Below are 132,254 nucleotides of genomic sequence, written 5' to 3' on the forward strand. Positions count from 1 at the left end.
AGTCTATCTCAGTGAAAAAATCAACACACTGGCACAGGTGTTGGCCAATACAGTGGTATCTACACATAGAGTCAACATTTTTCTTAGGAAAGAATTTTAAATTGTCTTACGAAGTTACCATAAGTAATTGGTTAAGGGTCTAAACCTTGGTGCCATAGCAAGAGTCTTGGTAATGTTTTAAGTCAGGTTGAACCAATTGTGAGCTTTGCTAGAAGACTGAAAAATTAGGAAGCACTTCAAGACAGTTTCATTGAACGTCTAGTCTAAAAACATGTATCCAGAAAATCTTACCCACAATCTTGGCTTTAATTACCTTCTGTATAAGAGAACTCTCAAATTTTTACTTCCAGCCACAACCAGTCCTCTAAGCCCTAGATCTGTATAGCTACCTACTGACTTAGCTCTACTTGGCATCTACAGCCATTTCAAACTTAAGGTCGGAAAAGGAATTTGTACACATCCAACCTGACCCTTCTCAGTGTTCCCTCTTGAGTGAATGGCATCTTTGTCCACTTAGTGCTGACATTAGAATCCTGGGGGATACCTTGAATCATTCTACTCAATTCCTACCTCCTCCTCCTCCTCCCTTAACATAATTCTATTTTCTCCATCACCCCTGCTCATACTGGTTTCTGTTAACATCTTTTTTTTTTTTCCCAGATAACTGCATAATCCTCCCAGCTAGTGGCCTAGATTTCACTCTTGCCTAGCCACAGCCCACTCTCCATACAGAAGCTAGAGTGACATTTTTAACATTTCCATCTAATTATATCATCTCCTTGCTTGAAATTCTTCAATGACTTCCCATTACTTTAAAAATTAAGACTCAAATCCTTAACACGGCCTAAAAGCTGCCTGCCTGATCTGAATACTTTTTTGGAGTCATCTCTAGCACTTTTCATATCTTGCTACATTGGCCTTATTTAGCTTCCTCTAAAACCAACTGCCTCCTTTCCTTGAATCATTTACACACACACACACACACAGACACACACACACACACACACTCCTGATGCCTAATGTCTGTTCTACTGTCAAGACATATTTGATTCACTCCCTAAGAAAAATCTTTCATGCCATCTCTGACAGATTCAGCCCATATGGTTTTTATAGTACCCTGTGTTTGCTCTTTGTAATACTTATTGTAATTTAATAAATCGTGTAACTACTTGTTTAAGATATTTCTCTTCTGTTTGACATAAATTCCATGAACAGGGAATGGCATCTCTCTTTTTCACTCTATGTACCCAGTGCCTGGCATATTGCATTTCACATAGTAGGTGTTGAAAAAATTAATAAACGAATTAGGTAATAAAAGATGACCCATTCAAATTAGTTAGAAAATCCCACTCTAAATAGTTATATGATTTTACCTTGTGGAAATTATTAAAAATTAACTTTTAACTACTATTTAATTATAGGAAAATTAATTCTAAGCACAAATTTTAGTAAAAACCAGGAATTAAGAGGATGAGCATTTATATTTATTGAGTACTTGCAATGTACAAGGCTTTTAAGTAATTCAAGGAATACTAATTCTAATGTAATTCTTATAATTATTCACTGTGAATTAATGGGAAAGTAAAAAGACCCAAGGAGTAAACTGACCATAGTTACACAGTTATCACATGGTACCAAAAATAAGCCCACTCCCTTGAAATGGGACCAGACATATCTCCTTGTGTATGACAGGGCTATGATAACACCTTCCATGTGGAAGGCATTCAAGAAATATGTCTGAAAAATTATGTCAATTTTTAAAAATTTTGTTAACAAAAGGGGACACTATGACCTAAATCTGTTTGATGTATGTGTCAAGAAACCATTCTCTTCACACAGTAATATTTCTTCATTTATGGAATTAATGAAGAAAAGAAAGATATTAGCAATACTGTTTCAATATACTCTAAAGATGTATAAAGACCCTGAAAACTTAGAATTTATATAAGACTTTGAGACTTTACGGAAATAATCTTCATCAAATCAATACAGAAAACCATAAATTTTCTGTTTGCCTCTGTGCCATGGCCTGTCAAATAGTTTGACCTCTGAAGTTTATGAAATAATATGGAAAATCATCTTTCTCCATTTCGTTTTTCCTAAAGACATGAGTTTGACAGGTGTATCAGTGCTATAGCATATGTTCCAGGACTTTGAAGAAGCAGATGACAACGGTTGTCCAATTCTCAGCTCCTACCTTATTTTCTAGGTTTGGTCTCTTAAGGGACAGCTGCAGCAGGGTGATGGAACAGGCCACCTTCTTCAGGGGCAACTCATCTCTGGTGCTTTTGCATGCAAACTTGACTGTAAGTCATCCACAAAGACATAAATCTAGTGCTGCAATGGATTGGGTACTTTGCTACTGTGGGGATGGGGAGTGTCATAGTGGGGGCAGGGGGTGTGTATGTCTGAGCCTCTTTTGGTGCTCTTTTATTCTGATATGGTTCTTCTGTGAAGTGGTAAGGCCACACATGTTGGGTGGGGGAGAGTGAGGGGTCTCACTTGAGAGAGTTGGATATTTTTGGGTCCAATCATGTGGTGAAGTGGTGGATTCTTGGAAAAGAATGAGCATTTAGAAGGTGGGCTTTAAGGAGGCAAGAGGGAATGCCTGTTGCTCTCAGAAATTAGCCTCCCATTCATGTTAGGGGCCACTTCCGCTGCCTGAGCCACAGGAGAATGAGCCTGGAGCAGGGTGGGGAGATGCCTGTCTAGAAGAACACAAGACAAATCATGAGCAAATTACATTTTATGAACTATATTTCCTGGTTATGTGTTCCTATCTGGTTTTGTTTCCTTCTTTATTATCTGTGAGCTTTAAATGGAGTTTGTTTACGTGTTCCAGCCCCGTGTTAACTCTAATACTAGGAATTTAGAAAACAATTTTCTTCAAGCTGGAGTATTAGAGAGTGAACAATTTCTTCTACTTGTGGTCTCTCATGTCCCCACTCTGGGCTCATGTACTGGTGGCAGAATGAATTATTGAGAGGTCTAGTTATCTACCTCTCCCCCACAGGACAATATTCTCTGCATTGAAACTTCAGAAGATATTATACTCGATTAAAGCAGATTCTGGTCTTCTTACAGGAATACCTTTAGCGTCTTCTTGACAGTGAGATTTCAAGTTTCTCCATAGACCTCAAATTTCTCTCTAATGGGATTGCTATTTCCTGAAAGTCTTTTAAGAATAAATTTTCCTTCTTCAAAACAAGCTTATAGACACAATATGCAAATAGCCGGCTATAGTAATAGCCTGACAGAATCTTGTTTATTGTGAAATATAATTGGTCAACAACAAACATACGATTTCTGAACATTTCTTGTTCGCATGGGAGGAATGGGTGAGAGATCAGGAGGCCATTGTATGGGAGGAAGGAGTAAAAGAATATGAAATAAGAAAGGCTGGAAAGAATCAAAGATGGGCTAGGGTTACTTAACTTCTTTGCATGGGCTGAGGCATATTTTCTTTTAACTAGATTTGGGCCAACAGGCCCTGCCTCAAGTCCTTTGGCCCTGTGTAGCTGAGGTGTAGGGGATGATAAACTTTGAGCTAACTTGACTTTGAGTGGTGGATCAAGTATTGGGTGACGTTTTCTCCCAAACACAGCAGAGTTTCTTAAGAAAAACTTGATTCTCAAAGAATTAATGACTATAGGTATCAGAGTTGTTTTACATCTCTATACAATAGTTAAAGACAGGGTAACAAGTAAATAATACACTCATCTTCCAAAACGTCAGAGTGTGCTGTATATAGTAGTTCATCATTTTAATGCAGGACAAATCTAAATAAAAATGGGTGGTTTGATAATGATTTGTTATAAACTTATTAATTCCTAAGAGCAGAGACACATTTTGGGGCTCTTATTAGAAAAAAGGTATCCTTTTTGGCAGTAGAATGGGAAAAGCTATCGGGTCACATGATAATCAAACCGGATATTATTGGATTTGAATTTTTATTGAGATGTTTTAGCATCTTTCTCTTCAATCTCAAATTTGCACCTCTGGAACCTCAGGTGGTAGTGTTTTCTATCACTGTTGTTTTTTTTTTTCAGTTTCTTTTCCTACTAGGTTTCATATTTGTAATCTGTTTCATTTTTTACATTTTGTTTTGAAAAACATGGAGAACGAAGTTCCTGCCGGACAAAACAAAAACAAAAACAGATAAATAGAAGAAAACAAACACAATTATGTGGTCCCTTTCATTTGGAAATAGGTCATTTATGGCAACCAATATCTGTACATAAACTCTTATCATCAGAAAAGGAAAACAGAGATCTAGCATTTTTCAAAGACGTTTATCAACCACATAACTAAATACTTGTGAATTTTAATTATATTTAGTATTCCACTCTTTTTTCTCACATAAGTAATTAATAACCTGTTCCTTGCATTTGTCCATTTTTTTTAATTCAGAAAGGCTTTCCCATTATCTTACCTCATTATCAAATGTTTTGTGTGTAGGAAAATATGATTTTTCCCATTTTGCTGGATGTTAAAAGACCTTTAAGCCAAAAAAGGAGGTTTGCAATTTTACCTGAAGGTAATATTAAGCCATGGAATGTTTTATGTTTTTGATATTGTTTTTATTTTATTGAGACATGATATTTTACATATTTATGGGTTACATATGAGTGTTCGTTGCATGTGTAGAATATGTAATGATGAAGTTGGGAGTTTGGGGTACAAGGGTTTTTTTTTTAAGTTAATGTTCAGTGGCCTCAGGATCATGAACATCACCCTCATAACTCAACATGCTAAAGTGGATTGATGCTCATCTTGTGCCAGATGCTCCTTGGCACTTCCATGCTATGCCATTTAATCTTAACGTCAAGCAGAGGAAGCAGCTACAAATATTACCTTCATTTTACAGATAAGGAAACTAGAGTTTAGAGAGGTTAAATAATAAATAATGCCAGTGTTAGATCAGGCATTGTATTTTAGATGGTTTTTAGTGATATGCTCACATTTGTGCTAGAAGATGATCTCTCTGGCTTATGGCTCTGGAATGGGTCAGAAGAGAGCAAGCCTCAGGAAAGGGAAAATTAGCTGGGTGTGGTGTTGCATGCCTCTGATCCCAGCTAATTGGGAGGCTGAGGCAGGGGCATCGCTTGAGCCCGGGAGGTCAAGGCAGTGAGCCCTGAGAGTGCCACTGCACTCCAGCCTGGGTAATAGAGCAAGACTCTTTTATGGAACTAGGCTGGTGGCCGTGAGGTGGAGAGAAGTGAAAAAACTGGAGAGACTTTTATAAAGACTAGAATCCATAGAAACTGCCGATTAACTGGATATGAGGGATGAGGGAGAGAAAAGTGATAAGGAGAAAAATAGGTAATTGGCCTCTGTAGGGACAATTACTGAAATAAAAGAGACAGGAGGAGGAGCAGGTTTGGGGAGCAGCGTTCTGCTTGACACATGTTTGGTTTGACTCCTTTTGGGCTATTTAGGTAGAGATGATAGGATATACAGATTTGCAGTTTAGAAGCAAGATCGAGGCTAGAGACAGAGATTTGGGCATCTTAAGCACATAGCAGAAATCAAAGCTGTAGTTGTGGGAGTGGAGGAGATCAGCTAGGAAGAATGTATGGAAACGAGCTAGGGCAGTGGTTCACAAGATGTGGCCCAGATACCCCTGAGGGTGCTCAAGACCTTTTTGGGGTCCAAAAGTGAAAACTACTTCTGTAAGTAATACCGAGATGTTATTTGCCTTTTCCTCTCTTGGTCTCACACCAGTATACATTGAAAATTTTCAGAGGCTACATGATGTATAATCATGTCATTGATCTGAAGGTCAATGAAATATGCCTTTGCATATATTCCTGTGTTTTAAAAATTTCTCAATTTTAGTTTCTAATATAGCAAATATTGATAGATGTAACCCACTTAAACATAAACTCTTTGGGATCCTTAAAATTTCTGAAGTGTGAAAAGGGATAATGAGATACAAAATTTGAGAACCTTTGTGCTAGAAAATTTTGCCTTGATTCCATAGGCAAGGGTGATCATCAAAGACTGGAGGGCAAGGAATAACATAATAAGAGTCATGCTAATAGAAAGTTGTCCTGATGGCAACCTCAAGGATACATTAAGATTGGGATAACATGAAGATACAGAGTTGATTTAGTTGGTAATTACAACAATCCGGGTATGAAATTACTCCAGCTCCAACTACGGTAATAACAGCTAACATGATAATAGACAACAGAAAACAGAAATAAATGTGACTTGCTTATTGACAGAATATGAATTATTATTGAATAAATGAAAAGAGTAATAGATAACTGCATTTGGAGCAATGTGACTGGAAGAAAGATCTTTCATATGGCTTGGCATCATGTCCCCACTCAAATCTCATCTTGAATTGTAATCCCATAATCCTCATGTGTTGCGGGAGGGACTCGGTGGGAGATGATTGAATCATGGGGGCAGTTTCCCCCATGTTGTTTTCTTGATAGTGAGTGAGTCTCATGAGATCTGATCGTTTTACAAGTGTCTGGCATTTCCCCTGCTGGCACCCATTCTCTCTCCTGTCACCCTGTGAAGAGGTGCCTTCTGACATGAATTTTTTTTTTTTTTTTTTTGAGACGGAGTCTTGCACTGTCACCCTTGCTGGAGTGCAATGGCAGAGTCTCAGCTCACTGCAACTTCTGCCTCCTGGGTTCAAGCGATCCTCCTGCTTCAGCCTCCAGAATAGCTGGGATTCAGGCACCCACCACCATGCCTGGCTAATTTTTTGTATTTTTAGCAGAAACAGGGTTTCACTATGTTGGCCAGGCTGGTCTCGATCTCCTGACCTCGTGATCTGCCCTCTTCGGCCTCCCGAAGTGCTGGGATTACAGATGTGAGCCACTGCGCCTGGCCTTGCCATGATTATAAGTTTCCTGAGGCCTCCCTAGCCATGCAGAACTGTGAGTTAATTAAACCTCTTTTCTTTATAAATTACCCAGTCTTGGGTATTTCTTCATAACAGTGTGAGAATGGACTCATACAGTCTTGCTGCTCGTACATTTCAAGTACAGGAAAAATAATCTTTAATATTGAATAAGGATTCATTAGATGAGCATTATCCAGTAGAAATATAATGAGAGCCATATATATAATCTAATAGCTGTATTAAAATGTAAGAAAAGTAAAATTAATTTTAATAATATATTTTATTTAACCCAAAATATCAAAAATATTATCATTTCTACGTGTAATTAATATAAACATTATTGAGATACTTTAAGTTTCTTTTTTTGGTATTAAGTCTTTGAAATCTAGTTTTTATTTCATACAGTACACATCAAATTAGACAAGTGACATTCAAGTACTCAGTAGCCACAAGTGGCTAGTGGGTGCCACATTTGACACAGCAGTTTTAAACTATTCATTTACTTCAGTCAAGATAATCAGAACCCTCACGTTTTTGTCTGGGGTTTTTAATAACTGTCTTCTTTGAGTCTTCCCAGGAAGTAATAGACTTACACTATGCCATCTAATTCTCTTACATCCTTGTGACCTCATTTGGGTAGGGTGTAATTATGGGTCCATTCTAAGAATATGATCCAAGTGGTGTGACTTGCTTACTTGGAACTGAATCTCTGACCTGCCTTTTATAGGGCCTATATAGAATATAGCTTATCAGCCCAGCATACTGACATTGATTAGTGAAAGAAAAAACAGACAAAATTTGAGTTATGGGAAAATACCCTATCAATAGTATTAAAAGGCTACACCAATCAGTAAGGCAATGAGATGTCATTTTATACCAGTCAGAATGGCCATTATTAAAAAGTCAAAATCAACAGATGTTGGCAAAGAGGTGGAGAAAGGGGAACACTTACACACTGTTGGTGGGAATGTAAATTTGTATGACCTCTCTGGAAAGCAATATGAAGGTTTCTTAAAGAACTAAAAATAGAACTACTATTCAACCCAGCAATTTCACTATTGGGTATGAACCCAAAAGAAGATAAATCATTATATCAAAAATACACCTGAACTTGTATATTTATCACAGCACTATTAACAATAACAAAGTCATGGATTCAGTCTAAGTGTCCATCAACAGATGGTTGGATAAAGAAAATATGGTCTATAGACATCATGGAATACTAATCAGCCATAAAAAGAATGAAATTATGTCCTTTGCAGCAACATGGATGGAGCTGGAGGCCATTATCTTAAGTGAAATAACTCAGAAACAGATAATCAAATACTGCATGTTTTCACGTGTAAGTGGGAACTAAACAAAGGGTACACATGGACATGAAGATAGGAAAAATAGACACTGGAGACTCCCAAAGAGGGGCGGATGAAGGAGCCAGGTGGTAAGGGTTGAAAAAGTACCTATTGGGTACAGTATTCACTGTTCAGGTGCTGGGTACACTAAAACCACAGACTTCACCACTATGTATTACATGCATGTAACAAAACTGCACTTACATCCCTTGAATCTATAAAAATAAAAATAATTTAAAAATAAAGAAAAGAATTAGTGAAGGAGTGTAACCACTTTGGAAGGTGGTGAAAACAGATAATATAAGTACTGAAAATAGACTTTAAGATTTAGCAGCAGCAGTTGAGCTAAGAAACAGTTTGATATCTCCTCGTGAACCATGTCCACAGAGGGGTCCATATTTTTCTTCTTTATGAAACCAGAGCTGCCTCGTGAGGTAGATGCATTGAGGACACATATTGCAAAATTTCAATAAAGGTCCTGAAACACATGAGTATTTTCATGGAATGGAAATTAAGAAAAAAAAAAAAAAAGAATAGAAGTGAAACCAAGATTTCCCAAAGCAAAGATTTCTGGGATTAAGAGATAAGATGAGATGAGTGAAGCTGAGTGTGCCATGCACTTCTTTAGGGGTAATGTGAGTTTGGGGAAGGAAAAATGCAGTAAAATGAGAAAAGATTAGGCCTTGATAGTGCATAGCAAATTATTGTAGCATGCCTCCTCACCATATGCTCATTCCATGATAAATTCATGTTCCAAGATGAAATGAGAATTAAGATGCATGGGTTTGGAGATTCTGGAAAGGATAATAATAAAAGGAACCTGCATGATAATAAAAAATCCCAAACAAAAAACCACACCCAACAGATAGTCTTTTTCAAAGCTCAATTATTACACACATTTCTCTGCCTTATCAATTTGGGATTTTATTCTTCAATGTATCAAATCTTTACAATTTACAGTTCCTATACCAGGTTTCCTTGCTTATATAAGATTTACTCAGACAAAATCTGTTTTGCTGATGGGCTATGAACCCCTCAATTGTTTGTTGTTGTTTTCTTTTGGTTTACGAGAATACAGGAGTCATGATGTAATGTTGCTATGGCAATGAATATGTACAAATAGATGATTAAGGTGGTGGGGGGGATGTTAAATCTTGAAAAACACATTTGCATGTAAATTCTTTCCAGTGAAATAAAAGAATCTTGCATGTAAATCTTTTTCTGTTATGTGCAAAAATATGAAAGAAGGACGTGTTATATCACATCTTGAATAATGCATTTCTATTGTTTATATTAAATGACATGAACAACTAAATATGGTACAAAGAGTATTTTTTATTAATGGTTCATTTTAAAAGACATTGGATTAAGACCAGATTAATTTCCATGGGTGTGTGCGTGTGTGTGTGTGTAAATAAAGTATAATTGGGACACGTTATAGGGATTAAGATCTTTTCTTGGTTGCCATGAGTGTGGCATTAAGAACTCAAGCATATAAGGAATACTTATAATTTCCTAACAGTACACTTTGCTAGCTATTAGGATTCAATACACTGAGAGTAGTTAACACCTTACTGCAAAGCTTTCATAGTACTGACACTGGAACATGCACAAGAGGATGGGGAAAATGGTATTTAAAGACCTAGTTTAAAATATTCCTACAAATAAAGTACTTAGATTTTTGATGTACTAACCTTTCTTGATGTTTTACGGAACTTTGAACCAATAATTTAAAAGATCCTGATTCTTTTATTGGCTGGCCATGTACTGACTGACAAGATACCTAACTACTCTTTTTTTTTTCTATATATACTGTTCTTAAGATAAGGTGAGGATCCTTGTCATCTGATGAGGATTCTTTGGAGCAGTGCTGTCCAGTAGAGGTGTAATGTGGGCCACGTGTGTAATTTAAAATTTTCTAGTAGTCACACTAAAAAGTAAAAAGAAATAGGTAATATTGATTTAATAATATATTTTATTCAACTCAGTAGGTCCAAAATACTATCATTGCAACATTTAAGCAAGATAAAATTATTAGTAATGTATTTTATACATTCTTGTTTTTGTACTAAATCTTTGGATCTAGCATGTATTTTTTATTTACAGCATATGTCGATTCAGTCTAGGCACATTTCAAGGGCTCAATATCCATATGTGGCTAGTGGCTACCATGTTGATAATGCACCATTAGACTAAGAGGAAAGCATTGAGTTTCTGTAGAATATTGATATTATTCAATATTCGACTTCTTGGAATAATACGCTTTTTTTTTTTTTTTTTTTTTTTGGAGAAGGAGTCCTGCTCTGTCGCCCAGGTTGGAGTGCAGTGGCGCCATCTCGGCTCACTGCAAGCTCCGCCTCCTGGTTTCACACCATTCTCCTGCCTCAGCCTCCCGAGTAGCTGGGACTGCAGGCGCCTGCCACCACACCTGGCTAATGTTTTGTATTTTTAGTAGAGACGGGGTTTCACCGTGTTAGCCAGGATGGTCTCGATCTCCTGACCTTGTGATCCGCCCGTCTCGGCCTCCCAAAGTGCTGGGATTACAGGCGTTAGCCACTGCGCCCGGTCTTTTTTTTTGCAAATGAGAGCTTTGCAACTTGCAGAGGATGTTGCTTACTAAATTTGAGACAAAATAAGTATGTGGGGAGTAAATCCCTGCCATTGCTGTAATGTGTATGGTTTAACAATGCTCTCTCATATACTACCCTTTTTGATCCTGGTCAAAGTTCTGGGAAATAGGGAGGAATTAAGTTCCATTTACTTTTGAGGAAGCGGACCCAGAAAGTTCATTACATTCTGCTATTTAGGCTCCCGGTATCATGATCTATTGGCAGATCACAATTTAAGGTGCAGTTATCAAATAATGAGCAAGCCAAACCAGACAAAATATAATGTGTCCTAGCATTTTCTTGCCTTTTTAAAAAAGCATCTGTTTTGTGGGTGTCTGAAAGGCCTCAAATTTGTCCCACATCTCCGGTTTTTTGTTTGTTTGGATCCAGGATAAAATGAGAACAAAGTTTTTTTGTGCTTAGGAATATTTTGACTTATCCAAGATGGTGGCAGAAAAGATCCTGAGGATGCCACCCACATCTCAAAGTCCAACAACCATCTCATCTCCCATACTGTGATCCTTTGATAATAAAGTCAATTACATACAACATTTCACCATAGGTCTTTCATAGAACTTAGAACGCCTAGCATATAATTTAGTGCTGAGCTAGGTGAAGAAGCAAGCAATGTTTTACCCTAAAGCAATTTTTAGGACGCTATCACTTTTCAAGGAACCCCCTAACACTAGTAGTAATAACACCAGTATTGTATTCATGCTTTTTTGCGTTGTTCAGACTGAAATAATTCCATTCACTTTAATGTTCAGGCTCTATAGGTGAATGGAATTTAAGTTAATTTATATACATTGGTAATGTGGCCGTTGTCCTTATATTTTCAGGCACAATCCACATGGGAAACACACCCATTTGACAGCCTCTAGGGATTAAACAATACTCAAACAAGTTTTTCATATATTACTTTAAACAATTCTTCCCCTTCCCTTAATCCGTGTGTGTGTGTGTGTGTGTGTGTGTTTGTGTGTATGTTCCCTTAGTTCTTCAATTGCTGAAATTGTAGCTGCCGAAATTATCTTCCATAGATGAGGTCTTTTACCACCAGACGTGGGTCACACATTGTAGATGGCCACATCACCTGGCGCAGGTGGTCCAGCTTTGGTCGCCATTTATAGAGGGGAGGGTTCCCAAAATGCACCCGAGAAGAGATGAAGTTTGTTAAACCAAAGCTTATAGGTCCAGAAGGCAGTCGGACAACTGGTCATTTCCAGGGATGAACAGAGAGGGCGCCCTTCCCCAGAGGCGCAAACGGCCAGAACGCAGGGGTGGGACAAGCGAGTAGGAAGCCCGCGGGGCTCTCACAGCGCAGCCTGGTTGGACTTAAGGACCCTGGATAACAAACGTCAGGAGAGCTAGGAGGCTGGCTCTTCTGCGGGAGGTTATAGAGCGGATCACCTGGGCGCAATCGCCGCGTAATTGAAGTTTCCCTAAAGTCTCAGTGGGGCTTTTCCTCCCGTGCGAAGCCCCATTCCTGAGTATCTAGTCCCGGAGGCTCCGCGCCGCTTCCCCACGCCACCTCTTTATTCGCCCCAGCTCTGGGCGATCTCACTGCCGGGCACAGGGCCGCCTTTGCCTGCCTGCCCTGCAGCAGCAGGCCCGGGCGGCTGCGAGAGGGCGCAGGGGGCGGAGGCGCGGCAGGGGCGGGCTCTGCCGCTCGCCCCACCACCCCCTCCCCGCCCGGCTGCGGGGCCAGTGGCAGGAGCGCCGCGCACCGCCAGCCGCGGGGGGCGTGGGATGGGGGCGGCCGGGGAGGGGGGCGCCCACACTGACTAGAGCCAACCGCGCACTTCAAAAGGGTGTCGGTGCCGCGCTCCCCTCCCGCGGCCCGGGAACTTCAAAGCGGGCCGTGCTGCCCCGGCTGCCTCGCTCTGCTCTGGGGCCTCGCAGCCCCGGCGCGGCCGCCTGGTGGCGATGACCCGGGCGCTCTGCTCAGCGCTCCGCCAGGCTCTCCTGCTGCTCGCCGCGGCCGCCGAGCTCTCGGCAGGTACGGTGCTGGTTTCTCTCCCGACGCCCGGAGCTGGGAGGAGGTCTGCAGGTGGGCACGGGGGTGGGGGACGGCGGGTGCTCCGAGCAAACTGACCTTCGGGGCGGACGGGGAAGCGCCAGTCGGATTGAGGGGGCGCGGGATAGGGTGCAGCGTGGGCACCTGACGTCTGGCAGCCGTAGGGGTAGACAGGTGTGTTGGGGACGAAGCCACCCGGAAGAGGGAAAAGGCAGCAGGGACGTGGGGGAGTAAGTAGTAGGGGTGAGGTGGGTGACTAATTTGTGGGCAGTTTGCAGCGGAGAAAATAGGAGAGCGTTTGTGGGTGCGCGCATGGCTGGGAGCTGGGTTCACCCTGCAGGGACCGGGAGGGCTGCAGGTGGGCGTCGGACGCACGCTGTGTTAAGCCCCTGAGAGCTGCTTAAGGATGATGGCATGGTGGTGGTGGGAGGTGGTGATTTAGTCTGAGTTTTAGGAGGCGGGGAATACCCCAAAAGCCGCAGATGCCAAGCTATGGAGGCGAGAGTGGGAGCTTAAATCTGTGTGGTTTGCAACGCACATTGCTTTCGAGGTACGATCTTTACTCAGAGTTCCTGGGGAAAAAAATTCTGGCAAGCGCCCCAGAGTTTATAACAGGTCTGTGCCTTGATAGGCTAAATAGAGCCCTCTACCCAATCTAGAAGCCAGACGTTTCTTTATAATGTTTACTAGAAAGTGGGGCAAATGCATCTTTGGTAAAATCATAATATGCCGTGACTAAAAGCCCTTTACCTTGAAAACTATTTTCATTACATTGTCCTGGATTATGCAGAGGAGGAGCAGATTCTTTGCTAACTCATTCTTTAAAAATTTCTATCAGACATTGAAGACATTTGCACATAAAAATCTGGTGTTTTCCCGTAGAGCTGTGTTTTGTCCGAAGCTGATTTTGATGCATTTTGTTTTCCCAGATGACAATCTGTTTGACATTAATAGCTATATTCATGGTGGGTCGTTTTCCTCTTAGTGACATGTGCAAGAGAATGATTTGAATGATACGATTGCTGTCATCTACAGATTTCAGTGTTTCAGATGGCCTGAGAGAATCACTAAATACAATATTCAAATATAAATTTGATTATTGAAAAGGATTAATCAACAAAATCTGAGGATTAAAGCATTTCAGTTATCTTTTAGGAAAACAGCCCAAGACTGTCGGAAAGATGATGGGATAAAGTGAAATATTTGCATTTAGAGTTAATACATTTATAAGTGGGGGAAAACCAACTATGGGAAAGTCTTTAAAAAATGGGTGAAAACTCTGCTAACTTGGGATACTGAAAGTGCTCTTGACAATTTAATGGAGTTTACAAAAAAAAAAAGTCTTCAAGATATCACAGTTTTGATGAGGTGAAACTGCCTCTGGAGGCTGTCTGTACAACTCTTTATTTGGTGGAGCTGATAACTTGGCTGCACACATTTTTACAAAACAGATTCAATTTTTTTTAATGTAGCTTCAAGGATATATTTTGTTGTATACCCAGAATCTTTAGAAAATTTCAGAGACCTTGAGCATAGCAACATGCCTCATGTTCCTGAAAAGGCATGGAAACTTTTGACATTGAAATATGCAAAAAATAAAAAAAGATAATCCATTCAAAGTCGCTCACTTAAAATTTGAAGTCTAAGAAAAATGCGTGATATGGAATAATATAGTAGAGACGTGTTTATTGAAGTTGAACTTTTACAAAAAACTTTTCTATGTCAAGTGCAATCATTTTCAAATCTCCTTAAGCAGTTTTTACCCCTCTGTGTCCCACGTTAACAATGTATATTGCTACTTACAGTATTTATTCTTAACTTTATATAAATCTCTGGCTATTTAGTAGAAAGATTCAAGGTAGTTTTGTTTTGCTTTTCACTTTTTCAATTGGTTTTATCACATGGTTAGCCAACTGTATTTTTACCTGGTCACTTTTACAAATTACACTGTTAATCATGTTGGCCATTTATGACATGTACTTGCCATTGTTGGAATGTTATATGAGAAGTTGTTCTTGATGTAATGACATAGTGAAACTGTGTGGCAGAAGGCACCACCTTTCATCTGGATCTGCAGAGCAGGCCTGGGACTTTAAATATCTGAACACATGATAAACCAGTAAACCTTTTTTATTTTGGCCGCTCATTCCCCACATTGTTGTCACCTTAGGGGTGTCCATTGCTCCTTTTTGAGAATCTCAGAAGATAACAGCGGATAGAGACTTAGAAAAACTATTTATTGGTCTGGACTGGAATTAAAAAAATCAGGCTGGCCAGGTGCAGTGGTTCACGCCTCTAATCCCAGTACTTTGGGAGGCCGAGGCATGAGGACTGCTTGAGGCCAGCAATTTCAAGACCAGCTCAGGCAACATAGTGAGACGCCGTCTCTACAAAAAAATTTAAAAACAATTAGCCAGTTCTGGTGGCACACACCTGTAGTCCTAGCTACTTGGGAGGCTGAGACAGGAGAATTGCTTGAGACCAGGAGTTCAAGATTGCAGTGAGCCCTGATCGCACTACTGCACTCCAGCCTGGGTGACACAGTGAGGCACCGTCTCTAAAAACAAGAGAAACGAAAAACTCAGGCTCCTCTGAGTTGCTCTGATTATGTAGGTTCTGGATGCCTTGATGTTTGATAAGAGAGACCTGACATAGCTTCACAACATTCATCATGTGTACCCAAAAAAGAAGTGGCAGAAAATGTCCTGGAGTTCTCTACTTTGAAGCTGTGATTTGGATGTTACATAGATTTACATATTGTGCATTCTCTTCTAATTTCTTGAAACTCCTTTGTCCTCTGGTCCAGAAAGGATTATTAAGAGTCCAGAAAGCCGTATGTTGTTACTCCAAAAATGGAATGAATATTTCCTTAATAACCAGGGCGAGAGTGAGGGTTTCAAGTAATGAAATTCTTCCCCCCCACCCCCCTGCACCCCCTCACCCCCACCGCAAACAATAGTTGGCAGTTTCCACTAAGAGTTTTCCACAGTGTTGCTGGAAGTGAAAGTGAAAGCTCAGGGCTGACTGAGTTTATAAATGCAACAGGTGTGGCCACCTTTGCCCTTCTTGAAGCATAGTCATTTATCGGTTGATTGACACAGATGTGGCAAGAGGCTCCCTGGTTCCAAGGAAGACATCTCTGGCCCAGGAGAAACTATGCTTAGAGATTTCCTCTGAATTGCTAAACTCATACAAAAAATAAAGGACTTTGAGGTGTGAAAGTGAGTAGCTAAGGATGACACTACATTTTTGACCCAAGCAATGGAAGAATGGACCCTTAATTGGGGTGGGGCAGACTGCAGGAAAAGCTGGTCTGGGGAGAGAAGGGTTGGTGCTGACACATCACAGGAGCTCAGTTTTGGATATGTTGTGTTTAAAATGCCTCTCAGATGCTGAAATGGAGATGTCAAGTAAGAAATTGGTTTTCTGGGTCTGAAGTTCAGGGTATAAATCTGGACTGATGATAAAAAATTGAGAGCCAAGGGCATTTACTGATAACTTTCCAAAGATGCATTAAACAGAGCCACAGACTTAGCAAATAAGGCAGAGAATACCTTGTTAGATTGAATTTGAGATAAACAATGAATACCTCTTTAGTATAAGTGTGTCACAAGTATGACATGGAACACAAGTATATTAAAAATTAATTGCTGTGTAATTCCAATTTAACTGGGTGTTCTGTACTTTTATCTTGCAAACCAACATAAAAGAAGTCCTGTTTTGAGATAAACTGTTCCTGATGCATGTATTTCTGGCTCTTTTATTAAAAAGAGAAGTGAAGACCTATTTTCTAGTCCTCATCTCTAAAAACCTCTCCTGTTCTGGCTCCGTTACCGTCTTCATGTGCGTCTCCCAATGTGTCACTCCCAACTCTGCACAGGATATCTCTCTTCTTCTGTGTGAACCTGAAAGGATACCTAGCTTTCCCCAATCCTACATGAGTATTTAGACATGAAAATATGGGTGAAAAAAACAAGAATAACTCTTGATTCCCTTGATTGTTGCATGAAAGCAGTTGGTTTTTCCCAAGTTTGCTGTATTTTGGAAGTGGTTATTTTCAGATGCAGTTTTGGAGTAGTTTCCTTTTGAATAAACTTTCATGCTTCTCTTTTGGGGAAATGCTTTCAGGCAGTAGCCAAGACCCACTTTGTTGTACTTTTCTTGGCACTACTTGCATCTCTTGCCGTAAATAAGGTTAAGAGGAGAGGAGATTGGATAGAGGCAGGAATAGGGAGGCTGCTGAGCCCTGTGGGCCTGTTATTCTGATAATAGTTTGAAGTTTTAGAGCATGTTCCTAAGAGAGCAATGACAAGATTTTGGGGAAGGGGCTTGGATACATAAATATCATCCTGAAGCTGTTTAGTTCCTGCTCTAGCTTAGTCTTGACCTACCAAATGATTAATGTTATCTTCAATTTGAGATCTGTAGTGTCCTATAAATGGACAACTGCCGGCATGGATCATTAAAAAGCTCAGATTATGTTGACATATATATAAAGAGTTTATTTTAATAAATAATAGAACAAGAGAATTAATTTTCAAATATAATTAGTAAACAGAACAAAACAAGGGAAAAATTCTAAGCATAAAGAGTGTACTATGTATTATACCTTATCATTAAAAATTTTTTAATTATTTAAAAAAATTTTTGTGGGTGCATAGTAGAGATATATATATGTGTATGGGGTACATGACATGTTTTGATACATGCATGCAGTGTGAAATAAGCACATCATGGAACATGGGGTATCCATCCCCTCAAGCATTTTATCCTTTGAGTTACAGACAATCCAATTACATTGTATATTTTAAAATATGTAATTATTACTGACTATAGTCACCCTATTGTGCTATCAAATAGTAGGTCCTATTCATTCTTTCCATATTTTTGTACCCATTAACCGTCCCCACCTCCCCCCCAACCCCCTACTACCCTTCCCAGCCTCTGCTAACCATCTTTCTATTCTCTCTGACCATGAGTTTGATTTTTAGATCCCACAAATAAGTGAGAACATGTCATGTTTGTCTTTCTGTTCCTGGCTTATTTCAGTTAACAAAATGATCTCCACTTCCATCCATGTTGTTGAAAATGACTGGATTTCATTCTTTTTTATGGCTGAATAGTACTCCATTGTGTATATATACCACATTTTCATTATCCATTCATCTGTTGATGGACAGTTAGGTTGCTTCCAAATCTTGGCTATTGTAAATAGGGCTGCAACAAACATGGAAGTGCAGATCTCTTCCATATATTGATTTTCTTTCTTTTGGGTTATATCCATCAGTGGAATTGCTGGATCATATGGTAGCTCAAGTTTTAATTTTTTGAGGAACCTCCAAAGGGTTCTTCTTAGTGGTTGTACTAATTTACAATCCTATCAACAGTGTACAAGTGTTCGCTTTTTTCCACATCCTTGCCAGCATTCATTACTGCCTGTCTTTGGAATGTAAGCCGTTTTAACTGGGGTGAGATGATATCACTGTAGTTTTTATTTGCATTTCTTTGATGATCAGTGATGTTGAGCACCTTTTCATGTGCTGTTTGCCATTTGTACATCATCTTTTGAGAAAAGGCCATTCAAATCTTTAGCCAATTTTTTTTATTGGATCATTAGATTTTTTTCCCTACAGAGTTGTTTTAGCTCCTTATATATTCTGGATATTAATCCCTTGTGAGAGGGGTAGTTTGCAAATATTTTCTCTCGTTCTGTGGATTGTCTTTTCACTTTGTTAATTGTATCCTTTACCATGCAGAATCTTTTTAACTTGATGTGATCCCATTTGTCCATGTTTGCTTTGGGCATCTGTGCTTGTGGGCTATTACTCAGGAAATCTTTGCACAAACTGATGTCCTGGAGATTTTCCCCAATGTTTTCTTGTAGTAGTTTCATAGTTTGAGGTCTTTAATTCATTTTGATTTGACTTTTTTTGTATATAGTAAGAGATAGGGGTCTACTTACATTCTTCTGCATATGGATATCCAGTTTTCCCAGGACCATTTATTGGAGAGACTATCCTTTCCCCAGTGTATGTTCTTGGCACCTGTGTTAAAGATGAGTTCACTGTAGGTGTGTGGATCTGTTTCTGGGTTCTTTATTCTGTTGCATTGGTCTATATGTCTGTTTTCATGTCAGTACCATGCTGTTTTGGTTACTGTAGCTCTGTAGTATAATTTGAAGTCAGATAATGTGATTCTTCCAGTTTTGTCCTTTTTCCTTAGGATAGCTTTGGTATTCTGGGTCTCTTGTGGTTCCATATAAATTTTAGGATTTTTTTTCTATTTCTGCGAAGAACGTCATTAGTTATACCTTATAGTATCTTCTTGGTTTTCCATTGCTTTGGTCTTCTAAGTCTTACATTTTTCACAGTCAATAGTCAAAATCTCAAGATTTATCCTTACATTGTTGAGGAAATTGGGATAGTATGTTTAAGAAATTGGGATATGTTCATAAATGATACAGAAATGACTCTTTTGCTAATGGGACTTAGGAATACCCAAACACTATCTTCTGAGTATCATCTTCAGTTAAGAGGTGACATCTAGAAAAAGGAGGTGAAACAAGGCAAAGTAACTTTTTCTTATTACCTGGAGCTTTTGTCCCCAGTTGCATGGAAAACTTGAATATGCTCTTCTTTTCAACAACTAAATAGCCCAAGGATAAAGGTAGAGGAGCTGTGATAAACTCAAACCCTGTATCCTAACTCCAGGAAACCATTGAAAGGCTATTCAGTCCGGGCAAAATGAAGCCATAGAGGCTGTGGAGCAAGGGACCTCTATTTATAATACCTCACATTAGTCCAGGTCTCATGGAAACTGGCAAGAGTTCCAGGCAATAATTTCAGGGGCAACTGCTAAGTGAGGGAAAAAGTAGAAAGTCTGTGGAAACAGGTGGCGGGATCTCTTCTACCAAGGAAGCAGGTTGTACCCTTCCCACACTTGCTGTGGAAAAGAAGGAAGACATAGCCATGACCATGAGCCCCTTGTTTTTCTTGTTCTTTGAAAGCTGAATCCCTAAAGCATGTGGGCCACTTGGTTCCCTGAAACCCGAACAATACAAATCACTACTCCTCCTACTTAGGGATCCAGTAAAAAGTAAAAGGATGGAGGAGGTGAGTGGGAGTATGAAACAGACAAGGAAGACCTTATTTCCATAGAAGCCAACACTTTGCTCCTTCTCAGGGGCTACCATTGTCTTATGATGTGCCCCTCGAATTCACTGCTCTGATTGGCCAGCCAGGCTAACACGGCTCTGCTATGTCCTGATTCTTCACTTTTTTTCCTCTAGAATAACTTCTCCTTTCTGTTGTTCTCTTCTGTCTTTTAGACAGTAGGCATGCAAAGATACTGTTTCTTTGGAGCTGTTTTAAATTAATCTCAAGAATTCATGGGTGATTCACTCGGTATGACTCAAGAGCTTGGCTTATTATTATTTTTTTTAAAACAATTTAAATTTGCCAATGACTTAAACATCCCAAATTAGATCAATCCACTTTTTCATTAAACTTTTCACTTCAAGAAAATCATTAGGATGCTCCCATTTTGAAAGTGAAACACACATTTTCTCCCAATCTATTTTGTCATTCTTATCTCATGGTTAATAAAAAGACAGGGATGGGTGCTACATCTCTGCATATTGATTAAGTACCTTTTCCTTTTTTTTATGCAACTCCATAATTGACTGAAATAAAGACTCTATGATCAAAAACAGGACGTGAAAAAAATCTAATTCATCAGGATGTGGACATGTTCAAATAGCTAGAAGACCAGATTTTGAATGTTCTCAACATAAAGAAATGATAAATGTTTGAGGTGGTGGATATGCTAATTCTCCTGATGTGATCATTGGACACTGTATACATGTATCAAAACATCACATTGTATCCCATAAATATATACAATTATGTGTCAATTAAAAAAATAATTAAAAACAACAAATATTTAGTTTTTTTTAATGCATACGTAACCAAGAGATGTTAATTTAGAAACTGGTAATCCAGATTAATACAGCTTAAAAAAACCAGATTGTTTTACAACAGAGCCAAAATATATTAAAGAGTATTAACTAATCATGTCTTACAACTTTATCTGATGGCATTTTCCTGGCCTACTCCCCTGGAAGTTTATCTTTTTTTTCTCTATCATCTCCATTTTCGTTCTCCAAGAGTAAAAATTCTACTCTGTGGACATTTGCTTGCTCTGATAGTCATGGTGAGATTGTGTTCTCACTTAAATTCTACTTGCAATCTGTCATTTGTATTTCCAGAAAATAGACATTACACAAAATTTGACAGGTTGAATACAGAATAATTATATAATTAGCAGAAGATCCTTATAGAATAATAAATATGTAACTGAATGAAACTCTTTTTGAAAATCTTTATTTCCTACAGCTACTCTTTAGCTATGTTCTATTAAAAGGCATTCCCTTTTGTAGAGAGAAGAAAGTTGACTTCATTAAAACAACTGGATCCCTTTAGAAGTATAGAGAGTTATTGTGCCAAGTCAAGATGATGTTCCCCAGAATGGCTTTTACTCAACTATGCTTTGGATATTGCCATTACCTTAAAGTTTTTTTTTTGCCATATTTCCTTATTATCCTTTTAATATTTATAAGATTTGTAGTGATGGCCCCTTTAATATTTCTGAAATAGGGAATTTGAATTTTCTCTCTTTTTACCGTGATCAGTCTAGCCGGAGGTTTATCAATTTTATTGATTTCTTGCAAATAAATAGCTTTTGGTTTTATTTATTTTCTCTGTTTGTTTTCAGTTATTTTCTTCTCTTCATTATTTTCTTCATCTACTTACTTGAGGTTTAACTTATTGCTTTTTATTCCAGGTTCTTTAGCAGGTACATTATATCAAGTGTTGGCAACATTTTCTCAAAGGGTCAGAGTTTATCCTATTTTAGGCTTATGAAACAAATAGTCACTGTTGCATCCACTTAACTCTGCCTTTGTAGTATGAAAGCAGCCACCGACAATACATAAACAGATAGGTGTTGCTGCATTTCGGTAAAACCTTATTTATAGCCAATGGGCCATAGTTTGCTGACCCACATTAAATTATTAATTTAAGACCTTTCTTCTTTTCTAATATAAGTATTTAACTTCTAAGTTTTCCTCTCAGCAACTGCTTCAGCTCATCCATAAATTGTGATATTGTGTTTTTATTTATACTGAGTTAAAAATATTTCCTAGTTTCCTTTGTAATTTTTTGGAGCCGCCTGTGTGTTATTTGGATGTCTGTTATTTAACTGCAGAATATTTTAGTAATTTTCAGAGCTTTTTTTTCTTATAGAATTCTACTTTAAATCCATTTGGGATGAAATAACATAATCTATATGATTTCATTTATTTTGAATTCATTTGTGTTTGTTTTATAGCCTGGCATATGTCTGACCTCGTGAATACTCCATATGTACTTGAAAATACTATGTATTCCACTTTGGATGAGTGGAGTGTTCTGTAAGTGCCATTTAGGTCAAGTTGCTAGACAGTGTTATTGAAGTCTTTTCTATCTTTACTGATTCTCTGTCTTCTTGTTTCACCAGCTATTGAGAAAGGATTGTTGACATCTCTAACTTACTTGTGGATTTATGTATTTCCTTTTTTTGTTTTTTTCTAATTGTTGCTTCCTATATTTGAATATTTTGTTTTTGGGTACATACACAATTAGGATTATTATGTCCTCTTGATTCATACTTGTGATTGGGAAAACTCCTACTTTATCCCTGGTAATATTTGTTATTATCACATGCTTATCTTTATTACTGGTAATATGCTTTGCCTTGAGATCCACTCTGTTGATATTAATATAACTATCCCACCTTTCTTATGGTTAATATTTATCTACTTTTTTAAACTATTGATATAGTTACTCTGTTATTCCAGTTTTCTTGTGCTAAAAGTCTACATGTTATAAATTTTCCATTCTTTTATGCTTAACTCATATATATCTTTACGTTTAAATTGGGTTTCTTATAGAGAGAGCATATGTTTGGGTCCTGCTTTTTTTAATCCTGTCTTACATACTTGTCTTTTAACTGGAGCATTTACAACATATACATTTAATGTATTTACCAGTATGGTTGTATATAATAAATCTGTCATCTTATTTTTGTATCCTCTTTCATTTCCCCCTCTTGCCTTCATTTGGTTAAATTGACTAAATATTAGCTTTATATATTATTTTCACTATTAGTTTCTAAGCTATGCCTCTTTATTTTTAGTGATTGTTCCAAAATTGATAATATTACCATAGCTCATTTAAGAACCTTACCATTATATGCCTCCATTTCCCTCTCTTTGTCTTTTGTGCTATTAATCTCATATGTTTTACTTCTAAATATTTTGCAAACCTTGAAACTTATAGTTATTATTTTGGCTTTACGTATTACCTTTAAAGAAATTTTAAAAATGAATGTACTATTTTACATTTACCCACCTATTTATCACTTTTAGTACTCTTCATTACTTTGTATAAATCAAAGTTTATATCTGTTGTCATTTTCTTTCAACCTGAAGATCTTCCTTCAATTTTTGTAGTTCAGTTCTGATAGCAACACATTCTAATTAATTTTTGTTTAGGGAAAGTTTGATTTTGCTTTACTTTTCCTCCCAAGTTTTATTTTTAAGCTTCAAATATACACTAGAATTAAAAGAATTTTAGTTATTGCCCATATACTGACCAACTGGATTATACCATTATTATTTTATTATATTTGCCTTATCACATATATATCCATTTATCCATCCTTCTATCCATTAATATATGTTATCTTCTGATGCATCTCCAAGTAAATTACACATAGCAGTATGTTTCCTTTGAAATACTTCAGCATGCATATTATTACACAGAGTTCAACACTTTTCTTTTTGAATAAAATATTTATATATAATGACATTCACAAGTCTTTTGTGTGTACTCATGAAATTTTGAGAGATACATTCACCTAATCTTTTTCAGGATATTAAAGATAAACATCATCACAGTGAGCTCCCTCATGTCTCTACCCAGCTATTCCTCAATGCGGTACTCCCAAAGGCATCTGCTGTTCTTTATTCCACCATAGATTAGTTTTGGCTGTTGGGTGTATTGTTTTGTAAATGCCAATTAGGTGAGGTTTATTGATAGTGTTGTTCTCATCATCTATATTTCTTACTGAGAGAAGTGAGCAGCTATACTTATGTATTTGTCTGTTTCTCCCTTTAGTTCCATTAGTTTCTATTTTATATATTTTGAAACACTTAGGCACGTACACATTTACAATTTCCATGCCTTCCTGATGCAATGACTATTTCATTAATATAAGATGTCCCTCTTTATCGCAGTAGTACTCTTTGTCTTGAAGTCTACTCTAATAGTAATATAACCATGCCAATTTTCTTATGTTTAGTATTTGCATGTATTTTTTCCCTTTACTTTCTATCAGTGTCTTTATAATGAAAGTGCATCCTTTGTACACAGCATATAGTTAGTTCTTTTACCTTTTAACACTCAGACACTAATTAAGGTGTTTAGTCCATTAACAATTAGTATAGTAATTGGTAGCCTACCATCTTGCTATTTATTTTTCTTTTTATCATTCTTCTGTTCCTCTTTTTTGGCCCTCTTTTTGACTAGTAATTTTTTTGAGTGTTTCATTTTACTTTCTCTATGGATTTCTTAACTCTCTCTCCTAATTATTATTTTTAACTGGTTGCTCTATGTTTAACTGTATTCTTTCTTAATGTTCCTTTTGAATCAATACCGTGTCATTTCACTCATTACTCTTCACACCTGACACTTCAACCTTCTTACTTCATGCTTCTCTCTTTACCCTGACACCTCCAGTTTTAGTGTAAAGACCTTATAATAGTATGATTAAATTTACCAATAGTATAGTTATATTTACATCAACCAATAATTATGAGGAGATACTTAAGAAAAATCCCTATTCACAAGTGACAGAGCACTCAATAGAACCTGATTTAGATATGATGCAGATTTTGAAACTATTAGGCAAGGAATTTAAAATAACTATGACTAAAAGCTGTAGTGGAAAATGTGGAAAATGTGCATGAACAGTTGTAGCATTTCAGTAGAAGGGTAAAGAGTGTAAGAAAATGTCAAAAGGAAATGCTAAATATGAAAAACAAATAAAAAATGCCTTTGGTGTGCTCATCAATTGACCTGACACAGCCAAAGAAAGAATCATAAATTTGAAGATGGATCACTAGAAATTACCATATAATAGTGTACTTATACTTGTTTAAAGCCATTACACTAAAGAGGGAAGCATCCAGAGGTAGTAAAGAGGGAGGAGTGAAAAGACCCAACAGAGCATCCAAGAGGTATGGGGTAATATCAAGTAATATAACATATGTGTAAATGGAATGCTAGAAGGAAACAAAGGGAGAATGGGACAAAAGAAACAGTTGAAGAGATATTGGTTAATAATTTCCAGATATAATGAAAGACATCAAACCACCAAGCACAGAAGCTCGGAGAGCCCAATCCAGACAAATTTCTCTCCTCCCAAACCCTACACCAATAGACCATATCCATCATATTCTAACTGATGATATTCAAAGATAAATAGAAAATCTTGAAGGCAGCTTGCATTAAAAAATACCTCTTAACATAAAGAGGAACAAAGTTAAGAATTGCAGCAGACTTCTTAGCAGAAACTGCAAAACACAAACCAATGAAGGGACTTTATTTTTTTTAATTTTTAATTTTTTTACAAGAACAGTCCTATTGCAATAAAGTGACAACTTTAAATGCAGTGAGTAAAAAATAGCCAACCCAGTATTCCATACTACAAGAAGTTTTTTTAAATGAAAGAGAAATAGACATTTTCCAATAAATAAGAACTTATGTAATCCTAGCACTTTGGGAGGCCAAGATGGAAGGATTACTTGTGCCTAGGAGTTTGAGACCAGCCTAGGCAACATACCACGATCATGTCTTTACAAAAAATGAAAAAAATTAGCCAGGTATGCTTGTGCACACCTGTAGTCCCAGCTACTGGGGAGGCTGAGGTGGGAGAATTGCTTGAGCTCGGGAGGTTAAGGCTGCAGTGAGCTATGATCATGTCACAGCACTCCAACCTGGCTGACAAAGTGAAATCCTATCTCAAAACAAACAGACAAAACCCACAAAAACCTCAAAAGCATGCACCACACCTGGCTACTTTTTGTATATTTTTTTGTATTATTGTTACTTGTAGAGACAGGGTCTCACTACAGTGCTCAGGCTGGTCTTGAACTCTTGGCCTCAAGTGATCCTCCTGCCTTGGCCTCCCATAGTGCTGGTATTATAGGTGTGAACCTCTGTGCCCAGCTGCAAGGGCATCTCTTAAAAATATTTTTAAAATGGTAAAAATAATAAGCTAATAATGTAAATAAAATGGAATAAAAATATTCAATTAATCCAAAAGCATGAGGGTAAAATATCCAAGGGATCAAAAACAATGAATGGAAAACAATGAACAATATTGTAGATTTCAATTCAGTTATACCAATAATTACATGAAATGTAATTGGTTTAAGTATAGCAATGAAAAGACTGAGATTGTCAGACTGGGTAAAAAAGCAAGATCTATATGCTATCGTAAGAAATCCACTTTAATATAAGAAATGCACTTTAAATATAAAGAGACAAATAGATTGAAAGTAAAACTATGGAAAAAATTATACCACGCAAACACTAACTATAAGAAAGCTGGGGTGACTATATTAATAACAAACAAAATAGACATCAAAAGATAAGATGCTGCAAGGGATATTCCATAGTGATAGAAATATCACTTCACTGACAAGATATCATAATGTTGTGTATGCTTCTAGCCATAGAGCTCCAAAATGCATGAAACAACAATGGATAGAACTGAAAGGGAAATAGACACATCTTTAATTATATTTTGAGTCTTCAAACTCCTCTCTCATATCTGATAGAATAAATAAACCAAACTTTAGAAAGGATATACAAAATCTAAAAAATAATTTTAACTAATTTGACCTAATTGACATTTATGTAACATTCCAACTAACAACAGCAGAATACACATATTTTAAAGTGTGCATAGAATATTAGCCAAGATAGACCATATTGTGGGGGCATAGAACAAACCTAATAAATTTTTAAAAAATTAAAGTATACAGAATATATTCTCTGAATATAATGGAAACAAATGAGAAATCAACAACAGGAACTTATTAAGCAACAAACTTCTAAATACTCATAGGTCAAAGTGGTTCACCTTAGCAAGATTTACAAAGAAAATAGAGGGAATACACAAATTACTGATGTTAGAAATGAAAGAAGAACATTGCTATCCACCCCACAGACATAAAACTAAAAATAAGGGAATATTGCATTTTGTTCACAATTAAAAAATTTAGGTAAAATGAGCAAATTCCCTGAAAGATATAAATTTCCAAAGACTAATCAAGAAATAATAAATAACCTGAATAGTCCTAAAGAGATTAAAGACATTCATTTTATAGCTCAAAGCTTGAAAACTTCTAACAGAATGTCTCTAATTTCACATTACTTCACTGATGAATTCTATCAAAATTTTTAGGAAGAAATAATGTCTATTCTACATAAACTTCCAGAATGTGCAAGTGGAGGGAACATCTTTCAGCTCATTTTATGAAACCGGTATTACAGTGAAACCTAAACTAGGTAAAGACATCACAATGAAAGAAAACTATAGACCAGTATCTCTCATAGAGATGCAAAAATCCTCAACAAAATGTTATTAAATTGAACAAAAATATAACAACAGGATAATACTTTATTTTCTTGTGGAGTTTGTCCTAAGAATGCAAGCCTGGTTCAACATTCAAAAATTTAATATTTCAATTTACCATTTCAGCAGACTAAAGAAAAACCATATGACAATATCAACAGATGCATTTAAAACCAGAGGACAACACTCAACTATAAAACACAGTTGAAATAATTTAAAGTAAACCTAAATGAATGGAATCCTATACAGTTGGCCCTCCATATCTGTGGGTTTCACATCTGCAGATTCAATCAACGGCAGATTGAAAATATTTGGAAAAAAACAACAAAAATTAACAATACAACAATAAAAATAATGTAAATAAAAAACCAATATAGTATTAAAACTCTTTATATAGCATTAGGTATTATAAGTAATCTAGAGATTATTTAAAGTATAGAGGAGTTAAGATGGCTGACTAGGGACATTAGACACTCACCCTCCCCAGAAAGAAGAACCAAAATTGCAAAGAGATAATCACACCTTGAATAGAACATCTAGGAGAGATCACTGGAGATCAACAGAAAAGTCACAGGAAACAACTGAGACACGGAAGAAAAAGGAAGTGAGCAGCCAGTGACTAAGATTGGCTGGGAGCCCAGAGGGGCTTCCTATTGCAGGGAATGGGTAAGTGAGAGACCCTTAGCAGTCCACATCCCCACTAGACTGTTGCCATGGGAGAGCTCCTCTACCTGTACGAACCCTTAGACTAACATGGACAATGATTTAGAGACTCTGCAGGGACATTACACTAGACAGGGAACTTGTACTGGGTCACACACATCCCTGAGACCTAAGCAGCTGCAAAATGAAATAATTGTGAGAGTTCTGCTGTCACTTGGATTCATCCTGCCCTGGTAACCATAGCCCCTATAGTTCTACATTCTGGAAGCCTCCACTGACATTCCCCAGTGCCTAGCTAAAGGGCTACAGGGGCACAGTGCTGGCTGGACCCAAAGGTGTTGTGTGGTCCTTAGTACTCTAGTCCACATGGAGTAGTACTACTCCCCGGGGAAGGAACTGTGCAGCACACCAAGGAGGTGGCTCCTGGCACAAAGGAAACCAGAGTGTATACTTTCCATAGCCTGAGAGTTCCCTGTCTGCGGCTGTGAGAAGTAACCCTGTCCCCAGTAGTGGCATGGACTCTGTCGTTGGGCTTGCAGTCAGAGAGTGGGACCCCTTCCCAACTCCACACACTGCTGTAGCAGTTGCTGCCACTGGGAGCTGAGGTGGGTGAGCCTGAGTGCTGATGGACTGGGAGTAGCAACCCTGTTCCCTCTGGTAATGTGGCCCTTGTGCTCAGGCTAGCACACAGAAGAGTGGGGTCCTGTCCCTCACTCATACCACTGCAACACAGCTGCCCTTGCTGCTGCCAGAGGCTGGGGTGGGCTGCCTGTTTGGAGCTGCTTGTCTGGGGCTGTGAGTGGTGACTGAGCCCCACTCTCAACGTAGCCTCTGTTTTGGGGCCCATGCAAGGAGGGCAGGATCCCTCCCCACTAACCCCCCAAAACATTGCAGTCACTCCTGCAGCCAGGAGCTGAAGTAAGTGCTACCCAGAACCTAAGAGCTCCCTGTTTGGGATTGTGGTCACCAACGTTGCCCACACCAGGAGCACAGCCTCTGTACTCTAGTGTGTGGCCTGAATACAGGCTCCCCACATTGTTGTGGCCACTGCTATTGCCAGAGACCAAGTGTGCACTTCTCAGACCCTGAGAGCTACCCACAGGGGACTGATAAAAGCAGTTCCATTTATCCCAATAGCATGAATGCTCTGCTCTAGAATGAGTCCTGGAGTCATGTTCTCCACACCCTTCACCACAGATTACCTCACCTTGTCTACTACAGCCCATGCCCCTGCATATCACCAGGGGACCAAGGTCAGACTTGCCCACCCTGGCACCACAACCACAGAGCCCAAGCATGCTACCTGAGAACCTGGGGATCACCCTGCCCATTTCACCACCTCTGGCATCTGTGCACTTCCCTCAGGAACTTTAAGAGCTGGCCCACCCAGCTTGCTGTCAACACCACTGACAAAATATACCCACACATGCCACCTAGGAGCCTGGAGACTGGCCTACCCAGTCCATCACAGATACTGCCAACACCAGCACACACTGCTCAGGACCCAGAAAGTTGTCCCACAACTGCTGTTGCCATTGCCCACAACAAGCCTACCCACCCTGCCAGCATCCCAAGCAGCTACCTGGAGGCCCAAGAATGGACCCACCTGGACCCACTAACATAACAGTCAACATATGCCACCCTGGGTCTAACGACAGGCATGCTCAGCCCACTGCTGCCACCACTCGTGCCTAAAGACTGGCCCACCTGGAATTCCTGTCATCAGCACAACTTCACCACAGCCTCCACTCATAACCATACTCTAACTCACTGAGGAAATCACAGATACCACTGATGCTGTTTACCGCAAAAAAGTTATACAGAGACTACACTACTGCATGCACCCAAAATCAAAGAGGAAGGGCCCTACCCAAACAATGTCATAGATACATCTTTAGGAAAAAGTCCTCTCCTACAAAAGGAAATTTGAAAAATTGGAAGAAGTAACTGTTATGCCAGATGTGCAGATATCAATGTAAGAACACAAGAAACATTAAAAAGCAAGGACATATGACACCTTCAAGGGAACATAATTCTCTAGCAACATATCCCAATCAAAAAGGAATTCTACAAATCCCAGGTAAAGCATTCAAATTGTTGAGTTTAAAGAATCTCAATGAGATACAACAGAACTTTGAAAAATAGTACAAAGAAATCAGTAAAACAATTCAGGATATGAATGAGAAATTTACCAAAGATATAATAAGAAATCCTGGAACTGAGGAATTTACTGAATGAAATACAACATACATCTGAAAGCTTCAACAAAAGACTAGATCAAGCAGAAGAAATAATCTCAGAACTTGAAGACACGTCTTTCAAAAAAGTCTGGTCAGACAAAAACAAAGATAAAATAATAAAAAAGAATGAACAAAGTCTTCATAATATATGGGACACAATAAAGGGACCAAGTATACAAATTATTAGTATCCCAGAAGGCGAAGAGACACCAAAAGGGTTTAAAAACCTATCCAATGAAATAATAGATGAAAACTTTCCCAAGTCTAGCAAGAGATTTAGACATTCAAATACAGGGCCCAATGATCCCCAAAGAGATACAATGCAAAAATGTCTTCTTCATGGTACATTATAATCAAGCTGTCTAAAGTCAAAGAGAAAAGAGAATTCTAGAAACAGCAATAAAGTATCTCGTCACCTATAAAGGAACTCCTATCTTTTTGAAGGCTGAATTCTCAACAAAAACCTTATAGGCCACAAGAGAATGGAATGATATATTTAAAATGCTGAAAGAAGAAAACTGATAGACTAGAAACTATATCCAGTGAGAATATCCTTCATAAATGAAGGAGAAATAAAGTCCTTCTTCGACAAGCAAATGCTGAGGGAATTTATCACCACTATAAGAAATTCTCAAGGGAGTCCTAAACCTGGAAGCAAAAAGACAACCATCATGAAAAAGATTACTATCATGAAAACACATGAAAGTATAAAACTCACTGACATGACAAACACACACATATTTGGAAGAGAAATAACTCAGATAGGACCACTACAGAACAACTAAACCACAAGGACAAATATTAAGAGAAAAAGAAAGGAACATCGAATTTATAAAACAACTGGAAAACAATTAACAATATGACAGGAGCAAAACCTCACATATCAATAATGACCTTGAATAGAAATGGATTAAATTCTCTACTTGAAAGATACAGACTGGCTGAATAGATACAAAAAATTATCTAACTATACACTGCCTACAGGAAATGCAGTTTACCAGTAAAGACCCATATACACTGAAAGTAAAGGGATGAAAAAAGATATTTCACACAAATAGAAACCAAAAGTGAACAGGAGTCATTATACTTATATCAGATAATAGAGGCTTTAAGTCAAGAACAGTAAAAAAGAAGACAAAGAATGTTATTATATAATTTTAAAGGGATAAATCCAGCAAGCAGATATAACAATTCTAAGTATGTATGTACCCAGATTCATGAAGCAGATATTACTAGTTCTAGAGAGAGAGCAAGACTGCAATACAATAATAGTGGGAGACTTCAGCATCCCCCTTTCAGCACTAGACAGTTTATCCAGACAGAAAATGAACAAAGAAACACTGGATTTATACTGTACCTTAGACCAAAGGGACCTAGCAAACATATACCGAACATTCTATCCAACAACTGCAGCATATTCATCCTTTGCATCAACACACGGCACATTCTTCAGGAGAGATCATGTGTTAGGTTGCAAAATAAGTCTCAACAAATTCTATAAAATTACACTCATATCAAGTGTCTTCTCAGACCACAATGGAATAATACTAGAAATCAATACCAAGAGGAAATTTGGAAACTATACAAATACATGGGAATTAAACAACATGCCCCTAAACAACCATTGAGTCAAGGAAGAAATGAAGATGGAAATTTAAAAAAAGTCTTGAAACCAATGAAAATGAAAACAGCATATCAAAACCTGTGGGATATAGCAAAAGCAGTGCTAATAGAGAATTTTATAGCAATAAATGCCCACACTAAAAAAAACACACCTGATTTCAAATAACCTAACCAGGCACCTCAGTGAACCTCAAGAGCAAACCAAACCCCAAATTAGCAGAAGAAAAGGAATAATAAAGATCACAGCAGAACTAAATGAACTAAATAACAAAAAAAGAAAGAAATTCAAAGAATCAATGAGGTGAAAAATTGGCTCTTTGAAAAGATAAACAAAAGTGATAAACTGTTAACTAGACTAAGAAAAAAAGAGAGAAGACACAAAATCAGAAGTGAACAAGGAGATACTATAATTGATAGCACAAAAATACAAAAGACCATCAGACACTGTTAAGAACAACTATAAAGTAACAAACTGAAAAACGTAGCGGAAATGGATAAATTCCTGGAAACATACAGCCTACCAAGATTGAATCAGAAAGAAATAGAAAACCTGAACAGACCAATAACAAGCAGTGAGATTGAGTTGTAATGAAAAGTCTCCTAACAAGAAAAAGCTCAGGACTAGACGTATTCACTGTGGAATTCTACCAAACATATAAAGAAGATCTAATACCAGTTATCCTAAAACTATTAGAAAAAATGGAAGAGCAGGAAATTCTCCTAAACTCATTTTTTAAGGCCAGCAATACCCTGATAGCCCTAGACAACGACACAACCAAAAAAGAAATCTACATGCCAATATCCCTGATGAACAAAGATGCAAAAATCCTCCACAAAATACTAACAAACTGAATCTAACAGCACATCAAAAAGATAACATATAATGATCAAGTGGGATTTATGTCAGGGATGCAAGTATGATTCAACATACACAAATTGATAAATGTTATACTTCACATCAACAGAATGAAGAACAAAGATCATATGATTATTTCAATAGATGCAGAAAAAGTATTGGATAAAATTTAACAACTCATTTTGACAAAAAACTCTCAATAATCTAGGCATAGGCATATACCTTAAAATAATAAAAGTAATCTGTGACAAACCAACAGCTAACATCATACTAAATGGGGAAAAATTGAAAGCCTTTCCTCTAAGAACTGGAACAAGACAAGAATGCTGACTCTCACCACTCCTTTTCTTTTTTATTTTATTTTATTTTATTTTATTTTATTTTATTTTATTATTATACTTTAGGTTTTAGGGTACATGTGCACAATGTGCAGGTTTGTTACATATGTATCCATGTGCCATGTTGGTTTGCTGCACCCATTAACTCGTCATTTAGCATTAGGTATATCTCCTAATGCTGTCCCTCCCCGCTCCCCCCACCCCACAACAGTCCCCGGAGTGTGATGTTCCCCTTCCTGTGTCCATGAGTTCTCATTGTTCAATTCCCACCTATGAGTGAGAACATGCGGTGTTTGGTTTTTTGTCCTTGCGATAGTTTACTGAGAATGATGTTTTCCAGTTTCATCCATGTCCCTACAAAGGACACGAACTCATCATTTTTTATGGCTGCATAGTATTCCATGGTGTATATGTGCCACATTTTCTTAATCCAGTCTATCGTTGTTGGACATTTGGGTTGGTTCCAAGTCTTTGCTATTGTGAATAGTGCCACAATAAACATACGTGTGCATGTGTCTTTATAGCAGCATGATTTATAGTCCTTTGGGTATATACCCAGTAATGGGATGGCTGGGTCAAATGGCATTTCTAGTTCTAGATCCCTGAGGAATCGCCACACTGACTTCCACAATGGTTGAACTAGTTTACAGTCCCACCAACAGTGTAAAAGTGTTCCTATTTCTCCACATCCTCTCCAGCACCTGTTGTTTCCTGACTTTTTAATGATGGCCATTCAACATAGCATTGGAAGCCCCAGCCAGAGCAGTCAGACCAGAGAAAGAAATAAAAGGTATTCAAATTGGAAATGAGAAATAAAAGGCATTCAAATTGGAAATGAGAAAATAAAATTATCCGTCTTTGCAGAGGACATGATCTTATATTTAGAAAACTCAAAAGCCTCCAGCAAAAAAATTCCTAGAACTGTTCAATTCAGTAAAGGTGCAAGCTACAAAACTGACATTCAGAAATATGTAGCATTTATATACTTCAATAATGAAATAGCTAAGAAAAAATCAGGAAGGCAATCTCATTTAAAATAGCTACAAAAATACATAGGAATAAACTTAACCAAGAATGTGAAACATCTATACAAGAAAAACAAAAAACACTGATGAAAGAAATTGAAAAGGATGTGAACAAATGAAAAGACATTCCATGCTCATAGATCTGAAGAGTAGGTATTTTTAAAATGACCATACTACCTAAAGGTATCTATAGATTCAATGCAATTTCTATCAAAATACTAATGTCATTTTCACAGAAATATAAAAAAAATCCTAAAATTCATATGGAATCAAAAAAGAGCCCAGATAACCAAAACAATTCTAAGCAAAAAGAGCAAAGCTGGAGACATTATCCTAACTGACTTCAAAACATATTGGAAGGCTATAGTGACCAAATGTCATTTTTCACAGAAATATAAAAAAAGAATCCTAAAATTCATATGGAACCAAAAAAGAGCCCAGATAACCAAAACAATTCTAAGCAAAAAGAGCAAAGCTGGATACATCATCCTAACTGACTTCAAAACATATTGGAAGGCTATAGTGACCAAGCAGCATGGTATTGATATAAAAATAGACACATAGACCAATAAAACAGAATAGAGAACTCAGAAATAAATCCACGTATTTACAGCCAACTGATCTTCAAAAAAGCTGCCATGAATACACATTTGGGGAAAAGATACCCTTTTTAATGAATGATGCTGAGAAAAGTGGATAATTATATGCAGAAGAATGAAACTGGACCCCTAGTCTTCACTGTATACAAAAATCACTGTATACAACTTAAGATGGATTACAGATTTAAATGTAAAACCAGAAACAATAAAACTACTAGAAGAAAACACAGGGGAAACACTTCATGACATTGGTCTTGGCAAAGATTTTATGGCTAAGACCATGAAAGAACAAGCAACAAAAACAAAGATAGACAAATGGGACTATATTAAACTAAAAAAAGCTGCTGTATAGCAAAAGAAACAATCAACAGAGTGAAGAGACAACCTGTTGAATGAACGAAAATATTAATTAATTTCTTATTTGACAGGGGACTAATATTGAGAATATAAAATGAACCAAAACTCAACAGTAAAAACAAACAAACAAACAAACACTCCTATTAAAAATGGGGAAAGATTATGAATAGACATTTCTCAAAAGAAGACATACAAATGGCCAACAGGTATATGAAAAAAATGCTCAACATCACTAATCATCGGGGAAATGCAAATCAAAACCACCATGAGATATCATCTCATCCCAGTTAGAAAGGCTATTAGTAAAAAGACAAAAACAACAGATGCTGGCAAAGTATCCGGAGAAGAGTGAACTCTTATACACTGTGGGTGGGAATGTAAACTAGTACAATCACTATGGAAAACAACACGGAGATTCCTTAAAAAACTAAAATTAGAACTACCATTCAATCCAGCAATCCCACTACTGAGTATTATATTTATCCAAAGGAAATAAATCACTATATCAAAGGGATACCTGCACTCACATGTTTATCACAGCACTACTCAAAACCTACATTGTGGATTCAGCCTAAGTGTCCATCAGTGGATGAATGGATAAAGAAAATGTGATATATATACATGATGGAATATTGTTCAGCCATAAAACAGAACGTAACCATGTTATTTGCAGCAACATGATGGAACTGGAGGTCATTTTGTCAAGTGCAATAAGTGAGGTATGGAAAGACAAATACCATATGTTCTCATTCATATGTGGGAGTTAAAAAACTTGCTCTCATGAACATAGAGAATAGAATGATAGATACCAAAAGCTGGGAAGGAGGGAAAGTGGGAGGGGGTGCTGAAGAGGGGTTTGTTAATGGGTGCAAACATGTAATTATTTAGAAGAAATAAGTTCTAATGTTTGATAGCAGATTAGGGGCACTGTACTTTCCAACAATATGTTGTATATTTCAAAGTAGCTAGAAGAGGGGACTTGAAATGTTACCAACACATAGAAATGATAAATCTCAAGGTGATAGATACCCTGACTTGACTATTATACATTCTATGCATGTAACAAACACTGATATGTACCTCATAAGACATTATGTGTCAATAAATATTTAAATAAAAGTAAAATGAAGTATAGGGGAGGATGTCCATAGGTTATAAGCAAATATTATGCCGTTTTATATAAGAGACTTGCACATCCATGGATTTCGATATCCTCAGGAGTCATGGAACAAATTCCCTACAGATATTGAGGGCATATTGTACTATATTCACAGAATCAATTGCTCAGTGTTGTCAGTTTATTAATTTTCTCCAAATTTGTCTATAGATTGCAAAGTTTCAGTCAAAATCTCAGCAGGAATTTATGTAGAATTCACCAAGGTGATTCTAAAATTTACACGGAAAGGCAAAGGAATGAGAATACCCAAGTCAGTTTTGAAAAACAAGAACACAGTTGGGATGCTCGTAGTACCTATTTCAAGATTCATTATAAATCTACAATAATTAAGACAGTGTGGTATTGACAAAAGGAGCGGCACATTGATCAACAGAATAGAATAACCAGAAATAGACCCACATATATATATATGTCAATTGATTGTTTTGATAAAATTATAAAGGCAATTTAAGGGAGAAAGAATAGCCTTTTCAACAAATTACATGGGTACATTCATAAGCAAAAATAAATAAATAAGAACATCAAAATCTCTTGCATGTTTACAAGTATTAACTAAAATGGACCTAAGAATAAAATCTAAACTATACAAACTTCTAAAAGAAAACATAGAAGAAAACATTTTGATCTTAGGTTAGGCAACATTTCTTAGATGAGGGTACTAAAAGCATGATCTGTAAAAGAAAAATATTGAATAAATTAGACTTCATCAAAATTACAAACTTCTGTTCCTTGAAAGATGCTGTTAAGAGAACGAGAAGACAAGATGCAGGCCAGGAAATAATGTTTGCAAAACACATATCTTATAAAGCACTTGTATCCAAAAAATATAAAGAATACTCAGAACTCAATATTAAGGAAACAACTCAGTAAGAAGTGGACAAAATATATAAGTAACTGGAACTCTCATACATTACTGGTGGAAATGTAAAATGATACAAGCCCTTTGGAAAACACTTGGGAAATTCTATGTAAAGTTAAATGTACACCTTCTATACAAAATAGTAATCCCACTCCTAGATATTTAGCAAAGAGAAATAAAACTACATAAAAACAGTATATTAATGTTTATTACAGATTTATTTCTAATCCAGAAAAACGAGAAAAAACCAAATGTCCTTTAATGGATTTTTAATGGATGAATGGATAAACAAACGGTTGTATACGCATTCAAAAAAGCTCCTGATGTGTGCAACATGGTGAATAAATCTCAAATGCCTTAAACCAAATGCAAAAGCCAGACTCAAAAGACTGCATTCGTTTGACATTCTGAAGAAGGCAAAAGTATAGGAACAGAAAATATCACTGCTTGCCAGCAGTTGGGACAGAGAGAGAAAATGTCTAAAAAGTAGTATAAGTTTGGCAAGAGGGATTATGGAACTGTAGTTGTCAAAACTCATACAACTACACTAAAATAGTTACTGTAATAATTGCTATATGTAAATTACATCTCAATAAACCTGGCTCTCCTCCCCAAATTGGAGATCCTATAGATAAACTAGGAAGTCATACAGATCAGGAAGTCAGCAGATTATGTTTCAAATTGGTTAATCAGTTATATTTTTAGAATTAATGTCCTAACATAATGTCCCAAAGAATAACAACAATAGTTAAACGTGGGTACCTCTGGGAAGTGAGAGTGGGGAGATGTGGGTCACTAGATGGATGTTTTTCTTTTAAATTCTTCTTATACTATTTTTTTTGCCATGTGCAGTTATAACATTAATTCAATAGAAATATTTTAAAATTACACATAATTAAAATTTACCCATGTTTTATAACTTCTTTGAAAGTAAGGAATTTCTGTACATATTAAAATGTTTTTTGTCTGTGTAATCTTCATTCTGCAAAATGGTATTAAGTAGATAGAAATGAAATCAAATTAGGATAAATTAGGTTGTGTTTAATTTGTTAACATGGAATAGTGATTTCTTCTCTTAGCAAAGGAAATTGCAGTCAGGGACATTATCCGTACACCGATAAAGCTCATTGTAAATGCAACATTTGCTCACCTGTTCTTTTAGGTGAAAGCACTTGGTTGGACTTGAAAGGCCATTTATCACCTACAGGAGAACACTTATGGGCTACTTGGGCTCCTTTTCTCGCTTTACTATAGAATTAAGCTTGCTTATGGAGAATTTTGCTTGCATCTGCAGTCTCTACAGAGGATCGTTAATGTGTTAACAAACCTATTTTGCTGAATCAGATTAGAGGTACCCTTTGTTGAGTACAGTGCCGTGCACATAGTGGGCAGTCAGCATTTTCTTGATTATTTTCTTCAGTCAGGGATAGTCACTGTGTCTGTTGTAACCCTCTCTCAACAATTAAAAGGTAAGAGGAAAAGTTATGGAAAGATCATCAAGCTAGGCTAGTCTTATTTATGTCCCAGAGATCAGGTAAGTTTCCATGTAGCGTAGGAGTCATTTTATGATGATGATGTATCTGAATTTTCAGGGACAGCCCTGCTTTCAAGTATGCTAGCCTATTTCAGACCACAAATTCCAATTTTTGGACTTGAAAACAGTTTTGCTGTAGCTATGGCGTAGTATGGCAGTCAAACCTGTGGGTGTTTACCCAGACCCCACCATCAGGATTATTTTAGAGACCTTTGCTGAAAAGCTGACTGAAGATGTCTCTGTGATATGTTTAGCTACTCCCTGTGAACTAAATACTTTGATGGAACAAGAAATGACTTTAACAAAATAATTTTCATCCCTGATTACAGCATATTAATATATTCTTTATAGGAAATTAGGAAAAAGTGTTGAAAAATGTAAAAATCATCTTTATTCCCATACCTCAGAGATAACCACTATTAATATTTGAATGTGTTTCATTCTATTTATTTCAGTGCATATATAAAAATTGAGCTCATACCCTGTATGTTTAATTATTTTACTTTTCATATTTATAGTGAGCAAGTTCCAACCTAAATAAATATTACTAAAAAGGAGGATATTACTTGATTTGGGGGTGTTTAGTCTATTTCTGTTTTTTGCTTTTGTGAATAATAACTCTGTAATGGAAGTTTTAAAGAAACTTTTGTGTTTATTTCATGTAGAAGTAGAAATACAACCACAAATATCGTAAATATTTTTAAGACTTGAGATAAGTATTTCAGATTGTACATCTAAAAGTTTGTTTCAACTTATACTCTACCAACTGTGTACGAAGATGAAATTTCATTGACCAACCCCCTAACCATTTCTGCATGTTATAACTTACAAAATCATTTCCAATTTGGCAAATGAAAGTTATGTCTTTGCACTAATTTTGTTTTGATTATTAGTGAGTCTTAAACTTTTCATGTTTATTGACAGCTTTTCTTTCTCTGTTCATCTACTTTGTTCATTTTTCTGTTGAAATTATTGGGCCCAAGAAATAATTGATTGAAAGGGAAAAATTAGTGCAGTAACCAATATGGGAGTTAATGTTCCAGTTACATCTACCCCTTCATTATGTACAGATGCCAATTTATTTTTATTTTAACAAAAATGTCTATCTTGATTTGGAGCTGCTGATTTTATCACCTTAGTGTGGCAGTGTCACTACCAAGGGAAACGTTAATCAGAACCAGAAAGTTGTGAGAAACACTGAAAGTTATTTTTAAGGAGTGTGGTTTGTGCCTTAAATGTTGAGCTCTGAATAGCCCATAACTTGTAATAGCAGGAGCTTAATTTTCGGGTGTTCTTTTTTTTCTTTTTCTTTCTTTCTTTTTTTTTTTTTTTTTTTTTTTTTTAACATTTGTGGTGTGTTAAATGTGTTATCTAGAATATCTCTTTTTAAAATTTTCATAATAATCCTGTGAGATAGAAATTATTATCCCTACTTCATCAGTGCATGGACAGATTTAGAGAGGTGTGGTAACCTCTCAGGCTGCACAGCAGGGTTAGAGGTGGCTCAGGATTAGAAATACAGATACGCATCTTCCAAAGTGCAGGATCTTTTTTACTGCACCTTGCTGAATTCCAACAATGTTAAACTCAGACGCAGCTGCAAACAAGGTTTTCATTTGTTTCTTTGCTATAGTTTTTTGTTTTGTTTTGTTTTATATCACTATAAAAGAAGCAGCAAGACTCAGATGACCTACCTTAGACTTTCCTTTTGTTCTGGCTAATACGAATTCTTTGAGACTTTTTGGAGGTCGTATAACTTCTTTCTTATGTTTCCTCACTTTTATACTTTTATGTCTTGAAATATATTTGGGCAGCTGAAAAACGAAATAGGTAGTTATTTTACTTAACAGTATCTTGATAGATAAAAGGAACCAGGAGAAGCCAGGTAACCTACCTTCTTTTTTATTTTTTTATTTTCATTTTTATTTTTTGAGACTGTTTTTATCACCCAGGCTGGAGTGCAGTGGTGCAATCTCAGCTCACTGCAACCTCCGCCTTCCGGGTTCAAGTGATTCTCCTGCCTCAGCCTCCCGAGTAGCTGGGATTACAGGAGCTCGCCACCAAGCCTGGCTAATTTTGTATTTTCAGTAGAGATGGGGTTTTACCATGTTGGCTAGGCTGGTCTCGAACTCCTGACCTCAAGTGATCCTCCCGCCTCAGCCTTCCAAAGTGCTGGAATTACAGGCGCAAGCTACCGCGGCCAGCCAGTAACCTACCTTCTGAAATAGTTATGATAATTCCTAGAAGTCTAAGAATTATATTTTTAAAAAGCATTATGGATTTTAAAAATGTGCTCCCCATTCATCAGCTCCCTTTCCCACCCATATTCTTTGAAGGGAGGGTTAGGTGATGCGCCCTTTTAATGTTTGCACAATATATGAATTTCTCATATTATCCAGGGTAAACTTTTGAGCCTCATGGTCAGTGTTGGAAAGATGCTCAGCTAGGATCAGCCTTAATAAAACAAAAAGATCCTTCCAAATCACTTGTCCTCCTCTTCCCTTTTCAGCTCTGAGCTTGCCACTCTATTTTTAGCTAGATCAGCTTCTTACTTAGGATAGTTTCCTTTTATTTCTACATTGAGAATTATCTATTCTTTACCATATCTGATCATATATAAATATGTAACTGTGGATTGTGGTAAAAATTTCTGACAAGAGAGCCCCTGAGAACCCTTGAGGACTTTACCTTTTCAATTTTCTTTGCTACTTTCATTCTAAAGTTGAGACAGATAGTTCTGTCTTTTTCTATCTCTTCAATCTTTTAACTGTGTAATATGACTATTAATTGTTTATTACTTACTGGTTACTTTTAATTGTTTCCTTTTAACAAGTCAGAGCTTTCTTAGCTTTTAGTTTGGAACTTAATGTTTTTTGTCGTTAATTTTTTGTATTTCATGGCATATTTCCCAAATAGATTGAGTATGCCATGTGCTCCTTTCATCACTGAACTCTGCTCTTTTCTCATTTGGTTTCTATCTTCTCTACTTTAATAGAGACTGAAAACACAAAACTGGATTTCAGTGACTTAACAGACCTCCAAAATATGAACTCTGATTATTCATGTCAGTCTTTATAAGAATACATGATTCTCCTGAACAGTTTTCTTCCTTAACTGTGATTCTAGGGCAACAACTTGGTTTTCTGGGTATGCTGTCACTCCTATTGCTCTTTCTGATACTGGATGGTGGCCACTGATGCCTTCTGCTTTTAGGGTTATAGAACGTTACAACTGAAAGGCACATTAGAGATCATCTAATTGAATTCTTTCTTAAACAGAATACGAGGCCCAGAGGCCATATTACTAGAACTAGGATTAGAACCCCAAGTCTCCTAACTTGTTCCCTAAATGCCCTGGACTGGATTAGGGATCCTGTAGTATTTTTTCTTTACACAGGTTCACCTCTCCATGCTACAGAGTAGCAATCCCTGCTTATCACTGCAAGATATTGCTGGAAATAGTATCCTTCAGGAGTTGATTATAATTGGTAATCATTTCCTATGGAAACGATATTTAAAGTGTATGGTGCATTCTTGATCCAGAGTTAATCATCAAGTAAATCATAGATTTGACAAACAATATATTGAACCCAAGACTGTACTAATTCAAAAAATGCATACTATCTTCCAAGTCCTGTAAAATAGACCAAAGTGTGCAGGCTGATCAAATACAGTGTTAAGATTTGTGCTCCAGTACTGATGGAGGCATTGCCAAGTGAATTTCTGGTGGGTGAACATCTATCTAGAGTGAGCTTGTTGAGCCAGGAAAGCTCAGCAACCCTGTTCCCTGGGCAGAGATGTCCCTTGTTAGCTAGACACCTGGTCTGCCATTACTAGCTTTCTTTGTAGCTTGGAGTGGGTGGCTATTATTATTCAGCATTTTTTTTTTTTTTTTTTTTTTTTGAGCCCAGGCTGGAGTGCAGTGGCGCCATCTTGGCTCACTGCAAGCTCCCCCTCTCGGGTTCATGCCATTCTCCTGCCTCGGCCTCCAGAGTAGCTGGGACTACAGGCGCCCGCCACCACGCCCGGCTAATTTTTGGTATTTTTAGTAGAGACGGGTTTCACTGTGTTAGCCAGGATGGTCTTAATCTCCTGACTTCGTGATCCGCCTGCCTCGGCCTCCCAAAGTGCTGGTATTACAGGCCTGAGCCACAGCGACCGGCCTATTCAGCTTTTTTCAGTTTCCAGAATATTCCATATTGAGTAAAAATAGCACTACAGAAAATTGCCCCTTCCACTTGAGACAACATTTCCATGTGGAGTATGGCCGTTCATTGTGAACACAATAGGTTAGAATAATAACAGCTTGGACACTCAGCTTCACTTTCTGATGCAGTCAACCCCCAGATTAATAATTTGTATTAGAAAAAGACTGTTAAAGCTGAGCAGGTGACTCACGCCTGTCGTCCCAGCACTTTGGGAGGCCGAGATGGGTGAATCATTTGAGGTCAAGAGTTCGAGACCAGCCTGGCCAACATGGTGGAAACCCTGCTTCTACTAAAAATACAAAATTAGCTGGGTGTGGTGGTGAGCGCCTGTAATCCCAGCTACTCGGAAGGCTGAGGCAGGAGAATCACTTGAAACCAGGAGGTGGAGGTTGCAGTGAGTCGAGGTTGTGCCACTGCACTCCAGCCTGGGTGACAGAGTGAGACTCCATCTCAAAAAAAAAAAAAAACTATTAAAAGAAATAAAATAAAGGTAATATTATAAAATACAATTATGTTTATCTACATTTGAAATTTTTAAAAGATAGCCTTGATTTTGGTAAAGTCAGACCTTAATTCTGGGATTTATGTCTTTACTTTCTTAATTGGTAGTATAATGCTCTTTTTTCTTTTTTTAATGTGAGCTATTTTATTTTTATTCTTTTACTAAATATTTTAATTAAAAATCATAATTGTATATATTTATGAGGTATAATGTGTTGTTTTGATATGTATACAGTATGAAATGATTAAATCATGTGAATTGACTTCTTTTTTGAAATCATGGTAATAGAGGATGCTTTTTTTTTTTTCAATGTTCTTCCTTGACAACACAAAAATTTGGTGTAACCCTTGGTTGGGTCCCCAAATTATTTTTGAAATTTTACTGGTGAGTGAAATTTCCAAATCTGGTAACCACCATTATCAGGTATGATTTTATGTGAGCATAAATATAACAGCTATAAGACCAATAGGACCTATGTGAATATGCAAATTATAATACACATTGGGGTTTAATTATCAATTTCTCATTTCTTCTTACAATTTAGAAAGACTTCACTGGCAATATTTGGATAGGTGGAATATTTTGGTTCAAATAAGAGATTTCTCTCAATAAATACCGGTCTAGCAAATCCTCCCAGGCTGGAATGGTGATCTTCAAGGGCGTTGGAGAGTGGAGGGCCACTATTTCCAAATGAAAAAGCGTCATCAAATCATCACTGCATTGATTTGCTTCTAGACAAGGCATTTTATTTTAAAATTTCAAATAACAGAAAATCGAGAGTGCGACATTTTATAATTGTTTTAAAGACACACAGGTTTTAAAAATGCTTCAGAAATGCTAATCCGGAGTGGAGGTCATTCTGTAAAAAATAGCCTGCCTTCTGCTTCTGCTGCCACTAGATGGTACCCGGGTGCGCCGGGAAGCCGTCGGAGAACGTCTCCCTGGGGTTGCGCTGCCGTCGGGCAGGTGGCGGAGCCCCGCGGGAGCTGTCGTCGGGGCCGAATTCACTGCGCCAACGTCCAGCGGAAAGCTAGGGCGTCCTGGCGACCCCAGGGTGCCCCTTCGCAAATTCATCAGGCGAAGGGGAGGCGGAAGCTCCTGGCCGCTGCTCTGGGGGAGGGCTCCGAGCTCCAACCTGCAAGGCCAGGCAAGGGGAGCTCCGCGGGGGCGGGCCAGGGTGTCAAGGTCCTTGTTGGGGTGGGGAGCGCGCTGGGGACCGGGAATGGAGTTCCATCAGGGCAGTGAGTGTTACCAAACCCGTTGACAAAGTGGGGGCAGGTTAGTGCACATGCAGTGCCGCCTCGCAGCGGGAGGTATTTCCACACTGCCTGGTTTGGGAGGACTGCTGCGGTTTCCTCAGGCTGGTGGGTGCTGTCTGGACTGTCTTGGAGGACTACTGAGAGGATGGGCTGGGACTCGTCCTCCGAACGGCAGGAAGGCTGAACAGGTGCTTCTCAAGATTCACCTCCAAGAAACCTTCCCACCCCTGCCCCATCCCTTACCCGCAGCCCCAGCCGGATTCAGTGGTGCTCCACCTCTGTGTCCCAACGCAGCTCACAGCTCCTACATGTGTCCCTGACTCAGTTTACCACACTGTCCTACATCCTTTAACCTACACGGCCAAGTTCCTTTAGTGCATGTCTTTTCTCTCTCTCTCCCTCCCTGCCTTGACTCTTTGCCAAAGAGTTTGGCATATAGTAAAGTACTCTTTAAATAATGATTTTAAAAACTTATCTAAAGACTTGCCATAAAGTAATTCATTTACTACTGTCAAGGAGATTTGTATATTATCTATGATTTGGATGATCCATATCAAAATTGCATATATATTTAAGTGTCTAAAAAACAAATCAGAAATTGGAAGAAAGTATTGACTATTTAGAAAATATCTGGATGGGAGATTTTCTAAGCTTTTAAGCAAAATAAATTGCAGAGTAAAATATTGATAGACACAGTTTATGTCTGTCATGTTATTAGGATTTTAATGAGAACATCACTATGCATATCTAGTGTAAAACCCCACGGAGTAATATTTGGAGAGGTTGTATGCATTAGTGGTTCGGGGGTTATGGGATTAGGAGTGATGTATTTTATTTTACTTCCTTCTTTATGTGTATTATTTGACTTCTTTTTGACAAGGGGCAAGTATCTTTCTGCCCCCCACCCCCCAAATAATGAAGGTAATGTGTTAGGAAAAAAGCAAATAAATATGAAAGTGGGAAAAGCTATATGTAACACCTATGACAAAGGATTTCTATATCTATTCTATATCTATTTCTATTCTATTCTGTTCTATATCTTTATAAAAACCTCTTTCAAATTGAGAAGAAACTTTAAAATTCATCCAAGAGATAAATAGCATGGACAAAAATTTCTTCTGTACTTTGCAGTTTGCTACAATTTGTAATTCAATACATCTTTATTGGATTTTACCACACTGCCAGACCCTATTCTAAATGTTGGGGATGTGATGGTAGATAAAACACGAGAAGGGCCCTGCCCTCATGAAGTTTTCATTCTAGTGGGTCTAATACAATTAAAAAGCGAATTACAGATTGTGATACGCAGCAGGAAGGATAGGGAGCATATCCTCGAGCAAGGGGAGTCACTGAAGATTTCTCTGAGGTGGTGACATTTGAGCTGAGACCTGGAGAATGAGAAGAAAGGGGAGAATACTACAGGCAAAGGGAACAAGAAGAGCAAAGGCCATGAGGAGGGAAACTTGTTATATCACAGCTGCGAAAAGGAGACCAGTGCTCCGGAAGGCTGAGTTATGAGAGATGAGGTTGGAGGAGTGGGAAGAACCCAGACTATTAGCCTATCAGGTTATGATAACGATTGTGGATTTTGCTTTATTCTAAATGTAATCAGAATCCATTAAACACTAATATTCTCCTAAGCAGGAGACAATAGATTAAGAAACCCCAATTACTGGGGAACAGTTTGATATGGAACCATTTAGGCTGCCAGGGTAAGAAAATAACCTTTGAAATTAAGAATTATATGTGAGGAGTAGCAGAGGAAATGTGTCCTGTGATTGAGAATACTCTTTTCTTTGACACTTCAAATAGGGTCTGTTTTTTCCCCCTACATGGCTGCAAAGTCTAAACTGGGCCAGAGGACTCCAGATAGTCTATATCCTCCCTAAGGAAACAAAGATTCAGCCTTGGAGACACTGCTATATACCCAAGAGCAGTTATCACCAACTGCTACCCCTGCTAGCCTGTTGCCCCCTCATGCCTTGACTTCCAAAGGCAGGAAGGAGAAGGCTGCCATCTTCCTATCTAAGAATCCTGTATTTTCATCCTTTCAAAGGGATGTCTGAAGAGAATCCACACAAATAATTTTGTCGTGAACCATTTTGATTATGTTGTATCCCTTTATGGTTGATTAATAATTGTCCCACACTGGAGGAGCTTAGCAGCTAAGGTTATTAATGGTATTTCTGGAAAAAGCCTTCTTTGAAAGGTGAAAATTTCAGTTAATCACCACGCTAATAAGCAAAAATGCTAAACTGAGAAATTTTCCCATTAAGTTTTTAAATTGCACTAAAAGCTTTATGACATTGTGCCATCATACCTGTCCTTTCCATATGTATTCAAAATTTTGAGGCAGTAAGTAAATAAATAACACTCTTCTAGCCAGTTTTAAGCTCTAATTGCTGTCAGCCATTGAAATATTATTGGGAAACGTTTTCATATCTACTTAGTAGAATGTAGACTATTCAGATTGCTGAAGTGTGGTGCTCTTTTGAGTCGCTTTTGGTCTTGTGTACCATTTCTGTGATCCTGTGGGCACTAAGATTGAGGGACTCATCAACAGTCTCTGGATGTCTCACATAACTCAGAGAGGCTATGAACATTTTCAGGCCTCTATCACTTTCCCCCCATCGCCCCCAAATTTCATGCTGATATTGGAAAGAACGTTCAGTTATCGTGTAATACATATAGTACAGGATGAACAATTTTTAATATTAATTAGAGATGTTTTGTTGATTTATAAACCAGTAGAATTCTCTCACCCACTGAAATAGCAGGGTGTGAATTTGGGGGCACAGACCTATCCTGTTCACTTACCCAACCCCAACTCTCTTTTCATCTATCATAGGTAATCCTTAAGTCACTTATATTGAGAATTGTGACACAAGTTCAGAGTAGCAGAGGACTATAGACCTGGAGGGGTCTTTAGAAGTCTTCTAGCCTGCTGCTTGACCTCCTCATTTTACAGGTGAGGAAGATAAGATCTGGAGAGATTGGGGAACATGTCTAAAGTCTCAGGTGGCTGGTGGTCAGGTGAGCTAAAACCTCCAGTTTCAGTCAGTGTTGCCTTTGGACTGAGAAAATTCCAAATGGTTAGTACTAATAATTTACAATATGCTGAATTCTAACTAAATCGAGCCCTACAGCTGGAAGTTTAAGCAGTTCTCCTGGACAGAATCCCTGTTGGTAGGGTGGTTTCATTCCTTCTCAGCTCTAAGGGTGAGGCCTTCTTTAACAGGGAATGTAATTGCTACTTTGTGCAAAGGAACAGTTTTTCTTTGTGATGGGTGTTTTCCCTTATTTGTGGAGTTCTGATTTTTTTTGGTTGCAGTCTGAGAAGTAGTATTTCTACAAGCTGAATCTTTATTGAAAGCTCATTTGGCCAAAAAGTTTGCATTTATATTGCCCATATTTTATTAATGCTACTTTCTTTCTTTCTTCCTTCTATTTTTCCTTACCATTAAGAAAGGCAAATGCTTTGAAATGACCACATGACAAGAAAATAAAATTTTGACAAGGAATAGAAAAGGAAGCTAGATCTTTGCCCGATTTTCTTTGACCCTGTCTGGCTTTCCTTCAGATTTGCTAGTGCTAGTTTTCCTGGCTTCTTTCCTGCTGCTGTACTTTTCATATTCAGCACACTGAAAAGCTTGAATTGTTCCCTTTGTTAACTCAGAAGCCTGCAAATGATGAAAAGATTACATATTCAGCAGGTCAAATCTGAGACAGTTTTCTGAATTAAAAAAATATTTTGTGTTTCATAGCCTGGTCTAAAACTAGAGAAATTGAATAAACTAATGTCTGGAAAAGAAGAAAGAGTTTATGTCAGATGTTTATGTTAAGCACTGGTTAATTTTAGCATATAGACCCCAAACATAGGAAACATAGTAATATGTAACCAAGATATTGAAAATGCTGTCTAATTCAAAACACCTAATATTTGCCAAATAAATATTTGGCTTTCTAATAAGAATAGCACATAAATGCAGATCAACAAATTTGGTTCTTTTTTGTAGTCAGATGGTTTTTATATTTCTGGACACCAGGGTGTGCTAGCCATCACATGTAAATATGGATGAATATTTATTTTCTGGTTGGTTAGGAATGTGCACATCCTTTAGTTGATGTGGGTAACAGATGTCTTGTGGGTAACAGATGTCTTGCCTTTTAGAGACGAATTGGCAAAGAGTGGATAAAAGGGGATAATTAAAGGGGTAGGAGGAGACAAAAGCAAAGTACAATCTTCCTTGTGGTGAAAAATCTAATAAACCTCCTTATTATGGGTAATTGTTTTCCTTCTTCAACCTCATTTGCTGTCCCTTTCTATAGGACTCAAGTACACTGTAATGGGAAAGTATAAAATAAACATGAGACAAGACTACTGCCTACTAACAACCAGATTTATTCTGTCACAGAATATTGTAGTGTAATTGACTCAATGAACATCAGTTTTTTTTGAAAAAGACAAAATATGAAATCATGTCTAATCACTAATGGCAACTTATATTGTAATTGGCAACATAAAGGTTCTATGTTGAGGATGGTTAATATAAATATAGTTGAGTTATATGTCAAATGCAGTGATATAGTGGACTGGTGGGAAATGAAATATGAGAGGCTGAGTATGTCGTATGTTACTTATTCATCTTAGGCCCTATTTAGTTTGCTGTTTGTTCACTGTCAGTCCTATCATACTGCCAGTTGAACTGGAATAAATGGGAACATGTAGCAGATGTTTGAAGCCATTATCATTAACAAATCCTCAATTTTGCCAATGTTTTTCATCGTGCAAGATTTAAAGTAAGGTGTCACTTTCTGTCTTAACTGTATCACCTAGGTCTATATTATTCTTATGATTTGTACCTTTTACTTTTAACCAGAGTAAATTTTTATAGCTTGTTAAACATTCAGTGAGTATCCACATAATTTCTTGGTAAGAACTATTATGTAATCATTTTTATAAGGAGCCAGTAGTGCTTCAAAGAGAAAGTATCAGATTATGTACTCAGAGCCTTACTTAATACAGAATTTAGATAAAGCTGTAAGGTGAGATTATTTATTTTAGATGCAAGGCACATGATATTGAATTTTATTTGACTGCATGTCCCCTCAGAAAATAGGTAGGTAGAATTCATTTCAAAAATACCAACTGTGTTTTAAAGGCTATTAGAATAATACAGATCAGAATCCTAGTTTTCAATTGTTAATTAGTTATCAGCTTCTTTCTGCTGTATTAGAATTCTATTTTATTCACAACTGCTAGAAATTTGTGGGGTGGGAGAATTGTTCACATACCCATTTTTTTATGGCACCTTACTCATGAAAGGTACCATTGCTTGAGTAGTCCAGAGACTGTTACGTAAGTCAGTCACTTTGTCTTTCTGAGCCTCATTTTGTTATGTATGAAATGGAGATAGTGACAACTAACTCCCACAGTTGCAGTGGGATTATATGAGATGATGAATGCATGTGAAACTGACATATATTTAATTGTTGAGTGCTTTATGATTGTCTTCACTCAGTGGATTCATATTCCTTAGTTAGTTGTGTCAGTTGCTAAGTTTCTCTTGAAAATAGAGCGTCCAAGGAGATTCTGATGAAATGTCCAGTGACAAATGGTTTGAGATTGTGTGTTAGAAGAGTTACTCTTTTTCCTACCTTTAGCCCCTTAAAATATGAAAGTGAAGAATAACCATAGTGCAACAAGTTTCTTTTTTTTTTTTTTTTGAGACGGAGTCTCGCTCTGTCGCCCAGGCTGGAGTGCAGTGGCGCAATCTCGGCTCACTGCAAGCTCCGCCTCCCAGGTTCACGCCATTCTCCTGCCTCAGCCTCTCTGAGTAGCTGGGACTACAGGCGCCCGCCACCACGCCTGGCTAATTTTTTGTATTTTTAGTAGAGACGGGGTTTCACCGTGGTCTCGATCTCCTGACATCATGATCTGCCCGCCTCGGCCTCCCAAAGTTCTGGGATTACAAGCGTGAGCCACCGCGCCCGGCCACAAGTTTCTTAACATTAAATGAGTTTTCCTATTTTGTAATTGTAGATTTCCATAAGCTGTAAATAAGTAGGGTCATAAAATATTGGTGTTATGTAAGAGTTTAAGATTTTTGGACCCACTTTCCCTATGCTGTTCATTTTCTATTTTCAGAGGACAACATTGAGGCTCTGTAAGGTTAAATGTCTTCTCCAAAGTCAATCAGCAAGTTAGTGACAGAGTGAGGGCTGGGACCTTTGTCTTTTCCTGAATTCTTTGGCTGGACCATCACCAGATACTACCTGCTGTGTGACCGTCTAGAATCTAGTCTGGGTCATTAAAAGAAGGAGAGCAGTCAAATCACTCTTGACAGAGCAGAAAGAGATGCATTTCTTTATTATGCCTTTTAAAGGGTCTCTGCACCCTAGTTCATTTGGCTATTCCTTTATGGGTTACAAATATATTTTGATTGTTTCGCTTGTTTGCATAAGGCAACTGACCTTACCTCCTTCAGTAGTAGGAGAGATAGTCCCTAAGTCTTTATATAGTATTTCCTATGTGCCAGACATTGGTCTAACGGCTTTATATAGGTTAACTAATTTATTCTCCACAACAACACTATGAGGAGATATATTATTATTAGTCCTGCCTTTCATATAAGAAAATGGAGGTAGAGGAGACAAAGTGATGCCTAAGATTACAAAGCTAGTATAATCAAATTTGTAAGATTGGAACTGGAGAATACTAAAAAGATTTCATTGTCAGTAGAAACCTAGATGAATGCTTGCCCATGATATGATTTCTCTTTTTGCAAGGAAAGTGCCTTGAAACATGTTCTAAAGCACTAGATTTTATCTATATAGCTCTATAGAATCCCAATCAAGTTAGAATATATGGTTCTTCTGTATCACATAAATATTGATGAAAAAGTATATTTATTAATGTTGGTCACCACTACAATAAATAGGAAAGTCAGCTGTTATGCTCGGTTCGATGCTGATAACAAAACAATATTTTATTTTAGGATTGTATTTCCCTTAGGATACCAGTAATAAAAATGTTTTTAGAAATGATGCTTCATCAGTTAAGAAAAATTATTGATAGAAGAGAATAATTTCTATATGATTGATATAGAATTTGTTCATTGTTAAATATTCAGTCATATAGGAATAGTACCCCATTTTTGCTCCCATATCGGTATTTGAAGTTAAGTAAAAGTTGTCATTTATGTATCAAATATTTTACAAGTACAAAAGCAACTCCAATTTGAGCGATTAGCAATTTAAAGACTTTAATTTTACTAACAATGATTACATGGTAAAAATTTGAACATTTAGATAATTATGGAAGGGCAGTTGTGATTTAACAAAAAGTTCATTACATTAGTAATACATTTATTTATTTTTGTTTTTGTTGCATTTGCTTTTGGGGTCTTAGTCATAAATTTTTTACCTAGGGAATGTTGAGAACAGTTTGTAGGTTTTGTTCTAGAATTTTTCTGGTTTTAGGGCTTAGAGTTAAGTCTTTAATTCATCTTGAGTTAATTTTTGTATAATGTGAGAGGGGGATCCAGTTGCACTTTTCTATGTGTAGCTATCCACTTTTCCAAGAACCATTTATTGAATAGAGTATCCTATCCCCAGTGTCAGTTTTTGTGTGCTTTGTTGGAGATCAGTTGGTTGTAAGTATGCAGCTTTATTTCTGGATTCTCTGATCTGTTTCGTTGGTCTATGTGTCTACTTTTATACCAGTACCATGCCGTTTTGGTTACTGTAGCCCTATATTTATAGTATAATTTGAAGTTGGGTAATGTGATGCCTCCAGATTTGTGCTTTTTGCTTAGGATTACTTTGGCTATTCAGACTCTTTTTTGATTCCATAAAAATTTTAGGATTTTTTTTCTAATTCTGTGAAAAATGATGTATTTTGATAGGAATTGCACTGCATCTGTAGATTGCTTTGAGCAGCATGGTCATTTTCACAATATTGATTCTTCCAATCTATGAGCATGGGATGTTTTTCCATTTGTTTGTGTCATCTATATCTCTGCACAACCAAAGAAATAATTAACAGAATAAACAGATAACCTACAGAATGGGAGAAAATATTTGCGAAGTATACATCCAAAAAAGGATATATCCAGAATCTACAAGGAACTCAAGAGAATCAGCAATAAAAAAGCAAATAATCTGATTAAAAAGTGGGCAAATGACACGAACAAACACTTCTCAAAAGAAGACATACAAATTACTAACAAATATATGAAAAAACGTTCAACATCACTAATCAGCAGGGAAATGCAAATTAAAATCATAGTGCGATACCAGCTTACCCCAGCCAGAATGGTCACCATTAAAAAGTCAAAAAACAATAGATATTGGTGTGGATATGGTGAAAAGCAAATGCTTATACCCTGCTGATGGGAATTTAAATTGTTACAGTGTCTATGGAAAACAGTATGGAGAGTTCTCGAAGAACTAAAAATGGAACTACCATTTGATCCAGCAATCCCACAATTGGGTGTCAAAATGATACCTGCACGTGTATGTATATTTCAGCATAGTTCACAATTGCAAAGATATGGCATCAACTTAAGTGCCCATCAACTGATAAATGAATACAAAATGTGGTGTGTGTGTATGAGCATGTATGTATATATATATGCACACACATATATATATATGGTGTGTGTGTTTGTGTATATATTTGTGTATATATGTGTGGCATATATACCATAGAATACAACTCAGCCATAAAAAAGAATGAAATAATGTCTTTTGCAGCGACTTTTGATGGAACTGGAGGCCATTATCCTAAGTGAAGTAACTCAAAAACAGAAAACAAAATACTGCATGTCCTCACTAATAAAAGGGAGCTAAGCTATGAATATGCAAAGGCATACAGAGAGACGTAAAGGGTATTGGAGACTCAGAAGGTGGGGGAGGGTGGGAGGGAGGTTAGGAATGAAAAATTATCTGTTGAGTATAGTGTACACCATTTGGGTGATGTGTACACTGAAAGCTGAGACTTCACCATTATACAGTTCATCCATGTAACCCAAAACAACTTGTACTCCTAAAGCCATGAAATTTAAAGAATTTTAAAACAATAATACAAAGCTTATTTAGTATTATACTGTTTAGAAACAATATATTTAAATGAAATTTGAATAAATAACCACTAGACGCTTCATGCTACAAATATTTTACATCAAAACATAAATAGGCACCACTTTGGACATGTGAATTAGTGGTGAGTGTGTTTGTCTGTGTGTGTGTGTGTGTGTGTGTGTGTAGTAAGTGGAGAATGTTGGGGAGGTGTAGATAGTGAACAGATTAGTTTAACAAAGTGTAATTTTTCACAGTTGTATTGGTATAGATATTCTAAATTCTATTATTGATTTGCCTTACTTTATGGACTAACTAGATGTGCGCATTAAAGAAAATTACCTGAAGGTCATGGTGTCTGTTCAAATGATTCATTCTAATACACGTTCTTTAGTGAAGAGGGGAAATATAGTGGCTCACCAATGCCTTAAAGGAACTACGACAATAACAGTTGTGTTAAAGTGTCACAGAAAATAAATATAAAGTGTCACAACTATTTTTTTAGAGACATAAGTATCTATGGTTAGCTTTGCGTTTAGCACATTTGCTTAAAAGTTTAAAGGAAGGAGGGCAAAGGAACAGAACACACTGAATTGTTTGGTTACACAGCTGCCATAACCCCACTTAAATGTTCTATGAGTGTTGCTGGACAGCTCCCCTTGGTTGCTGTGATACTGTTTCCTAGCATTTCCTAGGAGCTATTGATTTAGGAATGAGCTGGTTGAACTTAATATGGGGGTATTTAGAGCATGGATGAGGAAAATGCTTTAAATATAGTAGCAACTGAATAAATCACAAAAAATTAGCAATAGTAAATGATAATTGGACAGGATGTTTAGTGAAACATATGATGGAGAGGGAGTAAGAGCTTAGCATGTGTTTAGCAAGTGTTTTTATTTAAACCCTTTTTCCATTTTCATTAAGATTGAATTTATATTCCCAGGTATTATCAAATAAAGTAGCATGATATCTTTTGTATTTTAAATCTTTTTGCCTTACTCTTTCCAGGACTGAAATGTGTATGTCTTTTGTGTGATTCTTCAAACTTTACCTGCCAAACAGAAGGAGCATGTTGGGCATCAGTCATGCTAACCAATGGGAAAGAGCAGGTGATCAAATCCTGTGTCTCCCTTCCAGAACTGAATGCTCAAGTCTTCTGTCACAGTTCCAACAATGTCACCAAAACCGAATGCTGCTTCACAGATTTTTGCAACAACATAACACTGCACCTTCCAACAGGTAAGGGGTTTATCTTTGTTCATTCCAAATTTAATTTTACTCTTGGGAAACTATAAGAATGGTAGGAATCAAACTGTCTTATGTTTCTTTAAATAAGAAAATCTGTTTTACAGTTCTCTTTTTGATTTTGGCTGGTAAAATTCTCTAGAGTCTAGCTGAGGTTGAGTTTTTTAAAAATTGCACATCATTGTCAAAACATTGACAATAACGTAACAATTTTGAAGAAATTTGTCCACGTGAATTGTATTTTTGAAATGATTAATGAACCTAAAGTCAAATGTAAATTTTTATGGATTTTTTAAAAAAGAAATTGAGATTGCTTCTTGGCCTTTTGGCTAAGATCATGTGTAAAAGACATTGAGATATATACTGAGAAGAAAAAGAGCATAACTAAAAATAGCAGATTGCCAAGTTTTCTGGGGACAGAATCTTTTTTTCAGGGGTATCCTCTGCATATCTTCTTCATCTACCGACATTCAAGTGAGAGCACACCCCAGAGAGATAGAGGCAGAATGGAATTGACCCTTCATCATTGTTCAGATATATTTCTGCCTTTCGTCAAATTATACAGTGCTTTATCCCAATTTATAAGAAGCTAAAAATCCTGATCTGGCCCTTTATCAGGAACCTGGGATCTGAAACTTTGGGAGACATTAAGGGGCATGTAATTCTGAATTTAAAACTAGTTTATGATGTGAAAATAGTCCTGCTATTGAATTTCTTTAAGATTTTTAGTATAATAATAATTTAATGATTATCAATACAGATGTATCTATACAGAGATACATATACTTCCTTACAAATTAACATTTTAAGGCAATGTTATCCAATCTCAGGTGTTCATATATCATCATATCAATATACCACTGAAGTACTTTTGACCTATTTTTTAAATAAACTAACCACCTTTTAATTGAAAAACATTTATTTTATAAAATATAGTATCACTACCACAAACTAAAAACCAGTGTACTTGCCCTAAATAGACGATAAGTATGTAAACAAACAATGCTCCTGCATTTCAGTTAGGTATTTTGCGTTTTCTCTTTTTTAAAAGAGAGAATTGTAAAAGACATATTAGCAGGAAAGGAGACTTTTTCTTACAAAATCCGAAAAAACTAAGAGAATAAGAGAAGGAATCATAATATGACTCAGTGTTATGTAATATCATGTTTGTTTGCCATCCCAATTCATCTCAGAAAAAAACTCTTAAAGTAATTCCATGTACCAGCACTAGTACTTGACCCAATCCTTGGAAACACTGTCGTAAGGCGTTATCATGTATATTGCAACCTCAAAAATTATACTTGTCATATTTCATCCCTGAACGCTACTTGCAGTCATGGATTTTAGACCACACTTATTCTCTCTATCTCAGATGCCATAGACTTCCTTGCTTTGTTGGTGATCTGGGATCTATTATGGGCACTTGTTTCCTTATATTTCATCCCCCAGTTTATCTGTGCACCAGAGACACCTTAAAGTGAAAGCTCCTTATGTTTAATGGTCTTCTCCGTAGCCAAATACATAGGATTTTAGGGGTAAAAAGGAGAGTCTCCTCTTTAGCTGTGGCAGTGACTTGTAATGTGTCTTCCCAATGGTGACTGATCCTCAAGACTACATTCTTTGACTATAACAAAAGGTATTAGAGGGCAAGATGTCTCATATGCAATTGTGCAAATCAAACGTACTTAATGCAGCTAGAATGTAGGTCCTTCCCAGCCCAGCTGTAAGCTCTACCAAAGTACTGAGAGGTCTATATGTTCTACCCTTAAGTTAATCAGTAACCAGTCTTTCTTTTTCAAAAATCAACTTTATTAAGGTCTAATTTAGGTATAATAAAATGCACATGTTTTATTATTTATTTACTTATTTACAAAAAAATAGTTTCTTTATTGAGAATATGTGTGATGAACAGTGGGAGGACAGCGGGTGATTAGATCTGGGTAATTAGCATATTCATCATCTCAAACCTTTATCATTTAAAATGCACACATTTTAACTATATAGTTTGATGAGTTTAGACACATACATATGCCCATGTAACCACCACCACATCTCCATTACCTCAAAATGTTCTCAGTCCCACTTCCACCAGGACTAGACCACTGATCTATTTTCTATCGTTGTAGATTGGATTTATTTTTCCTAGAGTTTCCCCTGAAAGGAGTCATTATGAAACATTTTTTGAGGGGGGGAGGAATTGGCTTTCTTCAGTCAGCATAATGTTTTTGAGATTCATTCATGTTGCTGGGTTTATCAGTAGATTACTCCTTTTATTGCTGAATAACGTCCCATTCTATGGATATATTACAATTTAAAAAAATCCACTCATCCATTGATGTGCATTCAGGTTGTTTCCATGTGGGGCTGTTATTTGCAAAGCTGTTACGAACATTCACGTACAAGTCTTTGGATATGTGCTTTTATTTCTCTTCGAAAATACCTAAGAGTGGAATTGCAGGGTAATGATAAGTATATGCTTAACTTTATAGTCTCCCAAATAGTTTTCAGACTGCTTATAACATTTTATATCCCTAACAGAAATGTGTGATAGTTTCAGTTAGTACATATTCTTGCCAACACTTGGTATAATCAGTCTTTTTAATTTTAGTCATTCAAGTGGTTTTTGTGTTGGTATTTTATTGTGGCTTTAATTTGCATTTCCCAATAATTAATAATGTTAAATTATTTTTCATGTGTTTATTGGTCATCATTTATGTATCTTCCTCTATAAAGTGTCTATTTGAGTATTTATTAAAAATTGAGTTTTTTTGGCCAGGTGCGGTGGCTCACGCCTGTAATCCCAGCACTTTGGGAGGCCAAGGCGGGCAGATCACAAGGTCAGGAGATCAAGACCATCCTGGCTAACACGGTGAAACCCCGTCTCTACTAAAAATACAAAGAAAATTAGCCAGGCGTGGTGGTGGGTGCCTGTAGTCCCAGCAACTCAGAAGGCTGAGGCAGGAGAATGGCGTGAACCCAGGAGGTGGGGTTTTTTTTTTTTTATCTTCTTCTGGTTGAATTGGAAGAGTTCTTTGTATATTCTGAATACAAGTCCTTTATCAGATAGATAAATTGTGAGTATTTTCTTCCATTCTATGGTTTGCCATTTTGTTTTCTTGAACGTATTTTTTACAGAGCACAAGGTTGAAATTTTGATGAAGTCTGATTTATCTTTTTAAAAAAATTATGATAGTTTACTAGTTTCATGTCCTGAGTTTTTGTCTACCCAAAATTCATGTGTATTTTTATGTTTTCTTCCAGAAGTTTTAATATTTCAGTTTTTACAATTAGTTTCAATCTTTGCATTCAGTTTCAACTTAATTTGTGTTATTATGTGAGGTTAAGGTGGAGTTTTATTTTTTCCATGTGGATTTGAAGTTCTTCTAGCACCATTTATTGAAAGTCTATTCTTTACTCATTGAGTTATGGTGGCACTTTGGTTGAAAATAAAGTAACTTTATATATGTGGGTATATTTCTGGCCTCTTTCTTCTGTTCAGTTGTTCTATATGCCTTATACTATCATCAAACTGTTTTGATTATTGTAGTTTTATAGTAAGTATTGAAATCAGGTTTTGTGAATTCTCCAACTTTGTTTTTCCAAACTGATTTGCCTGTTGTAAGTCCTTTGCATTTTTATCTAAATTTTAGAATCCACTTGACAATTTCTACAAAAACACACGCTGAGATTTTGATTAAACTGTGTTGAGTATGTAGATTAACTTGCAGAGAATAATCATGTTCACAATACTGAACTCTTAATCCACGAACATATTATTTTTTTTCTTCACCTAGTTAGTTCTCCAGTTACTCTTAGCAGTGCTTTGTAGGTATCAGAGAACAGGTCTTATAAATATTTTGTTGACTTTATCTCTAGTGCATGTTTTTGATGCTAGTGTGAATGGTATTTTTAATATCTCAATTTCTAAATGTTAATTGCTAGTATATGATAATAAAATTAATTTTCCTCTTTTTATTTATGATATCCTGAAAGCTTGTGAAAATAACTTATAGGCTGGGTGCAGTGGCTCACGCCTGTAGTCCCAGCACTTTGGGAGGCTAAGGCGAGCAGATCACTTGAGGTTGGGAGTATCAGACCAGCCTGGCCAACGTGGTGAAACCCGTTCTCTACTAAAAATTAGCACGCGCCTGTAGTCCCAGCTACTTGGGAGGCTGAGGCGGGAGAATTGCTGGAACCGGGGAGGCAGAGGTTGCAGTGAGCTGAGATCGCGCCACACTGCACTCCAGTCTGGGTGACAGAGTGAGACACCATTTCAGAAAAAAAAAGAATGAAAGAAAAGAAAATAACTTATATTAGTTCTAGTAGCTTTTTTCTAGATTCTTTGGCATTTTCTTTATACATAATCATCTTATCAATGAATATAGACCAGTTTATATCTTCTGTTCTGATATATAGAAGATACAGAATTTTACGTCTTTTCCTTGCGTTTTTGCACTGGATGGGACGGCCAATATAATGATGAATAGGAGTGGTGAGAGTGAAGATCCTTGCCTTTTTCTTGATTCTAGGAGGAGTGCATTCATTCTTTTACCCTTAAGTATGTTGTTAACTGTGGGTTTTTTGTAGATGCCTGTTATCAGTTGAGGGAATTTACTTGTATTCCTAGTTTGGTGAAAGTTTCTCTTTAAAATCATGAATGGATATTAAATTTTTAAAAAGTAGCTTCATGAGTTTATTGAGATTATCATGTAATTTTTCTTCTTTAGTCTGTTCATATGATGAATTGCATTAATTGGTTTCAAATGTTATCTAAAATAGGAAAGATATGTGTTGTCTGGCCACTAATTAATGTCTACAAGAAATGCTATGGAACATTTAATTAAACTTAAGCTTCTTTTTAATTAAAAAAAATTTTTTTAAGACAGTGTCTTGCTCCATGGCTCACTGCAGCCTTGAACTCCTGGGCTCAAGCGATCTTTCTACCTTAGCCTCTTCAGTAGGTGGGACTACAGGCACATGCCACCACATCTGGCTAATTTAAAAAAGAAATTTTTTTTTTGAGATGGGGTTCTACAGTGTTGCCCAGGCTTATCTTAAACTCATGGCCTTAAGCAATCTTCCTGCTTCAGCTTCCCAAAGTGCTTGGATTACAGGCATGAGCCACTGTACCTGGCCAGATGCAAACCTTTTTATTTGAAAAAGCTGGGGACTTTCAGGCTGAGCACTGGATGATGAAGCTAGTGCCAACAACTCCACTGTTTCTGTGTCATCAGTGAGTGTGATTGACATCTCCCCCTCTGCCTGTAGGGATTTGTCAATTTCAAAGTGATCACAAAACAGGAAATATAGAAATGTACTCTGAAAAGTAGACAGTGTGATATTTCTACAGTATTTGATAGTCTGCATCATGGTCATGTACTACACAGTAGAAGAAAGGTCGGGAGGTGACCAGAAGAGGTTGGACAAAATCTCGGACTTCCCTTTACAGTTTCACCTGAAAGCCAAGTGGATCCTTGCCTCTCTGGCTCTTTCATCAGTCACCCCAGATGGTGGGGTCATTTCTGGGTAGCTGACTTGATGTAAGTGCAGTAACTCAGTCTCATGCTTCAGCTGGTCCTCTCTTCTGTACTTAGATACTATTTGTTATGGTTGGGCCTTTGTTTTCTTTTTGTGTGTGTGACAAAATTTTTCTCCTGACTAGAGCTCATGACTCCCCTCCCGTCTCCCCCAGTAGGTGTGTATCCTTACAGTGGTTTCTGTCTGTGAGCCCCCTAATCAGTCCCCCTCAATTCTCCTCACAATTCCTTCCTGATTTCATGTAATTTCGGCCTTCTGTCTCTATTCAACATGTCTCTTAAACCCTTTTTTTTCATATTTTCTAAGTTTTGAATCTTTGATGATTTCAATGTCTATAGTCTCTGTGGGTTTGGTTCTGCTGTTTTTGATTCTGCTGATTCATATTCTTGGTGACTTCTTTCCTTGTGTTTTTTAATGATTTATTTTATTGTGAGCTCATGGTCTTGGGAAACCTTATCTGGAGGAAACTTTTGAAGCCTGTATTTAAAATTTGTTCCTCCAGAGAAGATTTATATTAGCTTCTGCCAGCTGCTTGGGGGGTGTTACCAACCCAAAACCACTCAGTGTTTTGATTAGGTTTTTGGGGCCAAAGTAATAGAGTGAATTCTGACTCTAAGCCTGCCTGTAAGGGATACACACTTGTAGTGAGGAACTCTCAGATTTTTTGTGTGTGTTTTTTCTGCTTTACCCAGTCGGGCTTGAGACACACAAGCATATACCCTATCTCTCTCTGGAGAACTTTTTATTTTGTTGTCTTGTTTTGTTTTCATGGCAGTGCCATTCTTAGTTGTCTGATTTATGCAAAAATTGCTGATCTGACCTTTCACTGTTTCGGGAACCATATTTTATTTCCCAGCCTCGTGATACAGTGTGGTAAACTGAGCACTTCACCACCAAGAGCTGGCAGATGCCTCCAGGGTCAAGGCAGCCACAGTGCTCAATCCCCTCCCTGGATTTGTACTTTATTCTTGGCTGTCAAGCAATTCATTTATTTTCGCACCAGCTTTATCATAAAATAGAAAAAAATTGTTGATATTTTATTCAGCATTTTTATGTGTACTGTAGCAAGAAGGGTTTCTGTGGACATCTAAAGTGTAACTTGGCAAAAATGGAAATTCTAAGATAGTTTATTTTTGAAATGATGCTGGCATAATTATCTATCCATCTGGAAGAAAACAAGACTGTACCACAGTGTCATACCATATACAAAAATAAATTACAGCTTGATTAAATATCTAATTGTGAAATATAAAACAATTTAAATGTCAGAGAAAAATTTAGAAAAAAAGATTTTTTATGACTTTTTAGTATGGAACTGTTCTTAAGTAAGACAGGAAACCCAGCTGCTATAAAAGGAGAAGAAAGATATAATTGACTTGATGAAAACTAAAATAAAAATGAATGATAAAAGATAACATAAATAAAATCAGAAAACAATTTAAATATTGGGTAGAAATGTAGAAATACTTGTAGTATATATGACTGGAAAAAGATAACTATTTAAAAGATAAATAGTGCGTGTGTGCATGTGTGCGTGTGTGTGTGTGTGTGTGTGTGTGTGTTAATTGCAAGACGGGTTGGGGAAAGAGAGAGGGTGCATGAGAGAGACTGAGAAAGGGGAAATGCTAAATGAAAAAAAATGAAAGGGCATAAACAAATTTTACAGAGGAGAAAATCCAAATGGTCAAATATTGAAAAGATGTTTAACCTCACTATTAGCTGGTATTCCATTTTTCCCACCTATTAGATGGGCAAAAGTTAAAAAAATGAGGACGTTTTTAAATAAAAGTATCCGAAATTTAGATAATAATATCTTAATAAGGAAATTCAGTGACTCATATGACAAGAAATCTGGAAGTAGTCAGGGTCTATTGTTTGTTAATAAAGAGGCTTGACAATGTCACCAGCCTACTTCCATATTTCAGTACTTCCAATAACCAAGCATACAAGGATGTGAGGCAGTATGAATAAGGACAACAGAAAAGAGCATATACCAGAAACAGACGACGGCTTCATATGTTGGAATTAACAGACAAAAATTATAGGCCAAATATTTTCCAAATGTAAAGAAACAAAAGGCAAACTTGAAAATATTTTTAGGGAATAGGAAACCATTAAAAAGTGACTTAGGAGATTTAAACAAGCACAGAAGAAAACTCTTAAAAATTAAAAATACAGTAACTAATTTACAAAACTTAGGGATAGGTTTAAGAACAATTAGCATAAGAATGATTGAGGAGAGAAATAGGGGTCTTAAATACAGGTCAGAAGAAATAATTTTGTGTGCAGTATATAGAGAATACAAATGGAATATATGGAAGAGAGGATGACAAATAGAGGAAAGTGAAAGAAGAGTTAACACATGCTTTCACATACGAGTCCAAAAGAGAGGGGAGAGAAAATTGGGCAAAAGCAGTGTCTGCAAAGATAACAGCTCAAAAATTTTCAGAATTGAGAAGAACGCCAGTCCCCAATCCCAAGAAAGTCAATGAATATCAATAGGACAAATAAAAAGACTTCCAAAGCTTAACACATGATAGTAAAACTACAGAACACCAAAGACAAAGGGAAGTCCTAAAAATTGACAGAGGAAAAAAGTTAATTAGAGCTGAATTTAATTTAATGTTAATGAATTTAATTGAATATAATGTTAAGTTCAATTGAACATTAAATTCAATGAAACTCAATTTAACATTAAATTCAACTAAATAGATCAACATTAAATTCAGCTCCTTTGAATTGTCTTAATTAAATTCAATTAAATTGAATTCAATGTTAATCAATGAACATTTATTAACATGTTAGCCCAGGTAGAATTAACATTGTCTTCTCAATACCAAGAAGTGAAAAGAGAAATAGTGTAATTATATTTACAATATTTTGAAAGAAAATAGCTAGCAACAGAATTCTATATCCAGCAAAAATATTTTTAAAGAAGGAGGGTAAGGAAGAGGCCCTTGTAAAGTAACAGAAATAGAGTGAGTTTGCTATTAGTGACCCCTTGATAAAGGAAGTTCTGAAGGATGTACTTCAGGTAGAAAGAAAGTAACATCAAAGTTCTGACATGCAAGGAGGAATGAAAAGCAAAGAAAGTGAGAATATGTGACTAGTTCTAAAGAACATTATTGACAATAACAGTAATAATCATATAGGGCTTTAAAAATATTAATATAAACCATCTATTCAGTGTAATAATGGCATACCAGATGTGTCAGGAGAGGGGCCAATGGAGTTAAAATGTTCTAAGGACCTTATTCTGTCTAGGAGAAGGGTAAAAGAATTTTTAAGCATTAATGCTTTAAAATGTGCCTGTTGTCATTTCTGTGTTACTTTTAAAAGAATAGAATGTGAGTATATTCTTTCTAATCTTCAGTATGGAAAAATGGAATAATAAAAACAAATCCAAAAAATGTCAAGAGGTCTGGGCACGGTGGCTCAAGTCTGTAATCCCAGTGCTTTGAGAGGCCAAGGTGGGAGTGTTGCTTGAGCTCAAGAGTTTGAAATCAGACTGGGCAACATGGCAAGACCCTGTTTCTACAAAATTTTTTTAAAAAATTAGTCAGGCCTGGTGGCGTGTGCCTGCGGTCCCAGCTACTTGGGAAGCTGAGGCAGGAGGGTTGCTTGAGCCCAGAAAGTCAAGGATGCAGTGAGCCATGCTCACACCATTGCACTCCAACCTGGGTGCCACTGCACTCCAGCCTGGGCAGGAGCATGAGACCCTGTCTCCAAAACAAAAACAAAAACAAAAAACAAAAACAAAACAGAAAAACCAAAAGAAGCCAAGAAAAGAGAGAAAAGGAAGCACATAGAAGATGTGACAAAGAGAAAGCACCCAAATATATCAGTAATAATTAAATGTAAATAATTTAATGTAGATAGACTTAGCATTCCAGTTAAAAAACAATGATTATCAAAGTGTAGAAAACAAATTCAATTAAATGTTTAAAATACGTATCTAAAATGAGGGTCTACAGAAATGTTGAAATTATTGTGATGGTAAATATATATCATACATATATTAAACAAAAGTGTTAGTTTACTTAAATTAATAGAAGATAAAACAGAATTTAATGCAAAAAATTACTAGAATTTAAAAATGTCACTTTTTAACAGCTGAAGTTTCAGTTTACCAGGGATTTTTAAATAAATCTAAATTTCGGCCGGGCGCGGTGGCTCAAGCCTGTAATCCCAGCACTTTGGGAGGCCGAGGCGGGCGGATCACGAGGTCAGGAGATCGAGACCATCCTGGCTAACACAGTGAAACCCCGTCTCTACTAAAAATACAAAAAATTAGCCGGGTGTGTTGGCGGGTGCCTGTAGTCCCAGCTACTCGGGAGGCTGAGGCAGGAGAATGGCGTGAACCCGGGAGGCGGAGCTTGCAGTGAGCCGAGATCGCGCCACTGCACTCCAGCCTGGGGCACAGAGCAAGACTCCGTCTCAAAAAAAAAAAAAAAAAAAAAAAAAAGAAATCTAAATTTCTGTGTACTTAAGAATGAAGTCTCAAAAATAAAGAAAATATTTACAGATCTGTAAGGATGAATAGAGAAGTCCACAATCTCGGAGGGAGATTTCAACATACCACTGTCTTGGTAATTGATATTACAGTAGATTTTTTTAAATTAGGAGAATATACAAGGTTGAAACAACATGATTTATGAACAACCTACTTTTTAGAAAATTATAATTTACTGAACCTGGATAGTCTTGTGACATTAAAGAACTTGAATCAGTTAAAAAATGAGCAGCAAAAATATATTCTCATTAAGAAAATTTCAAAGCCCAAAAGGCTCTACCAGGAAATTGTGCCAAACTTCCAGGAACAGGTAATTCTTACACAAACTCTTCCAAAGCGTAGACAAGGAGGAATCTCATTTTATGCAGAAATTTGATATCAAAAGCAAACAAAAACAGTATAGAAAAGGAAAAGTACAAGCCATTCTCATTCATGAACATATGTGCAAGCATCTTAACTTTGACCTGGAACCATATAGGAAATGAGACTCTGGGAGCCATAGTTCAAGTTTACCCAAGTTGACAAGAAAATGATCAAGCACAATGATAGACCTATTTTTTTAAGGCAAAGAAATGATTATTCCAGGCCGGGCACAGTGGCTCACGCCTGTCATCCCAGCACTTTGGGAGGCTGAGGTGGGTGGAATCCAAGGTCAAGAGATTGAGACCAGCCTGGCCAACATGGTGAAATCCTGTCTGTATTAAAAATACAAAAATTAGTGGGGCATGGTGGCACATGCTTGTAGTCCCAGCTACTTGGGAGGCTGAGGCAGGAGAATTGCTTGAACCCGGGAGGCAGATGTTGCAGTGAGCCGAGATTGCGCCATTGCACTCCGGCCTGGTGACAGAGTGAGACTCCTTCGCCAAAAAAAAAAAAAAAAAAAAAAGAAATGATTATTCCTCAAGCCAAGATAATGGTTGCCCTGGGGGAAGGGATAAGGTTGTGATCATGTGGGGGTTTCTCAGAATGGGGGTGCCAATGTTGAGCAGAGAGGGGATTTACATGGACATTTATAATTAATTGTTATATTCTACCTATATATTGTACATAATTTTCTGTATATTCATTATATTTCACAACAAAAGAAGAATAAAACATCAAGTTTCAAAGTAATGTGTGAGTATAGGTAAAAAATCTATGGAAGTTCACACATTCTGTTAATATCTGGAGTAGGTATTGGAGACAGCTGACAGGCAGAGGACATTCTTTAACTCTTCCCTTGTCAATTTGTATAGTGTCTGACTTGTTTTGTTGCACATATATTCTTTTTCTAATTAAAAAACCCTAATGAGTCAAAAGTTAATATGACTATAAATAAGTGTATCAAAGACATCTGGTTTTCTTCCATACCCATTTCACAGGAGAACTTAGACTTTTTAGCTGGTTATGTGGCTGTCTACCTAACAGATAATATTTTCAGCTACTCTTGCAGCTAAATGTGGTAATGTAACTAAGTTCTGGCTAATTAGATAAATGGCAGTGTTTTGGAGGACTTTGGAGAAGACTCATTAAAATAGCACTGTTGGCCAGGCATAATGGTTCACATCTGTAATCCTAGCACTTTGGGAAGCCCAGGCAGGAGGATCTGTTTAGCCTAGGAGTTCAAGACCAGCCTTGGCCAGATGGTGAAATTGCATCACTACAAAAAATAAAGGAGTTAGGCTGGGCGCAGTGGCTCAAGCCTGTAATCCTAGCACTTTGGGAGGCTGAGGTGGGTAGATCACCTGAGGTCAGGAGTTTGAGACCAGCCTGGCCAACACGGCCAAACCCTGTCTCTACTAAAAATACAAAAATTAGTTGGGCATGGTGGCACATGCCTGTAATCCCAGCTACTCACTTAGGAAGCTGAGACAGGAGAATCGCTTGAACCCGGGAGGTGGAGGTTGTAGTAAGGTGAGATCGCACCATTGCTATCCAGCCTAGGTGACAAGAGCAAAACTCCGTCAAAAAAAAAAAAAAAAAAAAAAAAAAGAACTTGCCGGGTATGGTGATGCACACTTGTAGTCCCAGCTACTTGGGAGGCTGAGGCAGGAGGATCCTTCAAGCCCAGAAGGCCAAGGCTGCAGTGAGCTATGATTGCACCAATATACTCTAGCCTGGGTGATAGAGCAAGACCCTGTCTCTTAAAAAAATTAAATAAAAAATACAAAACAGAATTGGCACATGAGTATATCACCATCATCATGCTGCCTGGATGCAAAGGTTGGAGTTATAGCAGCTGCCTTGGATCATGAGGATGATGGTTTCACTGTAGGACAGCAACAAGGGAGCTGACAGGGTCCTGACTGAAAACTTTATGAAGCCATCCTGCTGCTATTGGACTACCCATCTTCGGTTCTTTTTCCCATGAGGGAGAAAAACAATTGATTTATTTGGTTTCCTCTGTTATTTGTAGTTAAACCCAATTCTAATTAACGTAAAAGCAGCAAAGCAAGTCATCCAGAGAGGCAGCAAAGCAAGTCTACCTGCCCATAGAAGGTAGAATTTTTGTTTGTAGATCAAATAAAACCTGTCTATGAGATAGGCCCGTAGACAGGTTTTATTTGATCTACACAGTTTCTGGGAAAGGAAAATGGATTTGTTTATAATGTTAAACATTAAGAGTCTGCTATGGTCTAAATATGTTCCCCCTAAGTTCATATGTTGAAATTCTAACCTCTAAGGTGATAGTACTAGAAGGTAGTAGTCTTTTGACTTGATTAGATCAGGAGGGTGGAGTCCTCATGAACGAGACTAGTGCCCTCATAAAATGGGTCCAAGGGAGCTCCTTTGCTGCCTCCACCATAAGAGGACACAGGGAGAAGGTGACTTCTATGAACCAGAAAGCAGCCCTTCACCAAACATGGAATCTGCTGGCATGTTGATCTTAGACTTCCTAGCCTCCAGAACTATGAGAAATAAATGTCTGTTCTTTATAAGTTACCCAGTGTATGCTATTTTACAGAATGGATGAAGATAAAGTCTTAATATAAAAATCCAGATTCCTGGCTGGTCTTGAAAATTCAGAAGATATGACATCCTTGAGGTCTCATGCTATCAGTTGGCCGAAGCTGAATAGTGACTGACTCTTCTGTGTCAGGCATGGGCTTTTCTTATTTATTTCATTCATTCAGGATGTATTGTGCTTATATCCACTGGCCTAGAGTTCCCACTATCAATAGTTTAGTTATATTTTAGCATAGTTGTGTTGTTCTGTTTAATACAATTTTGTATCTTACTTCCTTAATATTAGACAAGTATTTTTTTCCTATGTGAAGGAATCCCATTTTGTTGCTTGGTTCCTTTATGGCTGGGTTGTATTTTGGTTTGTGACAGAATTGATTTCTGTAGACTCTGGGTGATAGCAGAGACATGCTCAGAGAAATCATGATGATGTCAAATAGTACCAAGAGCACCTTAACATTGTCCATGAAAATTCATCCAGAATAAGATCAGGAAGTCTGGGCTAGAGAAGCTGGAACTTTTTAGGGTTAATTTTGATAAGAATTGCTACTTAGTTCATGCTTGCACTAATTACAGCCCTTCATATGGAAATAGACTATTCAACAAAAAAAAAACCTTCAAATTTCAGGTATCTTTGTTCCCATTTTGCTACCGAAACACACAGTGCTTAAAAGGGTAAGTGTAGTAATAATTTCTGATTTTTCCCTCCATATTTCAATATACTATTTTAATAATGCCATTATATTTTTCACTAATTCAAATAATTACTTTAATAAAGAAAATATGACAAAACATTAAAATGTGGGCGCTTTATTAACTTCAGTGCAATTTCTGCCTTCCTGTTCTGTTCTGAATTGCGTAAAGAGGAAAAGGAAAATTGATAATTTAATCAATTGTGGTAGGTGTATAATACATATTGATTAGGCACATGTCTAAATTAGACTTTTTAAACCAAACCAAAGGTTTGCATTTGAAAGAAGATAAACTGCCAAAACATTAAAATCAAATTTATCAAAAACTAATAATTTTAAAGCAAACTGTAATTACAAGAATTGCAGACTCAGAAAGTGAGTGTTATTCTTTTGGGAGTTTAAAAGTCTTGTTATTTTCATTCCTCTTAAAAGACCTATTGTTGTTTCTTAACTTTCTTCTGGTTTTCTATTTGAAACATAAATTCATTGCTCTAGTCAGGAAAAGGTGACATGTGCATGCTGAGAAATACTCACCGGACCCCTTGTGGAATTGTTCTGCCATCACACGAACAAATCCATCTATAGCTCACTCTCTGGGGACTCAGGGCACACCTGACAGGTGTGCCAGACAGGCTTTTTTCCCCCCTAAAATGAAAGGTGCTATGATTTTTATTGTTTGGAAAGTGCTCTGAAATATAAGCATCTAAAAGTCAGACTTGTGTCTTAAAGTTTAGTATAGGAGGCATTTCTTGTCTCCAGAAACAAGTACACTGATTTACATTATGAAATTTTGTTCATAGAGATGTAATAGGAAATTGAAAGCAAAGTTTACAGCCAATTCTAAATTGAGGATTGTATATTATATAAGGCTTTACTCTCTCAGTTATTTAAATACCATTACATTTTTACTCAAATATTTTTGAGGTGATTATTACGTATAGGACATTGAGCTATATGTAAGCTATATGTGAGCTAGGTCAAAATGTGATTATTTCACATCAGTTTTTTTCAAGTGAACAAGCTGCTTTGTGTGAATATATTAGCTGTGGAGAAGTTATGCTAGCATAGGCTTTAGGACAGAGGAGTATAACTTTCCCCTGTCATCAGTATTTTAAGTGTCTTCTGTGAATACAGCTCTGTACTATGTGCTGGGGAAACAGAGAGATTGAGATATGGGTGCTGCTTCCAAAGACTTTCATTTTTTTATGTAAAGGGTTGATTTAAGAAAAAAAGGACTCTAAAATATTTCTTGAATAATTACTATCTAAGTTATTTACAGACATGCATTATTTGAGAATATGTGTTTTGATAACAGAGATTAAGAGACTATCATTTCTGCTAGGTATGTGTCCTGAAATTAAGTAAACTGATTATGGAACTTATTTATATTCTGCTTACATTTTATTAAGCTTACCTCTGCTTAAGTGAAAGTTCTTTATACTTTTTATGACAGCGATTATATTCTTTAATCCAAGATTCTTGTTTCTTTAAAGCGTAAAAATGTTATTCTTCTTAAATTCCAATGCTAATGGATAAAAGAAGATTTGCAGCCTCTTGATGTTCGTCATCTACTCCCAGAAAACCAGCAGCACAAGGAGAACATGTCCAGGAAATATTTTTATGTGTGGCACTCCCTGTCAGCTATAAAATTATGAAACCTGGCCAGATGAAGATCGTTTATGCAAATAGCCACTTATAGACTGAGCACCAAACAATGGAATGGCCCATCAATAGTTCGTTTGATTCAGTTAAAAGGGAGAAATAATTGTCATATTATTTCTGCCTCCATAATGGCTTGATTTGATCTCTGTCTTAGAAAATCTTCTGCCCTTATTCAGTATATAAGGTTCATATTGATCCCAAATAACCCCTCTGACGTAACTATGTTTGCTGTTTGCAAAAGGGAGGCCATTTGCTGCATGGCAAATGGAGCATGTTGGAGGGATCTAAGCGAATTAACTTGTAATTGGATGATTCTTGGTGAAACTTACAATGGTCACTTGACCATTGTAAGGGAAGGGAGTCAAGGATGGGAGAGTGGAGGGGGTATCTGCCTTCAACCAGTAAGTCCAGATTTACACGGGAGGACTAGACAAAAAAAATTGATGTTTGTGACTTAGCTCCTTAGCCCATTCTACTTCAAATTCCTATCAAAGTGCAGTTACATATTCTTTTATATTGGACTGATTCATCATGAATGGAATATCTCATGATAATCTTTTTCTTATTTTCCTCCTCCCCCACTCTTTTTTTATTTTTAAAAGAATTTTACTTTAAATTCTGGGATACATGTACAGAACGGGCAGGTTTGTTACATAGGTATACGTGTGCCATGGTGCTTTGCTGCACCTATCAACCCATTATCTAGGTTTTAAGCCCTGCATGCATTGGCTATTTGTCCTAATGCTCTCCCTCCCATTACTCCCCACCCCTTGACAGGTCCCGGTGTGTGTGTGTTCCCCTCTTAGTGTCCATGTGTTCTCATTGTTCAACCCCCACTGAATAAGTGAGAATATGTGGTGTTTGATTTTCTGTTGCTGTATTAGTTTGCTGAGGATGATGGCCTCCAGCTTCATCCATGTCCCTGCAAAGGACATGATCTCATTCATTCTTATGGCTGCATAGTATCCCATGGTGCAGATGTACCACATTTTCTGTATCCAGTCTATTATTGATGGGCATTTGGGTTGGTGCCATGTCTTTGCTATTGTAAATAGTGCTGTATTAAACATATGTGTGCATGTATCTTTATAGTAGAATGGTTTATATTCCTTTGGGTATATACCCAGTAATGGGATGGCTGGGTCAAATGGTATTCCTGGTTCTAGATCCTTGAGGAATTGCCACGCTGTCTTCCACAGTGGTTAAACTAATTTACATTCCTACCAACAGTGTAAAAGTGTTCTGGTTTCTCCACAGCCTCGCCAGCATCTATTGTTTCTCGACTTCATAATTGCCATTCTGACTGGCATGAGGTGGTATCTCACTGTGGTTTTGATTTACATTTCTCTAATGATTAATGATGTTGAGCCTTTTTTCATATGCTTGTTGCCTGCATAAATGTCATCTTCTGAGAAGTGTCTGTTCATATCCTTTGCCTACTTTTTGATGGGATTTTTTTCTTGTAAACTTGTTTAAGTTCCTTGTAGATTCTGGATACTGGACCTTCGTCCGATGGGTAGATTGCAAAAATTTTCTTCCATTCTGTAGGTTACCTGTTCACTCTGATGATAGTTTCTTTTGCTGTGCAGAAGCTCTTAGTTTACTTAGATCCTATTTGTCAATTTTGGCTTTCTTTGCAATTGCTGTTGGCATTTTCATCAAGAAATCTTTGCCCATGCCTATGTCCTGAATGGTATTGCCTAGGTTTTCCTCTAGGGTTTTTATGGTTTTTGGTTTTACATTTAAGTCTTTAGTCCATCTTGAGTTAATTTTGTATAATGTGTAAGGAAGGGATCCAGTTTTAGTTTTCTGCATATGGCTAGCCAGTTCTCCCACTACCATTATTAAATAGGGAATCTTTTCCCCATTGCTTGTTTCTGTCAGGTTTGTCAAAGATCAGATGGTTGTAGATGTGTAGTGTTATTTCTGATGTCTCTGTTCTGTTCCATTGGTCTATATGTCTATTTTGGTACCAGTACCATGCTGTTTTGGTTACTGTAGACTTGCAGTATAGTTTGAAGTCAGGTAGCATGATGTCTCCAGCTTTGTTCTTTTCACTTAGGATTGTCTTGGCTATACAGGCTCTTTTTTGGTTCCACATGAAACTTAAAGTAGTTTTTTTCTAATTCTGTGAAGAATGTCAGTGGTAGTTTGATGGGAATAGCATTGAATCTGTAGATTAATTTAGGCAGCATGGCCATTTTCACGATATTGATTCTTCCTATCCATGAGCATGAAATGTTTTCACATTTGTTTCTGTCCTCTCTTATTTACTTGAGCAGTGGTTTGTAGTTCTCCTTCAAGGTCCTTCACATTCCTTGTTAGCTGTATTCTTAGGTATTTTATTCTCTCTGTAGCAATTGTGAATGGGAGTGTATTCTTAATTTGGCTGTCTGCTTGTCTATTGTTGGTGTGTAAGAATGCTTGTGATTTTTGCACATCGATTTTGTATCCTGAGACTTTGCTGAGGTTGTTTATTAGCTTAAAGAGTTTTTGGGCTGAGATGATGGGGTTTTCTAAATATAGAATTATGTTATCTGCAAACAGACAGTTTGACTTCCTCTCTTCCTATTTGAATACCCTTTCTTTCTTTCTCTTGTCTGATTCCCCTGGCCAGAACTTCCAATACTATGTTCAATAAGACTGGTGAGAGAGAGCATCCTTGTTTTGTGCTGGTTTTCAAAGGGAATGCTTTCAGCTTTTGCCCATTCAGTATGATGTTGGCTGTGGGGTTGTCATAAATAGCTATTATTATTTTAACATATGTTCCATGTATACCTACTTTATTGAGGGTTTTTAATATCAAGGGATGTTGGATTTTATAGAAGGCCTTTTCTGCATCTACTGAGATAATCATGTGGTTTTTGTCATTGGTTTTGTTTATGTGATGGATTACATTTATTGATTTGCATATGTTGAACCAGCCTTGCATCTCAGGGATGAAGCCAACTTGATAGTGATGGTTAAACTTTTTGATGTGCTGCCGGTTTGCTTAGCTAGTATTTTATTGAGGATTTTCGCATCGATGTTCATCAGGGATATTGGCCTGAAGTTTTCTTTTTTTGTTGTGTCTCTGCCAGGTTTTGGTATCAGGATGATGCTGGCCTCATAAAATGAGTTAGGGAGGAGTCCCTCCTTTTCAATTGTTTGGAATAGTTTCAGAAGGAATGGTACCAGCTCCTCTCTGTACGTCTGGTCCTGGTCTTTTTTATTTTATTTTATTTTATTGGTTGGTAGGCTATGTATTACTGCCTCGATTTCACAACTTGTTATTGGTCTACTTAGGGATTCAACTTCTTCCTGGTTTAGCCTTGGGCCTCCTCCCCCAATCTTAAAGTTTTCTCCATATAATATATAATATATTATATGGAGAATATAATATATAATATATTATATGGAGAATATAATATATAATATATTATATGGAGAATATAATATATAATATATTATATGGAGAATATAATATATAATATATTATATGGAGAATATAATATATAATATATTATATGGAGAATATAATATATAATATATTATATGGAGAATATAATATATAATATATTATATGGAGAATATAATATATAATATATTATATGGAGAATATAATATATATTATATGGAGAATATATTATATGGAGATATACATTATTATAATATATATATTATATATATATATTTTTTGAGACAGTGTCTCACTCTGTCATCAGGCTGCAGTGCAGTGGCGCGATTTCAGCTCACTGCAACCTCTACCTCCTGGGTTCAAGCGATTCTTCTACCTCAGCCTCCCAAGTAGCTGGACTAGAGGCACGTGCCACCATGCCCAGCTAATTTTTTGTATTTTTCGTAGAGACAGGGTTTCACCATGTTGGCCAGGATGGTATCGATCTCTTGACCTCGTGATCCACCCGCCTCGGCCTCCCAAAGTGCTAGGATTACAGGCGTGAGCCACCACACCCAGCCTTCTCCATATTTTTACTTGTGAAGTTGCTTGGGAATTATTCTCTAGATGGGTCATATATTACGTAGTAGATCTTAAATTCCACAAGGTCATGGACTCTGCCCTGCTTTTCTGGCATTTCCTCCAGAGAGATTTTCTCAGTTAATGCATACAAAGCAATCCATTTGGAGCTAATCTTTGAATCAACTTAGTAAAGCATCAAGAAACCATTTAGAAATGTGTTCTCATTACCATCTAGCAAATATTGGAAATAATGGTACCCACATTTTAGGATGCTGTGAAGTGGCAGGTTAAGGGAGGTTCATCATGATAATTTGGGAGATTTCTCATTGCTTAACATGTCACTCTGTTTTTTACAAAAGCGATTATTCCTGTTGAACTAATAAACGAGCTAGCTTTGAATGTTGTAGTGGTAGTGTATTCTCTCTTCTATTTCAGCTGTACATATTATTTCCACTTATTTTCCCCCAGAAACTTGTAAAGTAAATAAAGACTCTTTAGTTGAATTCACAGGAGTGTGTCATAGGTTTATAGGGGTTGATGGACAGAACATCATCACATCATTCAGTTGACAGTGGTGGCATTTCTCCCAGGTGCCAGGACAGAAACAGACCCATCAAAAAGCATCTCCAGCAATATTCCCTTTTGATTGGTGTGTTACCTGAGAACATTTCAAAGTCACAAGCTGGAGAAAGAAATGCTTTCTTTTTTATGCGTGAAGGGGAGTGAGAAAGCAGTTGAAGACTTGATATTAATAGTTATACCTTCATGAATTGGACCTTGCAAAATGTTATCTTTTTACTTGGGAAAAACTATTAATAAAAGGAGGGAGAGTGGTTTTAATGCAAAATGACAGTGACTTTTGGGATGGGAGCATTAACCTTGAAAGGTTATACAAGAATGGACTTTGTTTGGATGAAGATCTCTGTTTTTTTTTTTTGTTTGTTTGTTTGTTTCTAAACAATTTTCCAGCAGGACATATCTCTTCCCTCCCTCTATTCTCAGAGGGTTTCTAATATGTCACTCCATTGTAATGCCTTGGTTTTTAGTCAGCTGATTGCCATTTTAATATAGTGGGGAAATGTGTCTGTAATTTGAAATGTAGATATTATACTAGAAGATTTCCATGCCAGTAGTCCATATGAATTATTTGAAGCAATTGATCAAGTACACACCTCCACTTCTAAGTGTGAGCAAAAGTTCTGAGAAGGAATTTAGAGGAAAGATATTTTATTCTAATAAACAGTTTGCAAACTGGGGAGAAATGGCCCTCAGCTTAAACTGAAGGTGCATTCCAGAGAACAAAGGCAGGGTTTGTTTGGCTTTTAGAGAGAAAATTCCCATTTAGGTTTTCAGTCAGGTCCTCCTATGAAAATGAAAGATTAGAACTTGCTTAGTTCAGATTGGTTGATGCAGCTGGGTTCTGATTGGTTGATGCAGGCCACAGCCTATTGGTTGATTCAGGTAACATGGGCAAGAACAATTAATTATGAAAGTTTCAAAGTGAAGCAGATGTATGGCTTTTCTGGGAACTCAGAGTATGTGTGTAACCTCTAGTCAGCAAATGGCCACTTGGTTCTATTTTAAATTTAGGCCCCGTTTGCCACTCCTCAGGATTCGTCTTGAGGAATTGACTTTTTCTGGTTCACATAGCCATCTCCTTCTTATAGCATATGCTAAAGAAATGTAAATTAATTAATTTGAAGGTCATGTAAATCTCAAAAACATCAATATTTTTTCATACTTTCAATAAAGAAGGAGCAGAGAAGGAAATGTGGGGATCATGCCTGCATTGTCTTATCTTTTTCTTTTCATCTTGAGGCTCTCCTTAACGCAAGAAATAGGAAGTAGTGAGGAGGTCATGGGAATAGTAAACTGTTCTGGGAGAAGCTGATGCATTTAAACTAAGTCTTCACTTGGGCAGTGGCCACCACCAGTGACTTTCACAATCACTAGTTCCACGCAGGTCTCCAGGGAGAGTTGCAAAACTCACGAAGATAAATTAAAATTTCCTTCCTTCCTTCCTTCCTTCCTTCCTTCCTTCCTTCCTTCCTTCCTTCCCTCCCTCCCTCCCTCCCTCCTTCTTTTCTTCCTTCCCTCCCTGCCTCCTTGCTTCTCTCCCTGTTTCCTTTTTCTTTCCTTCCTTCCTTCCTTCCTTCCTTCCTTCCTTCCTTCCTTCCTCTTTCCTTCCTTCCCTCTCTCCTTCTCTCCCTTCCCCCTTCTCTTCCTGCTATCTTGTTAATAATTCCTTCCCTTGCATTTTCTCAGTTTAACATATTGTAGGGCTTATGTGGGGAAATATTTGTCAGCTAGGCCCTCACCTTTCTGGGTTAGTGCCTTTCTCTCATTTCCCCCATCCTCTTCAATCTAATTTTCTAAGAAGTGAAATCACTTGAATTAACAATGCAGCACTCCTCTCACCTCACTTTTGGGATTTAACGTGTCCCCCCATGGATCCACTAATTCCATGGAGAATGCATCTCACTTGGCACAGAAAATCCCCTAAATTGCAAAGCATCAATTAATGAGAGTTTTCCTGTGATCAAGAATGTAAAACCTGCTAGAAAAATTAATATGTTCATCAAAGTTAACTATTATTGAAATGTATTCTTAGCTGCGTGATTGTTTTCTTGTACTCTGATTCGCTGGATGTAGACTACAGTTCTTTTTGTTTTCATTGATCCCCCCTAGTGATTATCATCAGCATTAGGTTTAAAGCATAGTTTTACAAATGTTTGCTTTTAAAATTCCTCAGTGTTTAAGGAGTTCTTACCGAATGGTGTTGCTAGACTTTTTCTAGCTGAGTAATCTTTTTTCCTTACTAACTCATATCGGTAAATTTGTTCACAAAAGTAGAAACATTGTTCATCTATAATAAACATCTCTGAGAGCCATAGCCATCACTAGAGCAGTGCACTTTTATGGAGATTATTCTATTTTTAGGGCTGCTGACCTTTTGCTTTTTTATTAGTTGCTATAGTGATGATCTGAGCTCTGCTTAATAGAGCTTTACAAAAATGATGACGATCAATAAGCTTGTTAATGCTAATGTTTATATTGATGGTTCCTAGTAACACATATCAAAATAAAATTTAGTCATGTAAATGTATTCAATAGTGGAATTGTGTATTTAAAAACACATTTAAATAGATGTTTATGTAAGATGCAGGAGATTAAATGCATTCTGTGGCTTTTTTAGAAAAACTAGAATACCTTTGTGCAGACATAAAAATATAGAGACAGTTTGAAAGATCATTGTGAAATACACAATCAAATCATTTTATAACAGCAAACTTCAGAAGTTGGAAGTACCATGGCTAATGGTTACTAAAGCAAAGTGAAGTCAGATAATTCTTTTAGTACCTATTCTAAGAACACTCTAGGCCAATTTCTCCTCATATGCACCTGTATAACTACTAATGATTTCAGAGGAATTCTGAAACACTCAGGGGAAGAAAAGTTGGTAATCAGTTAAAATTCACTAGGCAAAGTAGTAGAACAGCACAGATTATGATTGTTTCTGAAGTTCACTTAACAATTTTAAATTTTTTACTTACTGATAGTAGATAAACTACTATCTTTGGCATTATAGTGAAATTTCTATCAACACATTTGTGAGGAATTTGATTCTTTTTCCTTCAGAATTAAATAATATTTGTTTTCAAATGATAGTCATGTATTTTTTGACACATTGTAGGTAAAGTGCAAGAATGTCTAAGATATTAAGCTCTTTAGCATTGTCAGTGCAAAGGAGGACATCTGGGGAATGGCGAAACTATCAAGGCCCATTATCATTGCAATTTGTTTAGATGCTAAGGTGCCGGTGTCAGGCTATTGCTTTCCAAGCGTAGTCTCCCGTTCTTTCTCTGTCCTGTGAAGAATCATCTGGAGAGGCAGTTTGCCAAAGGTTCACAGCAAGAAGATGGTAGCCCACAGGTAGAGCTGGTTTCTCTCTCTCTCGAACCTGGATTCCTCTCCTTCTCCTTGATGTTTGAGAACCTAAGTCTCCTCAATTCTGTTCCCATAGTCTATCAAATATGCTCTACGATTTATTAAAAACAAAAATCAACACCACAGTAGTAGGACAAGGGGATGAAATGGGATTGATGCAGAGGCTATCTTTAGTCAACGAAAAGGAAATGAACAATGTGTCAGTTTCAAGTGTCAAAATAACTTCTTTGAAAAAACACAGGAAATTATCTGTCATCATAGATTTTTCATGTATCACTTTTTTTCTAAATTAAAAAAAGATTTCTTAAATGCAAGATGAAGTTTAAGCAAAAAAATTGGCTTCATGTGTTTTTAAAATTAGAATCACAAATTTAATTATATCCTTATGTTACTTGGTTTCAATGATCACATTTATTTTTCTAAAATGAAAAGTCTTGTCTCTTATAGGAATACCACTAGTAGAACTTTTAGTGATTCTGTCATTTCAGAACTATTTACTCATCATCTACTATGTGTCAGGCATCATTGTAAACACTGGACATATGGCTGGGAACAAAGCAGGCAAACTTCTTCCTCTCCCAAAGCTTGTGTCCTCTGGAGGGAATTGGGTAATCAATAAATGAGTATATGATGTGTCAGGTGGTGATCAGAGCTAGGAATTAAAATCAAGCAGGACAAGGGTCTTGAGAGTGTACAGGGGATGGGGAGGAAGTGCTATTTTAGGTAAGGTTGTCAGCCAACACCATGGTCTCCCAACTGGCTTCTTGCATTAGGTTTCTAACTGGCCTATTCACTTTTATTCTTGCTTCTCTAGTGTCTATTCACACAGCGGCCACTCAGAATAAAAGTTAGATCGTGTCTCTCACCTACCAAAACCCTGAAACAACTTTTTAGAATAAAATTCACAGTCCTTTTCTTAATCGTTTTCATCCCACCATCACTCCCTCTCTCTTCCCTGCTTCATTTTTTTTTTTTCTGTAGCACCATTCTTTCTTGCTTTTGTGTTAAAAATCTGTTTAGTAGATGAATGAGAACACATATGACTCAAGAACAGGAATTTGGGCTCTTTCCTCACCATTGTATCTCCAGCACCTGGAATAGCAGCAACACATTGCAAGAGCCCAGTAATTATTTTGGCATGAAAGAATGAATGTACATGCTTTAAAAGTGGACTGCTGTGGCCAGGCACGGTGGCTCACGCCTGTAATCCCAGCACTTTGGGAGGCTGAGGTGGGTGGATCACCTGAGGTCAGGAGTTTGAGACCAGCCTGGCCAATATGGTGAAACCCTGTCTCTATAAAAATAGGAAAATTATCCAGGCGTGGTGGTGGGCACCTGTAATCTCAGCTGCTCAGGAGGCTGAGGCGGGAGAATGGCTTGAACTTGGGAGGTGGAGGTTGCAGTGAGCCCAGATCACACCACTGCACTCCAGCCTGGGTGATAGAGTGAGACTCCATCTCAAAAAAAAAAAAAAAAAAAAAAGTGTACTGCTGAATAATGGAGGGAAAATAGTAGACAGAAAAGAGTGAAATGCTGCAGAGATCCTAAAACAGATCCCATGTGCTAGTTTCCATTATTCTAATCATATTTCTTATTGTCACCTGCCATAACCATTCCTAGCTGCAGCCTAATCTCATTTCTTTTTCTCCATCTTTGCTTATACCACAGAGAGCCTTTACCAATGAACATAAGTGCATACTGTGTAGCTGAATATTCTGGATGTGAAATTTTGGTGATTGCAATTCCAATTCCAAAAATACCTAAAATGGGTTGATTTATGGTCATGTTCTTTCTTCTTTAAACTGTAGCATCACCAAATGCCCCAAAACTTGGACCCATGGAGCTGGCCATCATTATTACTGTGCCTGTTTGCCTCCTGTCCATAGCTGCGATGCTGGCAATATGGGCATGCCAGGGTCGACAGTGCTCCTACAGGAAGAAAAAGAGACCGAATGTGGAGGAACCACTGTCTGAGTGCAATCTGGTAAATGCTGGAAAAACCCTGAAAGATCTGATTTATGATGTGACCGCCTCTGGATCTGGCTCTGGTATGTTACCATTGTCCATTTTTTTTAAAATAAGAAAACTCTTTATTTAAAAGTAAATAAAAACTTTTTAACAAAAAGGGCCCAAATATTATGAATTCTTTCTTGAAAGGATACATGGTGAGCTCTGGTATAGGAACTCCTTTTAGTACCTGAGGAAGAGAAAAACCATCGTGGCCTATAGTCTTCTCAGTTGCTTTTTGTAGCTTTAGGTGTTCAGATTCTTACATTCACTTTCCTTCAGAATTTATTTCTGAAGCAAAAAAGCAATTTCCCTTCTCTCCTCCCTGCTTCCCCCCATTATGGTTACTAACAATCACTGTTGCTTTCTTGATAATGTTTTATGGACACAAAAGAGTTAGGGTTGTAGTATTTAAGGTGTTGAGTTCTGAGGGAAAGATGTTGGTTGTACAAAGTAGTGTTCTTTGAGCACTTTTGCTTGTGGTTATGAGGATTTTCAGAATCTATAGACACCCCCTGAGATGCATGTGAAGCTAACAGGGAACTCACCTGAAATTAAATCAAGAATATGTTCTTAAAGCAAAGAAACAGAAGATTAAAGAGAGCAGTGCAGCATTCCTGTGCTGGCTTTTGCTGGCTATGGTTACATACATGACTCTCTTCCTCTTTAATGGAACTCCAGAACCCCAGGTAAAGGATTCAAAGTACCAGGCTGTATTATAGCCTAAATGAGCCTTTCTCACAACACAAAGCATTTGAAGGTTTTTTTATTTTTATTTTTATTTTCATTTTTTTAAATTTTTTGGCAGGAGGTTGGGGGAGTGGGGGGACGGTTTTCCCCAGAATAACAAACTCCCTAAAATGGTAGGGGAGTCCATATATATATATTTGGATATATATATATATCCAGAAATCCTGCCAACTCATGGTTTACAGAAATATGAACAAGAGTAACCCTAGGTGAGCCACTTCAGAGGCCCCTGCATCTCTTCTTGTTTTGGAAGGATCATTAAGATAGTAGCCCAACGTTTTGAAGAACTCCCTTGCCAATGGCTTTCAGGAAAATCCAGGCAGTAACAATTAACAGAGGTAGGCGACAGAGGGGTGATAACATCTCTATGTGCATCCATATTTAGCATGAAGCTGCTTTGGATTCATCAGAAAAGAAAAGCATAATCAAACCCAGATAGTTCGCTCCTTCTGGGCAAAATCACCTGGCCTCCCACTGACAAAGTCTAAATGTTTACACCATCACTGTACGCATTAGGTAGCATCTTTCAAAGGAAAAATACTGGTAAGAAAACCCCCAAACTGCAAACTTTTAAAAACCGGAATTTAAATTAAATTAAATTATTGGCTAGACAACTGGCACCTTCCTTCCTTCCTTCCTTCCTTCCTTCCTTCCATCCTTCCTTCCTTCCATCCTTCCTTTGTCTCCTTCCTTCCTTCCTTCCCTCCCTCCCTCCTTTCTTTCTCTTTCTTTCTTTCTTTCTTTCTTTCTTTCTTTCTTTCTTTCTTTCTTTCTTTCTTTTCTTTCTTTCTTTCTTTCTTTTCTTTTCTTTCTTTCTTTCTTTCTTTCTTTCTTTCTTTCTTTCTTTCTTTCTTTCTTTCTTTCCTTCCTTCCTTCCTTCCTTCCTTCCTTCCTTCCTTCCTTCCTTCCTTCTTTTCCTTCCTTCCTTCCTTCCTTCCTTCCTTCCTTCCTTCCTTCCTTCCTTCCTTCCTTCCTTCCTTCTTTCCTTCCCTCCTTCCTTCTCTTTCTTTCTTGCTTTCTTTTCTTTTCTTTCTTTCTTTCTTTCTTTTTTTTTTTTCCAGATTCTCACCCTGTTACCTAGGCTGGAGTACAATGGCGCTATCTTGGCTCACTGCAACCTCTCCCTCCTGGATTCAAGTGATTCTCCTACCTGAGCCTCCTAAGTAGCTAGAATTACAGGTGTGCCCCACTATACCTGGCTACTTTTTGCATTTTTAGCAGAGATGGGGTTTCACCATGTTGGCCAGGCTGGTCTCAAACTCCTGAACTCAAGTGATCTGCCTGCCTCGGCCACCCAAAGTGCTGGGATTACAGGTGTGAGCCACTGCACCCAGCCACATTTTTCTTTAAAATTAAAACTTGTTGATATTCAATACTCTTTCATTCTTTGACACTTTGAGGCCCACTGTGCCCTGATTTCTTGAATATTGACAACATTCTAGGCACAGAGACCTCTGATTTATGGCAAGTTTCTTGAAACCTTATGTAATTTCTTTATAAGGTTCAAGAGGTTAAATAACTCTCAGCTTAATCCCCATCCCCCGAAACATTTTAATTTATCTGAAGATGTTAGATAAAAACGTGCATTTTGGAGCTATTCCTTAAATACATTTAAGATAACCAAAGATTTTCCTTTCAAATGAAAGTAATTCAGATTTTAATACTAGAGACTGGGATTTAGTTTGAGAAAGTAGTCACGGGCTAGGGCATAAATCAAAAATTAATGTTACATTTTCTGGTGTTTTTTGCATGTTTAAACCTAAATCTGGAATTACTGATTCTGGACTCTCTCGTTTTCAGATTATTCTAAGATCTCTCATTTTAAAAAAAAAAGTAGTAAATGTACCCAAGCATGGATGATTTCTTTAAATACCAATCTGAAAGAGCTTTAGGCATTTTTCCCCCAAAGCCAGTTGCATACGTTTGGTAGTGACCAGTGGCTGAAAGTAACAGAAGACCTCCCTGCCTTTGATAATCAGAGAGTGGGTGTATCCACAGTGAGGCTTCAGTCATAAAAGCTCACCTGTAGGGAGGGGATTGGAGGAGGGGGCAGTCTGATTCCCTCTGCTTTTCTTAACTGGCCAGTAACTTTAAATGTGAGACAGTTTTGTCAGATGCTGAGGAACAAAAACTGTGAAGCGTATTCTTGACCTGGTCAGGGACAAATTTCAAAGACATGCATAATGCCTGCAAGAGGGGAAAATGGACTGATGAGAAAGGATGGTGTCCCAGATGGCTTCCAAGAAACTGGGTAGGTTGCTGCTTTTCTCTTGTGGTGTGACAATTCTGACTGATGGCGACATTATTGAAAGCTAACCTTCTACAACCCTTGTTTAAAAGATTGAAATGAACCTATAGGGAGAAGCAAAAATCCATGTATCTTCAAATGAAACGTCTAGGTGCATAACAGAAGAATTAGATTCATTTTGGTGGTTGCTTTGAAAGATACCAAAGCAAGTTTTATTGAGTTTTAATGTCTCAATGTAATTGCTGTGCCGAGTACTTTATATATTGTTGTCTTACTTTGTTCCTGATCTGCACCACCGATTATGTACTTGATTAATTTGCTGTTTGAAAGCATAAGCTTATCCAACTCTCTATCCATTTGCTGTGTTTTGCGTAGTACTGGTTGTTGGTAGTGATGTTTCTGTGAGTGTGCATGTATATATGTGGATAAGACTATAGGTTAGCAGGAGGAAGGGAGAGACTGAGATTGAGATTTGGCCTAATAATTGTTAGCATAACTTTTAGTGTGTGGTCAAGTAGTAAAATTGATCGTTGCCTGCAAAAACAGTCCAGGCTGGGCTCAGTGGCTCATGCCTGTAATCTCAGCACTTTGGGAGGCTGAGGCAGGTGGATCACTTGAGGTCAGGAGTTTGAGACCAGCCTGGTCAACATGGTGAAACCTCTTCTCTACTAAAAATACAAAAATTAGCTGGGTATGGTGGTGCACATCTGTAGTCCCAGCTACTCACGAGGCTGATGTGGGAGAATCGCTTGAACCTGGGAGGTGGAGATAGTAGTGAGCTGAGATCATGCCACTGCACTCCAGCCTGACAGAGCAAGACTCCATCTCAAAAAACAAAAAAACAAAAACAAAAACAAACCAACAAACAAAAACAGTCTTATAGTTTGCTTCTAGAGAGGAAGAGTTTGCACTGAAGATCAGTGTTTTAGTTCTAGGTCTGCCTCTCACTAGCAGCATAATCCTGGGAAAGACTTTGATTATCGAGGGGCCTCAGTTTTGCCATCTCTAAAATGATAGAGTTGAACCAGATAATTTCAAAAGAACTTTCTGCCTGTAGGGTTTTGTGACTAATTGTTGATATCTGTAACAGCAGATTTGTAGTCTGTGCTTATTTAGCCTGTGCTTCTATGTTCATATGAGAACATATGAATGAACAGTGACTCGTTTTAGGTGCAGGGACCAAAGCCCCTGCGAGACAAGGTCATTGCTATGAGGGCTCCCTAGCTGTCTGAGTACAAACACAGTAACTAAATGTGACTTTTCAGAATAAATGTAGACTGTAACCTCTTTAACTATTTTTCCTTTGATTTTAAGAGTAATAAATATCAATTGTGGAAATTAAGAAAATGTGGAAAATTAGAAAGAAGACTATCATAACTCACCCCAGTTTCACCAAGAGAAATAACCATCATAACATTTAACATGTTTCCTTTTGAGTCTTATTTTCTGTGCATATTTTGAATAGCTAGATACACTTATATTTATAAGAATAAAATGTACTATGCTGTTTTTATTTAATATTATAGCAAAAGTATTTTTTCATGTTATTAAGTACTTCTTCATAAGCATCATCATTATTATTGGCTCTGAGTAAGCCATCCTAAGATTAACATAATGTTAACCATTACTGAGCATGTAATATGCCAGATACTGTGCTAGGTGCTGAACATGCTTATTAATTCTCATATCATCTCTATGAGATGCGTAATATTGATTATCCCCAGTTTTTCTGATGAAGAAGCTGAAAGCGCAGACAGGTGAAATAACTTGCACATGATTACCAGGTGGCAGAGCTGAAATCTGAACCTGCCTGTGCTCTTAATCTCTGCACTTTATTTCACAATTATTCCATTACCTGACACTTTTACTTATTTTATTCCTATAAATAATAAGATATTAAACATCTTGACATACATTTTTCTACATTTTGCATTAAGTATTTGCGACAGAATTCTAGAGGTGGAGTTAGTAGTTCAAAGAATAAAAGCATTATACATACATTCAAGATATATTTTCTTTGAAATTTTTTTTTGTTCCGCAGAAGATATTCATTTGATATCTTATTTGACTATATCTTGCTTTTAGTGTAATATCATTATCTCACATGATTGTTGTATTTGATTCTTCACTTTCCAATTTCAGCTTGGTTTTGAAAAAATTCACAAATAATTATTTTGCTCTTCCAGTTGTACCAGGAACCATACATTTTATTTTAAAGGCTAACACTTCTTTTTTTTTAATTAATTAATTTATTTTTTTGCTTTTACTCTTGTGTACTTAGTAACCTGACTGGCTTTGATGGGCAAATGAAGGAGATTTGCAGCAATTCTTAGAAATCAGACATCTGCAGCAGCAGGCTATGTTCAAAAACTTTTTACTCGTGAATACGAGAAGACAAATTCATACTCATAATTTGAAGTATTTTTTTCAGCATGCTTTGACATTAAATAAGTTTGCTGTAATGGTACTTATTCCTTCAAAATAGATAAAATTATTAAAGCACTTAAATGTTTGCTTTTTTTTTTTTTTTGAGACGGAGTCTCACTCTGTCGCCCAGGCTGGAGTGCAGTGGCGCAATCTCGGCTCACTGCAAGCTCCGCCTCCCGGGTTGACGCCATTCTCCTGCCTCAGCCTCTCCGTGTAGCTGGGACTGCAGGCGCCCGCCACCACGCCCGGCTAATTTTTTTGTATTTTTAGTAGAGACGGGGTTTCACCGTGGTCTCGATCTCCTGACCTCGTGATCCGCCCGCCTCGGCCTCCCAAAGTGCTGGGATTACAAGCGTGAGCCACCGCGCCCGGCCAAATGTTTGCTTTTTTAAAATCTGAAAACAGTGATTATTATGAGAGTTCTTTTCTGGCATTTGTGTTTAATCATCAATTCCATCTTTTCTTTGGCAAGGTCTACCTCTGTTGGTTCAAAGGACAATTGCAAGGACGATTGTGCTTCAGGAAATAGTAGGAAAAGGTAGATTTGGTGAGGTGTGGCATGGAAGATGGTGTGGGGAAGATGTGGCTGTGAAAATATTCTCCTCCAGAGATGAAAGGTCTTGGTTTCGTGAGGCAGAAATTTACCAGACGGTCATGCTGCGACATGAAAACATCCTTGGCTTCATTGCTGCTGACAACAAAGGTATTTCCAATCTAATTGTGTTCAACAAGTAAAAAATGTCTAGAGCGAGACTCTGTCTCAAAAAAAAAATGTTGTCTAGTATCAGATAAGAAAAAATAAATTCATCTCTTCTTTTTTTTTTTTTTTTTTTTGAGACAGAATCTGGCTCTGTCACCCAGGCTGGAGTGCAGTGTCGCAATCTCGGCTCACCGCAAGCTCCGCCTCCTGGGTTCATGCCATTCTCCTGCCTCAGCCTCCCCAGTAGCTGAGACTACAGGCGCCCACCACCACGCGCGGCTATTTTTTTTTTTTGTATTTTTAGTAGAGACAAGGTTTCACCGTGTTAGCAGGATGGTCTTGATCTCCTGACCTCGTAATACGCCCGCCTCGGCCTTCCAAAGTGCTGGGATTACAGGCGTGAGCCACTGCGCCCGGCTCATCTTTCGTTTTAAGAAAGTCTATATGAAAGTCTAATTTATATAAAATCCTTTCCTCTTTCCCACGGATAAATGTACATAACCATACAATGAAGCAGGGCAAATGAGTGATGGGAAATCATGATGTCCGGATAGCCAGGGTGGTGCTTAAAATGTTTGCTGACTGGTTTGGTGCAGGAACCAACTAATCAGAACAGAAGCCTCAACTGGAACAGAATCCTGGAGAACTCTGCCACGCTAGGTTTACCCATTAGTTGCTGCTTGGTCATGAAGAGATATGGAGGCATCTGGGTGTCTAGGGCAAAGGAGTATCACTGGGAGTTCTTGTTTGCTTTATTGAGACAGAGTCTCGCTATGTTGCCCAGGCTGGAGTGCAGTGGCACGATCTCAGCTCACTGCAACCTCCGCCTCCTGGCGATTCTCCTGCCTCAGCCTCCCAAGTAGTCCCAAGTAGCTGGAACTACAGGTGCCTGCCACCACGCCTGGCTAATTTTTGTATTTTTAGTAGAGACAGAGTTTCTACTCACTGCCAGTCTGGTCTTGAACTCCTGACCTCGTTATCCGCCCCTCCTCGGCCTCCCAAAGTGCTGGATTTACAGGCTTGAGCCACCACCTCCTGAGCCTGGCTCGGGAGTTTTGAATAGCAGCTATTTACCAACCAGGACAGAAATATTTCAGTATTTTAATAACCAATACAGACATATCAATTAATACTAGCTGAATGTTCAACTTTGTTAGGGCTGTATTTTTCATCCGTATAACAGCCTTCATCTTCAAGACTCAAATTTTCTAAAAATATTATCTCTTTTGATTGTATTAGAATGCTGGCAAGCAAGACAATTTTAGTGAACTTTTCTATTAATGTTACTTTGAGCACGATTTGTATCTTGAGGCCACCATTAACGGTGCCGAGTAGTGTTTGTTATTTTTTGAGTTTCATGGAGCAAGTCAGAGCATCAGCTTTCTGATATTTAAAATAAGTTCTCATAAAAATTGTACCTATGCTTGTATAATCACAGATTGGATATAAACTTCGTTGATTATCTATGCTTTTTCTCTTCTTTTTTACAAAATTGTTACTCATCTAACTGTTCATTAATGCCCCTAATAGGCAACAAAAGTGAGGAAAACTTGATTCAGTCAACTTTTAAACTTTAGCTCCAGTTAGTAATACTCATGAAGAACTTTGGTAGAGTCAAGACTGTAACCCCAATCTAAAAAAAGGGTTAAGACAAATTATCTATGAATGTCAAGGATCCACCATTGCCTGTGAAAATTAAGAACCTATAGTTAATTTTATCTAATATACACTTAATCATAAAAGTATTCATCATTAATTGGATGGAAAAAGAGAGGCTTAGCATTTAGCATACATTTTGGCCATAATTATGTTTACTGATGATTTGCCATTTCTGATTTGCTAAGGAGAAATGGGGTAAAGGCAAGATGGCTAACAAAAACAGTTCTTTCCAAATTTGTAACTACATATACTTTGAAACTATATCCAGATCACTGAGGATGAGACATTTCTCATTTAGCTGTTAAGAATGTTTTCTTTTCCCTCCTAATCTTGAGCTGAACTGCCTACTGGTTGGATTAATCAGCAATGCTGTCAAAGCAGTTATGACTGTACATGGATCATCTTCATAGGCTAGTTTAATCATGATGTTTATTGGATTATAAAATAATATGCATTGGCCAGGCACAGTGGCTCACACCTGTAATCCCAGCACTCTGGGAGGCCAAGGTGGGTGGATCACCTGAGGTCAGGAGTTCGAGATTAGCCTGGCCAACATGGTGAAACCCCGTTTCTGCTAAAAATACACACACACACACAAATTAGCTGGGCTTGGTGGCAGACGCCTGTAATCCCAGCTACTCAGGAGATGGGGGCAGGAGAATTGCTTGAACCCAGGAGGCAGAGGTTGCAGTGAGCCGAGATTGCACCACTGCACTCCAGCCTAAGCGACAGAGAGACATTCTGTCTCAAAAAAATGAATAAATAAAAAATAATAGTAATAATAATAATATGCACAAGACATATCCTTGGTTTTCTCTTCTTGAGTTTAACCGGTCTACCTCTATCATCTCTTAACTTGTCAGTGGCTTTTTGCATGATTCCAAATGATCTCTAACTTCACTTTCATTTTTTAATTCCTTTACCTTTTGCAACATTGACAGTTTCACTCTTTAGTCAACTGTCTGACAAAAGCATTGATGTGAGAGGGCAAGATAGCCACTTGTGTCAATCAGGGAGAGAGGTGTGAGTAAGGGTTGTTTTTATATGTTGTATGTTAATGAGCTTTACCATGTTATGTTGACTTTTAAATTCTTAGGAAATTTTATCACTACCCAGATTTGGAAATTAAATATTTGGATAACAAACAGCTGTTGTACATACAGCATCTGGACAGATAGGTCCTTAGCAAATGTTCATTATAGATCCTTTCCCTGAGTGTCAGAACTGGTCAGGACTACCCAGGGTTAGTGTAGACATTTTATTTCAAAGGCTAAAGCTCACTCTACTAATATGTAGAAAAGTTTTAGGGTAATTTCTTTTCTAAAAGTCTTTTATAAGATGGATTAGGTTTTGGCTAAATGAGGTAAATTATTTGAAAATGTCTAGTAATTGTGTTTGGCTCTTACTATAAGCTTTTGGGGAAAATAATCAACTCTATATTTTGAAAGGTGAATAACATCAACATTTTTAGAATGTTAGAGCTTTTATGATAGAAATAATACTTTGCATAAATTTGTTATATTTCTGATCTTTATTGGTATAATTTTTCTTAAAAGCTCAGGGTAATTTATAACACACACTGAGCCTAAATGCATCTCTCAGTGGTTTCTCCTATAATGTGGTTACTATTGCCAGCAGGTATTGATAGAGAGGAAATAAGAAAGGAGTTGTTCAGTTGTTAGAATCAATCACAACCTCACAACTTTCTATTTTTATGGTGGGCACATATAACAAGTTCCAACATATCAATATCTTCAGGAATTCATTGAGAATTTTTTCTTTACTAACTTGGACTGTAAGCATTACCACTGAAGCAATTAATTTTGCTTTGTTAACAATACAGATTAAACAATGATATTTGTTAAAAGCTTTGGCTTCTTTCTCAATATGTATTTACAACAACAAAATTATATTTTCTTGTTAGATAATGGAACTTGGACTCAACTTTGGCTGGTATCTGAATATCATGAACAGGGCTCCTTATATGACTATTTGAATAGAAACATAGTGACCGTGGCTGGAATGATCAAGCTGGCGCTCTCAATTGCTAGTGGTCTGGCACACCTTCATATGGAGATTGTTGGTACACAAGGTATGTATTTCCTTTTCATTTTTTTTCCACTTTGAATGTGAGGGTAGAAGTACTTATATTTTAATTTATTAGGAATAATTAATTATTATTTCTTTAGGCTGGACATGGTGGCTTATATCCATAATCCCAGCATTTTGGTAGTCTAGGTGAGAGGATCACTTGAGGCCAGGAATTTGAGACCAGCCTGGGCAACATAGTGAGATCTCCATCTCTACCAAAAAAAAAAAAAAATATGGTTGTGGTGGCATGTGCCTTTAGTCCCAGCCACTTGGGAGGCTGAGGTGGGAGGATCACTTGAGCCTGAAAGGTCCAGGCTGCAGTGAGTTACGATTGCACCACTGCACTCTGGTTTGGGTGACAGAGCGAGACCCTATCTCAAAAAAAAAAAAACAAAGTAAAGAAACACTAAAGGTAATTTTTAAAGCTAAAGGTGTTGTCATGATATAGCCAACTCTCATCAGTATGCTCACTGTTTTGTATCTTATCCATGATGATATTTAAAAAAATTTATTCCTAGTGGTTCTGTCTTTGCCATTTAGCATATGTACCCAGAGATCTTGCTTTAGTGGCAAATGTCCTATATTCAGAGACTACAAATAATTTAAATGTTTACCTTTGATAATTAAAAAAGTAATTGGAAAGTATAATATGATTTTGAAAAAAATATTTGTATATCATGTACTTGAAGCTAAATAGTACCTACTGCCATTTCTATTTGTTGAGTTAAGAGGTTGGCTCTAGAGAGTCAATTAGTCTAGACAGGTCAGTGGTTCTCACGTTTGAACTCATGATCTCTTTACACTCTTAAAATTATTGAGGGCTACAAAGGTTTTTGTGTATGTAGCTTATATCTATTACCATTTACAATATTAGAAATTAAAATTGAGGAATTTAAAAGTACTTATTAATTTGCTTAAAATAACCAATTAAATGTTAACATAAATATTTTAAATACAATAACATTTTTTTCTAATACAAAAACTGATTAGGTGAAAATAATGGTTTTGTTTTACATTGTTGCAAATCCCTTTAATGTCTGTTTTAATGTCTGGATTTTCATACCTGTTCTTCATTCCGTCTCTTCTCATATGTTGTTTTGGTTGAAATATGTGAAGAAAAGATGGCGTCACACAGATGTGTAGTTAGAAAAGAGTTGCAAGGACCTTGGGGATCTTTTGGCTACAACTGAGAACTGCTGGTGTGGGGTAATAGAAGTTTTCAGGCTTGTTTTGTAAAACAATATTTGCCATGTTCTTATGAGCACATAGCAGTACTAATTCTTTCCCCATCTATTAAAAAATATTTACTAGTGATCTAGTCATCTAGTGCTCTAAGCAATAGAGGCATGGTGATGAACAAAACAGCTACTGTCCTTACTCAGTTTACAGTTTACTTGGGAGAGACAGATGATTCAGCATGTACACAAATAAACAAGATAATTTAGATAGTGACAAGAGCTTTGAAGAAAACTCTTTTTGAATTAGCTCATTTTGAGCTGTCTTCAGGATGATTTCTCTTGAACAGTCTCCGGTAAAGAAAAAAATGGATATGTTCTTCTTATGCTTCATAGGTAAACCTGCTATTGCTCATCGAGACATAAAATCAAAGAATATCTTAGTGAAAAAGTGTGAAACTTGTGCCATAGCGGACTTAGGGTTGGCTGTGAAGCATGATTCAATACTGAACACTATCGACATACCTCAGAATCCTAAAGTGGGAACCAAGAGGTAAGATGACTGACTTGGGTAGCGTAGTAAGATGTGAGAGCACCCAATAAGCATGAATGTCCTCACGTGTGTGGAGGAGGCTCAGGTCCAAATGGGAAGCCACTGGGCCCAAGAAATCGGAAGTCTTCTCTGGATCACTGAGAAGTTAGTGGGCACAATGATTATAAAGCAAGGAGAGTTGGCATTTTGGGCCATATGGATTGCAGCCATTTAGGTACAGAGTCCAGTGGAGAGAAATGGTGGAAGAGATAGTGGCGTGTTATTTTTAGTGTGCCATCTTCTGAGAATGCATTTTCCTACAGATAAGAAAAAAACGTCAGCAGTATGTAGCTCCTCCAAAGCCTTTATCTCCCATAAATGAACTGAAACTCAGGACTAGTTCTACGTATTCAGGTTCTATACAACAGACACAGAATCAATATGTTGAAATAGATAGGTAGGGACTCTATATGCTAGATGCACTTATGTGCTACTATATTCCCTTATTCTTTAAATATATTATGTAACAATTTATGTATTACCTATACTTATAATTAAGTCTCCCAAATTGATATGTATTAAGATAATATGAGTTTGGATACAATTCCCACTTTCAAGGAACAGAATCTCTGAAGATTAAGAATAAGCATGAAGTAACAACATATACCACACATGTGTCAGTTCAGGCCCATTAGGAATGAGATTTCTGGTGTTTTTCTTGTTATAGCCAGCCTGTGGCCATATGGCCAGCCTAGTTCCAATTCTTTTTACTTGAATTTCAGGCTCTACATTACTTTGGCAAAATTCCAGAGTTCTTGACCTTGAAATTAGAAACAACCAAAATATTTTCTTGGAGTTGTTAAAGGCCCTTGAGAGTAGAGAAATTCTAAGTTGCTATAGCTGGCCTTCAGGCCGTATTTGAGATTCCAGGACAGTGCCTGTGAATGCCTCTTGTGATTCACTGGGAGACTTTAATAAGCCCCGGGAACACTTCGGGGCAGTTTATTCACACTGGGCAGCCCTAAGGAACTTCTTTTCCCTGTACAAGAAAAGCCTAACCTTGCCCATCTGATTATCCCCACATCAGGAACCTTCAGGGAAGCCTTGGATGCTGGATTCCTTCCGAGGATCTAACGACCTTGCAAGAACTTGGGAGGGTGTTGTATCCTCACTTCAGTATTCTGGGAAATCTCCAAAATCTCCCTAGTACAGCAAGGCTCAGTCAGGCCCATGGACTGTAGATTTCTTATACTGACTCTTGTTCAAACATGGCTATATTTTTTGGAGCAAATGTGTAATAAAATTGTTTACTGAGAGAAAGTATGGGTGGAGTGCTGCTGAGCACACTTGATGGTTGAGTCAATAATGTATTCTTTAATTTTATTCTATTATAATGCCCCAAATCTGTCTTTTAAAATGGCATAAGCTATCTTAATTTATTAAGACTGTTTTACTGGACTGCTATAAAGTCATACACAGAATCTGAAATGTACATGTTTTTGAAGGTATATGGCTCCTGAAATGCTTGATGATACAATGAATGTGAATATCTTTGAGTCCTTCAAACGAGCTGACATCTATTCTGTTGGTCTGGTTTACTGGGAAATAGCCCGGAGGTGTTCAGTCGGAGGTAAAATTTTGGAAATATCCTTTGTGTTTGCCTTTCCTTGATACTCTGAATACAAGATGTAATATTCTATCTTTTTTCCCCAAGCACTATATTCAATCAGTTTTTTAGTATTTAAGAGAATACCTTTTGGTGATATATTTCCAGTGGCAAAAGTGGGATATCTTACATGTAATGGAGATTTTATATTGTGATTACTGCTTAGTGGGGTGACAAGTTCTGATAATTTTTATTTCCATATGACACTTTATGAAGTACTTGAAAATTATTTGAGTTTGTAAACTGTAAGCTGGTATTCCTAACTTATATCCCAAATAAGTTAAATGATTTGCTGAGGCAACAGGACTTGAAGGGTTCAGTTTCTTAAGCTTTTCTTGTTTTTTTTTTCTTCCCTGTGATGTGATAAATACTGTGGGGTTGGATAAAGGTGTGGGAAGAGGTGGGCAAAGACAAACTTCCTACCTTTACTGCTCCCAGCAGTTTAGAACTTAATAATGCACCTGGGCGTGGTGACTCGTGCCTGTAATCCCAACATTTTGGAAGGCTGAGGCGGGCGGATCACTGAGGTCGGGAGTTCGAGACCAGCCTGACCAACTTGGAGAAACCCCGTCTGTACTAAAAATACAAAATTAGCCGGGCATGGTGGCTCATGAGCTGAGATTGTGCCATTGTACCCCAGCCTGGGCAACAAGAGTGAAACTCCGTCTAAAAGAAAAAAAAAAGTACTTAATAATGAGAGGAAGAATTAGGGAGGGGGAAGCCCTATAAATATGTCTGATGAAACAGTTGCATCAGTGGAGAAAAAGTTAAATGCTGGTAGAAAATGGTTTAGCATTTCTACTTTCAAGTAAGACAGACTTAGGACTAAGTGTTGGTTTAGCAATTCCTTGAATGTCCAACTTCAGGCAAGTTACTTGTAATTTCTCCATCTGTAAAATGAAGATAATACAAAAACTGATCCCTTGGGCTTTAAGGATTTAATGAATTAATTCATGTGAATCTTTTAGTACAGAGCCTGTTCACAGTAAACATTCAATTAAAGACCTGCCATTATTAAACTATTGTCATTTTTTTGCACTTTGTATTGATGTCATTTTGCATTACATTAATCTCATTTTTAAAAAACCTTGCAGACTTTATGAAAAGCTTCTAAGGTTAAAATTATGTCTCAATGAGCAAACATACATACTTTTTCTCTTTTATTCATAGATGATATAAAACATTCAGGGATCTAAAACTGTTTATAGAAGCAATAGAGTTATAGTGGTGCTGAATGTGGACACTAGGGTTTGAATTACAGATTTGCCACTTACTAGCTCTATGTCTCTGAACAAATTCATAACATTCTGTGCTTCGGTTTCCTCGCCTATAAAACAGAAATAATGTTGTACCTTCTTTAGTCAGTAGTTTTGAGGACTGATTAGTTAAAACCTGTAAAGGCCTTAAGGCAATGCATGGCAAATAGCAAGATTTCAAACATGTTAATAATTTTTTATAAAAATTTCATATGGATATTAGTCTAGATTTGCTTTTAGATTTTGTCCTTAACTTTTCTTCAACTGTAAAAATAGTAATTTAGCAGACATGAATTATAGTTAGTTGTCTATGGCATGTCTTACATATTTTAAGTTAAAAGCACTGCAGTTAATTAAAAAGATTTTATAAGGGATTTCTTGGAATTTAAGTAGTATTCTAATAATTGAGGTCGTCTTTGTCTTTGAGACTCTTTAAATATTAATCTTCATGTTGAACTGTCTATCTTCAACTACCTTTGGCTTCTCCAGAACATTCTCAGGTTCAGTAGTTCTAAAGTCTAAATGTAAGAAACCCAACGTTAAAAAGATTCCCTAAAAGTTTTCAAAGAGAGAAAGCTGTTTTGTTTTGAAAAAATTATCTGTTGGGAAAATATACATACTTCATTCACAGAGCAATGAAGCTGTGCTACAAATTTCATAATCAGAAGAAAGTAGGCATTACTTTTAATTGTATAATGGCATTTTAATTGAATAAAAATTTACATAATTTTAATAATAGAAAAATATAAAATTTATTTTATATAATTATAAAATAGAAATGTTATATATTATATAATTATAAAATTATGTTTTATATATTATAATTTTATCTAATCTTATGTAAATTTTACAGTTATGAAAGCATTTATAATACAAAATTTTACAACTTTATATAACTATTCAACTGGGTGATTTAAACTTATATCCTTGATTTTATAGTGACACATTATTTTAATAAACTTGACTTTCCAGTTCCCTGGGGTGTCATTTGTGCCTAGAAAACTTAATTGGTATTATTTAAAATAGACATCTTTGTTTATTATTTGCACATGGAAATTTATTACACAAATTTCTTACAGGAATTGTTGAGGAGTACCAATTGCCTTATTATGACATGGTGCCTTCAGATCCCTCGATAGAGGAAATGAGAAAGGTTGTTTGTGACCAGAAGTTTCGACCAAGTATCCCAAACCAGTGGCAAAGTTGTGAAGTAAGGCCATGTTTTTATCTATATTTTTCTTACTATATTTTTCAGGTGAGTATCAGGGAGACTTTTCAGAGACCATATAGTTTTTCCTTTTTAATGTAAGCATCCAATTCATTCCATATATGTAGACATATGTCTTTTTATAAGTCTTCAGAAGGATTTTTTTCCCTTTAGTGCTGTGCATGCATAATGCTAGGTTACGTGACAGTAACAAATCCTGAAATCTCAGTGGCATTCCACAAGACTTTATTTCTTGCTTACACAAACTGCTCTGCAGGTTAGGCAACTCTTCATGACACCTGTTCTCATTGCAGTAACTCAGTAATCACTCTGATTTGATCCTTGGACACATAGTTTCCAGATCTCTAGGTCAGGTGAAGAGAGGAGCTGGAGGATCACACACTGACTCTTTAATGCTTTGGCATCAGGTGACACACATCTCTTCCACTCATGGCTCTTACCAGAACTTGTCACATGGTCCCACCAAACTGCAGGGGGGCTAGGAACTGCAGGGAACATGGGTAGACTCAGTGGGTAGTTAATGTCTCTGCCACCCAGAATATTACAATTCCAATCATCTTTATATTCAATAAGTTATACCTCATCTCTAACCTGATAAAGTTTGAACTTATTCTCTCATTAGAAAAGCTCCCTCACATCAGAGACTCCATTGTTATTTATCTTGTCATCTCCAGCAAACCAGTATTTAACCATAATGTACTAGACAAACAGTAAATGGTTACTGCGATGCTTGTTATGCCTTATGTGAAGACAGAGATTTTTTTCTAGCTCTTACAAGGAAAAAGAGTAGAAGGTGGGAAAAAGACTCTAAACCATCTAATTACTTCCAGAACCATTCTGATACTTTAATCACTCTCATTTCAGCTATTGCTGTCTAATTTTTGCCATATTTTAATGTAATGAATGAGGTCTTTTTTAGGTGATGTCTTTTAGTCTGGCTTTGTTTTAGGGAATATTTTATATAGTTGCCTTTTTGCCTCATTTTTCTGTTCTTTCATGTTTCTCAACCCTTTTCTAATTTTATCATGTTTCTCAACCCTTTTTCTAATTTTATCTTCTCAACCCTTTTTCTAATTTCTAATTCAAAACACAAGATTTGTGTTTTGTTATTTTTATGTTTTGTGTAGATGTCTTACCTACATACTTGAGAAGCAAATTTTGAAGCATTTATAATTTAATTGAAATTAAATTAAAAACTTTCTAATATTAATAATGTATGTACATGAAACAATATAAACTTACAGTGTTTAAAGTATAATAGAATGAAAACTAGTAAATCCACAACCAGGTTTGAAAAATAGAACATTTTCAATATCTTTTAAGATTCCTTACCCCCTGAGAGGTTACTTATATTATAATCAATTATTTCTTTACTATTTTCTTGCTTTGCTTTTGAGTTTTACTATATGTATTTTTTTAGAATATATACATACATCCAGAATAACAATATGTTGTTTACTTTTGCATATTTGTGAAACTTACATGATTGAAGTTTACTGTAGATATTCTTTTCAAAATGTTTTTACTCTCTATTATATACGTGTAGCTATAATCTCTCTATTTTCATTGCTGTGTAGTATTCCATACAATAGAAGCATGTGCTATATCTATGAGGTGATGATACAGCATTTTCCTTTAGTTTTTTAATGCAATGACTTACATTTATAGATTTTCCAGTGTTAAACCAAATATACATTCTTGGAATAGACCCAACATAGTCATTTTAGTGTGATCAATTTTGTACATTCCTGATATATGCATTTTTTGTCCAGTACTTTGTTTCCGTCTTGTTTTATGTCAATCTCATCTAATAGATATTGGCCTCATTTTATACCATCATTATTTAGACTTATTCACGATTATCATTTTCTTTGCTCAACATTTCTTCTTACCTCTCAAATCATTTTCTGACTTCCTGATGTGAATCCTTTAAAAGTATTTTATTTAATTTTTTTAGAGAAGGCCTAGTGGTTGTAAGATTTTTCAGTTTGGGGGTATCCAAAATGTCTTTATTTTGTCCTCAATCTTGAACAAATAGTTTGTCTAACCACAGAAATTTAGGTTAACAGTTATTTTCTCTAAACACCTTAAAGTTATTATTCCACTATTACCTGTCTTCCATTATTGCTATTGAGAAGTCAGTAATAATCAATCAATACATTTTTAGTTAATTTATCTTTTCTTTATGACTACTTTTAAGAACTTCTCTGTCTTCAGCATTCTGCAGTTTCTCTATGATGTCTTCAGTATAGATGTCTCTTGGTTAATCTTGCTTGGAATATTTGGACTATCTGATTGTAGTGGTTTGTGGCTTTCCTCAGTTCTGGAAAATTCGGAGTCATATTTCTTCAAATAGTTTTTCTCTCATTGTTTCTATTACTCAGTTTTGGAGAACTCATTAGATGCATGTTAGAGCTTTCATTACACTTTGCTTTTTTTTGTTCACTCATATTTTCTATATTTGTGTCACTTTGGTATGTATCTCTCAAGATTTATTTTTCAGTTCTTTAATTCTGCCTTCAGATATGTCTAATTTGCCATTTAACTCATCCATTGAGTTTTCTACTTTATTTATTTATTTATTTATTTTTGAACCTTTATTTTAGAGCGTTTAGACTCTTTTGTATGTGCCAAGCCTGGTTCAGTCCGTAGGGATATGCCGATGAGGGGGCCACAATCCTGTCATCATGGAACTTAGAGGGTAATGAGGAGTCAGGGCAGAGAAGTGAAGAACGTATATGTTGCTCAAAGCTGGAGGGAGAATTCATGCTCTCCTGAACTCTAGTCCATGGTCCTGCATAGCTACTTTATTTATTTATTTTTTTGAGACAGAATCTTGCTCTGTTGCCCAGGCTGGAGTACAGTGGCATGATCTCAGCTTACTGCTACCTCCGCCTCCCAGGTTCAAGTGATTCTCCTGCCTCAGCCTCAGGAGTAGCTGGGATTACAGGCATGCACCACCATGTTGGCCAGGCTGGTCTCAAACTCGTGACTTCAGGTGATCCACCCGCCTCGGCCTCTCAAAGTGTTGGAATTACAGGTGTGAGCCACCGCATCTGGCCAATTGTTGTATTTTTGCTATCAAGGTATTTTATTGGTACTTTTTCACTTTCTAAAACATTCTCATTTTTTACTCATATTTTGTATTTCTCTTTCCTTTAAAAAACATATTTTATATACTTATATCATTTAATTCTAGCATCTAATGTTTTTATGGGCCAAAACTACTATTTACAATGGACTCTTGCTTATGGTACCTTTTTTCCTTATGTGTTTGTGAATTTTCATTAAGAGCTCAGGTTTACTGCAATGTTTAAAGGCACGGGCTTGTTTTTTCCTTCACCAAGAGCCAAGACTTAGGCAATTTCCATTAGAAGGACTTAGGCAATTTGCCTTAGAAGGTTTCAGGGAAATAGTCATCCTTAAATTGAGGGCTTTCTAAGCATTTTTTTTTTTTTTTTTTGGGACAGAGTCTTGTACTGTCACCCAGGCTAGAGTGCAGTGGTGTGATCATGGCACACTGCAGCCTTGAACTTCAGGGCCTAAGCAATCCTCTCACCTCAGCCTCCTGCATAGCTGGGACCACCACACCTGGCTAAGTTTTTAAAATTTTTTGTAGAGACAGTGTCTCCCTGTGTTACCCAGGTTGGTCTTGAACTCCTGGGCTTAAGCAATCCTCTCACCTCGGCCTACCAAAGTGCTAGAATTACAGGCATGAGACACTGTGCCTGGCCGGCATCTTGATCTGAAACTTTCTGTGTGCTGTGGGCTGTACTCTCTATTACATGCGATCCATCAATTCTGAAGTTCTAGACCATGAGAGTAGCAGATACCCCTATGGCAGCCACTTGCTTCAGCAGTTTCCTGTATTTCTCTGGTTTCATGCATTTTCATTGTTTTCCCCTCTTAGTATTTGTCTTATCTCTTTGCTAGTTCATTTTTAAAGTCCAGGATTTTTGATATTTATACTTGGATCATAATTTTTATTGTAGTATAATTTACATTTGGTAAAACTCACAGATCTTAGTATACAGATTGATGAATTTTTTTCATATGTTTACACCTGTGTAACTCATCACCAACATCAAGATACAGGGAATTTCCAAGCCTTCCCATATCCCTTGATGTTTTTCATGTCCCATATTCCCAGAAATCAGTGGATTGAAACATTTTTTAGTTAGTCTCTACAAGGTTAATATTTGAGTTTTGATAGAATTTTTGAAGGGGTTTGACCCTAATCTTCTTATATTGTTTTAAATTTACTATTTCTTCATCAAAACTTAGCTAGCATCAATGGCAGGTACAGCGGTGCATGCCTGTGTTCCAGCTACTTGGAAGATTAAGCAGGAGTATCCGTTGAGCACAAGAGTTTGAGGCTGTAGTGTGTTATGCTTGCACCTGTGAATAGCCATTGCACTCCAGCCTGGTGAACATAGCAAGACACCATCTCTTAAAAAAAAAAAAAAAGCTTAGCATCAATTCCTGGGTTTATGGCTTTACTTCTTTTGTGCTCTGTTTTATGTAGAGTAGCTAAAGTCTTTGATATTTTTTTTCTCCCTTAAAGGCACTCCGAGTCATGGGGAGAATAATGCGTGAGTGTTGGTATGCCAACGGAGCGGCCCGCCTAACTGCCCTTCGTATTAAGAAGACTATATCTCAACTTTGTGTCAAAGAAGACTGCAAAGCCTAATGATGATAATTATGTTAAAAAGAAATCTCTCACAGCTTTCTTTTCCATTTTCCCCTTTATGTGAATGTTTTTGCCATTTTTTTTTTTGTTCTACCTCAAAGATAAGACAGTACAGTATTTAAGTGCCCATAAGGCAGCATGAAAAGATAACTCTAAAGTTAAGCATGGGCAGGAGTTGACTTCATCCAATCTCTATGTTATGTTTAATTTTATTTTGAAAGCAACACCTCAACTCATCTTTTTATTTAATAAGAAAGAAATATATTACAAAAGTATAAAATAAGCTCTATAAAAATGATATAGTCGTTAAGTTTTTATTTTACTTGAAACAAGAGCACATGAATGAACAGGAAAAGATGTAAAAACATTTTTTTCTGAGATGAAAACATATTAATTAAACATGCAAACTAGAGCATGCTATCTTAAATAGAAATTTAGGTCATGCAATCTATGTTTCCCCCTTTTTAAGTTAGCAGGACTTTTTAAAAGTAAATATTGCTCTAAACTTTAATATATCAAACGTGAAAGTGGAGCTGCTCAGTGGAAGATGTAAGTGAGGTGGGTGTCCCACGTGCTTAGTCTCCCCTTCTGCTGTTCTCCTGTTCTTCATAATCCACTACTGCAGCAGTCCCTGAACCACTAAACTTGTTCCTTTCATTTACAAATAGATACCTGATATCCTGAGACACTGAGAAATGTCCTAGTCACACAGCTAATGGCAGAACTAGCACTAGGTCCAAATCTTGTGGTAATGAACACTGTAGGGTTAGCTGGCTTCCTACTTTCCCTTGAATAGTGATTTTCTCCCTATGTAATATCTTTTATTATGATATTTGTGGTTTAGTCATGCAGAAGGCATATTGAGTTATTTTGCAGAATCATAATGGACCCGCACGAAATCTCAGAACCATATCTGTTGACATTTTTTCTCATAGAAATATCATGGTTACCCCATTTGTTAATGAGTATTAATGTTTTCTGAACACTTCCAAAGATTAATCAAACATAAATATTCATTGTCTGAAAATGTCTTTAAGATACAATTCAGAGGTCCCTATTTCCTTTGTACATACACACTTAGAAAGAAAAGACAAAAAAGGAAGAGGAAGGAAGGAAATATTTTGAGAATATATTGAGAAGAATTAAGAAAACTCTTCAATGAAGTGTAACAACCAAACCCTACAGAAGGTATCAGAAACAGCAAATAGATATTCCTCTACCCTTTCACAATGAGTGAGTACAGAAGAATGCTCATGATAGTTTTGCCTTCATTCTACTTTCTGTGGACACAGAGTAATGAATATTTAATGGGACATTGAATATGCCCTTCAAATCTATAATGCTACTTTGGTAAACGAGATTTAATATGATGTCTTTTATGCTCCTAAAACATCTTTTTTCAAACTCCATTCCTTAGAACATTCTTCTACTGAGATGATCCAAGACCAAAAGTGTTCTTTGATACTTGCTTAGAAAGTGATAGTACATGTTAGCATATAATGTATTTTGAAGAGTGAAGTAAATGCTATTTATAACAGTAAAAAAAAAAAAAACAAACTAATAACAGTAAGGAAATGCTACTTGATTTTTTTTAAACTGGATTGCTCAGATTACCTGATCATGGTGGAATCCTTTTATTAAGAGGAGGGGAAACTTTACTATCCCATATTTAACTGTTCTATAAAGCAAAGCACAGCTTGGGTAATAGCGTTCTGAAGGATATACTTCTGTATTTTCTCATAGAGTACAATTTCGTGATTATGCTTCATTTCACTATGGAAATATGTTACTGAATCTGTCTTCATTTTACTGAGTTGAAATAAGGAAGGCAAAAAACTGACAGCTATGGAGTTTGCATGTACTTCCATACTCGTTAATGCTCTCATCCACTTATTAAATAATCATAGAGCACCCATATCTTGCTTGCCACAATATCAGGTACAAGAGGGAATACAAAGATAGATAGGTCCTGCCCTCAGGGATTTTAAAGTCTAATTTGGGAATGGGAATAGGGATGTGAGTGTGTGGGGGAAGAAAATAAATTGACAGATAAAATACGAAGTGGGATGTCTTGAGTTCTGCATGACAGTGGGTTTCTAGGATAGGTCTGAAAATTGCTTTCATTTGCAACACACTTAGAAAGTAGCTTTATTTGGATATTACAGACAATCTAAATATATCATCAGTTTTTAAAAGTGCCTATGTGAAGTGATTTTTAAAAAGAGCCTATATGAAGGGGTAATCTTGCTTGTGCTTGTTACTAATTTCTCTTAGTTTGTTTTTCTGCATATATAAGAATGAAATTATTTATTTACTATGGTTGTACGTGCCTCAAATAAACAAGAATGATATTTCCTGTTTTATTTACTTATGTTGGGTAAACATGCTTATTGAATTTTTGAGAGAGGATTTTTGAACATCTCCATTTTTCTTGTCATTATGTTTTGTAGCTTATTTGAGGGTGTCTAAATATAATTTCGTATTTTATTGGTTCAACTTTCACTCTGAAGAAATCCGTATGTTAGTACATTTTGAGGTATTTTTCTTGTTCTTGTGTTGGTTAACTATGACTCTTAACTGAGTAGTCTTATATTTCAGTTACAAAATATATTTTTTAAGAAAGAGAATAGAGCAGCAAAAATGATAAGGAAAGTGTTAAAAGTTGTAATATTTCCTTTACTCTTAACAGGATTATATATAGAACATGCTCACATACAAAAATAGGATGATGAAGTTTAGAGCATAAGGCAGGCTTCTTGTATATACTTATGCTGTCAAATGTTATATTGTTTTTAATGGAGTCCCATCGTGTAATATATTTATTTCTTTTATATTTTGTTATAAGCAAAAAAAAAAAAAAAGTCTCCTTAGGTTAGGTTCAGAGTATCAGTGTTCTTTACTCCTTACAGATATTTTGGCTTTGGGGTATAATACAAGACTTGGGAAAACGCTATTATGAATTTTCAGTACTGTATAAAGTGGTGATGGGATTTAAATGCAGCATCACTTTCTGAAAATAAGAGAAACATTATTTGTTGTCAGTATTTCAGCATGAACTTGTTGCCTTGTAAATTTTGCCTTTAAGTTTGTAATTGGTACAGATTCTGTTGTATGCTTTCTTCTATGTCTAAAATATTTGGCATGTCACATCTAGAATTCTTAATTTATGTTCTGACTTGAGAGTTAAGTGAAACATGACTGTCGTGCACTATTTTAGGCATAGCACTTGCTTTTCATCTTTATACTTTCAATTAACTTTGCATTTTAAATTTCCATGATTGTATGAAAATAGTAACCCGGTTGCAGTATCTGAAAAAATTAAAATTAGCTTTTATTTAAAAATGAAAATCTACAATAGATTCATTAGGTTAGAAGTTCCAGAATAATTTATTATTTTATTACACCTACTATTGTAGAATTACTAATAAAACAAAACAAAACTACTTCTATTTTCCTGGAATTTTGCCACCATGTGACTTATTGGGGCAGAGAACACTCAGGGTTATCTTTGAGTCTGCGCAAAAGTACCAGGGAACCTGCTTAGCAAATCATCTGAAAACAGGGAGCTGATGTTTGCCATGATACAAAGTTTGAGTAAACAACTTAAAATTGCCTTTTAGGGCATAGTCTTTGATTGAAATAAGTATGAGAATGTATTTCGCTAAATAAATGTATTTAAAATATAGAAATTTTATTTCCCACTGGAAAATTAAGAAAGTAACAGTACCAAATGAATAAAAGCTGGCAGTTGATGTCTTCAATAATCATTCCCTTAAAATAAATTCACAAACGCATCATTACAAGCTACTTAGAACTGTTTAGTATTCGTATCTTAAAATGGCACCATTGTGGTTTTCAAAGACATTTTAAACATCTTTTGTGAAACATACCATTTCTGTTTGACAATGCTTTGTTCTAGCTTTGTGTGCTGATACCTACATGGAGTTTTTCTGCTATTTTAGTGAAAACAGTAATTCTTTTATCTTGAGAGCTGCTTCTAAATAACAAAAAAGTCAATTGGAATGTAAATTTTTAAAAAATGTTAATATTAAATAGAATTTTTATAATATGGGCATTTTTCAAAACATTTTAATGAAAATGTATAGATATTTGACTTTCTTTTTTCCATCTAGCCTTGCCTTATGTTTCATTATTTTTCTCACTTTTTTCCTTAATATTCCCTCACTGTCTTTCAACATTATCATTAGTTCCTAATTTTAAAAATAACTATTATTTAACTTAACCATCTGGAATTTAGCCTTCTAATGAAAGAGAATCCCTTAGTACTCTCAGAGATTATATAACTTTATTCCAATTTTGTTTAGATGACGAAACCAAGGATCAGAGATTAAATGACCACTAGTTATTAGCAGAACTCTTATGAAAGCCTGGTGGTGACACCTAGCATTGTTCCCTGCCGTATCCCCAACTTTTACTGATTAGAAATTAATTCGCATGCATCTAAACCTACCTTGAATGCACACTAACGTAATGTGCCATTCAATGATGACGATAAAATCCCACTTCTCTTTGTGTTTCTACTAAAATAATTTACTCACTCAGGGTGAGGTCAGTGAGAAAAACTAAACTAGGCTAAGAAAGAGTTGTAGAATGGTTGTCGAGCTAAGTAGGCAACCACTGGGGTGCTGATAAAATTAATGGATAAAATTTAGGAACTGTGAGAGTATAGAATTTCTTAGTGCAAGTAATGATTAGAGAAGTTTCCTGACATCCCCTACCCTTTCTGTAAGGATTGTTCTTTCTCTTTGTACCTTGGAATGGGGGTGATAGGTGATTTGATAGCTGAATTTGGGACTATGTCCAGTGGGATATTATCTGACTTTTCTCTTTCTCTTTTTTTTCCCCGTCAGTTTCTCATTAGTTTGTCTTTGGCATTCATCTTCTTTTAGCGCATTAAAAAATGTTTGGCAGATCTTATCATTCCCAAGTCACTCTATAATTCCTGTATTTCTTTAGTTACCGTTTAACCTGTCCAAACTTCTACACAATGAACTTCTTAACAAGATTTTAAGTTCCCCACCGACGTATAAGAGGTTTCACCTCATAACCTCTCCAGTAATCCTTCATTTGGCACTATAGAGTATTTGTTAATGGCAGAGATGATTTTTCTTTTAAAACCTAAAAAGACTAGCTGTTAATTGTATTCTAGCTTTTAGCTAACATATAAAGAATGTCTACTTTTGCTTTAATGCTAAATTCCGCTTGAGAAATAGTGACTGGGAAAGACAATTTGAAATATATGCCCCATAATGTGATGGTTAAATTTATTTCTGCTCTTCCATACCATTGCTTTGTTTTGCTTTTGACAAACTAAGCCATTATACTATTAGTTTGGAATATAATACTACAGCAAAATTAGGTAACAATCCCTATTTTAAAATTCCCCTAACAATAATAGAACTGCCAGCATACTTTTCTCTTTCAGTTGTAGATGAATACATTTGAGAGAATATGAGCTCTATTTCATCTTAGATTTTAATATTTTCAGATGTGACTGTATTTCCTGATCATTGGTCCAAGTTATCCTAAAAGAAATTTTTCTCTCCAGACCTAACAGTTTTAACTGCAAGAGTTTACTGTGGGTTATGTTAATCTGAATTTTAATAGGGCCACTAAGAATCTGAGTGCTCTAGGAGATTACCCTTATACCCACTGCCATCACATCCAATCAGGCCTGTTGTGCTCTATATAAATCTTCCCAGCTGAGGGGCAGGTGTGGGCTAAAATCCAACTGCAATTGGCTCCCAGACATAATTTTATATTTTACAGAAAAGCATCTTATTGGCTTATATATGTTTAAAGAATGGTCTGGCTTATACATCTTCAGAAAATGAGAATAAAAAAGTCAAAATAATTCTTGACATCTGCAAATTGAATAAAGAACTTAGAAGAAATAATACTTTATCTTTTCATCCTGGCATTCCTGAGAGAAGAAAAATTGATTATTTATTGTGTTGGTTTAATTTTTCAACCCAGACAATCTGCAGCAAGGCACATGGACCCTAATTTTGATATCGTCCATACAGTTTTCATTCTATGCATGGAGACAATTACTGACTTTGCCTGTAAAGAGAGAATTGTGTGCCTAAATTTTGTCTAACAAATGCAAGCATAGAATGAAATTCACTAATGTTTCTATTTCTTCCATAGGCTAAATAATAGTAACTAAGTATTTTTAAGGACCCAGCCCTTTTTTTCTCTTTGCACAAAATGAGAGTATCTGAGCCAAAATATTAAATTCTAGTTCATTTCCACAGTGACTAGTGTCAAGCTCATGTACTCTTCTGATTCTAGACTGGAGAAGATTATTCAAACTTGATCTGTGTTTCAGGTTTTTAAATGTCCTAAAAACAGAAAATTAGATTCAGATCTCAAAAAAGGAATTTTGGATTGACTTTCAAAGTACTAATACTAATTATACTTTTCTTTTGGTAGCGTGACTCTTCTTATACCTAAGAACATATTACAAATGTCAAAACCATTGCATTTTGACATTGCAAAACATGCCTTGAACTCTTGAACTACTGTGAAAAGAATCACCGTTGTAAAGACTTTTTGTAAGCTAGCTGATACTCTTCAGTATGTAAAAAGATTGTCTCTCAGCCGACAGGCCCAAAGGAATGTATATAAGGAAGGAATATGAAAAAATAAATTAGGTTTTAAAATAAGAATTGGGCAATAAACTGTATCAAAAATATGTAGATGGATTTTAGTAGTTGTAATTTAAATGTTGAAGGTGAAGAGAATTTCAAACTCCAAAGAGAAATGAATGATATTCAGATGTTTCATTAATTTCTAGTCTGTGAAAATATGCATTTTATAGTAATATGTATAGACTTATTTTATTTAGAAATAATAGTGTTTTAGAATTTATTAAAAACTCAGTGATAGCCTTTATACCAAAATGTTTAACTTTGCCAACAGCAAGTCATAAAAGTATTTATTTTAAAGCTTTTTAATATTATCATGTAACTTTCATCTGTCTTCAGATGTAAATAATTATCTGCCTAAATGTTATATTTTTATGTATGCATTTTCTGAAAATGTATTGTTTTGTAAAGTGGGAAAGATAATAAATCAAGCACTTCTTGCACTTGTTTCTGTCAAGCATATAGAACTCTATTTTAAATAAAGGAAGATGTGTCGTATTATGGTTTTTATATAATTATGTTCTATTATTTTTAAATTGTGTTTTATTTGTATGCAGTGTATGCGGAGGGTGTTGGAGACTTAAATGCTGGCTCCAATGGGCACTGGAATTTTACTTCCTTCGTTCCTTTCAACCAAGGAGTTATAGAATTCTAGAATTTCAGAGCTGGAAGGGATACTTCTTCAATAGCCATTTCTCTACATGGCATTTAGGACAATAGATTTTGTTCTTTTTTTCTACCACCCAACTGTTTTTTTGCACTTTTTAGACAATTACTAAATGACTACTGGGTTGACCTGCTCTCAAACCTAAAATAGCTCGCATTACACTTAAAATCACAAGTACATGGTCTACAAGCCTTTTCAGACACGGAACCAGACAACTGCTCTACCTTCATTTCCAGTGTGCCCACATTCATCCCCACCTGTTCTCCAGACCCTGGCTTCATTCTGTTCCCTGAACTTGCCAAACACATGCCTGTCCCAGGGCTTTGCTCCCACTATTTTTTCTTCCTGGAATGTTAAAGGTCTCTGTAAGAATGCCATCACACCAAATTAACCTTTCTTGCTACCCTTTCAAAAGTAGCACATTTTGACATTCACTACCCATTTCCCCTGTGTAATTTTTTCTTTACAGCATTTAGCATTAATCGGCATTCAATTATATATCTGCTAGTATGTAGTATCATAATGACTAAATCCTTGAGCACTGGAATTGGGAATTAGGGATCATTTCACTTATGTTCGAAGATACAGTTTTAAAATATTAAGAGTAATGTATTGTTTGGGACAGTAAAAAAATACTCTATGAAACTCATTATTCACACCCCAATATCTGCAATAAACGTTAGGATTGTGTTTCTTACCCAGTCAAGAATAGTTCAGGTTAATTTCTAATTCATGATGGCTGTTTCAGAATGACATTATGAGAAGATTAAGTATTTGGTTTATATTCTGAACCCTACAAAGTTGGTGTTTTCTCAGACTTAGCATAAGAGAGGCAGAACACTGAATTGGTTTTATTTTTGGTATAGATTCTTAACTTCTTTTGTTTATCTTTTTTTTTTTCCATTTTGGGGGCAGTTTTGTGAATGAGTGTCCTGAATATTTTGCATTAAGTCAGTACTAACCAGCTTCACTAGCCACATATTCTTGGTTAACAATCATTAAGTCAGGTTCTCAACTGCTTCATTATTAGCTACTGCTTGGAGTTGCGGAGAAAGGCAAAATATTTATTTCATATCAGTGTAGATTGTGAAACCTATGCATGAAATAAAATGAATGCTTTAGTTTCAGTGACATTAGCAATAGCGTTTTCTTCAATTGTAATTCTGCAATTTCAGCATCTTAGTTTTAAAACACTAATATGTGCAAACTTTGGCAAATGTTCACATTGATGCAATAGTTTATCTACAGTGTGAACATAAAATTGGATAGTTACTTTTTTGCATCAGGATAAATTCCTGGAGATTAGGGGATTACTGAATCCAGGCTGTTTTATGGAGTGTTCTGGAAGTGATTTTCAAGAAATGCTCTGTGACTTTTAGAAGAAATATACATATTTTGGCAGAGAGTTCTTAAAACATTGATTTGAATAGTTTCTTTAAAATCTATTTATTAGAAATATTTTCCCATAGAGTGCTTTAAGTTTTTTTTGTTTGTGTCTTGTTAATGATGTATGTAACAAACTTGCAATTACAATCACTTTTATATTTAAAAGAGGTTAATATTCCTTTTCCTTCAAATATTAGTTAACAAATCTTTATCAAACATTGCTGCTAAGTGTATAGTATCTTAGCAGTCATATAAGTGTTAAGAAAACACTAAGTTCTTGCACTCAAGAAGATAATCTATTTAGGAAGACGAGATATGCACATGGAAAGCTATCTAATGTTAGAAGTGATACAAGAGATGTCGTAAGAAAGAAAATTATTAAGGCCTAGTGTGGGTACAAATATTAAATGTGAATGAAGACATAGAAATCAGGTATTGATTATGTTGGAAGAGTCAAGAAAATTGACGTGTTGAGGCTTGTGGGATGGGAAAGATTTGTTTAAGTAGAATACAAGGAAGAGGTTGTCCCTGGTTGGAAACGTGTCTAAAACAAGGGCTGATGCTCATGGCAGTGAGTAACCTACAGAACTGGGATTGAGGGATTCTTTAAGGATTAGATTACAGCATTTAAACTTGATCCTGTCATTGAGGGAAACTCTGAAGGTTTTAAAGCAGCAGTGATCATGTGAAGTTGGCATTTAATAAAGGCAGTAAAAGAATTACCCTCTTAAGAGATTTATCAAAGTAACCTGAAGATTACAACATACCCTTTCTTCCCTAACTAATAAATATTTAGAGATAGTACACAGGTGAAGAATTTCAAGACGAGCTATACAAGCAGTGTGATGTGAGTGTTTTTATGTGGTATATTTTCCCTACTTTTTAATGTATCTTAAATGCAAAGCAAAATATTGTCATAAGGAAGCCAAAAAATAAATGACATTTAATCTTTAATCATTTAGTTTTATTACAATTGTGACACAAAGAATTTTAAAAATACATACACAGAAAGAAACAATCATTTATAAAGGTCTACCTTGTAATTCCATCTTTGCACAAAGAAATTTCTAGGTGCCACTGAACTGTAGGCATTAAATTTCAAATATAATCGAATCAGGTTTAGAAATACTAATGGTGTTTCATAGAAGAATCCTTGCTTCAGCAACTTAGGAAATTACACTTGATTTTCTTTTGAGTGTTATTCAATTGTGCTTGAAATTGTTCATTTGAACCCTTCTAAACAACAAGCAGGTGGTTAAATGTGGGCACTGTTTAACATTTACACAAAAAATTCCAAGCACAATGCACTTTTGCTCTGTGAATGTCAACTGGCTTTCCCTTCTCTCTCATAGCCTGTCCTTCCCTGGCCATTAGATTTGACCTTGCTACATCCCTGAAAAGAGAACTGGCTGAAATGTAGCCACTTGCTAGGGAGCATTAGACTATTTTTATAGTCCTGCAGCTAGAGCTTTTAATGTGGCAACTGCTGGTTACTGAAGCAGTTTAAGAAAAAGGAACTGCTGAGTTTGCCTTTTATTTTTAAATGGAGAAACACAAGGTGACAATCATATAAGATATAAGTGAAGCGGAACAGGGGAAATACAGCCTAGGATTTCTGTATAGAGCAAAAGCAAGAATTTGCAAAACACATTTCAATTCTATACTGCAATCTGGATCTTTACTTTTATATAATACGTGAACTAGTTCATAAAGCGCACTTTTCTCTATGTCAGCTTTTCCTTTATCAGAAATACATGGGTGATACCATAAACATCTTACTGAGAATTTAGTCACTGTGAGGTATTTGTGAAATAACCAAAAATTTACAATTGGGTGGAAGTATGACATTCGCAAAGACATAGACTTTGTAGTTCTTTCCTTTCCAAAGCGAACATTTGTTAAGTGTAGGGTACATTCTCTCTCCCCATTTTCTCTCTGCCCATTCACTCCTCTACCCACTACAATGGAACTTCTGACTCTTCCTGTAAAATGGCCTCCTTTGTGCTAAGTATTTTGTAGTAGTCTAGTGCAAAGATATTTACCCTTTTCTTCCTTTGTCCCTCTTTGGCCTTTGCAACAGACTGTCCTCTCCCATAATTATTTTCCTTTGCTTGATTGTTCTCCCCCTAACTCTTCTTTTTCTCTGTATTCTGCACTTCATCTTCTTCTTCTTTTTTTTTTTTTTTTGTTTTTTTGAGACAGAGTCTCACTCTGTTACCCAAACTGGCGTGCAGTGGCATGATCACAGCCCATTGCAGCATCGACATTTCCAGGCTCAAGTGATTCTCCTACCTCAGCCTTCCCAGTAACTGGGACCAGGCGTGTGCCAGTAAACCTGGCTAATTTTTCTATTATTTGTAGGGACAAGGTTTCACCATGTTGCCCAGGCTGGTCTCAAACTCCTGGGCTCAAACAATCCACCCGCCCACCTTGGCCTCCCAAAGTGCTGGGATCATAGGTGTGGGCCACTGCGCCTGGACTGTATTTTCCTTTCTTTGTGTCCCTACAATGCTAATATTTACCTGTGTCTAGCTTTGGCTGTCCTAAACACTCCTCCTTGGTGATCTCATCTACTCTTTTGTCTTTAATAAGGCTGGTGATGTTCAAACCTGCATATTTGTCCCAGACTTCTCTTCTAAGATCCAGGCCCTAATGTCCAGCCTCTTCTTTATGTATCCACTTGGTTATAACAGTCACTTCTGATTCCAATGTCAAAATGTAATTTTTTGTGTCTGACTTCTTTTGCTTAGCATACTGTTTTTGACATTCAGTCATGTTAGATGTATCAGCAGCTTGTTCTTTTACATTGCTGGGTACAGTTGTATTCTATTAACATACCACAATGTGTTTATGCATTCACCTGTTGAACATTTGGATTGTTTCCGGTTTGGGGCTATTACGAATAAATCTGCTGTGAACATTGATGTTTAAGTGTTTTTGTGGATATGTGTTTTCAATTCTCTTGAGTAAATACCTAACACTATAATTGCTGAAGTGTAAATACTTACAAGTAGAATTAGGTAAATACTTAGGGGTGTAAAGTGTATGTACCGTTTTATACTCACTATCAGTATATGAGAGTAATAGTTGCTCCAGAGTTTTTCATTGTAGCTTTTCTGGTGAAGTGCAGTAGTATCTCATTGTTATTTTAAGTTGAACTTCTGTGATCACTAATAATATTTAGCTTCTTTTCCTGCAAATACTGACTTTGTGTATTTGGAGTACATCATAATATTTTGCCCACTTTTTTACTGGTTGTTTGTTTTCTTATCATTGAGTTGTAAGTATACTTTATGGATTCTGGATACAAATATTTGACAAATATCAAGTCATTTTTTTCATGACAAACCTGTTTCCCAGCCTGTGATCCCTCTTGTTCAACCCAATAACCCAGTCCTATTGTCCCTTCTTCCTTAATATATCTATCCTTCCTCTTCATCTGTATGCCACCATACCACTGTCTCACTTCAGGCCCCTACCAGTTGTTACTTTGGTGTCTGCCATGGTCTTTTCTCATATTGTGTCTCCATTTCCACTCCTATTAATTTACTCTCTTTCAGATAACTACTAGTGATTGTTCTAAATTATAAGTATAATCACCTTATTTTCCTCTTTAAAATATTTTTAAATCTTAATTTGAAACTGTCTGTTTATTTCTGGACAAAAATAGAATTTCATAGCAACTCAATTTCCTTCCTTTTCTCCTCCCTCAGCTAATCTCTCACCTCTTTCTCTAATATACCTGTCAACTAGAACTACTGGCAATGCTATAAACACTGCATGTGTATCTATGATTCTAGGATTTCGTGTAATTATTTTTCCATCTTTCTGGAATTTCCCTCTCTCTGTCTAACTCACATGATTCACTTTTATTTCTCATCAGGCTCAGTTTAAACATGATCTTCTTTTGAATATTATCTTACTAATTCGTTCTTGATGTAGGTACCTGTCTTAATCGGAGTTTTCTAGAAAGAGAGTCTGAGGAAGGGTCTAGGTGTTGATGGTTTACTTGGGAGGTGCAAAGCTAGTGCAGTCAAAATGAGGATCTTCACTTTGATTATTTGCCTTAAACTCAGATGAATAATTGGGATAAATAAATAAGCATGTGTATATCTGAATCTTACATTGTTTTCTGTAAATCACAGCAAATCTATGAAAAACCTACAGTTATACCTAATGGTTAAAGACTATACTTTCCCCTAAGTCCAGAAATAAATTAATACTAATTTTCACAACTTCTATGCAACATTGTATTGGAGATCTAGTTTGTGAAATAAAGTAAGAGAAAGAAAGAAAAGAAATACAGATTGGGGCTGGGTGTGATGGCTCATGCCTGTAATCCCAGAACTTTGGGAGGCCGAGGCAGGAGCATCACTTGAGGTCAGGAGTTAGAGACCAACCTGGGCACCATAGTGAGACCATGTCTCTACAAAAAATGTAACAAAATAGCCAGGCACGGTGGCATGCACCTGTAGTCCCAGCTACTTGGGAGGCTGAGGTGGGAGGCTCACTTGAGCCCACGAGTTCAAGGCCACAATGAGCTATAATCACATCACTGCACTCTAGCCTACGCAACAGAGTGAGATCCTGTTTCTAAAAAAGAAAAAAAAAATAGAGATGGAAAAATAAGAAGTAAATGGGGTCAGGTGACATGATTGTGTATATTTAAAAATCCTAATGAATCTAATAAAAAGCTACTAGAATTAATACTTTAAATCAGTGAGGCCACAAGATATAAGATTGATATGAAAAATCAATTTAATATGAATGGAATTATACAGTATGTACTCTTGTTAAGTGTATGCATTGCAAATATTTTCTTGCAGTTGGTAATTTGCCTTTTCATTTAGTAAGAGCAGAAATGTTATTTTATTTATTTTTATTTTATTATCTTTTTATTTCCATAGGTTTTTGCAGAGCAGGTGGTATTGGGTTACATGAGTAAGTTCTTTAGTGGTGATTTGTGAGATTTTGGGGCATCCATCACCCAAGCAGTATACATTGCACCCCAATTTGTAGTCTTTTATCCCTCACTCCCCAGCAGAAATTTTAAAATTTGAAATTTAAAAATTTTAAAATTTAAAAAATGAAGACCAATTTATTAATTTTTTTCTCTGTGGTTTTGTTTTGTTTTGTGCTCTATCCAAAAATCTTTGTCTACTTCAAAAATATGAAGAATCCTAGCCCATGTTTTTTCCTAGAAGTTTTACAATTTTAGCTTTAACTTTTTATCCCTGATACATTTTGATTTAAGTTTTGTATATGGTGTGAGATAGAGGTCACATCCATATGGATGTCTCATTGCTTCAGTATCTGTTGTTGAAAAAAAATTCATATTTAAATATACTGGCACTTTTGTCAAAGTTTGATTTGTCATGTATTTGTTTCTATATTTCCTATCTGTTTCTTTTATCTGCATGTCTTTGCTGTGTCAGTTGCACACTGGATTATCCTCACTTTATAGTAATTCTTGAAATGATGCAGTATAAGTCCTCCAACTTTGTTGTTCTATTTTGAAATTGTTTTGTGCTATCCTAAGTCTGTTAATTTCCATATAAATTTTGGAACCAGATTGTTATTTTTGACACACACAAAAAAACCCTGAGAGATTTTTATTGGGATTGTATTGATGTCATAGATCAATCTGGAGAGAATGATTTCCTTAAAAAATATTGAGCCTTCCAATCCATAAACATTTTATATTTCTCCATATGTTTATATCTTCTTTAATTTATTTAAACAATGTTTTGAAGGTTTTCTCCCCATCTATTTGTATTGCACTTATTTTGTTTAATTTCTCCCTGAGTATTGCCTGCTTTTAAGATAATATTGTTAAAGGTGTTTTTAAAATTTTCATTTTTCAATTTTTCCACTGTGGTAATGTTTGGAAACACAATTGATGTTACTAGATCAGTTCCCCCAGGGCTTAGGCTTCACCTTAACGACTTTTCATTTATCCACAGTACTGAGAATTGTGGCTTAGACATACAAAGCAACTGGTAAATATATGTTCAATTTAATGAATTTATGCTTGAGGATTATTTTAGCTCAAAGTCTAAGTTCAATCAGTGAAGCATTAAAGTTTTAGTCCCCAGAAAAATAGAGATGCCATATATTCTTCATAAACTTTAAAAATCTCGTGGCTGGGCGTGGTGGCTCACGCCTATAATCCCAGCACTTTGGGAGGCTGAGGCAGGCGGATCACTTGAGGTCAGAGGTTCGAGACCAGCCTGGTTAACTGGTGAATTCCAGTCTCTACTAAAAATACAAAAATTAGCCTGGCGTGGTGGCGCACACTCTAAGTCCCAGCTACTCCACTCGGGAGGCTGAGGCAGGAGAATCGCTTGAACCCGGGAGGTGGAGGTTGCAGTGAGCTGAGATCATGCTACTGCACTCCAGCCTGGGCAACAGAGTGAGACGCCACCTCAAAAAAAATAAAGATGACTTTTTTGACAAGTGGTTGAATAAGTAAATCAACAACAGCTTTTCATTTACAGGTGAGAAAACTGAGGCTTAGATATTAAATAACTCGCGATATGTGGTAATAGTGGTAGTCATAAGCACAGAAATCTGAACGGTTTAGAGAAAAGTGACATGCTGAGGTTTGAATTTCACAACTGGCTATTTGCTCTAGATTGCCAAAGAGCCGAAAGATGAATTTTAAAATAAGAGAGGCTATTCTACCTGGAAAGCTTCAGTGGATAAAAATAGAGTGTGGGTGGAGGTAATATTCCATTCTCTTTTTTTCTACTTGTCAAAAAGGCACGAGTAATTTCTGCATGTATGGATTCTGCTGCATATATATTTTGACTAATAAGCCCCTGGAAAAAAAAGGGACACCTTCTCAGAAGTTGGCAGTGTTTTTCCTTTGCCCGATAGCATGTTATAGTGGACCTGGCTACTAGAATCAATCTTCTGAGTCGAAACCTAGTTCTCTTACTTACTGATCCTTTTGTCCTGAGTTGTTCAGAATCTGAATGGTTTCTATCCTTTTCAATTTATTGAGTTGTTTTATGGTCCAGAATATGGCTTATGTTGGTGTGTGTTCTGTGAGCACTCAAAAAGAATATATATTTGTAGTTTTGTGTATAGTATTCTGTAAATATAAAGTCAAGTTGTTTGACAGTGTTGTTCAAATATTTTTATCCTGATTTCTAATTATTCTACCAATTATTGAAAGAAAGGTGTTGATATTTCCAACTATAATTATAGATTTGCTGATTTCTTCTTGCACTTTATCAGTTTTTGTTTCTGGTATTTTGAAACTGTTTTTAGGTGCGTATGTATGCACACCTAGATTATTATGCCTTGTTGATGAATGAATTCCCTTATTATTATGAAATATCCCATTTTATGTCGGATAATATTCCTTGATCTGAAGCTACTTTATCTGATATTAATATAGCCACTGAAGCTTTGTTATGATTAGTATTTGCATGTTATATATTTTTCCATACTTTAATTTATATGGGTCTTATATTTATAGTAGATTTCTTATAGATAGTGTACAGCTGGGTCTTATATTTTTCTCTAGTCTGGCAACTTTTCACTTTTAAAAATTAGAGTGTGCAAGGAACAGAAAACCAAACACCTCATGTTCTCATTCAGAAGCGGGAGTTGAACAATGAGAACACATGGACACAGGGAGGGGAACGACACACACCGGGGCCTGTCATGGCTGGAGGGGACAAGGGGAGGGAGAGCATCAGGACAAATAGCTAATGCATGCGGGACTTAAAACCTAGATGATGGGTTGATAGGTACAGCAAACCACCATGGCACATGTATACCTATGTAACAAACCTGCACATTCTGCACATGTATCCTTGAAACTTACAGTAAAATTAAAAAAAGGGAGTGTACAGACCATTTATAGTTAATGTAATTATCAACATAATTAATTTTAATTTTATTACTTTACTATTTTTTCCACTTTTCTCATCTCTTTTTTTTTTTTTACTTTTTTCTTGTTTTTGATTAGTTCATTATTTTTAATATTCCAATTTATTTTCTCTATGACTTATTAGTGATTTTGCTTTATTTTTTTAGGGTTTGTTTTATGATTTACAATATATGTTTTTAACTTATCAAATCTACCTTCAAAAACTGTTATGCCACATTACATGTAATAAAAATCTTACAAAGTATTTTTAGTTTTCTCCCTCCTGTCATACATTTTATTTCTGTATCTATTTTGGTTGTCATACATTTTATTTCTGTATCTATTATAAATTTCACAATGTAGTGATGTAATTTTTTGCTTTAAACAGTCCATTTTAAATAATTAAATTACATTGAAAATATTTTTAATATGAACTTTTTTTCTCATATTTACTATAGCTGATGCTCGTAACTTCTTTGTATAGATCTGAGTTTGGACTGAAATTTTTTTTTCAGTCAGAAGATTATTTTTAATGTTCCTTATAGAGCATGAAATTCTCTTAGCTTTTTTTAGTTTAAAAATATCTTCATTTTTGAAGGATATTTTCAGTGGACATAGAATCCTAAGCAGTTTTGGGGATTTTCTGGTTTATTTTTGTCAGCACATTAAATACATTGTTTTAGCTTCTAATTTGCATTGTTTCTGACAAGGCCAGGAGTAATTCTCTTTCTCTGTTTGTATTGTAACTTTTTTTTTTTTTGCCATCTTAAGATTTTTCTTTTTTCATGGGTTTTCAGCAATGTTATTATAATGGGCTTAGGTGTGGTTTTTGTTTGTTTTTATCCTACTTTTGTTTCACTGAACTTCTGGATTTGTGTGTTCATGGTTGTCATTAAATCTGCAAAATTTCTGTGCTCCACTATGTCTTCAGAGTTGTTTTTCTATTTCACGCACTATTTCCTCTATTCTAGGGTGCTTCAAATACATGTATATTGGACAACTTGATATTGTTCCATAGGTAACTGAGGTTCTCATTTTTCTCAGCTTCTTTTTTTCTCTGTGCTTCAATTTGATTCATTTCTATTGCTTATTTATTAAAGTTTATTACTCCTTTATTTTGCATTTTAAAATCTCCTAATATACCCTTCCAGTGAAATTTTCATTTCAGATCCTGTATTTCTCAGCCCTAGAAGTATCACTTGTCTCTTTTATATGGCTTCCATTTGTTTACTATTTCTATATTTACTTTAGTGCTTGACCGTATTTATAATGGCTATTTTCAAATCTTTGTCTTCCTCTGAGTCTGTTTTTTTAAAACTGCTCTTTCATTTATGAATTATATCTTTTCTCTTTGCATATCCAGTAATTTATTATTAGATGCTGGACATTGTAAAGGTTACATTATTGAGTGTCTGGATCTTATTGTCATCCTTTCAGAAGAGTTGAAGTTTGATTTGGAAGGCATCTAAGAGCACTGAAGAATAGTTTGATCCTTTTAAGTCTTGTTTTTAAGTTTTGTAAGGGAAGGTCTAGAGTAGCTTTAACGCTAGGACTAGTTTAATCTTACTACAAAGGTATAACCCTCCTGGATTTCAACTGAATGCCTCAGGTTTCAGTAAACTCTCTACACTCTTCTTGGTCAGTACACAGACATCTCCCAAGCTGTGTGTGAACTCCGGGAATTGTTCTTTTTACTGCTTCTCAAAAATTGTTCTTTGCTTTGTTTCATGAAGATTCTCCTAAGTAGGTACTATGTAGTATTTAGAAAAAGACTCAAGGGTACCTCACTGCAGAGTTTCAAAGTTGCTTCCTTGTGAAGCTCCCTCTGGTTCTGCAAATACCAGTTATCTTAGACTTGTCAAACTTCAATATCTGTCTCCTTCACTTAGCAAGACTGCCATGTGATAGCTTAACTTGGTTCGGCCTTTCTCCTCACAATCTTTCAAGAAGTGCCTCCAGGAAAAGAAAGACCCTGGGCGATAGTGGGGCTCGGTTCATGTGTTTCCCTTATTTTAGGGATTATAATCCTATGCTGCCACCTGTTGTTAAATGCCTGAGTTTTATTTTATATGTGTATATATAGTTATATATATATTTCACACATATTTCACACATATATTTCACACATATGTTATACATATATATATGTTTCATTCATATGTATATATCCTTTTTTCTCCTGATTTTTAGCTGTTTATGGCAGGAGGGCAATTTTAGTACCAGATAGTCTGTCATGGATGGAAGCAGAAGTCCCTGTTTTAATTTGTAAGATTTTTAATGCGTTACATTTTGTTTATTCAATTACTGATTTAAAAGCTTATTTATTCTATGGACTTGGTCTTTTGAGACTGAATCAAGTCAAGTGCAACAGAATAATAAATGCCTAAAATAAAATTTTGGACATGACCAATTTATTAAAATGTGTTCATATGACAGAGACAGAGAAAGAGCATGAGAGGGAGAGAGATTAAAAGAGTTTCACAATCATTTATTCATATTGAGAGAACTCCTCAACATATAGTTCAAGGTGCTGAATGATAACAACTTTTCAGGGATGGACTACTTGTAAGCCATTCATACATCTACACAATTACCCCTGCAATGATCAATCTCACTGTAGGAATGGCTGGAATATAATATTTTTTATAGTGCCTATGTTCCTTGTATGTTTAAGGTTAGTTATCTATGAAATTTGCAATTTTTACAGATTATTATTGAGTTTTATTCAGAATGAATGTAGTTAGTTATATATACTTTCAACATTTCTATTTTCTTTCTGATAGTTGCATTTCCCCCACCTCTGACATGTTAGGGGCCGGAGGGGCAGGTGCTTGATATGCCCCCAATGTGACACTATGCCTCCTTTTCTTACTCCCACTTTTTCTTCTTTTTCTTTCTGATTTTGTGTATTCTTCCATTTTCCAGTCTTGGTTACTCAAGAAGCAGTAGATAATGAGGACAGTAGTGCTTAGGGCTGGTTTAGAAGAGGAAAAGTTTTGCTTCATTACTTCCTCCTTCACATGGCTCGGTCACCTCTGAATTATGACTCATATAAATCTAGCATAAAGCTACATTTAGGCTCTTTTGAGGCTAGCTTCATGAAACCAGAGCTTGTATACTGAAATTTGAGAAAGAACCACTCTAGGGGCAGATTGACGCAATCACCAGTGGCTTTTAGTTTCATCAAAATGTACCTTCTTTCATGCCCACTCTAATGAAACAGGAATGCTGAATTACTGCAAACTAATTTCTGTTTCAGTTGAGAGAGCTTATTTAAGGGTAAGATGGAGCAAAGAGAGAATGTGTGTTTGCTTAAGTATATGCAATTTGTATCTATTGGATTAGAAAAAAAATTTTAATTTAACCTTTTTTGTATTGATGTGACTTTTTTTCTCCTGCTAATTTTTCTGAAGGCAACATCTGTAAAGTTGACCTTCAGCATTACAGAAAATAGGTCACTTTCCTAATATATATTTTAAAAATACTTTTCTCAATGATACAGACCATAGAAATAACTATTTTTTCCTGGTCACTGATATTTTAAGAACTTGATGGGTTTGATCAACATTAAAAAAAGTATACACACATTTACACTCATGAGATTTTACATTCAATATAAGATGTCTTTAAAGACCATCCATATACTTCATGTTAAGGCAATACTTTGGATTAAGATGGAAGAGGAATGTATATTTTACTTGAGGCAGGGAACTGACATGTGGTAAGTATCTTTTTTTTTTTTTAATGAGTTGAGTCTTGCTATGTCACACAGGCTAGTCTCATGTGAGTCTCACTGTATCACACAGGCTGGATTCAAACTCCTAGGCTCAAGGGATCTGCAACTGTGCCCAGTTGAGCATCTCTTTCTTTATGTAAATTATTTCATTTAACCTTTTTGACATGGATTGTGTTATCCAAAAATGGCAGAAACAATATTTTTAGTCTCACGTGCTCTTCTAAAATACTACCACCTGAACTTATGGGTCCTGTGTCACTGTCTCAATAAAAAGAATGCTTCAGAAGTGCCATATATGACTTTAAAATATATAAATCTAAGGGGTACAAGTGTAGTTTTGTTACATGGATTTATTGTGTAGTGGTGAAGTCTGGGCTTTTAGTGTAACCATCACCCAAATAATGTACATTGTACCTATTTAGTTATTTCTTATCCCTCACCCCTGCCTTTACCCTCCCACCCTTCTGAGTCTCCAGTGTCTATTATTCCACACTCTATGTCCATATACACGATTTTTGAGGCTAATTCATAAAAGGCAGTACTTCTTCCTGGCTCACTACTTCTCTCACATTTTTGGAAACCTGCCACCCATGTTGTTTGGAAGCCCAGGACACATAGACTTTATATGTAGGTATTCTGGCCAACAGCCCCAGTAAGACCTCAGCCAACATCCAGTATCGACCATTAGACATGAGTGTGAACAAGCCTTCAGAGGATTTCAGGCCCTAGCCTACAAGTTATCCACAGACATTAAGTCTACCCACTGAGGTCTTAAATAGCATGGAGCAGAGACAAGATGTGAATTTAGCCTTCAGCTTTTGAACTGCCCCTGCTAAGGCTGAGTTGAGCAGAGATGAGCAATCCACACAGAATACTCCTCAAATTGCAGGTTTCTGAGCAAAAGAAGTGTCATGCTTTCAATTCATTAAGTTTTAGGGTGATTTTATTGGCAGCAGTAGATAGCTGGAACACATTTGGTTCCAGGAATTGAAGTGTAGCTAAAACTAAACCTAATACATGTGGCAATAGCTTTAGGGTCAGAGGCAGGTGGAAATGGGAAATGTCTTTAGGGGAGTGTTACTGAAAACTTAAAAGAGATCAAGGAAACTATCAGAGGAAGCCTGGTGACCTTGAAAAGGCTGTTGGAGAGAACTTGAAGAAAAGAGGGGAAAATGTTTTTGGAAGCTGGAGGAAAGGGGACTCATGTAGTGGCAGAACGCTTAGCAATAATGTCTCTTGCAGTAAAATGGAAAATAGGAAATATACCTATATTCTAGCTAAAGAGTTTTGCAGAAAGAGGGTTGAAAGTGCTTTGCCTTCTGTCTGATTCCTAGCTGCCTGTAGTAAAATGCAAGGAAGAGAGATGAGCTAAAGAAAGCACTGTTATATATAAAGTCTCCAGGACTTGCTGGGTTGGAAAAGAAAACTGTTTCTCATTCCCAGCCTCTCCAGATGGCAAATGATGCTAAAATTAAGATGTGGCTTCTGAGCAGAGATCAAATCCAGGGTGCTGTCAGGAAAACATGGTCTAAAGATAAAACCTTTTGTTAAGGCCTCATAAAGTTTTGAGATAGTGTATTTTAGACCATTTTGAACAGAAAAAAGCCCACTAATGACCTTAAGGGGTGTTTCACAGACTACTTCCGTATAACAATAGGGTTTCTCAAAGTCTTAAGGGAAGCATTCTTAAAAAGAGCCAAAGTTAGAAAAAGTCTTATCTCTGTGGGATTTGGGCATGTGGCTTTTGTCTAATGGAGTGGATTATAAATTGATTCATAAGAAATCCACAAAGTGTTTAAAGGAATTTTAGTATCTTGTATTGAAAAGGATGGAGACAGAACAAAATTCAAAGAGGATTTTAACTCCTAAATTTCCATGAGCAGGAAGCAGAGCAAGAAAACTTTAACTACAAAGGCAACTTACATTTTATGAAATGGAAAAGATAAGTCAGTGGGTCAAACAGCTCAAAAGGCAGAGTAAAGAGCTATGGAGAATTTCTAGGTAGCAGGACTGATTCCTAATGGAAGAAATGGAAATATGTACGTGGCTGTATTTCAGAATGATTCAGTACCTGCTGTATTTCATCTGTTTTCTCCTTACTGAATGTGAATACACTTAATGGTTTTCTTCAATCTATCACATTGCATGTCAGGTGTGTGTGGAGTAGATGAATCATCTTTTAGTTCACAGATCTCCATTTCAAGAGGAATGACATTCAAAGGGCTAAACTTAAGGAATCACATTCAAGGAACTTCATCTGATTTAGATGACAGGATCCTGAACTTCAAGCTTGATGGGCTTCGGGAAAGGGTTAAGTGTATTTGCATGTGGAAGAGATGTGAATTGTTGTCTCCTGAAAGTGGATAGTGGCAGATTTTAGTTTCCAATAATGACCTCCATAATACTTTTGATCTCAATGCTCTTACAGAACCTTGCCACTCCCCCTTTAATGGATACTTGTCCCACCCCCTGAATCCTGGGTAGGTCTTTGTGACTATTTCAAAGAATATAATGCTGCAAAAGTGATGCTGTGTGACTCCTGAGGCTAAATCATAAGAAGAAATAGAGCTGCCACCTAACTGCTCTTTGTCTTGGAATGCTTGCCTTTGAAATCTGGGCCCCATGTTGTGAGGAAGCCCAAGCTACAGGGAGAGGCCAAGTGTAAATGTTCTGGCTGTCAGTAACAGCTAAGATCTCAAACAACAGCTGGAATCAATTGCTTGACTTCTGAGTAACTGAGACTTCAGATGATGCTTGTTCTCAGCCTTCAAGCTGCCCCAGACACTGAGTGGAGCAGAGATAAGCTATCTTTAACATACCTGATCACATTACAAAATTATGAGTGAAATACATATCATTTCTAAGTTATTACAATATGAGGTGATTTTTTTTTTCTACAGGAGCAGATAATCCACCAAGAATACTGTAAGTTAAGTACAATCATCTATGTTATAAAAAAGGAAATATGCTGACAGCTACATAGCATGTAAGTGGCAGTGCTGAGCTGTGAACCCGTGTTCTGGAATCCAAGGTTTGAGTTCTTTCTAATTTTTGACCCACTCCTGTAAAAGGGCATATATAGGTTGACTAGAAAGACATTGAGTTGAACTAGAAAGTCCATTCAGCTCTAGCCCAGGATGATTGAACCCAGTAGAATGAAAATGAGATTTGTAACCTGCAAGTGTAGAGGCTATATCCTTGAAAGCAAGGCATATTTTGTGGTAAAAAATTTTTATGGTCAAATTTTGCCCTTATATCTACAAGACTTAGTGGGACTTTGATCAAGCTATATAATTTCTCTGTGTGCAAGTTTCCTCAATTGTGAAATGAGGATATAACATCTAACTTGCAAGTTGTAAGGATTATAATTTTGTATGCAAATAAGGGAAACTCTTATGTCTGAATATCTTAAAGTAGTCATCTAAAAGTCACACTGGAATATGAGTGGCACACACCCATTGCTCTCTGACTTCTGAACAAAAATGTCTACACTGAGCTTGGCCACTGCCCTTTTCCCTTTTGAAATCTTGCTGCCACCTGCTGTTTCTTCCCTACCTTCAGATACTCACTGCCCTATGGGTCTTTGGCTGTCAGGAGTCTGGCTGCCTCTTCCATTACTCCTCTATAAAGCTCCTCAAATCTCCTGCCCCTGCCACAGGCTTTTCTGCCTTGAAATTTAGCTAATCTTGATTATTTGTTTAATGACATTCAGGTGCAAATGAAGCATAACCTTGTAAGACCTTTACACTTTAAAAGAACAGCTCATTAACTACTTTGAATCTCTAATTGATAGAATTAGTGGGAGAGACAATTTTGTTCCCAGAGTTCTTTGCCTACTCTCTCTCTCTCCTCCCACAATAAGCAAAAAATACTCCTGAAAGTTACTTTGTAACCTCTCTGTATCCCTTTTGGGAAACAGTCTGTACTCTGACAGGACCTAATGGAAATGAATTTGTTGCCTGTGGGAGAACTGAGGTGGGCAGCAAACACAAATGAACTTTATTTTAAAATTGCAACAATTTTTTTTTCTACCTCTTGTCCTTCTCAAATGGTGGATGGTGATGTTGGTGGAGAGGCTACCATTTATTGACTATCTTGACAAGTACTTGATGCAATTCCCATTTAATACCATTGTCTATGTATTTACTTTTTGGGTTAGCCTGATTTGATCTTTTAAAAAATATATTCATTATTGGTGACTGTTTGAATTCTCTCTGGAGGGAAAGGGGAGAGAAAAGGATAGTTATGCTGTTCCTTTGACTATGGCAGAGTGACTTCCATCCAGTTTGTTTAACACAGAAGCACAAAACATTTCTGTACGCTGTGTAGTGGAAGGTCATGAGGCAGAAATGGCGTAGAACAAAGTATATCACTGGAAGGTCTTTTGAAGAGGTGTTTGTTTCACTCTTTAAGAAATACACAGAGATTTTCACAGTTCAGGATAAGGAGTGATACGAAGAAAAACAGAGGTGGATAGAGTTTGTGTTATATCACTTTTTTTACACATTAATACTGTGCCCTAAATACATGAGATAAAACTTAAAATGCATTATAACCTGGGCTGGGTGCAGTGGCCCACACCTGTAATCCCAGCACTTTGGAAGGCCGAGACGGGCAGATCACTTGAGGCCAGGAGTTCGAGAACAGCCTAGCCAACATGGTGAAACCCTGTCTCTACTAAATAAATTAAAAAATGAGGTGGGTGTGTTGGTGTGTGCCTGTAATTCCAGTTAATCGGGAGGCTGAGGCACGAGAATCTCTTGAACCCGGGAAGCAGAGGTTGCAGTGAGCCGAGATCATACCACTGCACTTTAGCCTGGGTGACACAGTGAGGCTCTGTTTCCAAAAAAAAGTATTATAACCTGATAAAGATATAAACATGTTTTGTACTAAACAATGTTAGCCGCCATCCGAATCTCTGGCTCCATTTCCAGTCAATACAGAGTTGTCCAATTTATTACATTCTCTTTGGATTTATTACACTGAATTTGCATTTTGTTCAAATGTTCTATCTTACAATAATTAAACGTAAGATTTTATCATAGTAACCTCCCATTTTCTGGTTCCCTTTGACCACTGAGCCCTCTGTCCAGGAGTCATGTCTTCATTAATGTCACCGTGTGGTACCAGTACCTCCCTAGTCTCAAACTTTTCACCATGTCCGGCTATGTATCATAAGTTTCTAGGCAGCTTGAAAATTTCTAAGGCCCGGCCAGGCACGGTGGCTCACGCCTGTAATCCCAGCACTTTGGGAGGCCGAGGCGGGTGGATCATGAGGTCAGGAGATTGAGACCTTCCTGGCTAATACAGTGAAACCCTGTCTCTACTAAAAATATAAAAAATTAGCCGGGCATGGTGGCAGGCGCCTGTAGTCCCAGCTACTCGGAGAGGCTGAGGCAGGAGAATGGCGTGAACCCGGGAGGCGGAGCTTGCAGTGAGCCGAGATCGCACACTGCACTGCAGCCTGGGTGACAGAGCAAGACTCCGTCTCAAAAAAAAAAACCAAAACAAAACAAAACAAAAAAACAAAAACCAAACTTCTAAGGCCTAACCAGAGCTACTGTACCATAATGCTTTCATTTCTGTTCCTTCCGTTTCTTTCTCATTACCATAACCCGAGAAAAAAAACACCAGAGCTTCCTCTCTCTGCCATACAGCAAATACAGCAAGAAGACAGCCATCTGCAAACCAGGAAGAGGGTCTTCACTAGATACTTGATATGGTTTGGTTCTGTGTCATCACTCAAATCTGATGTTGAATTGTAATCTTCAGTGTTGGAGGTGGGGCCTGATGGGAGGCGACTGGATCATGAGGGTGGTTTCTAATGGTTTAGTACCATCTCCCTAGTGCTGTCTTGTGACAGAGTTCTCAAGAGATCTGGTTGTATGAAAGTGTATGACACCTCCTTCTTTGCTCTCTCTCCCTCTTGCTCCAGCCATGTAGGATGAACCTTCTTCCTCTTCACCTTCCGCCATGATTGTGAGTTTTCTGAGGCCTCCCCACTCACGCTTCTTATACAGCCTGTGGAACTGTGAGCCAATTAAACCTCTTTTTTTAAAATAAATTACCCAGTCTCAGGTAATGCGAGACTTTATAGCAATGCGAGAATGAACTAATACAATATTGAATCTTCTAGTACCTTAATCTTGGACTTCCCAGTATGTCTTAAAGAGTGTATTTCTTTAAGAGGGAAACAAATGCCTATTCAGAAGACCTTCCAGTGATGTACTTTATTCTTTGCCATTTCTACCTCATGACCTTCCACTGCACAGCACAGAGACATGCTCTGTGTGTTAGCATTAAACAAACTGGAGGAAAGTCATTCTGCCATAGTTAAAGAAACAACATAATTGTCCTTTTCTCTCCCCACCTCACCAGTTTATTACATTCTATGTAATGATTATAGCAAAGTGACTTTAACTCTTCACTCTGCCACTGTTTGCTTCCCATTTTTATCATAGTAATTTCTCATTTTCTTTAGCCTCAATCTGGTTCCCTTTGACTACTGATCCAGTGGTCTAATCTTCTTCTAGATCCAAGTCTAAATCTTCATTTCCTGTGTTGTTGTGATTATCTATTAACTGATGTCTCCAACTAGTATCTTGTCTCCCCATCTCTGGCAAAGAATGCCTTTGCCAGATTAATCTTTCTGAAATAATACCTTACACATGCGGTCCTCAAGTTCAGTAATTGTTAATTGTATCCGTATCGTCCCTGTAGTCCTAAGAAATATAGTCAATTATCCCTTAGTTTGGCATGCGAAACATCTACAACTTAGCATCTGCATACTTTTTCAACATTCTTCAGTTTTTATCTCATTTGACCTCCTACCATAACAAAAGTTTGGTGAATACTTCTGTGTTAGTTTGAGCTGCTGTAACAAGATACTATAGATTAGGAGGCTTAAACAACAATTTATTTCTCACAGCTCTAGAGCCTGGAAAGTCCAAGATTAAGGTACTAGAAGATTCCGTATTTGGTGAGGGCCCTCTTCCTGGTTTGCAGACAGCTGTCTTCTTGCTGTATGTTCACACTGCAGAGAAAGGAAGCTGTGGTGTCTTTTTCTCTTCTTATAAGGGGACTAATTTTATCACTAGGCTCTACCCTCATGACCTCATCTAAACTTAATTACCTTTCAAAAGCCCCACTTAATACCATCACATTCAGGGTTAGGGTTTCAACATATAAATCTAAGAAGGACACAAACATTCAGTCTACAAGGCTCTCCTTCTGATTAAAGTGCTTTCTTTCTATATTTCCTTAATGTCATACATTCTCTCTTTTTTTTTTTTTTTTACCAAACTTTATGTTGAAATAATTTCAGACTTACAGAAAAGTTGCTAGTATAAAGAATTCCTAATTACCCTTCACTCAGATTCCCCATATGTTAACATTTTACCACATTTGCTATATCATTCTCTCTCTCCATATAGATATGTATGTGTGTGTGTATATATATATATACATATATGTGTGTGTGTGTATATATATATATATATATCTGATATGATGCTTCTTTACTTCTCCCTACTTCAGTATGCATCTCCTAAACATAAGAATATTCTACTGGATAACCACATGGCAATTATCAAATAGGAAATTAACAATGACACAGTACTATCGTTTAATCTACAGAAAGAGGAACTGCAAGGCACCAAACAGGAAAAAAATACTGGCAAAATCTATATCTGCAAAAGTGTTGCATTGAGAATATAAAAAGAACTCTTATAATTCAATTATAAGAGAATTAATGCCCTCTTCCCCATTGGGCCACAGACTGGAACATCTCACAAAAGAAGATTGACAAGTGGTCAATAAGCACATAGGAATGTACTCAATATTTGAAACGGAAGTTAAAACCACAATGAGACACTACTGTATTCAGTAGAACACCTAAAATTATAAAGACAACATAACAACCCTAAATATTGGCAACAATGTGGAGCAATTGAAACTCTCACACATACATAACATTGTTCGACCACTTTGCAAAACTGTTTGAAAGTTTCTTATAAAGATAAAGATACACTTTCCCTGTGACCCATAATTCCACTCCTCTTTAATTATCCCCCAAATGAAAATATATGCCTACAGAATGATTGTGCAAGAATATTCATAACATCTTTATGTATAAAAGAAAATAATTAGAAACCACCCTAATGACCACGAGTAGGAGAAGAGATGAACTGTGGTGTACTCATATAATGCAATAGTACAGTAAAAAGAGACAAACTCCTGAAAAAACTATATCATGAATCTTATAGACATGATGTTGAGAGCAAGATGCAATCAACAATAGAATAAAAACTATACAATTCAATTTATAAAGGTTTAAAATCTGCAAACGTAATCTGTGGTGATAGAAACAGGAATAGTGTTTGCCACGGCAGAGTGTATTGATTGGAGAGGGGCATGAGAAAAGTTACTGGTATGATGGAAATGTTCCATATCTTGATTGGAATGTGCATTTTCCAGGTGCATATATTTGTTAAAGTTGATTGGTTTATATGCATTTCACTATGTCAATTTCACCTTAATAATAAATGTAAAACAAAGGTTGTTCATGGAGTACAACTACACTACAGGGATAATGCAGGAACCCAGGTCTAAAAGCAGTGGAACTGCTAATATCTCTAGACAGAAGGGAACGGGTGGAAGAAGAGATATTCAAAATTCACGAGAGGCAATACTTTTCACCAGGCCACTGAATTGACTTCAGTTAGCGAAACAAATAATTCTTGATGAATTTGCAAGGATGAAACAAGTAAAATAAATAACTGTAACTCAGTTTTTCTCTATTCCTCATTTCCTGCCGGGGTTCTCCATTGTTTGAACCATTTGAATGACAGAGGGCTCTGTTGGTGTAATCCTTCTAAGATCAGCTTCCCAGAACATAGAATGGGGAAAAGAAGGGACATTTGATCATCGGGGGAAATAAAAGGTATCTGGTATGCATCTTGTTTTTATACCACTCTAAAGGGCACCATTTAATCATAATAATGGTGGCTTGGCCAAGGGATTGTACAAATTAAGAGAGATCTGAGTTGATAATATATGAAAGAGAGTGATTGCAATGATTGATTATATAATTTAAGCTGTCTAGTAATGAAAATGAGGCTATGATGAGATGAGGGGCAGTGCAATTGTAGTAGAATCAATGGGATATAGATCGTGATAGAGTCAAAGGATTGCTTGAATTGGGGTACTAGAATGGGTGTTTGCAAATGAAATTATGGAGGGATTTCAGTTAATGGAAGTGGAAGGTCAAGGGTATGTCTGTGGGAATCAGTGGCTAAGATGACACAGAATACAAAATGATTCTAAGGGGAAATCAAGGAACCAAGAAACTGGGGTAATGGAAGGAGTATCTGCATATATATTGAAATCATCAAGAATCATGGTAGGATAGATAGAATGACAGAGAGCAGGAAGCTAAAAGCTCCAAAAGAATGAGGAGGAGTAAAGAGGAGAGGACCTGGGATGACGGCAAGGAGAAGTGGGTGGTGTAGTCTGTTAACCTGAGTCATCCTTGATACATTTCTCTCTCAACCCCCAGAGTCTCAACCAATCATTAAGTCCTGTCAGTCTATTGCTTTTCTCAATATTATCACCACTCTGGTCGCCAAGTAGGATTTTAAAAAAAATCATGTTTCTGTGCTTCAGCGCATTTGTCCTCTAATTGGTCTTCCACTAGCCGCTTTTGCCAGTCTTTTTTGTGTGTGTATGTGTGTGTGCTGCAGCTCCAGTGAACTTTTCTCAATAAATCTGACCATGTCACACAAGCCCACTTCTTCTCTGGTCTAGCACTTAAATTTTTTCAGTGGGTTTCCAGTGCTTTTAAAATTAAGACCAAAATCCTTCAGGCCTAAAAGAGCTGGGATGCTCTGGCCTCAGGTCTACCTTTCTGGTCTTAGCTAGCAACATATTGCACCATAATCTCTATGTGCACCAGGCACACCAGCCCCACTGCAGGGCCATTGCCTCTACTGCTTGCTTGGCCTGGAATGTGCTCTCCTCTACCCACTGTGTTTCACCAGGTTAAGTCATAGTCATCAGTTAAAACGCAGTTCAAATGTCACCTCCCTGAGGAAACCATTCCCAGCATTTCCCAGACTGGGTCTATGCCAGCCCCTTTATATACGAAATAGTATGGGTCCTTCTTAAGGGAGTCACTCAAAAGACTACCTCCTATGGGAGATATTCAAAATGTATGTTGACTTCTTTTTTTCTTTTTTTAGGATTATGCTCAGCTGGTTGCTGGGACAGAAGGGACCAATTGACATGAATAAGACAATATCCTTAAAGAGGAGTCTGGTTTAATGTGAAATAGGTTCCACTGGATTTAAAACGGCAGGGCACTATAGCGTTAAGAAAAGCCCCGTGCCTTCAAGTAGCAGGACAGCGACACCATATGGTAGTGAAAAGCATCAGCAATAATGACCTTGTTCAGTCACCGTAATCTCTCGACTATCATTAGAATCACATGGAGAGTTTTGAAAAGATAACAATACTGGTAATGCTTGCACAGCTGTATAAATTAACTTTAACGTTATTGAATTTTACGCTTAGAGTGAATTTATAGTATGTAAATTACATCTCAACAAAGGGGTACAAATTTAAAAAATAATACTAATGCCCAGCCTTTGGCCAATTATAATTGGCCAATTATATTGGAATCTCTGGGGTGCAGCTTGGACATTAACAGCTTTTAAAAGCCCCTAGAAAAATTTAGCAATAACTAACAAAAGTATACATGCATTTACTTTTTGACCCACTAATCCTATTTCTAGGAAGTTATTCTGAAAGCACAGCTCCAGCAATACAACTAAATACGTGTGCACACTGTTATTCACTGAAGCACTGTTTGTAAATGCAAGTTATGGAAAAACACCAGCAGTCCATACTTAGGGGGAATGATTGAATAAACTATGGCACATCCACACCATAGAGAGTATTATGGTGTTGTAAAAATGAGTGAAGAATCTCTGGACTGATATTATACTGGTATCCAGAATAAATTTTTTTTTTTTAAGAGGAGTCTCACTCTGTCACCCAGGCTGGAGTGCAGTGGTGCGATCTCGG

General features: G+C 36.7%; 1 protein-coding gene across 1 annotated transcript; it reads left to right on the forward strand.

The window, feature by feature from the left end:
• Positions 1–12,508: 12,508 nt before the first annotated feature.
• On the forward strand, positions 12,509–107,999 carry ACVR1C (activin A receptor type 1C). The gene is made up of 9 exons (XM_003266134.3): positions 12,509–12,822; positions 54,911–55,141; positions 80,210–80,449; positions 86,306–86,536; positions 90,117–90,284; positions 91,855–92,011; positions 93,496–93,620; positions 95,992–96,122; positions 100,705–107,999. The coding sequence occupies exons 1-9, from the start codon at positions 12,750–12,752 to the stop codon at positions 100,828–100,830; spliced, it is 1,482 nt and encodes a 493-aa protein (XP_003266182.1). The 5' UTR covers positions 12,509–12,749; the 3' UTR covers positions 100,831–107,999.
• The last annotated feature ends 24,255 nt before the right edge of the window (positions 108,000–132,254 follow it).

Source organism: Nomascus leucogenys, chromosome 17 (assembly GCF_006542625.1).
Source record: "Nomascus leucogenys isolate Asia chromosome 17, Asia_NLE_v1, whole genome shotgun sequence".
Classification (NCBI taxonomy): Eukaryota; Metazoa; Chordata; class Mammalia; order Primates; family Hylobatidae; genus Nomascus; species Nomascus leucogenys.

Coding starts and splice junctions, on each gene's coding strand:
- ACVR1C (XM_003266134.3), top strand. CDS start 12,750: ATGACCCGGGCGCTCTGCTCAGCGCTCCGCCAGGCTCTCCTGCTGCTC. Junction 80,450..86,305: donor CGCCTCTGGATCTGGCTCTG/GTATGTTACCAT, acceptor TTCTTTGGCAAG/GTCTACCTCTGTTGGTTCAA. Junction 90,285..91,854: donor GGAGATTGTTGGTACACAAG/GTATGTATTTCC, acceptor TATGCTTCATAG/GTAAACCTGCTATTGCTCAT.